This window comes from Poecilia reticulata, chromosome 1 (assembly GCF_904066995.2).
Source record: "Poecilia reticulata chromosome 1, P_reticulata-male-v2, whole genome shotgun sequence".
Taxonomy (NCBI): Eukaryota; Metazoa; Chordata; class Actinopteri; order Cyprinodontiformes; family Poeciliidae; genus Poecilia; species Poecilia reticulata.
In genome coordinates, this window is record NC_088830.1 from 4,799,764 (window position 1) to 4,907,709 (window position 107,946).

Genomic DNA, 107,946 nt, shown 5'->3' on the forward strand with positions numbered 1-107,946 from the left:
ATAAGAAGGGAAGAAAGCAAGAAAGAAAAAATACATCCAAACTATCTGAACTATTTCTGAGTCATTTTCACAGGGTAATAAAGTCATCTGACCAGTTTTAATTGTGTCTTTTTCGTGTTGGCAGAATGAATGGTTAATAAAGAGTTGTTTTCATGTGCAGGTCCAACTCAACCTTACACACGCACACACACACGCACACACACACACACAAAAAAACATAAAAATGCAGTTTAATAGATTGATTTTTAACCAGTTTCTGCACCAAAGAGTTGAGAATGTAGAAACACGTTTTCACCAAGGCTCTTTAAAAGTGAACATATGTGCCTTTTTTTCTTTAAAGGTTTTATTGGCTCTAGTGACATTTATTTGATAGTGAGTTGACAGGAAAGTGGGTAATGAGAGAAAGGGGAAGACATGTGGCAAAGTTTCACTAGACTGGGAATCAAACCTGCAACAGCTGCATCGAGGACTAAGACCTTCATATGTGGGTTGTGCTTAACCGCTTAACCCCTGCGCCACCACAGCACCTATATGTTCTATTTTGAAATGACATTCAAAATAATACATTTTGAATGTTCCATTTTGAACATTTTGAATGTTCAAAATAGAACATGTATTGGGCCCAGTATGCCCAATACATACTGGGCCCAATACATACTGGGCTGTAAATACATACAGCTGTAAATACATACAGCCCAGTATGTATTTACTAATTTATTGTGAGGGAATGCAATACTTTTTGTGAGGCGACACAAAAGAAAAAGAATGTCCCATGACCCCTATGGCGCTCCGTACCGTAACAACCAGTTATGGCACCACCACAAAAAGCCTCTGAATCGGATGGTGCCCTCACAAGTAGGAATGGAGTCCATTAAAATTCTCCACTTTTACTGTTTGGTGCCTGTTTCTATTAAGCCGCCTCCTTCTAAATCCACGTATTTAAATACACATCTCACGTTTGCATGTTTGCTGGAGCCTTATTTTTGTCAGTTAGTATCATCAGCTGGTTTGAAAGACGTCGCTTTGATTTGCCCTTAAAAAGCTGCTCAAGGAAGCTCATCTTTCTGTTTGTTGTTGGCTGGGATTTATGTAAAATTGCTTTGCAATTAAGAGACAAAACATCCTGATAGCGTAAACCAGGAATGTGAAAAGTGGAATTAATCGCAGCCTCTCAGAGGAGCGATCCTGCTAATGCATGCACATATTTTAGAGTTTTTTTACAATTTGACTTGCAGAAACATATTCCCCAGCTCTGTGTGACCCGTTACATCAGGGTGGATGCATAATTAGAGCTCCGTCCCTTATGATAAACTATATTTATGATGACTGCAATGCCACTGCTCTGTATTTCAGTGCTTTCAGGTAAAAGTTTGAACATTTATCAGTTTTCCAGTTTCATTGAATCAATAATTGTGGTCTAAATACCCACAAGACCAAAAGAAAATAGTCCAAAGAATACAACACACTGACACAGTTACAGCTGAAACCAGATGTTTACATACAGTTTTTTTTTTCGGTGGAGGGGGGGGGGGGTTCTCACTGTCTGAAATAAAATCATTCCAAATGAATCTTGTTTCAGATCAGGTAGAATCACCAAAAAATTTGTTTGATTTCTTAAATGCAAGGAAACTCAATGAGAAGATTTAATTTAATTTATTTATTTATTGCAACTTTTTTTGAATTCAGAAGTTTTTAAAACTGTATAAGTTTTGTCAAACCATCTGGGCTTCCTCAGTAGTTTCCTGGAGTTCTGGTTGGTTCCTCATGACAGAACCAGAACCAGTTCTGTGATGATTAAAAAGGACAAAATGAACAAATCACGACTGCAGAGCTACAGGCTGATGTCCAACCTCACATTCATCAGCAAAGTTGTTGAAAGGCTTTGTTTCAACAGCTTCCTTTTCGGTCTGGTTTCCATGGTTATCATGGTACTGAGACAAAGTGTTCCATAGCCGTGTTTCCATTAACTATAAAATTATGCAAATTTGAAATTATGAAAATAAATTTGCTTAGTGGAAACGCAGCAATTTAACAAAAAAGGAAATTGCCAAAACGTGGTTGTTCTAGGATGTGGTGATTCTTCAGTCATATTTACATAATATAATTCACAAAACTGCAATAGAAACATTTCACCATAAATCTGGGTATTCAGTGCTAAACCATCCAGAAATGAGACGTTGCACTTCTTTACTGGAGATCCCAATATACATGATTATTGATGCTTTATCATTCGGTGTTGTTTTTCTTCTTTACAGATAAATGGAGTTTCAACAGGAGTGTAAAAGGCTGAATAAGGGAGATGCTGAGCAGCTGCTCGGCCTCAACAGCTTTATCATCATAAAGCTGTTGAGTCTCACCTCATGGAAGAGTTCAAAGAAAGTTGCAGCAAAAACGAACAAAAAAGGAAACATTTCCAAATTTTCCTAAACCTTTTTCAATATGCCTTATCAAGAGTTTTGCTTTAACAGCAGCAGAGCTGAAGAACAGAGCAGCTCTCATTTCCTAAATATATACGCATATATTCAGCTCTGCTGTGGAAAATAGAAATGAGGTAAAAACGAAGAGAATAAAGATTGAAGGAAAGGCGTGCAGGTTGCAGATTCTTGCTGCTTTTCGCCGCATTTTGTTTATCAGTGGGAGAAAGAGTCTGCTCTTCAGCCACAGCTGTGTCTTTGTTCAGCTGTGGGAACGGACCGATCTGCTGCTGCAGGTTCTCAATAGATGAACTTTGCCCCCTGCCTCTCCCTAAGTGGGCTCACCAGCAAACAAGTCTTCTTCTCTCATCTTGTTTTTCCCCCCATGTCTTTCACAGACACACGCAAAAACTTTTCAGACAGTTTTTGTTGCTTCCTCCTGTTTCCTTATACTCACCTTTATGTCCCTCCTTGTGCCTCTTACTCTGAATGTTCTCCTGTCAGAGCTGCACACAAAAATATCAGCAGAAGGAATGAGAAGGAAACTCATGAGCGCAGTAATAAGTCTTGTCTTCTGCAGCTCTGCACAGAGGTTCATAGATGTTTAAAGCAACTGAACCGTCACAAAAACTTTTTATTATCCTTTTTTTTTAATCCGATGAATTCTGCTGGTCTCATGTAAACACAGACCAGACTGTTTGACTCTGCAATCTTAGCTTTGGGCCACCACACCTCAACAATCAGAAGTTTAGTGATTAATTGTGGAGTACTGAGGAATAAAGGTGAGGCCAAAACTAAATCTTGAAAATATAGATAATAACTAAATTTCCATTCAACACAAAAATGCACAAATTGAAATTACGAAAATAAATTAGCTCAATGGAAACATATCAATTTAGAAAAAATTCTCGTTTTTTGATAAAAAGGTTTTTTTGCTAGGATGAAGTGGGTTTTCCACCCATACTGATGTATACGTTTTTCACATCACATGAGTCACATGATGAGCCAGATGTTACTCCTGGTAAAAATGATGGAGGAGAAGAGTGTTAGGATTTGAATTTTCTGTGTTTATTTTTGTTTTTTTTCTGTGTTTATTGTGATCCTGTTCTCTGTGTTGTCCTGTCTGCTCCCTAATTGTTTCCCAGGTGTGTCTAGTTCCCCTGATTACTCCCTGTGTATTTAAGTCCACCTGTTGTCTCTGTCTCTTGTCAGATCCTTATCGATTGTAAGTTGTCTGGTGTTAGTCTGGCCGTTCACAGTTGTACTGTCCAGTCCTGTGTCGGCATCAGCGCCCATATCAGTCTGCAGTCTAACAGTTGCTACTGGTGTTTTTGAGCTTTTTCTCTGCCGTGCTGGCTGTTACCTGGACTGTTCAGAGCTCATTTTTTCATCTTTAAACCTCATTTATTCACCACTACCTGGATCTCCCTGCGTTCATTCTCACCACCTTTAACCTCATCATGACAAAGAGAATTTAGAAAGTTTTTTTTTTGGGGTTTTTTTTTTATTCATCTGGCTCCTCCAGATCTCTCTCAGCATCACACAGTTCATAAGTTTTGTTTCATTCCAACATGTTGAATCCATAACTCTTCTGGAAAACGACCGACTATAATTTCCCCAAAACGCTGCATGTAGCTGCTCCCAAGAAGGCGGGGCTTGCTGCTCAAACATCTGATTGGCTGATGAGTATTTGCGCCACAGCTGAGTTATGAATATATATCATATAGCAGTTTACCAACCATCATGCCATGATTTGTGACTTATCTAATGAACAAGCTTATTCATGTGTAATTTCAATTTTATTTCTCTTTTAATGGAAACGCTGCAATTGTGAAATTGTGTTTTCTCAACATTAGGATATCATGGACAAAGATTTGTGCACATTTGTAATAGAAATCCAACTTTTCAAGAGCATCTTAAAAGTGTAAAAAGTTATAGGTGTTTGGACATTAGGGTTTTCCCATGCTAGCTTATTTCCTTTTAGTTTCTTAGTTTGTTCTTGCGTTCTGTTCATTTTTTCTGTTTCTGTTGGATCTGTTCCTACAGCCTTTAAATCTTAGTTCAGCTCTGGTTGTGTTCACTAATCTCTATCCTTCAGTTTTGCTGCTTCCATCCTGCCACATCTGTTCCACATCTCCTCTGATTGGTTCGTCTTCTTCATCCTCCACCCCTGTCTCTGTATTTCTGTCACTTTTTTGGATTCTTCTGTTTCACTGGCTGCTTTTAATAATCTGCTCCTCCTGTGATTCCACTCCTCCTATTTTATTACTAAAGTATCCTGTTCTTCCTCCATTTGTTTCATCACTTGGGTCCTTTAGTAGACAAATAATGAAAGAAATAAAACTTTCTATTACAGAATAAAAAAGTTGTTTTTTTTAAAGACACTTAAAAGTGAAACTTTAGTCCTTGATTTTTTGGTCCAACAACCAAGAGCTCTGATCTCTGTTTAAAAAATAAATAGCTGTCTAAGAGAGTAAATAACTATCTAAAGTTATAATCCAGCCAGACTCTGAAGTAAAAAAACAGAGCTTTATATTACCTGCTCATAAAAGTTACTTTAATTCTACTCCTCTATAAAGAAATGAAGTGCTCAAAGGTGTAAAAAATAATGAAAAGGAGAAAAGAAAAAAACGATTCATTATATTGGTAAGAAAATAAATGGGCATGCTCTGATGCCTCATCACAATGCATCTCTGAAGGCATGCCCATATCTAATAAAATTTAAAAAAATTAAAGTCTACAACCATCTCCAGTAACAATAAAAACTGGAGTTATAGCCTAAACCCAGATTTTCTTTTCTTTTTAAAGCATTTGTTAATTGAACTGAACTGAACTGATCCAGTCGACTGGCCTCTCTGTCCTCACAGCTGGACTCCCAGGATATTTTCTGAATGTGATCCAGAGCGTTCTCTCTGTGTGAAAAGTCTCTGTGTACCAGCAGTTTCTGAAACACTGACCTGCCTGGTTCCCTGGTTCCAGACACCAGGCCCTGCTCCAGTCTGCTGGGTTGGACTTCAGGAAGGAGACCAGGCTAAATCTAGAAGCCTAAGTTCACGCTGCCCTGTGATTGGATGATGTGTGAATGCTATTTAAGTGAGTTTATACACTACTTTTTCATTAAATGATTCTCACAACACTAGCTTTACATATACTACGTATTTTATCCCAGTTTAAGTCATTTTTATCTTAACTATTACCTGCTATTGTTTTATCAGCTAGTCTGGCTAAATCCTCACCAATCTTTTGATCTTCCTTTATGTTGAAAATTTCCTTTAATTAAAAAAATACTCCAATCATCTTTAATTTAATTGCATATTATTTTTTCCCTCGTTTCACTTATTTTGGTATCTGAGATTTTCATAGACAATTAATCAGTGTTATGATATATGACAAATTATTATCCGTCATAAAACAGAAATAATTTCCTGTCAGCTGATATTATTTACAGTGGAGCAATATTTTTCAAAATCAGTGTGTTCAGTGGTACCAAGTAGTGGTTGCTGGGGATGCAGCGATCCACTTTTTTCACTTTCGATACCGATATCTGATGTTTAGCATCAGCCATTACCGATCCAATACAGAAAAACAGAGCTTGATTTGCTTGAGACATTTATTTGTTAAACACAGACATAAATGTACTGAATTACTGATATATTTGCTAATTCTATTCCAGTAAAGCACACGTAAATACACCAACAGCTTCACAAGCCTGGTCAAACATGTAAAAAACCACAACTTTAATTTGTTCAGAACAGCCAATGGAAATTAAATCTTAAAGCATGGCGTTGCTCAGAGCTCAAAACATAGAATTAGACTGAATAGATCCGCCCTTGTGGATCAGACACTGTCATTGACACCGGAGCTAGAATTTGCTTCAGTATTGGGACCGATGGAGACATTATTATCGGTGCATCACTAGTATTTAAATTCCTAGCTAGACAAGGAAAGGTTATGTAAATACTTTGCAGAAACCCACTTTAAAAAATTCTCCTGTCCCTTTAACTCAAGGAAATGAAATCCATCCAAAGTTTTCTGCAGTGACAGAGTTCCCAGCAGGTGTGGCTCATGCTACAGTGAAACACGCAGTTTAAGAGTCGGCTGAGCAGGAGGTAAGTGGCGTTCTAACGAGGACTCATCTGTATTCTGCTCCCTAAAACACAAGAGGGGGTTGTGGGGAGGAGAGGGGTTCACACACAGAGCATCAGCCCCAGCTGCTGCTCATGGAGCTTTCAGAAACCCCTAAAGGAAAACTCTGCTGCCGAGGAAAACCAGGTGGACTTCTGGGCTAGAAAGCCTCGCAGAAATTCAACTCACCATGACCAAAAAGCTTTTACACTCAATATCCTCTTCTGGTTAACAGTCAATTCTAATGGAATATATGAAAAAAAAAAGTATATTAATCACTGCCAGCTCTGAGTATTCTGTGGAGCCACATTAAATCAGGTGTGGACATTTTCATCTCATTTAAAATGGACAGTTCAGCAATGCTTCAAACTCTTTGAAGAAAAACACCAGTTAGGCTCAGCATCTGGCACCGCTTAATGCTGCCACAGGTAAAGACTTCAAACATGACCTACAGGCCGACTTTCTCCATCCATCCACTGTACCCAGTGAGAGAGAGAGACAGAGAGAGAGAGAGAGAGAGAGCCATAGCTGCAGTAAGCACATACCGAGACATCATGCAATTTTTCTTAATGATTGAAGAATTGAGAATGAAGATATTTTATTCTTCGTGTATTTCTGAAACTTATAGAATCACAATCTTTGTTTCCCCTGTCAATTCTGTTTACTTTGAAATTATGTCTACATGCACCTAATTTACAACAACAAAACCATAAAACACAACACCTGGACTTCACTTCGTCAGAAGACATTTTAATGAGTGCCTCTGCATGTTTGACAACCATGTTATAATTAGTTTTATCGCTGATTGTGGTTGAAGAAAAGAGAAAAAATACATTTTAATACATATTCATACTCTCACAGCTGAGGCAAATACTACTGAAACTGAAACCTAAAGGAAAACCAGACAGTTTAGTTCATTTTCCCAAAGTAAGCATTTTCATTAAAACCTTAAAGCTGCAGTATGTCACATTTATATAAAAATGTTTTTTATCCTTATTTATTAAAACTGTCATTATATTGTAACAGTATAACATGAAACCAAGCTGTTTCATCTTAGCACCTCCTCCCAGAGCTACTGTTACAGTCTGCAAAAATGCACCCAGTCAAAAACAACCAATCAGAGCCAGGAGGAGGGTCTTAGTGCTGTCAATCAACCTTCTGTGCGCTGCTCTATCTGTTAATGGTGGAAAAACAACTTACCACTACAGGAATATTATCGGTGGCCATGCTAGCTAGCATTAGCATTTGTGGTGGGCTATTTTGTGGTGAACCAGCAGTAGCTTAGCAATGAGCAAGGTAGAGGTGGTGAGCACGAGAGTGATTGACAGCACTAAGACCCTCCTTCTGGCTCTGATTGGTTGTTTCTGACTTAGTGGCATATTGCTGTAGTTAGTACTGGGAGCACTGGGAGAAGCCAGAGGAGCTGGATTCTTTTGTTGTTATTTTTTTACAGATTATCCACCTTCCGTCTTATATTGTCACAACTTTATAATAATTTTAACAAATATGTAAAAAAACAAAAAAACATATTTTTTAATAAAAGTTTCACACTGCAGTCTTAACAAGGGTCTTTTCATGTCTGAAATTCAATTGCAAGTGTTACTTGAGATGTCAGTGTTTCAGGGCTAACAGTTCTGAGCTTAAACTGGTTTACTATGCACTTTCAAGACCGTTTATACTAGTTCTGATCAATCCGGCTGTGCAAGGAGGAATTCTAGGCTGTCAGGAACCGATAACCTGCCTGAAGACCAGCGTTGCCACAGTTACCTTGAAAAAATACTGCAGTCTCCTGCATGTCACTCCAAAGGAACATCCAGTGGTGGAAACTCCACCAGCCCCAAAAAAAAAAAAAAAAAAAAATCCTCCTCATTGTTAAACATGTCTTGTACAGCAAAAAATAATTTTGAAACCACCATCGTTTACCAAATTATCTGTCTAAATGCAAAACAAAGCAGCATATTGAAGCAAATGTTATTATAATTTTACAATACAGCCATTTGCTGGGATCTGTACATGAATTATTCATGAGGCTGTACTTTGGCTGCCTAAAATCCAGGCTCCAAACAAGCCAATTAAACAGAAAATAAAAAAAACAAAAGAAAAACTAATTTTTCATGGCTCTTCAATGTGAGCAAGTAAAGTAAAAATGAAAAGTTAAAAATGCTTGTATTATCAGTGATGCTCAGACTAGCTGAGAGTCACTGGGAATGTCTGCTGTATCACCTGCACTCTTATGAACTTGGTCAGCCTCCTTCTCTCTAAGTGGAAGTGAGTCACTTCTCTATTTTTATCCCCATGAAGAAGAAGGAACCCCACCGGCTTCAGGAGGCTGTGCTGCTCGGGACGCATCGCGCAGCAGGAAGAGGGAGAGAAAGGGCTCCTCCCTGTGGCAAGGCTCCAGCTGTCCATTTCAAGGAGACGGTGAAAGACTTCTCCATAGCAACAGTCCAACATAGCAACGGTGTAGATGACTTCAGGGTGCCACTCAGGGAGTGTTTTGTGGTGCGTGAGCTCAAACACACAGAAGCCGTTTTAAGAGATGGTAATTGTTAGAGGTTACTTTGTGACAAGGTAAAGTGCCTGTGAAGAAAAATGATGGCGCCTGTTTCTGAGTCACACCGGGCCATGACTGTCAAGTTTTGGATATGAGAAATGTCGCCGTCCGGTGGCAATGTCAACGGAGGGATGGTGGGGAGAACACCGTAAGTGAGGGTATATATACTACCGTAACAACTGGGGAATGACGTAACTGACGTGAGAGAGGAGGGGGCACAATACGGGATAATTTCGGGGAACATAAGACAAGAGGACGGCGGGAAAGGGGGGTAAAAAGTGGTAGCTACCCGGTCAAAACGGGAGACTTGACAGGTATGCCGCCAGGCAGAGGGCCGAAACCCGAGAGCAGAAAGCACTTCCTTCAAGCGTTCAAAGGCCCCACATTGGAATAACAAAACCTCTTATTCCTTCTGGCCAGGAACACCTCAACCAAGGAGTTTCACTCTTCATTTCAACTTTTCCCCATCATATACATCCGAGGCGCAATGAATCATTTAAGGAGCAGAGCTTGAAATGAGAGCAGACAGGATAGAAGGCTTTCTTTATAGATTGAAGTTGTAACAGGCAGCTGAAGTCCAATTTCACTCCAACAATGCGACCCTTTGATCACGACACGCAGCGGATTCTGAGAGTCACCGGTTACCGTCCATCACCATTGCACTGCCAAACCGAGCTGAGCCGAGCATCCTGGGACTGGAAATGAAGGGAAATGAGAAAAATGATGAAGGTATACGGCGGCAGACCAGCACTCACCCAAAGACCACAGTAGATCACTGTCACTCCAGACTATAGGTACGGGTTGTGTGTATATTTTACCTTTCAGTTCTTCTTTTTCTTTATCTGTAAATCGAGTCAAAAGGGCAACTATCATCTGCTAGTTATTAGTTGAAAAGTCTTAAAATATATTCTTTATGTAGGGAGCAGTGGCCAAAAGAAAACCACTGATAAAAATAAAGCATTAAGACGTGATTTTATAAACTAACAGAAGTATTTTAAAATCTATTCTCAGCCGTCTAAAGTGTAAGGACTTTAGAACAAAACAATAATCCTGCTTCTTCGTGACACCTTGTTGCATTAAGTAGTGTTATTTTAGTTCTAAATGGCCTATAGACGGCATTTAATTACAGCTTTGAAAATAGCCGGAGGGATGCACATCAACCCATGGCTGTCACAAAGTATCAGGCATGGGGTTTTTTAACTATATTGGTCCGATCAGTTAAATTGACCCAATATTGATAGCCGATATTTCTGTCCATCTTACTGATGTTTATGTGTGTTTTTCAGGAGGAAGATATATGTTTGGTTGTGTGAGTGATAGTGATGCAGTTACTGAATCAGTCAATCAGTGCTGTGGTCGTCTCCAAAGGTAACCATGGTCCACGACTTTATGCTGGATTTTACTGTCGCTTCATCTCTTTGGAGAGCTTCTCAGGGTTATAATGCTGTTTGGTTTTTCATTACAGTTTAGTTTTACTTTGTTGTGACTTTTTAATGCTTTTTTAGAGTGTTTTTGTTAGTTAAATATTGTTTAGTTTTAGTGCAGCTGTTTTAATGTTTTAAGGTTAATTTTCAGGTGCAGAATTCAAAAAGGTCAAAGTGTTGTTTTGTGATAATGTATAAATTGACTGGGTTTCAGCATGTTTTAGTACAATATAGTTCCAGTTAGTTATAGTTTTTCCTCATTAATTACAGTTTTTATTTATTTCAGTTAATCAGTTTTTTTTCAGTTTTAGTTTTCATTATTTCATTCATTCTCATTAACTAGTAACCTTGATGCTTCTCAGAATCGGAGAATTTCTTAAAAGAAGGAAAAATTTTTCGCTCTTTAATTTACAGTGAAGTTGTGCCTCCTTTGGTTTCTCCTAAATCCAGAACGCCTGACAGAGACACACTCTTTACTTGTCATTTTATGGAGTAAGATTCTGAACATTTCATCTTTGAAATCTAAACAAAAAAAATTATCTTTACTCAGCAATGAACAATTTAGAAAACATTAGACTAAAATTTCTTTTAGGCTTCATGGGGTGTGTTCTCTAAAAGCAGAATATTAATGATTGATGATTAACATTTGTGAATATTAGCATAAAATATGAACTATCAGTGTAAAATCCAGCCAGAAGGATTATGAACTTCTCCCCACAGAGAGTCAATAAATCATTTAAAATGTGGATTTTAAATGAACTCAGATGGAGAATAATTTCTGTTAAATATCACTGGGTTGCAGGGAAACTTTGGACATTATGCAGCTGCAGATAATTTCCACTCTGTTAGGTGATGCTGAACATCTTGAATTGCACTTTTTACTTGCTGATGGCAGCAATAAAGTCAGTTTTGAAATGGAACATTAGGGACTCTTTCTTGTCTGTGCAGACATTCGATGGAAATCAACATTAGTCCATCAGCTCCACATTTGTGAGCCGGGTGGATGTGTAATGTGGAAACAAGTGTCGGAGATGGAGCTGGTGGGGGTGAAGATGTAAAGCTCTTCATTGGGGGGTGGGGAGGTGAACAAAACGGACGGGATTGGAAACAAGCAAATCAGCCAGACAGCTCAGGTTAAGGACATCAGAGATATAATTAGAGCGGCAAGGCTGGGAGACGGAGATAATGATAAAGAAAAGAGGTTTATATAGCCTGGCGAAACTGACACAGTTAAATGAGTCAAGCCAATATTTAAAATGTGCAATCTTTAACACAGAAAAGAAACTAAGAAAACTAACCTTAAAGTATGTCACTTTTATAGAAATTTTTTTTTGGCATATTTGTTAAAACTTACTATGTTGTGGCAGTTTAATATGAGATAGATAATGTATCTGCTGTGCCTTCTCCCTGTGGACTTCATGTAATCTGAACAAATACACCACTCAGGCAGAAACAACCAATCAGAACCAAGAGGAGGGTCTTAGTGCTGTCAATCCCTCTCGTATAAGTGCCGGTCACAGTTCTCTGCTATGCCTTGGTTAACCAATATTATATAAACTTCCCCCACCATTTCGACTTGGTGAAAAAAATGACCACATCGCACACAGATCCTGCTCTTCATCACTGTCACATGCATAAATACCACGTAACCCCCCTTGAAAAAAATTTGGTATCTTTCCAGGCACTTATTGTCATTTTATAGCACAATGAAGTTACTATGTTACCTTCACTTGTTATAAAAATGCTGTATATGTCAAAAATCACTTTGATTTAACACCTTAAAATTGAGCCTTTGTGTCTTTAAGAAGCTTTAACTCTTTCTGACCCTGCTTTTAGCTGAATGGTTGCCACGGGCGATTAAAGGGTTTCTCAATCATGCATAAAAGATCGTTCCAATGGCAGATTCTTATTACTTATCATTGCGACAACGCAGGTATGTTTTTGATGACGGGATAATAACATTGTAATAAGATGTAAAGCTCAAAACAGTCAAGTTTAAATAACGCTGTCCCTTTAAAAAATGGCTGATCCTGATGTAAATGCTGACAGAGCGTCCATCCTTACTGCAGATGTTTGGAATGTGAAACAAATCAAATCATTTCTGTGTGTTTATGCAGTTTCTCAGGTATATTTTTCCACTGTGTTCTCGTTTTTTTTAATCCATATTCTCTGGTAAACTGTCAGTACCATTAATCAAATACCAAATAGATTTTTTGAAGCATACATTCTTCATACAGGTGTCAGTAGGCTTAACTGAAGGCTTTTTTGTTTTGTTTTGTTTATTTATGAAGATTCAAATAAATAACTCCAACATTAACATTTGAATTATGCTGCACAAAACGTGTATCATTCTCTCCATCATAGCTGTCACTGAATGCTAATTGTGGAACATATGACTTGATAAATGGCTCAGACAACACCTGAGCCATATTTTATGCATGAGCACAAACTGAAATGGTTAGCTGCTGCAAGAGAGTTACTACTGTAACATCTTACCTCCAAGAGACAAAAGACAGTTCACAAAAAAGCCCCTAATGTCTCCCATCCATTTGGTGAATTGAGGATGATGTGTGATTGTTTCTGGCATCATTTCTGTCCATTAGCACAAAGAGCTCCCTCATGTTCCTGTGGATGTGTACATGTTGGATGTGATGTGAACCGCTGCTGCTGCTGTGAACCTCTTTGTTTGAGACCTGACAGCTCCCAGCGCCAGATGCAGATAGTGACAGCAGGAAAAGGAAAAAGGAAACCAGAGCTTCTCCACGCGAACAATAAATGTGCTCACTTGAAGTGAAAATGTCTCTTTGAAAGCTAATCGGTTTGAGGTCGAGAAACTCAACGGAGCATGCTTTTGGAAGTCAAATCAAGCAACCGCAGGCCTGATGGTATCGCGTTCTCTGAACATTATCAAGCAGAAGTAAAATCTAAGGAACCTCAATTTAATTATGCCCTTGGAGCCGCAGCGTCAAGCCGTCTGTCTTTCTCAAAACATGAAAATGCGACGGGACCAAAGCTGTCTTAACTCTCTTTCAGCAAATAGATTTGATTAAATGTGAAAGTAGGGATCAGTAAAATCATTCGCAGTGAAACACGAGCCTGAACTTCAAACTAACAGAAGTACGGATCGTTCTTTCAGGGAATGGAAACGAAAGAGGTTCTGAAGCTATTTGCAATTCTGCTTACATTTTTTGAACAAATTCTAATGATCAGATCTGACTTTAAGAAATACAGCCACCACCACTTGTCTCCCAGTCTGCTTCCTGTTTGCCTGCTCTGCTCTCAGGCTGCTTGTCTGGATTTACAACTGTTTCCTCTTAATTGGTAAAAAAAAAAAAGTGCACATTATTAAGTATGTACTCATTAAATATGTACATTATTTAGTGTACATATTTAATGAGTGTACATTAATTATTTTGCATGAGAGGAAATTAAATTTAATATTATCAGTATTGTTTAAATGTATCAGCAAAAGCTAAGAGGAAGTTCATTTTAAAACTTTTAGACTTTTATTTTCTCTGGTTTCTGTAAAAAACATGTTTTGTTAGGTACTAACAAAACGTGTGTGTCTAGTTTTTACATGTTTCACAAATATGGGACCTCATAAATGCTTGGCAATCAGACAAGTTTTAATTTGCACTCAACTTAAAACTAAAAATCATTTGCAGTATTATATAAAATCACTTTTTTTTTAGCTTTATACTATCTCATCAAAAACATACCTGGTGTGCTGCTTTGATTATTTCATGCATGTTTGAGAAATCTTGTAATTTCCCATGGCAACCATTGAGTTGTGCAAAACACCTGGGTGGACCTAGCCCCGCCTTCGAGGATGAAGCTCCTCCTCAGAGCTGCAGTTGTAACAACTTCCTGAAATCAGAGATTCGGAAAGAGCAGGTTTTAAAGAGATGGGCTCAATTTCAAGGCGTTAAATTAGAAAGTTAAATGTGTTTTAAATCAAATTTGATATATACAGCATTTTTTTGTCAATTGAAGGTGCCATGTGCTATAAAATGTTACTAAATGCCTTGATAATACAAAATACTGCCCCTAAAAGAGAAGGAGGAAAGTAGGAATCAGATTATAAAACAATAAATACAACAAACCTGATGGACGTGTAGTGGTATAGAAATGCACCTAATTCCACACAGGTGGTTGTCAGGTGAGAAGTTCCGGTTGTTAGGGTGGGCGTGGTATATAAGGAGCTGCGGCGTTCATTCAGGATGTGTCGTCTTTGCTCTTCCACTGTGTGGCTTGCATCCTGTGGACTCTGGCAGCGGAAAGTAACAAAATCTCTGGCTGGCTGGTGCGTGCTACACTAAGATCCTGGTGGTAGGTGTTCTCTCTCCCTGCACTTCAGCTGATCTTGGCCAGAAAATCTAAATTGACTTGTGATTATAGGTAAAGCGCCACTGCGCTGCGCTCCTTCTCTTCCTCCTCCTGCGAGTGTGTGTGTGCGTGTTTGGATCGGCAGGTAGGAAACTAACGCTCATCTAAGCAATAGTTTGTTAGTTTTATTTAAAATGGTGGCTAATTAATTTTTCCTAGGTCCCCCCACAGTTGGACCATTGCTGCTCTGTTCTGCTCGGATCTACTCTGCTTTGCTCTGTCTGCGTTCGTTTCCCGGACTTCCATCTCAGTCGTTTTTAAAGTTGGACTGCGGCGGTATTATCCGCCTCCATCGAAGCGGTGTGTGGGGTGTGGCATCGGCGCACCCCTTTCACCTCCTGTTGTGGCATGACAAGCGGGCCACGCATGGTCCTGATGTTTTAACTTGCATTGGCTATTGTTAATTTCTATTACTTTACTTATTTTGCTTACGGCCCTTTTTGTCTTTTATTTAGTTGGGCTGATATTGTTTTTTTCTAATTAGGTTTAAGATTGTTATCTTGGTTAACTGTTTTTCTTTTGTTGTTTTGCAGTTGCTGAGGTCCGGTGGCGGTGTTTGTGTGGTGACGGTGTCTTCCTCTTCTGCGTGCTGTGATTCTTGAGTTTGGGGTTGTCTCACTGCGTCTGGTGTGTCAAAGGGTTTTTTTTTGTTTGTTTGCTGTGTTTGGTGGATTCCGTCCCTATAGCGCCCCCTCTGGCCGGTAACTTCAGCTACTGCACTTACTTTGATTTTCTTTGTTTCCCTTTGTGTCCCATTCTTAAAAGAGAAACTGGTTTTAAAAAGTGTTTTAAAAAGAGCTTAATAAATGGTTGTTTTATAAATTTGAAACTGTCTCAGATGTGCTAAATTCATGCATAACTGAACCTGTGTGCCTTATACCAAAAGAAATATTCTCTGGGTGAAATTCCCAGGGTGGCGTTGTTGTGCAACCTATTAAAACTAAAAGTTCACCAAATCTGAGTTTCCGTCTAGTATCGCCACATTTTTGGCGTTGTTGGCAGGATTATGCTTTTTTATGAACATCTGAGACAAGCATTTGTTTTTCAATATTCTGTGTATTTTTTTATTTTTTTCCCCTCCTATTTGTGCAGATTGGCCGATCCAGAGACAGAGCAGCAGTGGTTCCATGTAGAGCTTCAAAGTGGTGGGTGAGGTGTTAATAGTTTAACCGTAGATTTTTTTTATTTTTGCACTGCAGTAATCGGAAGCAGCATAAGCTTGTGACAATGGAAGAAGAAATTCAGGAACTCAAAAAGCTGGTAGCAAGCTTAAGAGCTGACAATGAGCAGTTGCGACAAGGGCAGGCTAGCTTAAGTGCTCAGCCGTCCACTTCTTCAGCATTGCCTAATGCCCCTCCTACGCCTAGTCTCCCTGTAGCAGAGAGACTGATTTTTGTGCCTAGAGATAGGAAATGCCCCATCTTTAGAGGAAGGACAGGCATAGGATTGAGTGAGTGGATGGAGGAAGCGAAGGTGTGTATGAGAGCGCGACATCTATCTGTGGCTGACCAAGCGTTTTTCCTGTTTGATCACTTGGATGGAGAGGCTAGGAATGAAATAAAGTATCGCTCTAGTGCAGAGAGAGAGGACCCTGCTAGGATATTTGAAATCTTGCAGGAATTGTATGGTTGCTCAGAGTCATATGTTGCTCTGCAGGAGGCCTTCTTTTCCAGAAGACAACAAGAGGGAGAGAGTCTTCAGGAGTTCTCCCTCGCATTAATGGGTCTTATGGAGAAGGTAAAGCGGCGCGCACCTGCTGGTATGTTGAATTCTGAGACGCTGCTAAGAGATCAGTTTGTTGAGCAGGTGTTGGACGGTTCTCTGCGTCGTGAGCTGAAGCAGCTCGTACGCGTGAGGCCAGACAGCACTTTGCTTGATGTCAGGACTGCAGCGATCCAGTGGGAACGCGAAGGGGTACCTCATCCTGTGAGAAGCCGCAGTCAGTCGGTTCCTTCAGTTTATGGTGTCCAGTATGGGGTTCATGGCGGTTCTCGGATAGCTTCTTTGACATCAGCAACGGAAATGAGTCAGATAAGAGAAATGCTAAAACATCAGCAAGAGCAGCTCCATCAGCTTAGTGAGAGCATTTCTCAGTTGCAGAATTTCCGTTGTCCTAACCGTCCACTCTTTGCTGGTCCAGTTATCTGTAGGCGGTGTAATCAGCCTGGTCATTTTGCACGAGAGTGTGACGGGGTGCGTGCCCCTCGTCGAACCCAAGTTCAGTCAGATTCAGCTACTCGGTCCCATTCTGCTTCAGCGGCGGAAAACTAGTTCCCACCGAACTGCAGAGCCACAGTTTGGGTGGGGATGCTATTGGCTCACAAGCCGTTACTGGAAGCTTGGGTGCTTCTAAATTGATTTCAGCTTGTCCTCATGCAGATGTAGTCATGGGTGGTGTAACGGTCACATGTTTGGTGGATACTGGTTCAATGGTGTCCACTGTCTCTGAGAGTTTTTTTCGTCAGCATATGGAGTCCTGGGGTTGGGAGCGCCTCCATTCGTGTCATTGGTTGGAGCTTAGAGCTGCCAATGGTCTTAGGATTCCTTATGTTGGCTATTTAGAACTTGATGTACAACTCTGTGGCAAATTGATTCCCAACTGTGGTGTTTTAGTTGTGCAGGACCCTTGTGGTGAGTTCCCAGCTAAAGTCCCAGGTGTTTTGGGGATGAATGTGATCAGGAAGTGTTATCAGGAACTGTTTGGGCTGCATGGTGTAGCTTGGTCTTCTGTGTCTGGTGTCTCTGAGGCACCTCAGGCAGTCATGCAGGCACTGCAGCAGTGTCAATCTGCCTACTTGCAAGAGCCTCGTAGTCCTGGAAGGGCTAAGGTCAGGGGTAGAAAGGGCTGTCGGATCCCTGGTGGAGTCATGAAAATTGTGGCTGCCACATGTTCTGATGGGTACTCGAGCTCTACCGCTCTGTTTGAACCTTTAGAGTCCGGATTGCCTTCTGGTTTGCTTGCTTCCCCTGCTTTGGTTCCTGTAATCAGGGGTACAGCTTATGTGCCCATTATTAATGTTGGTTTGACTGAAGTGGTGTTATACCCCCGCACTGTTGTTGGCACACTGAATGTTGTTAATGTGGTGAGTCTCCCTGCAGGAATTACTGAAGTTCCAGCAAAAGTAGCCACGCTGGGGTGCCAGACGGCTTCAGTTAGTGTGCAACAGCAGGTGAAGGACTTGGATTTGTCTTCACTGCCTGTGGAAGAACAAGGTCAGGTGAGATCATTGCTCCATCAGTACATGACAGTTTTCTCATCTCATGATGGTGACCTGGGCTGTACTAGTGTGATAGCTCACGAAATTCCTTTGGTTGACGATGTCCCAGTTAAACAACGCTATAGGCGTATTCCCCCTTCTGATTATGAGGTGGTGAAGGACCATATCAACCAATTACTAGCTTCACAGATCATTAGAGAGAGTAGCAGCCCATATGCTTCTCCCATAGTCTTGGCGAGAAAGAAAGATGGAAGTATTCGGATGTGTGTTGACTATAGGCAGTTGAATAGCAAGACCCGAAAAGATTCTTTTCCTCTTCCACGAATAGAAGAGTCGTTGGATGCCTTGTCTGGTGCATGTTGGTTTTCCACCCTTGATCTGGCTAGCGGGTATAATCAGGTTCCAGTTGTGGAGGCAGATCGTTCAAAAACTGCCTTTTGTACCCCCTTCGGGCTGTTTGAATGGAACCGGATGCCTTTTGGGCTCTGTAATGCGCCTAGCACATTCCAGCGGTTAATGCAGCGGATTTTTGGGGATCAACAGTGCCAATCTGTCCTGTTATATCTTGATGACATTGTTGTTTTCTCTTCAAGTGTGGATCAACATCTGGAACGCTTGAAGGTGGTGCTGGATCGACTTTTGCAACAGGGGCTTAAAGCAAAGCTCAGTAAATGTTCCTTCTTTCAAAAAGAGGTACGTTATTTAGGACATGTGATCTCTGGTGAAGGGGTTGCTACAGATCCTAGTAAAGTTGAAGTTGTAGCCAACTGGCCAACTCCCTCTAAAGTTTCAGAACTTCGGTCGTTCCTTGGCTTTGCCAGTTATTACCGTCGTTTTGTAGAAGGTTTTGCAAAACTGGCAGCTCCTTTGCATAGAGCTGTGGCTCAGTGTACTGGTGCCAAAGCTGGTAAGAAATCAGATTGTGGACTTGCTGCATGTTGGACTGATGAGTGTCAAAAGAGCTTTGAAATCCTGAAGGCTAAGTTGATAACAACACCAGTGTTGGCCTATGCAGATTTCACTCAGCCATTTATCTTGGAGGTTGATGCCAGCCATGGTGGCTTGGGAGCAGTTCTCTCTCAGATGCAAGGAGGCAAGGTGAGACCGATTGCTTATGCCAGTCGCGGTTTGAGACCCACAGAGCGAAACATGGTAAATTACAGCTCCATGAAGCTTGAGTTTCTGGCCCTTAAGTGGGCCATGACTGACAAGTTTAGGGAGTATCTGTTGGGGAACAGATGTATTGTCTACACCGATAACAACCCTCTCAGCCATCTGTCCACCGCTAAATTGGCTGCCACTGAACAGAGGTGGGCTGCTCAGCTAGCATCTTTTGATTTTGAGATAAAGTACCGGTCAGGTCGGAGTAACTCCAATGCTGATGCACTTTCTCGCCAGCACCCACCTGATCCACCAGATGTGAAAGTCATGCTTCCAGGTACAGCTATGCCTAGAGCATTGCAGGAAGCTTTGGGGATTGAAAAGGTTGAGGCAACCCAAGCAGTTGTTGCAGTTTTGCCACAGCATACTACAGCTGAACTTTGTGCTTTGCAGCAGGCAGATCCTGTTTTGCAAGACATGTTGGTGTTCTGGAAGAGGGGACAGCATCCCAGTCGAGAGGAGCGGGCCCAGTTGTCTTCATCCACGTTGGTTTTGCTTCGACAGTGGGACCGGTTTGTCGAGAGAAATGGAGTTCTCTATCGAAGGGTATTTAGATCTGACGGGGGTGATGTTGTGTTCCAGTTGGTGCTACCAAGTGTGCTAATTAAAGATGTTCTGACCCAAGTCCATGAAGAACATGGTCACCAGGGAGTGGAGCGAACTTTGGCGCTCTTGCGGTCCCGGTGTTACTGGCCTCATATGGCCTCTGAAGTGGCCCAATGGTGCCAGGCTTGTGAGAGGTGCCAGGTGGCAAAGGATGTCCACCCTAAAGCTCATGGCTACATGGGACATTTACTAGCGTCACGTCCTAATGAAATTTTGGCTATTGATTATACCACCTTAGAGCCCACTCAGAATGGCTTAGAAAATGTCTTGGTCTTGACGGATGTTTTCAGTAAATATACTGTTGCTGTCCCCACACGGGATCAGCGAGCAGCCACTGTGGCTAAGGTTTTGGTGTCTGAATGGTTTTATAAGTTCGGTGTTCCAGCTCGGTTGCACTCCGACCAGGGTCGTAACTTTGAGAGCTCACTTATCCAGCAGCTGTGTAGCTTGTATGGTATTATAAAATCACGCACCACTCCATACCACCCAGAAGGAAATGGCCAATGTGAGCGTTTTAATCGGACACTGCACAATCTGTTAAGGACGCTGCCTGTATCTCGGAAAAGAGATTGGCATGCCTGTTTGCCCCAGGTTCTTTATTGCTACAACACAACTCCTCACCAATCTACTGGAGAGTCTCCTTTCCTTTTGATGTTTGGTCAGGAACCTAGACTGCCCCTAGATTTCCTGTTGGGTAGAGTTGAGAGTCCAGTTGGTGGTTCTGTCCATGAGTGGGTTCAAGAGCATCAGGCTCGTTTGCAGGTAGCCTTTGATGGGGCTAGAGAGCACCTGAAACATGCTGCAGATCGCCGAAGGCATGCCCATGACACTCATGTGAAACATCTGCCACTAAAGGAAGGTCAATGTGTGTTTTTGCGTGACTTTACTGCTAGGGGGCCTCATAAGACCAGGGACCGATGGAGCTCGGTTAAGTATAAAGTGTTGAGGGCACCAAAGGAGGATGGCTCTGTTTACACCATCGCACCTATGAATGACCAGAGTAAAGTAAGACAGGTGCATCGTACCATGCTAAAGCCTGTGGTTGGTGTTGTTCCTCCTGATCACATTCCTCCTCACAACTTGCCTCCTGTAGAAAAGGGACTGTCTGAGGACAATGGCCCATTTGATTATGATCTGTTTGTGTGTGAACGACCCCTGGTGGTTGCTTCTGACTTACCTTCTGGTAGATCACAGCCTCCAACTGCATCCCGGGAACCGGGGTCACCATGTGAGCCAGTTGTATCCGCTGAACCCTCTACATCTGGGACTGTTCCAACTGTCAGCTGTTTTGATCCAGTGGCCCTACGTCGCTCCAAACGTACAACTGCTGGACAACATTCTAATGTGTACCATCTTCCACGGCCAGCAGGAGACGATCTTCCTGGAGGTTCTGCTGCATCCCTGTCAACTGTATCAGCGATGTTTAGACCTTGGAACTAATGGTATTGGTTTGAATTGGTCATCGTCGGGTCGACGATGCAAGAAGGGGGGGTAGAATGTAGTGGTATAGAAATGCACCTAATTCCACACAGGTGGTTGTCAGGTGAGAAGTTCCGGTTGTTAGGGTGGGCGTGGTATATAAGGAGCTGCGGCGTTCATTCAGGATGTGTCGTCTTTGCTCTTCCACTGTGTGGCTTGCATCCTGTGGACTCTGGCAGCGGAAAGTAACAAAATCTCTGGCTGGCTGGTGCGTGCTACACTAAGATCCTGGTGGTAGGTGTTCTCTCTCCCTGCACTTCAGCTGATCTTGGCCAGAAAATCTAAATTGACTTGTGATTATAGGTAAAGCGCCACTGCGCTGCGCTCCTTCTCTTCCTCCTCCTGCGAGTGTGTGTGTGCGTGTTTGGATCGGCAGGTAGGAAACTAACGCTCATCTAAGCAATAGTTTGTTAGTTTTATTTAAAATGGTGGCTAATTAATTTTTCCTAGGTCCCCCCACAGTTGGACCATTGCTGCTCTGTTCTGCTCGGATCTACTCTGCTTTGCTCTGTCTGCGTTCGTTTCCCGGACTTCCATCTCAGTCGTTTTTAAAGTTGGACTGCGGCGGTATTATCCGCCTCCATCGAAGCGGTGTGTGGGGTGTGGCATCGGCGCACCCCTTTCACCTCCTGTTGTGGCATGACAAGCGGGCCACGCATGGTCCTGATGTTTTAACTTGCATTGGCTATTGTTAATTTCTATTACTTTACTTATTTTGCTTACGGCCCTTTTTGTCTTTTATTTAGTTGGGCTGATATTGTTTTTTTTCTAATTAGGTTTAAGATTGTTATCTTGGTTAACTGTTTTTCTTTTGTTGTTTTGCAGTTGCTGAGGTCCGGTGGCGGTGTTTGTGTGGTGACGGTGTCTTCCTCTTCTGCGTGCTGTGATTCTTGAGTTTGGGGTTGTCTCACTGCGTCTGGTGTGTCAAAGGGTTTTTTTTTGTTTGTTTGCTGTGTTTGGTGGATTCCGTCCCTATAGCGCCCCCTCTGGCCGGTAACTTCAGCTACTGCACTTACTTTGATTTTCTTTGTTTCCCTTTGTGTCCCATTCTTAAAAGAGAAACTGGTTTTAAAAAGTGTTTTAAAAAGAGCTTAATAAATGGTTGTTTTATAAATTTGAAACTGTCTCAGATGTGCTAAATTCATGCATAACTGAACCTGTGTGCCTTATACCAAAAGAAATATTCTCTGGGTGAAATTCCCAGGGTGGCGTTGTTGTGCAACCTATTAAAACTAAAAGTTCACCAAATCTGAGTTTCCGTCTAGTATCGCCACAGACGGATAGACTGAGACAGCCTGAATTTGACTCTACTTCGTTATCAAAGAGCAGCTGGAAAATTAGCGGTCACAGTGTCTTGTGTTTTGGAAGAACTACCTCCAAGTGTTTTCTTAGTTTTTATCCTTTAAGATGTGAGAGATATTGCTGAGGCTTGATGGGAGTTCTTCTGTCTTTGTTCTGCTTCTGTTTCAAAGGCATTACAAGAAAGGTTTTCTGTGATTTCCCTTTGCCGTGGTGAGAAATGCCTTCACAAATTACATCAGCAAAGGAAAAGTTCCGAAATCCAAGCTCTTGGATTCCTGCCACAAAGATTTCTCATTCTAGCTGTGAAAAGCTCTGAAGCATCTTTTGAAATAAAAAGCTGTTTACTTTGAAGTCGGGCTGGGCTCAAACACTGCGGCATCTCAGGGATGCGTGACGGCTCTCCTTGATGGATTACTGATGATGACTCACGTGTGACTACCAGGATCTCCAGATGAGGGCAGTGTTTGAGACTCAAATCTAATCAACTTAATTTAAAGGAAAAAAAATCCCATTGTAAACGAGTTTTGCATTTCAAATGTTTGATGATAGAAATATTCTGCTGACATGAAAGACGAGGCTCCATTATCGTTTCATTTTATTTCTCGGACAAGATCCTCTAAATCAAGTTATTGGTTACATATCTGAAAGACATTTCCAAGTATAACAAAATAATTTTGTTACACTCTGTATGGAATGAAAGAAAAAAAAAAGTGTTTGCATTGAAAACAGAAGACCACATCATAAATCACAGCAGGTGCACACTGCTATGTCACAAGCCCAGAAAGAATTCATGCTTAAAAATGTCCTCGAACTTAGTTTGAAAAATATAAATTCATGACCAAAGTTTTAAGACCAGCAGTAACACAGCTATCTGTTCACTCAGCTGCTTTAGTTTTGATGGTGGCAGTTTGGACTGAGCCCAGGCTGCTTTGAAGGAGAGATCAGATAAAACGCAGTTCAATGCAAATATGATAAAAGCTAAAGCAGCTGAAACTTTCATAAAAATATATTTTTTAAACGTATTTGTTGACACCGTCACTATGTCTCGACAATACAGTATGAGACGGGTAATCTGTGGGAAAAAAAATCGAGCTCCTCTGCTTTCTCCTAGTGCCAACTAAAAACAACCAATCAAGAGTCAGGAGGCGGGTCTTAGCGCTGTCAATCACATCCGTATTTCTCCTCTTGCTCTCTCCTATGCAGCAGCTAGCAGAGCCTGTTGTGAATGCTAAGGCTGGTGAGCATACCCAAACAGTTAGTCTGAAACAGTAAGTTGTTAAGAATAACTGTGGAAGTGTAATAATAATATTTATATATTTGCAAGACTTTTTCATTCCTCTTCCAAAATTTGTGTATTTAAAATGTTTTGAGAGTAAAATGAACCAAAGTAAAAAAATTTGTGCATAAAACTTGCCTAATGAAGCAGATTTTTACATCAGCACAATTTGATTTTATTGCACTTCACAGAAATGTAGAACCTATAATTTAAGTCAAACTTTCTTTAAAACCGTCAATAATTGAAGAATTAGGTCAACATTTTTCATAACTGCAGTAACTTTGCATTTTTACAACTTTTAATGTCTGACGATTTAGATGTTTTAAATAAACCTTAATGAACAAACTGATTTTCTCCAAGATATTAATTGCATCACATTTTCTTCATTTTGAAAATAGTTCTGTTCTTTTTCTAAAACTTAACTGCAGAATTGAACCATTGACAGGATGAAGAGTTGCAAATGGACAAGTATTTTGTTTAAATAGCTAAATTAATTTAAAATGGATTTTAAATCCATAAAATCTGTTTCATTCAGCTACAAATTATAGAACCCTGTCAAACATAATTCAAAATTCTTTCAAATTAAAATTGACATTTGACTCTTAAACAGATTAGAAAAAGATGTTAAAATGTCCCTCAACCATGTCTGAAACTTTTGCTGAATAGAACTGGACCTTTTATAAATGTCATTTTACTCCACATTCAGCCTCTTGACTAGGGAATAAAGTAAAAAATCCTAGTAACTCAACAGGTTTAAGGTTATGTTAGAAACACAGAACACAGCTCAGATTTTTTTTTTTTTACTATTTTAAGGTAAAACAACAAAAAAAATGCAAAAAGAAAAAACTGATTTGGACAAAAGTTTTTACCAAAAAATACATAGTTAAAAACAAAAATGAACCAATCCCTCTCAATGTTTCCATGTTATGGTGGACAGTTTTATTCAGACTGTCAATTTTGAACTGAAATCTTAAAACTCCTGAACTGGGACTTCAGGGAGAAACATCTTCTTCCCTGAAACTCTTGAGTCTCCAACAGCGGAACCAGAACCCAGAAGAGTTGGGTTCTTATAGCAGACATGTGTCCAGTGAGTCTGTGGAAATAAAACGTCAAGTTTCACCTACCTTAATCACCTCCCCCCCCCCGACCCCCCAGCTCTCAGTCCTTGTACTCTGTGTATTTCTTGGCCGAGCCGTGCACCTTGCTAGAGGGATATTTGAGTCGGTTCAGCGCCATCTTGCGCAGCACCGCTTGGGGAAGGTCCACGCGGCACTTCTCGGCCAGCTCCACCAGATAGATGAGCACGTCGCTTAGCTCGTGCGCCAGCTGCTCCCGCTCGGTCTCGGTCCAGTCCGGCAGACCCTCCGCCACCTCTCCCCGCCACTGAAAGAGTTCCGCCACCTCGCCCACCTCCCCGACCATGGCCAGGAGCAGATTGCGGGGCTGGTGGAACTTATTCCAGTCGCGCTCGTCCGTGAAGTCGGCCTGCATCCTGCGGATGTCCTCCATGCTGGGCTCCGGGCTGAAGATGAACTTCTGCGGGCTGACCCCTGCAGCTACTCCGTTGGAACGGGACTCAGCCTCCGAGACTCCTCCGTCTCCCGCTGAGGGCTCCTCCCGGCACCCGTTTGAGAACCCGACCATGTCGTCTTTCAGTTCTCTGGAGTCTTTTCCGCTTCTTGCCATCATGTTTTAAGAGAAGAATTATGAACCTTATAATGGCTGCAAACAACCCGTTCCTAATATTTCCAGCAGGTGAAGAAGTCCCGCCAGTCGGTATAGCGGAAATGACGCGTTCTGAACGGAAGCTAGGGCTCGTTTAAAGCTCCCCTTTTAGCAGCTGGGGCTTGTAGTATTAAGCAGCAGCAGCATCGCTCTGTTTATCGTTGAAAGTCACTTTTAAAGTACTACAACTCCCATGAACATCAGAGCGACTGGGCCATCATGGCCGCTTGCTGTATATTAGCCGGGGAGCTGCTTCATAACATCAAATTAATACCTTATTATCAAAAATCTTCCTGTTTGTTTATCAGATGGATCAGCACATCTAAGTTTCAATGCAGCAGTCAGCCGCTGGAGAAAAGGTGAACTATTTCTTTACTAAACTATACTGTCTCGATGTCAGTATAGTTGTCTCACACATTGCATCTGTGAGAGATGCAATGTAATGCAGCAAAAATACAAACCATTTAAACGTTCACGTTTTCCGGAATTCAGCGGAGTATTTATGAACAGCCAGTGTGTTATCTGCGGTAAACAATGGTGAAACTGGATGTACTTAGGTGTATGTTGAAGTAAAATAACATTTTCACAGTCAAGCTAACATTTAGAAATTCTCCTGACTGAACCTTTACCATCTCAAACAACTTTGAAAGAACTCCGGTGCATGCAGCATGCTGTAATACAAAATACTTGTGCAAAAAAAAAGAAAAAAGACCTACCGTAAATAAATAATGAAAAGTGCTAAAGTCTTGCTACATTGGGTTCATAGTAGATCTGTCATAATAACCAATTTTGCTGGATGATAAATTGGCCCAGAAAGTTTTGCGATAAACTTAAATTGACCATTCTTATCTAACATGGTAATGACATAATGGTACAAGCTTGCCTCCTCAAAGACTAATAAACTTTTATTTTGTAAAGAACAAAACATTTAAAAAATACATCAACCAAAAACCATAAGTAAAAAGGAAATTTAAAAAACCATACAAAACTGGACCCATTAATAAAATGTATTATTTGGTCTCTATAAACAAAAATTCCTTAAAAAAAATATGAAATTGATTAACTTATTGCGACAGGTTTATTTCATGACAAGCAATCTGCAAATAACGATTAGCCTATTGAACTGCTAGAAGAAAAATATTTCCATCTGAGAAAGTTTTATTGAAAATACCTGATGTTTTAGTATTAAAATAGCCTTGTAGCCTCATAAAGCCTTTAAAGGCTTTATGTGCTTCACACAATTAGTGTCAGCAAATGTAACTCATACAAGGAGAGCCTGTTTAAATAATTAACTAACATTTATTGCAGATCAAGCAGCTCTCTGAAAAACAAACAGCAGGAGATTGTGGACCGGAGAAGACATGAAGAAACGTTGTAATGTTCACTATTTTCTTTCTGCCCCGGACATCTCTGTCATCCACTTCTCTCTTGTGTGTGTTTGGTACCTCAGCACTCTGCAGCAGCTGGTTGGAGTGGTCGGTTTGGAAATCCACGCGCAGATTAGCTCAAACACCAAACTGTTCTCTGGCTCCTCGGTTCAGTTTTTAGCTCCTCCAAACTCCTTGGTTTCGTTCTTTGACGTGTCTTTGCCCGGAACTCTTCCAGTGAGTCATATTTAGCATATTCATATTAAACTCAACTTGTTCATAATTCTTCTGCTTGTTCTAGGAGAGTGTTAATGTTGCCATGTGTTCACAGGTCCTCAACAAGCGATGCGTTGAAGCAGCAGTGATGACCGGACTGGCTCTCAACTGCACCATAAACAAGAAGTCAGTCTTCGACAGGAAACACTACTTTTATGCCGACCTTCCTGTGAGTGTGTGTTTGCCATGTTCTGCAAAGTATTTATGATTCGTAGGTAGAAAGGTGTTACCACAGGAGGCAGAAAGTCATCATTTGTCTGGATTTGTTTGCATGAATACATATTGGCTTCATCTGTTACAAAATTCACATTTTGCATGTTTTTGTACTTCCGTTTGGGTCTCAACTGCTTCTAAACACAACCCAAGCACTTAAAAAAAAACACCCAGCCATTTTTTAGCAATAAAAACATTTTTTGGGTGTCTGGAAAATGAGCCATTTTAAAGACCACCTGAAAAGTTACATGTGACAGGCAATGCACTGTTACCTGGCAACCCCAGCCAAGCCAAGCCCTGTTACCTATCAACCCAACAGAGCTCCAGCTCATTTGCTCTGCTGGTTTTATGCGCTGTACAATGGCTGCTGTAAAAGACAAATGTTTTGTTGTTAACTTGCCTTCCAGAAACCTCTTGCTGGTTGTGTAGGAGGCTCTACTTCTGCTTATCAAAGATGTACGGTTATACAATTGTGCATCTGTTTATAGCTATTGTCACGTGCGAGTGTGAACATCGAGTTAAGGGGTGTGGCCAACAGGAGTTTATTTGGATTTACAATGACAGAGGCCCTAAAACAGCTCAAAATAGGCAGAACTGAGCAGACTAAAGTCTCTAAGAATCATTTTGTGCAACAAATGCAATAAACATGTTTCGTATCGCACATAGACCAACCCCTGTTCAAGAGAACATAGTTGAACACCTTTAGATGAAAGAAAATGAACTTTAAGTCTCAAACATGAACCCTTTTTATTTAGCAGTTTTTCTTTTAGTCCTCATCTTCTATAGTTGCCTGTGTAGTGTGAAAAAAATGACACCCTGAGAACCTTTGAGTTTTTATTACATATTGGAAAATATGGAGATTTTGTACTATTTTAAACATTGCAAGAAAATCACTTATTGTAATTAAAATAAATGATTAAAACTGAAAAATCTCCATAAAAACTATAAAAGAGAAAAGGTAATGTATGCTACGGAATAAATTAGGAGAACCCAAAGATGTGCTAACCACAAAAACATAAAATGTTACCAAGTATTTTTATCTATTTCTAGTGCAAATATCTTAGTACACATGAAATAAGACAAAACAAACTTTCCAGTAACTTTTCAGAAAGAAATAGGAGCTTATTTTAATTCATTAATTCTTTTTTACTGATGGAAAATTAATAGTTTTGAGGAAAATAAACTGTCGAGATATTTTTTCCATTATTTCACTTCGAACTATTACTTTTTTTTGTCTGAATACAACCAATCTCTCAGGTAACATTGATTGATAAATAGATTCTAAAAATCTGTTTCCTTATAATTGTTTAAGGAAGTCTAGAATCAGCTATTTAATGGTAACATGAATAATTGGTGCTCTCCGGTAAGAAACCTCACCATTCTGCTGCTGGTCCTCATATTTTCTTTCCGAAGCGAGTCGCTTGCGCAGTGATCTTTCCCAACCTCTCTGGGCCTGGGGCTAATTTTCCTGGCATTATGTGTGACATTTTAAGGAAAAGATTAAATGTCACGGTTGCCCCCCACAGAGACCTTTCCTCAAATTTATAGAAATTCTAAGAAAGGAGGTGCTAAAGAGTTTAGCATTTTAAATCGGCAAAGTCTGTCCAAGCCTACTAAAAAGGATTATGGACGGCTCAGGGCAAAGATAATAATGAGGACGATGGTTAATCAAAGATGTCTCCTGCTATTTTAATAAGACTGTCTGGAGGAGGAGTGTAATGGTGAGAAAGCCGTCATATCAAAATTAGCTGCAACTTATTGTATTTTGACTGTTCATATTTCAATACGTTTTAATAAGACAAAGAAGAAATTTAACGAAAAAACATTTAAACAACAATTTGAAATCTTCTGTATTTAATCTTTTTTTATCATTTTGTTTATGACTTGTTATCTTTGCATTGTGTTTTTCAAGGTCTGAAATTCAAAAATATATAAGGAAAACATTAAACTGAGTTCTGTATAGTTGAATAGTAATTCCGAAATTAAACCACTTGGCCTCACAAATCTCATAATGTTTCGGAACTCAGCAAAACAATTAGAAGAAAAAAGAGCTGCCCTCCTCTGTGATCCCACCTACTCAGCTCCTCCAGACTAGCCAGCAGCAATTAGCAAACACCCGCGTCTCAGTGCAACGCTGGTAAAAACGTTGGTAAAGGGTTAATGGGGGAGCCATGCCCTCGGTGGAGCCATGCCGTCTGCATTGTTCATTATTGATAAGATTAACAAAAGTGTAATGATTGTATTTGTGTAAAATGCCCCAGCTGCTCACAATGGGACCATCTGAATGGAGAGGCCAGGCGAGCTGCGGCTTTCATTTAATGACCACACACGTCTTCTAAAATCTAAATGAGTCAAGTTCCCCTCAGATATAAAGTGTGCAACTGAACCACGGTGTCTGGAGGCCACAGATGAGGTTCTCAGGATGGCTGCAGTGGGCGGAATAAGCACAGAAGTGTAGTGTGTGTGTGAGTGTAGTGTGTGTGTGACCATGTAATGGTTGTTAATCTGAGCAGATCCAGGAAATCTTAATGTGGCAACTATGTTGTCATCAGCAGGAAATGGTTTGAAGAGTAGCTGATTGGTTCAGCAGGAAAACACACTGCGGATTGCACCAATCAACTTTTTTTTATTTCCAATACCGATTTCAGAAGTTTATAATCGGCTGACTTGATCCGATAAAGAAAACGGCACTGAATTGACTTAAAATGTTTAGTTTTTTAAACACATACATAAATGTCCTGAATTACATTTATTTGATAACTGCACAAGTACATCTCACACCAATAACTTCACAAGCTTGAACAACATGTAAAAACAACGTTGATTTGTTCAGTCAGTGCAATTAGGATTAGAACAGTCAATGAAAAATATATAATAAAGAAACTGAAATCTGACAAAAACAACTATCTTGATCAAATATCTAAAAAATAAACTGCAAAATAAATATAAAATAAAACCTAGAATTAGACTAAATAGATCTGCGCCTTATGGATGGGCACATTGTCACCAATACCCGATCTAGATTTTTTGTTCAGTGTCGGAACCAATACAGATATTAATATGGGATCGGACATGCTCCACCTACACAGTTTAATATGGTAACCGTTGGAGACGGTTAAATCAACAGAAACCAGCATGGTGGATGCAGGTGGCAGAGCAGGGACTGCTTCATGTAGCTTCTGATCAGAGCCTACAGGAAGTGGAGGACGGCTGCTGCGCTCAGCTGTTTCAGGAAGAGGGAGTGATTGATGGCATCAGTCAGGAAGCTGCTGACTAACAACCTGCCTTCTATCTTCTCTCCCATCTTCTCTGTCTTTAGCATAAGTGTGATTAATGTTTAGTTCTTGTGATAGAAACATGGTAAATTAATTCTTAGGCCCACAGGAACAGAGGAACACCTAAAATACGAAAGGGCAGTATTATTTAAAATCAGCTTTTATTCTCTCATCAAAAACATACCTGAAGTGTTGCTTTGATTCTTTCATGCATTTTTGATAAACCCTTCAATCACCCATGGCAACCATTCAGCTGTGCAAAACGCCTGGGTGAACCTAGCATGGCCTTTGAGACACAGCTACTCCTTTGAGCAGCAGTTTCCAAGCTTCACAGGTTCCGCCTCACAAACACCACTCAACACCTTCAGACTAGCCAACATAAATTAGCAAACACCTGGTGGAACTGTGCATCTGCTGAGCTCATTACTCGAGCTACTTCTCAGTGCGTTGGTAAAAACCTTGTTCAGGGATCTAAAGACAAGGTAATCCTGTAAGAAAAGCAGCGTGAGGCTGGGACAGGAAAGCACGATGGCTCAGTCAAAGTTCACACCAAGAGAAACTGTGGCTCAGACTTGCGTAGAAATGTTTCGCACCCAGCGCCAGGACTTATGGCAGCTTTTCTCCTCCAGGCTGGGTACCAGATCACACAGCAGCGCCGCCCGGTGGCGGTGGACGGAGTGCTCACCTACAGCTTCCTGGGAGGGAGGAAGAGGAACGAGGTGATGAGGAAGAATGTGTACATCAAACAGATTCAGCTGGAACAAGACAGCGGCAAGAGCCTGCACGATGACGTCAACAGTCAGACGCTCATCGACCTCAACAGAGCAGGTTGGAGCGCCACAGCGCCCCCTAGAATCTAAACATAAGTTTAGATTACATAAAGTTATGTCTGTAATCTAATAAATTCAGGCATATTTGCAAACTCTAGCAAAACCGTAACCACTTAGGTTGCTAAATAGAAAAGCAAAAGTTGAAAAAAATGAAATATGTGAAACATTTAATCCCCTATGAACATAAATGTTTATATAGAAGTCCCGTCTGCGGTTGCTCTGGAAGGAATGTTAAAACTTGGCTCCATTAAGTGCTTTAACTCATGACAGAACCTCAAAATCAACCTTTAGCTTAAGGTGAAACTCAACGAGCTTGTCGTGTGTTTATATTTCAAAACAGAACCGCATAAATTATATTTTACATCCCACAACGGACTCTGTTTGGACCGTTTCTCTTTGCTCTGGGGCAGCGCCGCCATCTTAGTTTCTGCTGCTTAAGGGTGACCAGTGGCGCCCTCTGCTGGGTGGCGGCCAAACTACAACACTAACAGAAGGTCTAAGCCACAGGTGTCAAACTCCAGTCCTCAAGGGCCACTGTCCTGCAGTTTTTAGATGTGCCAGAGGTACAAAACGCTGGAATGAAATGGCTTAATTACCTCCTTCTTGCGTAGTTCGGTTCTCCAGAGCCTTAATGACCTAATTATTCTATTCAGGTGTGGTGCAGCAGAGGCACATCTAAAAGTTGCAGGGAAGTGGCCCTCCAGGACTGGAGTTTGATACCTGTGGTCTAAGCGGACGTTGTTAATATATTGCAACTCATTTTAATCTACTGAACCATTAATCGACAATTAATTGTAGGTTGATTAATTGTTTACATCTGTATTATAAATCCATATAGAGTTTCTCAGTGAGCTCTGTCAGAGGTCGATACCTGGTGGATGTGAAACCCAGCTGTCTGCTCCTGCCTCAGGTGTTGGTCTGATGGAGCTGGTGATGGAGCCCGACATGAGATGTGGAGAGGAGGCCGCTGCAGCTGTCAGAGAGCTGCAGCTCATCCTGCAGGCGCTGGGTACCTGTCAGGGCAACATGTCAGGTTTGGAACCGCTGGCTTTGTTGTCTCCCCTCCACTGCTTGCATTTTAATCACCGGCGTAACCACGCTGCCGTGCTTCTCTGCTGTCTGCAGAGGGCCAGCTGAGGGTTGACGCCAACGTGTCGGTGCACCGGCCAGGCGAGCCGCTGGGCACCAGGACGGAGGTGAAGAACATCAACAGCATCAGATATCTGGCCAGAGCTATAGGTGAGGACAGAGGAGGAGCTGGAAGTTGTACCAGCAGAGCTAGGAGGGTCTTGGCGCTGTCAATCATGTCTGTGTGATTTGACATAGACAATCCTTTGCTCTCTGCTACAATGCAGCTTCTCCCCATCAGTACAGTCTATTGTGAAAGCTAAGACTAGTTAGCATCGCCACAGATGATGGCAGATAAACGGTGAATTGATTTGCTGCCAGTGGCACATTTAGCAGCGAGTACACAAGGTTGGCTGACAGCGCTAAGCCCCTCCTCCTGGTTCTGATTGGTTGATTTTGGTCGGGAGCGGTGCATGTGTTCAGACAGTAGTAGTAGCTCAGGTAGAAGGTGGAGGAGATCGATGTTTTACAGATTATATATTTTTCTTTATATAAAACTGACATATAAAGAAAAGCAAAGTTCCTTCATTTCACCAATTAGAAAAAGTGTTCTTGGTTAAAAACAAAAATCTTTAGCGTATACAATACAAGCATGTTCTCTGTTTTTATGCAAGATTTATGGAAAGTTTAGCAGGAATCTCAGTCAGTACATCTAAAATATGTCATTAATATATAAAATATTTAACACCTGGCTTGTTTTCACTCGTTTTCATGTAACTGACATGGAAACACGTGTCAGAAGTTATTGCAATAAACGATAATATTTTCAAATAATATAACAATAAGATCAATAAACTTTAATTAATGAACGTTTAACACTGGAACTGGAAGACATTTTAAATACCCCACATAAATAAAACATAACAAATCAAATGAATTATGAAGTCTCTGAAAACAAAATAGTTCTTCAAAAACAAAGGCCAGTCGAGACCAAAGCACCAAACTGAAGACTTTTGTCATCCAGTTTTTGGAATGAAAGGGGAAAAAAAGACAAAAACGATAAATCATGCAAATAGAAATGATTGAGTTCTAATTGTCCCTGCCATAAAACAACTAACAGATTAGCTACAAGTAATTTTCATACACAAATTTGTCTTTTCTTGTTTTCCATGGAGAAATATTCTCCTCATTTTTCAGAAAATAGATTCTTTTTGGTTCTTGCAGTAATGAGAATTTTTTTCTGATCAAATCTTTGGACATCATGGAGAGTTGACGTCAGTGAGACTGCCTAACGTTCATATCCAGTTAGTGCTAGACCGTCTGACTTTTTCCCAGCTGCTCACTGAAATAACCATCATAGTTTGAGTTCCTCTTCCAGCTGACAGAACCAAAAGCAGCTGGAAAAGTTCAGCTGCTGAAGCAAGTTTCCTGCGTGTCGGTTGATTCATTGGTAGCTGAACCGTTTCTCGTGGCAGAAGTCAGGGCCGCCGGGGCGCAGCAGCAGGTGTTTGACGACTCTCGTTGTTCTGCCCAGACTTCGAGATCCAGAGACAGACGGAGGTGGTGCAGAGAGGAGGGGTGGTGCTAAACGAGACCCGGGCATACGACTCCAAATCAGGGTAAGTGGATGAAGAAGCGGCGCCAGCATTCAGTCGTCAGCAGCAGCGCCTAGCGACCGGGACGGCTGCCGGGTTCATTAGGCCTGGGCTCGGCTCTGGAGGAGCCGTGGTGGTAATGATGATGAATAGAGCCATTTGGACGGCGCTGTCGGCCCGCGTTATCTGGGAGCTATGCGCCACTCCCAGAATGAGCCTGCTGCCTCACAGCTGAGCCCTCGCTCTTCTTCTGGGGCTCTGGCTGCTTCCCAGAAGCCCTTGCATGTCCGAGGTTACTCGGCAAAGCCGAGGGGTACACTTCACAGTTTGTGGCCCCTTTTGAAATTAAAATACAATTTTACTATTGAAAAAAACCCACTTTGTTGCTACACAACAAAGTGGGTTTGTTTTGAAAAATGTTTAAACTGTGAGTGAAAATCTCACTCCAAAAATATTTGTATTAAATATTTCCTAAAGTGCTGATTTCTTCCCTGTGTGTCTTTGTCCCTCCAGGGAAACTGTTGCTATGCGGGACAAAGAAGGTCTTCAGGATTACAGGTCAGGTTGGATTTGTTGTCTCTGAACAGATTCTCTCCACCTGGAGGCAGAGCTGCAGCAGCAGTAACATGGATTCATCATCACACTGCAAAAACACAAAATCTCACCAGGACTTTTGGTCTAGTTTCTAATACAAATATCTTAGTACACTTGAAATAAGACAAAACTAACTTACAAATAACTTTTCAGCTGGTTTTAGGTCAGTAATTCCCTTAAGGGGCAGTATTAAGCAACATTGACATTTTTGTGCTTTACATCATGTTATAATATTATTCCCTCAACAAAAACGTACCTGGAGTGTTGCCTTGATTCATTTCTGCATGTTTGAGAAATCCTTTAATCTCCATGGCAACCATTCAGCTGTCCAAAACGCCTGGGTGGACCTAGCCCCACCTTTGAAGGCGAAGCTCCTCCTCTGACCTGCTATTTCCAAGCTTCTAAGCTTCCGCCACTCAGAGGAGCCCTCTACTGTGAATCCACCACTGAGCTCCTTCAGACTAGACGGCAACAATTAGCAAACACTTGGTGGAGCTGGAGTCTACTGAGCTTATTATAGGAGCTGCTTCTCAGTGAAATCCTGGCAAAATGTTGTGAAAGGGTTAATAGAGAAGCCATTTTGTGATGACTTCCTGAAGGGGGAGTTTCAGAAAGAGCAGGAGATTTTAAAGAGACAGAAACCTAGTTTCAAGGCATTAAATTGGGAAATAACATTTATTTTAAGTTGTATTTGACATTGTTGAGAATAAATAATTCTGAGTTTTTCTTCTATTTCTTTTAGCTAGTTGCAAAGCTAAAGCTAAAGGAAACACCATCAAAGCTAAGATTACAGCATATGACACACTAGGGAACGCCACCTCATACATCAAGAACTTAGCATGGAGAAGGATAATTCTCCACAATATAGTGAGCATTTTTGTAACAACTGAAGTTAACATAGTGACTTAATTGTGCTACAAAATTATACTATGTGTCTGGAAAATATATAATTCTGCCCCATTAAGGAATTATTAACTTAAAACTATCTCCTATTTTTTGCTGAAAAGTTACTTGTACATTACAAGGAGGCAGATAAACCCCAGAGCAGTTTTGTCTTATTTTAAGCGCACTGACATATTTACTCTAGAACAGGGGTGGGCAATCCTGGTCCTGGAGGACCTGTGTCCTGCAACTCTTAGACGTCTCCCCGGTCCAACACACTTGAATCCATCCATCCATTTTCTTTACATCCTTGTCCCTTAGTGGGGTCTCCAGCTAACGTTCCGGGCGAGAGGCGGGGGTCACCCTGGACAGGTCGCCAGTCTGTCGCAGGGCAACACAGAGACACACAGGACACACAATCATGCACACACACTCACACCTAGGGACAATTTGGAGAAGCCAATTAACCTGACAGTCAATGTTTTTGGACTGTGGGAGGAAACCGGAGTACCCGGAGAAAACCCACACATGCACAGAGAACATGCAAACTCCATGCAGAAAGACCCAGGCCGGGAATCGAACCCAGAACCTTCTTGCTGCAAGGCAACAGCTCTACCAACTGCACCACTGTGCGGCCCACACACTTGAATCCAACAGCTGAATCACCTCCCCAGTGCTGTCAGGTTCTCCAGAGTCCTGCTAACGACCTCATTATTTGACTCAGGTGTGTTGAAGTAGAGACACATCTAAAAGTTGCAGGAGACCAGCCCTCGAGGCCTGGAGTTGCCCACCCCTGCTCTAGTAACTAGAGCAAAAACACTTGGTAAAATGTTGTGTTTTTGCATTGTAACAGCTGTGAGGCTGGTCAGGTCTAATTCTTGGTGCATGCAGGTGAAATGCGACAAAAACCCAGTTTGTATCGCAGCAGAATTCAGAATCAGAATTATTTTTACTGTCATAAAAGAAGCAGTCAGAAGTCGTCCTCCTTCCCTCTAACCCTGAGACCTTCCCCCTCCACCTCCTGCAGGTTCATGCCGGAGCCCAACCTGCCCCCTCTGCTGGTGTTTGAGGATGAGGCGTCACTGCCTGCGGGTGTGGAGGCGGGGCAGGCAGTGCTGCTGCGGACCCTGAGGGCAGGGCTTCCCGAGCTGCCCAGCGTCAGGAGAGACAGGCTGGTCCAGACGTACGGCCTGCTGCCAGAGCACAGCTTCACTCTGGTGGTGAGTTCACACCGGCAGTCTGTCACTCTGCCACTGAATGGCAACGCTTCTGCTCAGTGATGAATGTGGTGCTGCTGTGCAGAATGAGGATGGCTTGATGGAGTACTTTGAGGCGGTGATGAAGGGGACCAGCAGGGATCCCAGGAAGGTGATTGGCTGGGTGACCAATGAGTTGCTGGGGCTCCTGAAGCAGCAGGACCTGAGCGTGAGCCACAGGTCAGTTTATCACCAGAACACATAAAAACAGATGTTCACTAACGTGGTGCACAGTTCAATCAAATAAAGCAAGATGACATCAATAGGAAAAAGAAAAACATAAAATGGCTTGCAAAAGTATTCATACCCCATGAACTTTTCTATATTTTCTCACATTAGACACATAAACAAAAATATATTTAATTGGAATTTAATGTGAAAGAGCAACACAAAGTGGTATGTAGTTGTGAAGCAGAATGAAAATTCTACACGATTCTGTAACAGTGTTGGGCTACACAATACCTAAGACCTGTCTGGTTTTACATCTTGGTCTTTTTCATAATGCTGCATTTAAAAATGACTGTTGTTTAAAATTCTGCTGGTGGCGGCCGAAAAGGAAATGGTGCCAGTCTGAACCCCCAACTACCAAGGAATGGATTCAGACTGTAAACTCATTATTTGAGATGGAGATTTTAACACACAGGCTAAGAGCACAGGAAGAACAATGCCAGGACAAATGGGAAAAATGGACAAATGTGTCACATCAACATTGCAGGACTAATTTTGGAATTAAAGGGTCCCCTCGTGTTATGTGTTATTTATTTAAGAGTTCCCCTCGTTTGTTTTGTTTTTTCCATTTCTTATAGTTTATGTATTATAGGACCATTTTTCTTGATTGTCCTCTAAAAATAACAGTAAAAATAAAGTTATTAAAAAAAGGAAAATTATACACAATTCTAAACATTTATTACAAATGAAAAACTGAAAAGTGCGGTCTGAGCGCAAACAGTTGCCTTCAGAAGTTGCTTAATGAGCGCTGTGGTTCCACAAAGGGGTATGAATACTTTTGCAAGCCACTGGCATCGTACTGACTGAATAAGTTAAAGTTGTTTTTATGTGTTTGACCAAGCTGGTGAAGCTATTGGTGTATTTAAGTGTGCTGTACTGGTGCAGAGTTAGCAAATAAATGAGTAATTCAGTACATTTATGTCTGTGTTTAGAAAAATAAGAAACGTTTTTAGTCAACTTAGCTCTGTTTTTCTGTATTGGATCAATATTGGCCGATACTAAACCTCAGATATCGGTATCGGCAGTGAAGAAAGTGGATCGGTGCATCGCCTGCAGTTCTGTCAGAGATCTGGGTCCAGCTGCTGTGAGCGGTTCCTTAACGATGCTCCGCCTCTTCCCTGAAGCTGATAACAACACTTCATTTCAGGCCTTTTCGCTTCTCAAAATACCATGATTGAAAGTGAAGGAGGCACATAAATCCCAGAGCGGAGCCAAATGACTTTCTCGGGGGAATAAATGGGATCATTTTGTGTTTTCTAATTATTTGTGTCTGGCTCTGAGAAAGTCACCGTGACTGTCTGACAGGGAGAAAAGCTTCTTCCTGAGGAGGAGTTCCTGGCTGGAATGGGCTGATTCTACCCATGTTGCGTCTAAACTTCAAATTAAAAACCTTTGTGGTTGTTTAGGTGGAAAATGGTTGCCATGGTTTCAGACTTTTATAAATCACAGTCAGCTTTTGATGCCACTGGCTGTTTGAAATGAAACCAGCTAATAAATCCTTCTAACATCAACATGTAAGAAACATAGAAACATGCAGCATTAAAAGAGAGGAGGACTGATACGGTGATTGTTTCTTTGCATAAAAATGGTGATTAATAAAAGGTTTATTTACAGAATTTGAAGCTAAACCTGCCACTACTGGAGTTCTGGGCAGGATAGATTAACAGATAACATTTTTTTTATCTTAAATGCAAAATGTTTATATATTTTTTTTAACAGTTTTGGTTTCATTTCTGCTGTCAAAGTGTTGTTCTTTCAGCAAATGGGCTTTTTTTGAGTCTCTCTTCTAGATTTAACAATATTTGAAGTCCAGTGATCTCTGTCCATTTTTGCTGGGATAATAACTTGTAATCCAATGTAAGTCAGAGTGGACCGTTTCAGGAAAATCCCAGATCTTCATCACCTTTTTCTTCTCCCTTCAGTTCAGCGATCACTGTGTCTCTCTTTCTTTCTCTCTTTTGCTATCTCTATCTATTTCTGTCATGAATCCTCATCCGTCTATTCCAGTGTAATTAACTCAGACTCTCCGTTCCTTCCAGCTCAGTCCCTCCTGCTGCCCTGGCTGAGCTGCTGGAGCTGCAGGAAGCAGGACGCATCTCCTCCTCTGCTGCCAAGCAGGTCGTGTGCTGCTCCCTCGCATCCCTCCTGCCTCCTGCGTTCTTCTTCCTGTGTATGTTCTCATTCTCACCTGCCAGGGCCCCCTGCTGCTCCCTTTCCTCTCCAGGTGTTCCAGGAGATGTGGAGGTCGCCAGGCAAGGCGGCGCCGCAGATCATCCAGGAGCGGGACTTGGGGCTCGTTAGCGACGACGCCAACCTTCACCAAATCTGCCAGAAGGTCGTAGACTCACATCCAGACGAGGTCAGCATGCGCTCGCATCTCTAAATCTCTCATATCATATAGAGTCAGTAGATATGAGGATTTTATTTTCAGTATATTTTTAATGTTCATTTGGATGCTTCTCTGGCCTTCAATGGGAAACTCAGAACTCAGTTTGTCCAGTAGAGCTGGACAATAAACCAATCAGATATATCGCTGATAATGGACAAGTGATCAGTATCAGTTGATAATATGTTTGATAGTTTAATATTTTCACTGAAGTCCGATCCAGTACTACAAAGCATTCTGGGGGATTTAAGCAGCAGGAAGACTCTTTCACTCAGCTCCTTCAGCCAGCAGCAATTAGCAAACATCTGCTGAGCTCATTATAGGAGCTACTTCTCAGTGCAACGCTGGTAAAAATGTTGCTAAAGCGTTAAAAGAGGAGCCATGTTGTGATGACTTCCTGAAGGCAGAGTTTCAGAAAGAGCAAGAGTTTCTTAAAGAGCCAGAGGCCCAATTTCAAGGCACTAAAATACCAATTCTATTTTATTTTAAGACATATTTGAGATATACGCAGTATTTTTCAAACAACTGAAGGTAACACAGTTGCTTCATTGCACTATAAAATTATTCTATGTGGTTGGAAAACACATAATTCTGCCCCTTTAAAACTCCAGGGAGTCGTCTACCTGCTTTAAGTACTTTGAGTTGCTGCCTGTCTGACAACAGGTGTACCTAATAAAGTGTCAGCCTGCTCTCTGTCTCTGTGAAAAGTTTCTACACAAAACTGAAGGTTGACGTTTTGACTGAGTGAACTGTTTGATCGTGTCGTTGCTCTCATAAGTTGCTGAGCCGTGTGACATCAGAGGTCGCTGTTGTGTTCGCAGGTTCGAGCCGTCAGGAGCGGAAACCAGAAAGTTCTGAATAAGCTGATGGGTCTGGTTCAGAAAGAGACCAAAGGCAGAGCCGACCCGGTTCTGGTCAGGAAAATCCTCCAAGAGAAGACTTCATGACATCATCGTCTTCATCCCTGACTGTGAGCCAATCGGACGCTCTGAATTCAGCTTGCAGTTAGACAATAAAACTAATTTCCTGCCGGATAAAATGCTAAAGCTTCATTGTACAGTAACAGAATTGTTTTTATAAACAGGATGTGAATGTTAATAAACCAGTAATGTTTTTATATGTTATATGTCTATCTGTGGTGTTTTTGATTTAAGTAGAAACTAGTTTTTGTTCTCACAAAGTTTAATCGGATCAGAACTTTTTATCTCAACTTCTAGTTTACCGAGGCTGAAGAAGACGGTTCACCCCATGCTGCAGCAGCCTGACCACAGAGCGCCCTCCTGTGGTTGAAGCATGTTATGATTTGTCAAACACTGGCACAAATCTTGTTAAATATTCATTTTCTCTGACATGAAGCTCTCAGTGGTTCCTCTGGTTGATTTATATTTAATGTAAACAGAGTCCATCAGCCGCTGAGGGCAGCTGGAGTCTGTCGGCTGCTTCTGAGAGAAGAGCAGAGAAATAAAAGGTGCTGCAGATATCACAGGATTTAGTTTTTAATAAAAACAGTGCTGTGAAAAGTATTTCCCCCCTCGACCACTTTTTCTGTTTTTGCTCTTCTGTCACATTTAAATGCTTTCAGTTAGTTCATCAAGCAAATTTTAATATGCAATATGCATCCAGCAGTGTGAATCAGGATGTTATGCAGTTCTCTTTGCCATGTTGTGCAATAATTCTCTAATGTACAAAAACAAATTCAGCCATCTTCATTCTTTGAAATGAATAATCTGACAGAAACGGTTCCTGGATCTTAGACGTCCACCAAAACTACAGCAGCAAGTTAGACAAATTATACGTTTGTATAATTTGTATTACATGTTTACTATGACCATCTGGCTTACAATTTTCTTTCTCCAATTTAAAACCTCCCTGCTTTTAAAATTACATATATGTTTAAAATATGTACCGATTATGAAATTACAAATATTTTCAACTCTTAAAGTATTAATTTATTCAGAAGATGGTACACAGTCATATTCAATAAATCATTTGTCAGATTAAAAGTACTTTTTGAAAATATCAGGCATTAAACACACTTTTTATGAAGTCCATATTTCTGTATTTAGAAGTATTTTTTTCTCTATTGGTCTGATGTGATATAATTTACATGTGTTTTCTTTAACCCTGAGCAGAAAATCATTATAATTAACAGTGATAAAGGCTTCCAAACATTTCTCAGAAAATGTCTGCAAATGCAAAATCTGCAATAAAACAATGCTAACCGGATGGTTTTATATACCATCTAAAACACACACTTGAAATTAAAACCAAGAATGAAGCTAACCACATGATATATTGATGAGGTTTGAATAATTTAACCTTCACGAGTCAAATTATGAAACTCCTTCTCCATAGGATTCTTCCCTAACCAATATTTCCCCCAAATTATCAATTAGCTTTTCAAGCTTTTTGGAGCAGTTCAGGATCTCAGGGTGTAACTATTAAAAGACTAAAACCTAGAAAAAAATAGAAAATATCAACAATAAGCATTTATCTTAAAACCCTGCGGTGGTCATAGCATATAGCTCAGGAGGAGCGTGGCAGATAACACGGTCGGACAGCAGGGAAGCCATGAGGGCGTCCAGTCAGTCTGTCAGTTCACAAAACCACAAAAAATGAAGAAAAAGAAAAAAGAAAGTGAAAGACATTCTTGCAAAAACACTTGCGACCCTGACAGACCTGAGGCTGAAAAGCTGGACTGATATTTTATCAAGACATCTTTGGAACTTTGTTCTGATGAAGTTTACTGTGTCTGTATACGGTCTGGTCTTCAGATTCATTTTATTCAAAACTATTTTTAGTCTGAAGATGCCATGTTTCCACAGCAGGCGTCCGTCTTCATCAGCGGCGTCACTAGCAGGTTGTGGTCGTATATCTTTACAACTTTCTTCACATGACTTTGTAGAGAAACTCCTGTTAGAAAATCTAGAACAAACTTAGAAAGTACAGTCTACTCAACAACCCAGACCAAGAATCAAAGATGGAGAACCAACATCTAATTTGATCAGAACAAGAATCCAGATAAACCCCTATTAGTTTATATTGACTGTTTATTCTTATTCTTATTAAACATGGGGAACCAATATGTAGTTTTATACTTTTACCCTTTTGTCTTTCTTTTGGTTTTGTTGTTTTATTTGTATTTCTTTCCAATTCATGTAGAGCACTTTGAACTGCATTGTTGCTGAAAATGTGCTACATAAATAAAATTACTAACAGGCAAGGTCTATAAAAGACTTTTATTTCATTTTCATGCCCAGATTATCATTATTGTGCCATAAGATTACACTGGACAAATATGAGCGTCAACCCTCCATAAAGTGATTTTATGCTTTTATCAGCTTTAAAACGCTTTTTCACAAGCAAGAGAGAGAAAGTGATGAAAAAGAACAACACTCAATAAACATTTTAAATACCCCTACCCGTAATCACAGTGAGACAATGACTAATATCCCCAATACATTTAACTTGCATAGTGTTTTTTTTTCCTCAGAATATTTTCCTTATGATTTGTACATCATAAAACAGCTAAAGGTGAAAGGCACGTTACATCCAGCAGTGGTGAACCTGGCTCTGCTCTTCTGTACACATATAGAGATAAAGATGGCGTCTTTTGGCACCCCTTGTAAAGCTGAAAGAGCACAGAAGTCTTAAATAAATGATGATGATTAATCGTCGAGGAGACGTGGTGACCGAAGATCCCTCCATCAGCTCCACATTATTGCACATCTGCCTTGTGTTGTTACGCTGTATGAAAATAAGCAGGTCTAAAGTTCCAGCATACGTACTATGGGTCTGATGCTGCAATACATCTGTAATGGGATCGGCTGGGACTGATGCAACATGTACAGCAATTAATCCTGGCCACCGTATGCAAACGCTCTGTCTGCACAGAGGAAGATTCTCCCATGTTTGAGTCCTTTCACTACAAAAACAAAATCGTACCAAATCATTTTAGTCTACTTGCTAGTGCAAATATCTTAGTGCACTTTAAATAAGAGAAAATTAACTTATACAGAACTGTTCAGCAACATTTAGGAGATTGTTTAAAGTTAAGAATTGCCAGATAATTTCACCTATAACAAGACATTTTTCCCATAAGTTAAATAATTCAGCCAAGTATGAACAAAGAAACGGTATGTTTTCTTGTTTTTCACGTTGTGAATAGTGGCTGAGCAAATTGGACCTCTGCACTGCAAAAAAATAAAACTTAGCAAGTATTTTTGGTCTAGTTTCTAGTGCAAATATTTGAGCAAACTTGAAATAAGACAAAGCTAACTTTTCAGCAAAATTCATAAGAATTAGAAATTCTGTAATAATAATGAAAAAGTATTAGTTTCCCCACGTTGTAGGAGAAATAATCAGCTTTTTTCCATTAATATTTAGGACTTATTGATATAAGACAAGCTCATATTTCTTGCTGAAAATTTACTTGCAAGTTAGCTTTGTCATATTTCAAATGTACTACAATATTTGCACAAGAAATTAGACCAAAATACTTGGTAAGATTTTATGCTTTTGCAATGTGGGTCACATGTTTCACACCAGGCAGACAAGAGATGAACACGTCAAACATGACTAATTATAAATATCCACACAACCTAATGAACTCAACAGATAAATCTATGAATGAATACAAAATGTTTAGCTATGCATATTTTACAGTAACTGTTGGGGATTTTGTTAAGTACAACCCATCTTGAAAAAATATATACTTCCTAAATAAATATATTTAAAGTAGAGGTTGGAACTTTTTATTTTCCGTCTGCTGCTGCAATCACAGATGCATTTATTTCAAGATTTTTTTTATATATATTTATTTTACAAGAGGTGCCAGTAATCATGAAGGGAACGATGGATAGTGTGCAGAGCCGATAGCGGGTCAGAAATGGAAAAAGGTGCCTGAGGCGCTGCGGTGATTTAGCACCGAAACATCTGAACCTGAAGACTGCTAATGCACTTTGTGAAATCTGTAGGCAGTTAGGACTCAACTTGTAACAGCTGTAGCTGGAAGAGTTTCTTAAAAGGTCTCAGTATCTACAAAAAGCAAAATAATGAGACGACATTGAATATTAACCTGCAAAAACACAATATTTTGTTCATCAGAACAAAATATTACCAAGTATTTTTGGTCTCATTTTTAGTGCAAATATCTTATTACATTTGAAATAAGAGGAACCAAACTTACAAGTAACTTTTCAGCTAAATATAGGGGTTTATTTTACGTCAATAATTTCTTAATATTAATGAAAAAGTGCTAGTTCAATTTGGAAATTATTTCACTTATAACATAAGAAACATGTATTGCCATAAGTGAAATAATCTGCCAGTGGAACCAGTACTTTTTAAAACAAATATAAAGGAAGTACTGATTCAATCAAGCTCCAGTTTCTTACTGAAAAAGTTACTTGTAAATTAGTTTTGTCTTACTTCAGGTGCGCTAAGATATTTGTACCAGAAATTCAAAATTACGTGGCGAGATTTAGTGTTTTTGCAGTGCATCCTGACGCTTAAAGGCAACTTCTGAGACAGAAACGAAAGCACAGAGAGCAGCGTGTCGCCGCTGCGGCTGGTTGCAGGAAACATTCAGACGGTTCAGAAAACGTTTGGAAAAATATAAAAGTCTTTGGTGGGTTGGGAGGAGCTGCAGTTTGTCTCCAGGCTTCGCAGAGGCAGGAGGATGGAAGTCAATCAAAGTTGATTTGTTTGAAAAAATAAATATCTTCAAAATATTTCTATAAAAAAAAGGGGGGAAAACCCTTTGATTAATTAAACAGCACCTGAAAAGGCACTGACGTGGCTCCCTACTCCTCCATGGGAACATGGGACAGGATGGAGTGCTCCTGAGCGATGGCTGCCAGTTCTTTGAGGAACTCAGAGAAGAGGACCGTAGCAAAGACCTCCGTCTGATCCAGAGAGATGGCTTTGGGTTTGGGAGGCGGGGAATTCCTCAGGATCCTTCCTCCTTCATACTGGCTGGACCTGCTGCTGCTGGTTTTATCTGCAAGGACCCAAAACCAACAGGTGAATGTTTCAACTGAGAGAAAATGAGGCAATTTCTCCATTTTTAAATGATTAAAAAATCCTAAAATCAGACAGCTCCAAGTAAACAGAATAAGATATGCACTTATTCCATTGCTCATCTTTCTACAAACACCCTGCTGATATTTCTCAGAGTGTATTCAGCTGTGAAGCTACAGAAGATCCAGTTCAAATGCCGGGTTGGAGCTCAGAAAGACGAGACCTAGAGGAGGAGGAGGAGAAACCTGCAGAAACACGGCCTGAAGAAAATTATCATCAAATCTGTTCAGACCTGTAAATGAGGCATCGCCTCCTACTGCTGCTGCTGCTTTGGCACAGCTTTTTTAATTCTTCACAACTATTCATGTTTCTGTTATTGCAGTCTTTTCTGTCTGATTTGTAACTGTTAGCTCCATTAAGCCATGATCAGTGACTAACCTGGGTGACTTTAGAAGGAACTGAATGTGTGAACATGGACAGGTTGTAGCTGTGCACTGTAAAAACATGAAATATTATCAAGTATTTCTGGCCTATTTTTCTGGTGCAAATATCTGAATGTGCTTGGAAAAAAAACAACTAATGTGCAAGTAACATTTCAGCAAGAAATAGCAGCTTATTTAGTCAATAATTCCTTAAAATAGATGAAAAAGAATTTCATCCATTGTCTGATTTTTTCATTTATAATTTAGAATTATTTCACTGGTAGAACTAGTTCTTTTTCATCAATATTAATGAATTATTGATTTAAAATGAGCTCATGTATAAAACTGTGAAGTTACTTGTAAATTAGTTTTGCATTATTTCTGGTGTACTAAGATATTTGCACAAGAATCTAGAGCAAAACTACTTTTTTGCTCTAGATTCTTGTGTTCATGCAATGTGGTCCCCATCACAAGGGCACCCTGGGTGGAGAGCCACACTGGCCATCTTAAAACCTGCCTCATTCATTCTGTTTTAGAGAACTGAAATAGTACTTCAACTGCACTTCTTCTTGTTGCAATTTATTGCTCATATTTTTGCTGTTTTGATAGTGAAAAATGTACATACAAAATGAGCTGGACTAGATGACTCAGCTTTTGAGGCAGAAGTCAGTCCAAGCTGTGGTGTGTGTTTACCTGTGGTGATGAAGGAGGCCTCCCTGGCCAGCAGCCAGTGCTGGGCCACAGTGATCAGCTCTGAGAAGTCCTTCCTGCAGGCAGCCAGCTCCTCTATCTGGTTCTTCACAATAGACAACACCTGCGGAAAAATCATTTTACTAAGAATCTTCATTTCCATATGATCTAACAGTAAAAACACAAAACCTTCTAGTTGGTCTGGTTTGTAGTGCAAATATCTTAGTAAACTTGAAATAAGACAAAACTAACATTCAAGTAACTTTTCAGTAAAATAAAGGAGCTTGTTTAAAGTTGATAATTCAATAACTCCTTAATATTAACGAAAAGTACTAGCTGTAAGTGAAAAAAACGTATAATAGTGATAATAAAAGTGCTACTTCTACTGGCAGATAATTTCACTTTCATACTTTTGCATCAATATAAAGGAATTATTAAGTTAAAACAAGCTCCATTACATAATGGCATGTTAGGGTCAAAAAACTGAAAATTCCAAGTTTTTTTCTAGAAAATGTATCTGAAATTAATCACAAATTTTTTTGTGTTTTTTCTTGAAAATCTTTGATTTTTGCAGAACCAAAATGTACTTGTTTTTTTTCTAGAAATATTCTGAAATGTTTGGAGGAAATGTTGTCATTTTTTATATATCTACAATGGCCCTAACACGCCGTCATTGCTTTAAGTCAACAATTCCTTAATATTAACAAAAAGTACTAGCTGTAAGAGAAATAAGCTTTTTGTATGTGCGCATGTGTTACCTGGTAGAGCGAGCGGACGGTGGGCTGGAACACCAGGTTGGTGTTGAGCAGGAAGGAGCGGAGCAGCGGCTGGGGGTAAGCAGCCAGCTGGGCCAGGATCCCCGTCAGCAGCAGGTTGACATGAAGGCTGTTGGACAGCATGTTCTCCAGGCGGGACAGCAGCACGCTGATGAAGGGACCTGCAGGAGGAGCATTAGCTGCTTTTACATCGACCACGGTTCAATTTCACAGTTTGAAAATACATTTGCTCAATGGAACTCTCCCAATTTTGAAAAAAAAAAAAAAAATCTTGTTCTTCAATAAGTTTTTGCGCTAGGATGTTTTTTTTTGGCCATGTCAAAATTGGTTTATTTCACAAAATAATGGAACCACTTTTTTGTCATCATGAGTTATCATCAGGAAGTAATAGGATAATTAGGTGCTGCATGTTTAGTGAACAAGCTTATTTATGTGTGATTTTAATTGTGTTTTTTTTTAACAGAAAATATTCAAAAGTTGTTTTCAAAGGAAGAGAGACTTTATAATATAAATTATTAGAGCTACTATTAAATAATATCCATACCTATCAGAATATTGTGAACATATCATTTACATTTATAAAGAATCTGAAAGTAGAATGAAGGTGTACTGCTACATTACTTATAAATAGGAAGAAGTCATAATTGTGATGTTGCTGGAGAAGCAGTGAAAGTTTAATATGTTTGTACTTCTACCCACTCATTTGAATGTTTATCATTTATTGTATTACTGTCATTTCATTTGCAATTTACAATGTTCAATAAAATTCGAATAAACAAAAAGGTACAAAACCACAGCAACTGCTAAACTGTTTTTTTTTAGAAAATAGTGAAATGTTTGAAAAGGCAGCTTCTGATTGTTTCCATATTTTAGTTTTTCAAAGCTGCACAATATTTTGTGTTTTTGCAGTGAGTCTGAACTGACCTGTGAAAGGTAAAGCATAGTTTCCTCTGGAGCTTCCACTCCTGAACCTCTGAATGGCCCCAACAGGAGACTGTGGCTTCTCTGACTCTGGAGTCTCAGCTGTAAAGGAAGTGAAGTCCATTTCTTCCTCTTCCTCCTCTTCCTCCTCCTCAGTTGCTGCAGTCTTCCTCACCTCTCCATCAGCCCTCGCCGGTTTCCCACCTGCCTCGCTGACCAGAGAGCGAATCAGCTCCTCATACTGAGCTAGAAGATCTTCACTGGTGTTAGTCGCCTTCTGCAGGTTCCCGTTGCAGTCAGTCTGACCTTTGACCTTGGTCTTTAAGCTGTTCTTTGCGTTATCGGCCATCAGGGTTCTACTGAGCCCGTTCTTCGGCGAGGCCGGCGGGGCCTCGTCCACCGGTGGTGCCCGCTCCGTCTCTGAGACGTCTTTCTTGGCGACCAGGTCGTACACCATGACGTCGTCCTGGAAGTCGCTCTCCTCGGAGTATGAGCCTTTCACCAGCATGATGGCCGACCGCCTCATCTCCTGGATGTGCTTGGGGAGCGGCTCAGAGGAAGGCTTGGGGTCCGCCGAGGCCTCAGCTTCCTGTACTGGACACGCGTCAAAGCTGTCGTCCCACTCCAGCTCTAGCTGGGCGAAGGAGGCCAGCTCTTTGGTGGGTCGGGGGCGAGGCGGCGGCGGCAGCAGCAGCGGCGGCGCTGGTGGGGGCAGGACTCTCCTCTGAGCCTGCCGGCCATCTGGTGCAGGCTCCTCCAGGACGCCCGCCTGGTACCGCTCTGGAGGCGGGTTCTCGCCGTCGTACGGCGCCGACCACACCTGGCAGGCCCGGATACAGCCGCTGATGCTGAGGCGGGCGTCGTAGAGGTAATGCAGGTAGCTGACGTCCAGGTAGATCTCTGAGCCGATGGTGCAGCGGTTCCCAGAGCCGTCATCCTCGTCTGAGCAGCTGCCCTGCTGGTCTGATGGCGACAGAGAACAGGCAGCCATGTTTATCCATCTCCTTTATTAGCTTTAATTGATGGGGACAAACACAAAATAAAATACACAAACTGAAGAAAGCAGCAGCCCTATGGAGCCCTGTCGCAATAAATCAATTCATTGCATGAAAAATTAAAGCCAGATCAATAATTTTCATTTGCATAATTTATTGTTGTTTTCATTCTTTTTATGAAAAACTGGATGACAAAAGTCTTCAGGTGCTTTGGCCTTTTTTTTTTTGAAGAATAATTTTGTTTATAGAGATTGATAATTCCTTTTATTTGTTATTTCTGCTGGGGTTTTTTTATATGCATATTTAAAATGTCTTCCAGTTCCAGTGTTTAATGTTCAGTAGAATTTAAAGTTTATTGATCCTTCAGAATGTGTTCTTGCATTATTAGGTCATTACCTTTACATTACTTGAAAATGGTCTCAAAACAACAACATCCTATTAACTTCTGAGACAATTTAACAGTCAGCAAAATGTGTTACAGTGGCAGACCTGGTTCCATGACTGCATCATGGTGCTAATAGCAGGAACTAATTTGCAGCCCTTGTCTGTAGTCTGGATTTTCTAAAAGCTACTGTGAAATAAAATAGTAATAATGTAAAAAACCAAAACATGATATTGACAACATATGTACAATATAAGACACAGAAATTAAAAACATGACAATATAAATAAACATTACGCATGGATGCATTGTTTTTGTTTGTTTCTATTGAACATACTGAAGCTGGTTTTAGACTTAAAATTGACAGTTCCAAATGCCAGATCCTCTCACAGAGAGAGAGAGAGGCCTTTGGGCAAAAGTGGTATGGAATCACTTATAGTTACCAATGTTACTGTTTTAAATAATAATAATAATAATAATAATAATAATAATAATAATAATAGGTGTCATTTTTAGTGGAATTTTATGCTGAAGGTTTTACAGGTGGTGTAGACAGTTTGTCTACGTGTTAATAAATCATCAGATTACATCAGCAAGTACTGATATTAGAAAATATCATTTGTATTTTTGAATACTTGGTAACACTTTATTTGAAGGGGTGTTCATAAGACTGACATAACATCTGTCATGAACATAAAGAAGTCTTTATGAATGTTTATGACAGTTGTCATGAAGTGTCATTCAGTAAAAAATGACACTTTTAAGGTAAAGTTGTGCTAAAAGTTGCATTAAAAATGCCAAGGTTGCTTTATTTGGTCAATGATGACACTTTAATGCAAAGTTGGGAGTTTTAATTGAGTTTTAGAGCAATTTTTAAAGAAATTTAGCATTAAAAGTGTCATTATTTACTGAATGACACTTCATGACAACAGTCACAAACATTCGTAAAGACTTCTTCATGTTCATGACAGCCATTTATGACGGTGTCGTGTCAGTCTTATGAACACCCCGTCAAATAAAGTGTTACCGAATACTTTTGTATTTTCAAAAGTAAGTACTTCGATACTTTAACATGAGTCAATTTTAGAGTAAATCTACTGAACTTTTACTAGTTGAGAAAGATTTGATCATGAGTGTTAATACTTTGACTCTAGTACTGAGTAGTTTGTCCACCACTCTGTCTAATGGAACTGCTGCAGAGCAGAAATAATGAGTTTGATATCAACAGCAGGGGGTAAAGTGATGTAACAGAGCGGAGCAGCAGGAGGTCTCAGTGTCTGGTAATACACGCCATCATCATCCTCCCTGCTCCACACTGCAGCTACATGCAGATCAACACCTGACACACATTTCTCTATGATCTAGTACTATCTCATTTTTATGTTCCTGGCCTCTCTGCAGCTCATTTCTACAACATTTAACGTCACTGCCGCATTACTGCAACATTCCTAACACAAATATGGCCTTGCTGTAGATTTAGAGGCTTTAAAATGTGTCTGAAAAGCTTTCATTCATTTTGACTTCATAAGGAGCTTTATGTTGGAGAAAAGCACAATGGCTCCTCAGGAGAGTGGAAATAAACCCACCAAGAAGCTTATGCAGGATTAGAGGACATTTTGTCTTTACAGTGAGTTCCAGCTGGGCAGGTCCACTTCTAGTTCTTACCTCAGAAAATAATTTACTACAATGTAGTCAGGTACAGAGAAAACAAGCTTACTAAGGATTTTTTTTTTTACTTTTTCACCTGCTTAACTTAACAATATTTAATAAAACAAAGTCATCTGTTGTGTTTCTGGAAACATTTTTTAAAAGAACACTGTAGATCAGAAACATAAAGAGGATCTTCCATGTTCGCACTTTTATAAAAAGGAAAGCATTGTCCTCCATTTTTTGGTTGGTTTTTGCCCATTGTTTTTAGGATGGAAACAATCACTGGTGGCATAAACTATACTTTAAATATAACTGATCAAAACCTGGAAGAGTTTTAGTCTCAGACATGGAGAAAGGGAGGGTTTTGTGTCTTTTCATGTCGTTTAAATATCTAGTTTTAACTGTGTATCACGATTAACTTCCATATGCTCCTTAGCTACCTGTGTTGCTGGAATTGTTTGGAGTTTCCCCCCCCTTGGAAAAGAGGATGGACTCCAGCTGCCGGAGTGGCGGGGGGCTGTGGTCAGGGGAGCAGCAGGACGGCGTCAGCGCCAGGATCTTGGCTGCAGATCCTGAGTAGAAGTCCCTCTCCCTCACCACTCGTCTCTGACTCAGCATCATGTGGTTGCAGGGGATCAAGTACCTGGAGAGACAGGCAGGAAGGCGAGTCAGGAAAACCGGGCGGTCGGGGGGGCTTTGACAGAGGGGACGGCAGAGAGATATTCCTGGTGGGAAAGGCTCATTTTGTCATGAGCCACTCACTTGAGGACGAGCTGTAGCATCACATCCTCGCAGTAGAGGCCGATCAGAGTCCGAAACAGCGCCAGGGACACCGTACCCAACTGGAGTTGTCATGGAAACACAGACACAAAAAAGGATGAGGAAAAATATCCGCCTGACCTGATCTATTTAAAGGGGCAGTATTATGTGGTTTCCAGGTACATAGTGCCATTTTATAGCGCAATCAAGTAACTATGTTGTCTTCAGTTGTCATAAAAATGCTGCATATAGCAAACATGGCTTAAAAGAAATCTGACTTTGTAATTTAACACATTGAAATTGGTACTCTGTCTCTTTAAGAAACTCCTGCTCTTTCTGAAACTCTATATTTCACTTAGAAGTAGACAGTATAATGAGTTCAGCTGATGTGCAGTTCCACCAGGTGTTTGCTAATTTCTATTAGCTAGTCTGAGGGACCTTCATCTTCGAAGGCAATGTTCAGTCCACTTAGATGGGTTAGGGTTAGGGTTTGCACAGCTGAATGGTTACCATGGGAGGTAAAAATAATTTCTCAAACATGCAGGAAAGAATCAAAGTAACAGTCTAGGTATGTTTTTGTTAAATGGATAACATTATAACATAATTTAAAGTAAATTTTACATATTATTGCCCCTTTAAAACCAGCTGGAAGGGGCACACGTTTTTTGTTGTACTGGGAATTCTTTTGTTCTTTAAACATTGATTGCTTCTTTTCATACAACTAATAATTTCCAACAATAAAGTCCCAATATCCCAAGTTTGGAGCTTATGGATCATACCGTTTAAAATACAAAGGGACATTTCTAAAGAAGACAAAGAATATGTGGATCTGGCGCTGTACCTGGAAGGGTGTGTTGATGCGGCTGACCAGTGTGTCCAGAATGTAGACGCCCTCATGCTGATGGAGGAGGAGGAAGGAGAGGAAGGTTTGCAGTAGGGCCGGCTCGGTCACGCTCCTCAGGAAGAGGTCAAGGTACGCCGTGGTGGTCATCACCTCCTCTAGAGTGAGCTGCATGCAGCAGAAATTGGCATAATCCAAATACCAAAGCAGCATCAAGAACTGCTTTGTCATCAAGAACCAGTTGCATGGTGATGGGAGAAAACAACAAACCTTGTGCAGTGCTGGTGCGAGGACAGGCACAAGGAAACCATTATAGATGTAAGCCAGCAGCTGGTCTCTGATGGTGTGATGGGCGACCTGGAAACAGCATCAAGAGAAACGGGGCTGTTACTGAAACACTGTGGGACCACATGTTTGCAGGAAGAACAGAAACAGAAAATATATTTTGATTTCCTGTGGTTTGCTCTAGAAACCAGGCTGTGTTCTTTAAGGATGGCCTATTGTGCTTCCTTGAACAGAATATGAAAGGTCTATGGATGACACAAAACATCTTCATTAAATTTCTTTTGCACAAAATCATTATCAGATACTGAAATTTTACCAAGTCCGTTGTGCAATTTTAAGCTCCTTTCAGAATGTTTTAGGACCTCCTAAAATATTAAAACAAGCTACTTAAATCATTTAGCTTTAACGGCAGCTGGAGGTTTGAGAGGACCATCTGTGAGAGTCCTTTTGGTGGCTGTGACCTTTGCCCCCACACAGACTCCACCCCACAGGCTCACCTGGATCACAGCATTGCAGAATTCCAGTGAGTTGAGAAACTGGACCAGGGACGGCATCCGGAGCCACTCCTCTTTGTGAAGGCAGTGCCACTCCTCAGTGGAAATCTCCAGCTTGGTGGGAAGGGATGAGTACAGCCCACTCAGTCCAGTGGCCAACACCTGGGAGACAGCTCACTGTGAGAACTGGGCAGTGGTGGAGAAAGTACTCAAAATATTTACTTAAGTAAAAGTACAAATACAGAGACAAAAATGTACTCAAGTAAAAGTAAAACTACCACATTGACATTTGTACTTAAGTAAAAGTAAAAAAGTACTGACTTTTAAAAATACTTAATATTAAAAGTAAAAGTACTTGCTGAATAATACCTAATCCCTAATACAATATCATTAAGTGAACTGATCGTATTTAATTTTAATACATTAGAAATGTGCCATTTTAATGAACAATGCCACAGATAAACCATGATTTTATTATGTTTACTCTCTGTAACATAGTTTAGACTTAGATATGTGATTCTATGGATCATAATTTCAGGGATGGAAACATCTTGTCTCCTAACATAGAATGAACTTCACTTTTTTTTTTTTGCCACTAGTGGCATTTATTTTTAAAGAAATCCAACAGAAATGGGATGGAAAGAAGGTGGGTGGGGGAGGACATGCAACCAAGGAGCCAGAAGCAGTGTAGTGTTGTAGTCAAGACCACCTACCCAAGACCAAGTCAAGACCAGCACCCCACGCTACGTGACACAATAAAATTAAGTTTTACCTATCAAAATTGCTTCTCAAATTGATCTGAAAGATCCACATTCCCATAAACACCTAGATATTAAATACTTAGAGCTGAAATAAATTTAATCAGTAAAGATCCGTCCAGAAGAATCGGATCAGGATTCTTCCTGATCCAACACTGTGACAACACTTTGGTCACAGCGTTGTCCCATAAATGCGACACCTCAGTCAACATCTCCACACAATAATTCAGCGCATGAGTGACAACTTTTTTTTCGTAGCAGATGCAACATGCGTCTCTGTACAGCTAGCTTTGCTAGCATCACGTCCACACAGCTTACCTTTCTTTAAGCTTTCCTTTCAAGTGACGCTAAAAGTTGAATGAAGTCCCCAACGTCTGTGAATGCGAAGCTCTGCTGATTTTACATGTCGCCATATCTTATGATTTATGCAGCGCTATTGTATTACTGACGATTAGACAGACATCTTCTCCCGATAAGAGGAAACCACTGCGCATGTCTTGGAGCTCCGCGTGTGAGTAAAGGTGGAGGCGATGGGTGAAAACAGACACTAAGTCACGTTATTGCTCGGATTTTACGGCGCCACCTTAAGTCCCTGAACTTCACATTTTAACGGAAAAAAAGAGCAATGTGACTTGGATGTAACGAGTAACGCGACACTTTTGTAGAAATGTAGGGAAGTAGAAAGTACAGATGCTTACTGTAAAATGTAGTGGAGTAAAAGTAGAAAGTACCCATTATTAAATCTACTTAAGTACAGATACACAAAAAATTTACTTAAGTACAGTAACGAAGTACTTGTACTTTGTTACTTCCCACCACTGGAACTGGGACCGTCAATCTCAGATGCATTCCATTCTTGATTCCAGTTATGCAGTTTGTATCATCTACATAATACATAATACTGCCCCTTTAAGTCAATAATTTCTGAAAGGGGCAGTAATTTTAGTTTTTCAGGCACATAGTGCCATTTTATAGCATAATGATGTAACTATGTTACCTTCAGTTGATATAAAAATGCTGCATATATCAAATTTGATTTCATCATGTCTCCTCTATTAACACTTTAACAATGTTTTTGCCAGGGTTTTGCTGAGAAATAGCTTCTGTTGAGCATAATGAGCTCAACAGAAGCTCAGTTCCACCAGGTGTTTGCTAATTGTTGCTGACTAGTCTGAAGGAGCTGAGTGTGAGAGTCACAGTGGAGGGCTGCTCAGTGAGGTGGAAGCTCAGAATGTGCAGCTCTGAGGAGGAGCTTCGTCCTTGAAGGTTCCCAGGCGTTAAACACAGCTGAATGGTTACCATGGAGATTAAAGGATTTCTCAGATAATCAAGGCAACATTTAAGGTCTTTCATTAAGGAATAACATTATAACATGATGTAAAGCTCAAAAGTTAATTTTACAGAATACTGATCCTTTAATATTGATGAAAAAGTAGTAGTTACAGGTGAAATAATCTGTCAGTGAATTTTTTCCCATTATTTCACTTATAACTACTACTTATTCATCAATACTAAGGAATTATTGACTTAAACCTGCTCTTGTTTCTTGCTGAAACGTTCAGGTCAGTTGGTTTTTTTTCTTTCAGGTGTACTAAGACATTTTCACCAGAAACAAGAGCAGAAACACTTGGTAAGCCTTTGTGTGTGTGTGCAATGTGGGAGCCTCACCGGGCAGAAGAAGGTGTTCTGCGCGACGTGCTTGGCCACCCTCTCATCCTCGGCAGACAGCGACATGATGAGCAGCAGGGCGTCTCTGGCCTGCTGGCCCACGGGGCCCTCCCTGTGGATGAACGGGATAAGGAGGGAGAAGATGAGGAAGTTGGTGGCCCCCTGGTCCTCGCTGGTGTGGAAGAACAGCTCCAGAATGGACGGATCCTTCGCCAGAACGCAGCAGAGCTGGTGGAGCAGCAGCACCAGCTCCGCCTCCACAGCCGGCGCCGCAGCGCCCGAGCAGGACGACAACAGCATCATGAGGGGCCGCAGGATGGGCTTGTGATGCAGCAGCGGCTGGTGCGCCTGGCCCACCAGCATCTCGTACATCTTCAGCTGCTCCAGCTTCATGTCGTCACTGAACTCCCTGCGGAGGCTCCACACGAACAGGCGCTCCATCACGTTCTCCATCACCACGAACTCCAGAATGGGCCCCATAGCGCCCCCTAGGCCGCTCTCCTCCTCCATCAGCAGGAACAGCATGTGCTCCACGTAGTTCTGCACGGCGCTTGCCTCGTCCCCCGGGATGGGGCCAAAGCGGGAGGGCCCTGCCACCCCGCCGCCCAGGCCGATGACCCCCAGCGTGGAGCTGCTGCGCAGCGGGTCATGCTTCTCCAGGATCTTCACAACCTGCAGGAAGGAACCCAGAAACATTCTGTTGGTGGGACTCTGAAGAACATTCCGGATTGTTTTAGCGGCATCTCAGTTTACACACACCAGCTGTTAAATGAAGAGACTTTGATTTAACCCAGGATGCTGATCTGTAGGTGAGTTTCATCTCTGGAAGAGGTGTTTTCCTTTCTCTCCATGAAAACATTATAAAAGTGGTAGAAAATCTAGGAATAAAGGGAAGGAAGAAATGATGACTGATCTGCTCTGATTTGGACACAAATAGGTCACTTTATCTGAGTCTATCTGTTCTAAAATATTCACCTGAAGCAATAAGATGCTTGCAGAATTTCTACCTTCTGTTTGAAACGTGTTTGCCAGGTAGAAACCAGGGGGAAACTGGATCAAAATGAGTGGAATATGGATGGAAACCAGTGAGAACTGGTGGAAACCGAGTGGAAGTGGATCAAAAACGGGAAGATAAGGGTAGAAACCAGTAAAAATGGGTGGAGAACATTTGGAAACTGGTGAAAACCAGTTGAAACAGGTGAAATCAGGTGAAAACAAAAGAAAAACGGATGGAAACCGGGTGGAAACTGACTCATGCTGTATAAATAAAGTTAGCTCTGTGGCTCAGAAGAAAGCAGCTTTTGTTGCTGGCAGACCCTCCCATGTGTGTCCACTGGGTAGAAACCAGAGTCACAATAATGGGCCCAGTGTCCCCAGCTTGACACTGTTGCCATGACAATAACTGGTTGTGTTTGAGAGAACTGGGCATAGCTAATGGAAGGTTAGAAAGAGTTTATCCTCCCAGCCTCAGCCTGATGGACCTGATGGGTCCATCAGGTCCATCAATTAGACCTGATGGGTCTGATTGACCTGATGGGTCCCTGTGATTTGGATTTCGGGGCTCATCTTTGTCCTGGCTCTTTTGTCCTGGCCTGTAAATCAGCCAGGCAGCATGAGTTAGTTTCTGTTTATTTGCTGAAAAGCAGCTTTTTTAAACAAAAGGAGGAGAATGTGTTGAACTTGTAATGTTGTAATATCTTTTTTTAAATTTTATTTTCTTCATCTCTGGCAGAGGAACAGCATGAAGTCTGACGGCTCTGGAGGAATTCGGTTTGTGGTCTTTGGCTTCATCAGAGCGGACACCAATACGGAATGTTGGAAACAAGATTTAATACATTTTCACTCAAAATGTTAGTGGAAAAGTACAAATACAGTTCCAATGTGAACTTAGGACATGTGTTTTTATCCAGAAAACCTTTCTTTATCCAACTCACCTACTTCATCCCTACTTTATGAATCATTTTGACTCCTCTTCATCCCTCTTTCTAACATCATTTTATCCCTTTTTACTCCTCTTCATCCCTCTCTTTCTCCTCATCTCTCCTGTGTGACAGAGGTATCAACAGACAGCGGCTCTGGGCTCATTAAACAGCTCTGAGTTTTCACCAAGTCCCTGAACAAGTTCTGCGAATGGGTGAGTTATGGGTGTTGGCACAACAGTACGAGTCACATGGTGCTGGTGTCAAATTCCTGAGTTCTGCCTCTTAACTGTGTGTGCAGCTTTGTAGTTCAGAGGTAGATGCTTCAAGAAAAAGGTTTCATCTAACAAAGAGACTGGTTTTGACATTTTGAAAATAAATTTGCTTTATGGAAACATGCTAATTTCGAAAAAAATTCTCATTTGTTGATAAAAAGTTTTTGCAACTAGGATTAGGTGGGGCGTTTTTTGGCCATATTGAAATTTGTTTATTTTGCAAAACTGCAATGGAAACACTTTTTCACACCATGAGTCACATGACTGAGAACCGGATTTTGCCAATGGCGCAAACCACGAAGAAGACTACAGGAAGTACTTGGAGGGCGCATCATGTTTTTGAATATCTGATCGCATGAACAAACTTATTCACATGTGATTTTAATTGCATTTCTTAATTAATGGAAATTGCAACCCTAGTGGAATATTGACAAAGTTTTGTGTACATTTGGAATGGAAGCATAGCTAGTGTCAAACATTTTGGAATCCATTCTTTAAATTTAATCCTAAAGAACCCTACAAAAACTCATGAAAAATTGGTATGGAAATGTTTTCTTTGACCTTTGTGATTTTATGTGTTTATATGTGCTTAAATTTTACAGAATGTTTTACATTATGGTTGTATGTCACTGGTGTCTGGTTCCCTTCCCACAGTGGGAGGGGCTGACCAGTTTGATAAGGTTTAACATGAAGAAGAAAGATGAATCCAGACTGCATTTCAAGCTGCTGTTATGCTTCCACTGACATACAAACCTTCATCTGAGGTTAAGTAAAGTTGGTATTGTCCAGTTTTGTGTGCATCTGCTGACCTGGCCAGGGATGTACCACGCACTAAGAAGAACACAAGCTTTGAAGTTTTACTCCAATGGAAAGAATTTAATTTTACAACTAACTTCCTCACAGAAAGCAACCACAGTCCAATCAAGACTAAAAACCCACTCAATGCTTTTGAACCATAATCAATGAAACATTAATCAACAAGCTGATGTGTAACAATGGCACAAATTAGTAAAAGTTTCATACTGCAGCTTTAAAGCTTTCAGAAAACAGAGACTGGAAATCCATCTGGAATAAAAGCCACAACATCAGGCTACATTTAACCGACACAGCCAAGCCCTGGAAAAGGAAGGTTCTGGCAGCAACAAAGAAAATACAGACTTAAGACCAGTGGCGCAAAAAGTGGGTATGCAGCGCATGCAACGCATAGGGGCGCAGCACGTACCTTTCCATTCGCTGATTTATGTTTTCGCATCTACCTGAATAACGTGTAGTTGCGCCCCTGCTTAAGACTAAAATGAAAACACAGCTATGGTCGGTGATGTTAGGGACCACACTTAGTTTCTATCGGACCTCTGTGTACCCCATCCCATCACTCTCAGTCAGGACAGAGGGAGGAGGCCCAGTTCAGCCCTGAGTTAGCAGCCATGCTGGTCCCACAGGGGTAAACATGGAGCTTTAGAGAGCCAAGAGCCAGAGACAAACTGCTGCATGCTGCCAAGATTCCAGCAGCCCTCACCACTGTGGTTTACTGAGGTCACTTTTTACTCTCAGGCTCAGAGGCAGCAGCTAAGCCTTTCAGAACGACTCACCCGGCCGCGGTTTTTAACGCCACACTTTGAGTAAAACTGGACAGGACACATTCAGCATCTCAGTGTTTATTCTGTTTCATAGATTTCTACGACAATTCTACAAAAAATCGCAGGAAATATATGACAGTTTTGATGATTAAATGAATATGTTTGGAGGTTGGTTCATTAGAAGCTTTCAGGCCTTTAGTAAAGCTTAAAATAAGATGAGTAGTTCATAGATTTTCTTTTTCATTCCCACATTTATTTCAATAATGTACTGGTTCATTTCAGCAAACCAGATAAAAAAGATAATTAAAATATATACTGTGTATATATTCATGACAAACAGAATGATATAAATTATTTCTGCTCATTTTAATAGTAAAGAAGGGAAGCCAAAAAAAGCATTACTGCCAAAAATGATTAATGTTCACACTGCAAAAGCAAAGCGAATCAATGGAAAGTTTAGTTGAAGGAAAAAGTACAGGAGAAAAATAACATTGTTGGATCAATAAAAGGGGTTATTCCATTGCTGTACTCTACTTTTCTGAAAAAGAGAATTTTGTGTTCTTATTGACGTGTAAATATCTCACTCTATGTGTAATAAATCTACAAAACATATTAATTTGATGTTTTTTACTTGAATTACTTCTTTAAAATGTACTTCTTTAAAACCGTATAGTTTATTGAGATGCAGCTGTAAGCCTCCTAAAACGTCTTGTGCCTTACCTGAGCCCAGTGGTTCTTGAACACAATCATGCATGTCTCTGGGTCCACCCCTTTCAACACCAGAGACTGCCCATCTTTGTTTCCATTGGCAACCACAGAGGCCATCATGGTCACCAGATCATGTGGGGTTAGTCATGTCACACAGAGAAGATGCCTACTAGGAGCCTTCAGAGCCACGGGAAGGGAAGTCACATAAAAAAAACCTAGGGAATGTGGAAAAAGAAAACACAAATACCCATCATCACTCACAGAACCACAACATCTTGCTTCATAAAACAGCAGAAATGCTGGAATGATATGAAGATGTTGAGTCGGGCAGGCTGGCCCCCGTCTTAACCTCTGCCTGGCTGGGTAGCAGCTATGATAGGCATGCAGGAGGGAGAACAATAACAGGCACAGTGACATGACGCAACAGAGGAGAGACAGAAATTCAACGTCCCTGCTTCGCTGCTCCCTGGACTTCACACTGAGCTGTCTAACAGTTTTAGTAATGCCTCAGAGGTCCAGAGCGGATTCCTGCAGGCCCTCTGACATCCTTTCATTACAGAGAAAATATGACGTCAGACAGTAAACAGGCTCTGGCTTTAAAATCCTCTGGATGCAAATAGCACGCTCAGAAATGTGGACGAGCCCCCAATTTCCCCCAGAAATTAGCTGATTTAAGTTAAGTTTATACAAGACTGTTGCCTGGAAATTGCTGGTATTTTTAGATGTTGATTGGGAAAAAGTTCTGCGTTTAGACATCACAGCCGAAACACCGAGTCAGCTGTAGTTGTCATGCCAGTCCACTATACAGCACTGTGATTTTAGCATGTCGTCAAACAACGCATTTGCTTTTGACTCTTAGCTCCTCACCTCAGGAATAGTGTTTCGAATAACCATAAGATTGCGCAAATTGAAATTACAAAAATAAAACATCAATTTTGAAAAAAAAAAAATCTCAATGAAAAGATTTTGTTTGGGAAATATGAACAATGGGGTTAACGTGATAAAGCTAAGTGATTTAATCTAACAATGCATTTCATCTAAGGTTAATAAAAACCTTAGATGAAATTAATAAAAAAATTAATTATGTTCAATTTAAAATAGTAATCCCAAAGTCAGTGAGGATGAAATGAAAAAAAAAACACAGTGTAAGAAAAGTTAACATTATTTTCTGTCCATATAAAGTTTGTTTCAGATGTTTGTTCTGATTAACCACCAGAAGAGGAAAGACAAACTTCAATTGTTGCCATTCTGCTCTTTCACAGGCAAAATATTGGAGAGTCCAGTAAGATTTTGCAACCGTCTACAATTCACCATTGTCCACTTCCATTTACCAACAAGTGAATTTGCTTATGAGTTAAATATTTAGTTTGAAACTGTAACATTTCTTGTTCTGAAAGGCCGAATAATCCAAATTATTGCTGTAACTTTACAAACAGCACTAAATAGGAACCAGGACACCAACCAGTTTACCGTTTCCAGCCAGAATTAACCAAAACATTGTTGATCCTGACAAAGACTCTGTGGTTGTAGTGCCTCTTACAAAGGGACAGTTGACATAAATCGTTAAAAGGGACAAAACTTTCCTACTATGAGTGGAGGCAATCTCCTGACCACAACTATAGGCTGAAAGAAAATCCCCCAATGGGAGCTCGGCGGTAAACACTCGCTGTCCATGGAGCAGCACGCACATGTGCAGCGGATCGACCGCAGGTCACGCTGCAGCTGCACAAATTACATCCTCTGGGTTCCAACCTTAAATTAGGAAGAAATCACAACTTATCCCTTTTCCGACACACTGACTTCACTGACTTCCCCAGAACTAGAGACAAATCCCATCATCCACAGAAGTTACTGTAATAAGGTACAAACTTTTGCCATCTGCTTTCAGTTAGCACGTAAGACTCCGCCGGCTGGATCCTTGACAAAGAATGCAGAAGCTCTGAGGAGAGGGCGCGAACCACTGTGTGCCTCCTACCTCTCTGAGGCCATCTTTAGCAGGGACGCTCTGCTAGGCAGGCAAGGACCTCATCCTCGTTCTGTTGACACAGCAAAGAAATATAGAGATGTGTGAAGGAGAGGCGTGATGAGAAGGGATCTGACATGAGTAAGAGCTGCCTGGATGGAGATGGAGAGGAGGTGGTTACGGGTAGGGAGGGGCCAAAAAGTGAAAAACAGGTTGAGAAGAAGGCTACAGAGAAGGACAAAACACTGTATGCAGCACATTCACATGTTTATAGTCCTACCAAAGGGGCAGTATTGTGTGTTTTCCAGCCACATAGAATCATTTTATAGCACAATCAAGTAATTATGTTACCTTCAGTTGTTACATAAATTATAAAATCAAATGTAACTTAAAAGAAATTTGATTTCTTAATTTTAACACCTTGAAATTGGACCTCTGTCTCTTTAAGAAGCTCTCTTTCTGAAACTCAGGAAGTCATCACAACATTGTTCCTCTGTTAACCCTCTTCAACATGTTTTCGCCAGTGTTTCGGCAGCTACGTTTCAATTGACCACATAATTGAGCAATTTGACATTTCGAAAAGAAATTTGCGTAATGGAAACAGCAATTTTGAAAAAACTCTAACTTGTCGATAAAAACTTTTGACACTAAGATGACATCTTTTTTTTTTATTATTGAAATTTGTTCATATCACAAAAATGTAATGGAAACACTTTTTCACGTCTCACGAGTCACATGATCAACAACCAGATGTTCCTACTGGCGCAAATCACAAAGTAGCCAACATAAAGTAGTTGGCATGGCATGTTTTTTAGTGATTTATCACACAAACAAACTTATTCACGTCTGATTTTAGTTTAATGGAAAAATGGCAATTGAGAAATTGTGTTTTTTTTTTTACATTGACTGAATACTGACAAAGTTTTGCGCACAATTCTAATGAGCTCATTGCAGATGCACCCTGTTTTGTCACAAGGTGTTTGCTAATTGCTGCTGGCTAGTTTGAAGGAGCTCAGTTGGGGAGTTGTGGGGGATCGGTGCTCTGTAAGGCATAAACTCAGTAGTTTGGAAGCTCAAGCTCCAAAGACAAGCTTCGTCCTCGTGCAATGTTCACATACATGTTTAGCACAACTGAACGGTGGTCACGGGAGACTAAATGATTTCTCAAACAAGCATGAAAGAATCAAGGCAACACTCCAGGTATGTTTTAGATGAGGGGATAACATTATAACATAATGAAAAGCTCAAAGATAATTATGTGACCAGTCTGTTTTATGTTGACATCCTTATCAGATAACTTGGAGCCCAACTCCTTCAGAATATTACACCCATCCTTTGCAATGCCAAATCAACAATGCTCAGGGTTTCCTTTCATCATGGATGACAGCCATAGGAAGCTACTTAAAGCAGTTTCCTTCTTGATGTTGCTCCTTCCAAGTGAAAAAAAACAAAAAAACAAAAAAAAGAAAAACGTCTTGATTTTCTTGGAAAGTTTCCTGTGCTGGCTGAGGGTTTGGGATTGTGCAAACAGAGAATGAGAGTGAGACAGATGGAGGGAGGAGGTGCTGCATGTGTGTGCGTTAGTGGTTACAACTCACCCCCTTCAACAGCTGCTTTTATGTCTTGCTAGGGACTAAACTCACAGGTTTTCTCCACCTAAGCAGCATCACCTCTCAAAGTCACCAAAGGCTCCATTTACTGGATGAGAGTTTTGCTTAAATACGGAAAACCTCTTGACTTAAAATAGCACTAGTAACAGTCTCAGAGAAGGTTAACAAACACACATCAGCTGTTCTTGTTTGCACTTTGTCATCTAAACTTCAGCCATCTGGGAAATCAAAAATATTGTACAGTAGAACTGCACCACCGCCCAAAAGTACCAAGAAACTGCTGTAAACAGCAGGGATGGGACCTGATTTATGTTGTGAAATCTTTTGGCATTCAAAATTGAATTCAGTTTTTTTTTCCTAGCTCCGTTTAACCCCCACCCAGCTGCTTTTTAGGCAACAAAGCCTTGTAGCAACTCAGATGTGCTCCGTTTGTTCCAGAGTTTCTCCTTTCAGCAGCCAGCCGGCCTGAAAGCTAGCTGCACCTCAGCTGAGACCGAGCAAAGCTTTCACAACTCCACACACATTCTGACCATTTTCCATGAACTCGTTTCTGTTATCTAAGGGGAAAAAAACCCATATCACCAGTGCCTTGACTTGTATTTAAAAGAGAATGGTGTTTCCTAGGGGGTAGGCATTTGCTGTATCGCTTATCATTTATCATGATTTCTTATAAGAATTCTGATTTATCACTGTCACGATGGATTTTTATTAATGATGGTTAAACACCCCGAAAACTGTCCTTATTGTGAAGATTAATAGTTTGACTTTTTTCTACACTGTTTGTTCAATGAATGCGTCAATAAATGCCAAAAAAAATGGAAAATAGTTACCGCGTGCAGCTTAGTGCATGTGCAGCTTAGTGCATGTGCAGCTTAGTGCGATACAGATCATACTTCTTTATGTGAATGGTGTCCTAAAGAAGCACATTACAGGAATATTTTTCCAAGACCTTTATTTGTGTTTGTGGGGCTATAATTACTGTGACACATAGTCACAGTCATACAGTTACCTAAAATATAAGTAAATAGTTAAAGTCACTTTTATTGTACTTGAAATATTACCACAAAATACGATAAAACTAGGGATAAAAAGTCCCAATCGCCCACCCCTACTGTCACCCGTTTACTGTTTTTAAATCTAGTCCCAGATGTGGTGCTTTTCCACCCTAGTTTCATGTTGAACCCAAATCTCCCAGGAGCATAGTTCAGTATCAGTAGAGTACTGTTTGTGACCGTAGAACAAGACACATTTTAGCTCCCTAACGCTAACCTAATTCAGCCTGCTTCCTAAATAAGAAGGCGAGACAAACTTGATAAACTCGTCCAGCCTTGTAAGTCAAAGTTCCGACTGTGACAGTGTGAAAACATTTAGGAAAGTTGCTTTTTTACTTGTAGCCATTACCTCACTTATACATTTCAACATATATCATATATTTTCTCCAGTTTTAGCCATTTTAAAGAGTAGCTATGAGAAAAAGGACTCTCTTAACTGGTTTAAGTTCACTTTTACCAAAGGACAAGATGAACAATGATGTGACATGAGTGTAGAACAGATAGAAACAACCTTTGAATTAGATATTTTTTCTTTTATGTTTTATGACCTTAATTTAAATAAATTGTTTTTCATCTTATTAATACTACACCCAAATTTCTTTACACAATGTCTTATTGTTACAATAAGAGTCTATTTTATTCAGACAATCTGATCAATTTTTTAAAAACCTTTATATGCATTAAAGATGCTAGGTATACATGTATTAGTACAGAACTTGATAACAGTGTATTGGATTGTAACACTGGGGATTTCCAGAGAAACAATGTTTAGTCATTTTTCCAAATTTAAAATGTTACAGTCAGAAGAAAAAATGTGTGTAGAACTCTTCTGAAATTAAATATTAAACAAATGTTAAAATTTGTAAACAAAATAAGATTTTCTTACTTCCAACAAAACCTTAGACATACCAAAATGTAAAGGGATGCAGTGAAAGAATGAAACCTGGCACTGCTTTCACACATTGTGACATCACTTACACCGTCTGCTGCTTTTCTCTGTGTAATGTTTCTACTAACAGAAAATCAATATTCCTATTAAGTCGAAATGAGCTCATTACAAGCAGACAGACAGTCATAACAGGCAATCAGGTTTTTACCAAAATATATTGCCCTCTCGCCCTAACCTAAAATCCACACAGAGGCTGCTGCAGGCCCACGCAGTGGGAACGCTATTCCTGGTGGGATTGCATAATGAGCAGCACTCCCTGACATGAGATCAGCTTTGAAAGGATTAGAAGGGCAGATTTAAAAAAAATCCAGATTGATGCCAAGTAAACATTGTGAAATGAAAGAAAGCTCCCCTGGAAGGCTTTTATCTCTTTCTGTTTCCCTGATCGGGTTTCTGGCTTTGTCTGTCGACCCAAACGATTTCATAAAGGTGTGGTGAGGACAAGTAGCTGAAGGGCAGGACACACCCCTTTCTCAAAGATACATGAGCTTTCATGTTAAGCAAGAAGGCTTTAACCTTACAGATGACGAGATCAACCTCAAAATACTAAAGAAATGTTTTTTGTCATAGTTTGAAATCTTTTTCTTTACCTGTGAAAACAGGCTGTCCGGACGTCTGATGGGTTTTTTGTTTTTTTGCACTGGCTTGTTTTTGGAGCAACTGAAAATGTCTGTGAATAAATTCCGAGTATTGTTTTAGCTTCAAAACCAAATCCCAGTGGAAGGCTATGGGGAAATCTACAATCTGAACTCAGTGTGAAATTAGGCTACGTTCAAACAGCAGTTGAATGCGACCAAATCCGACTTCTCTACCCAAATGTCTGACTTTCTTTACCCAAACATAACCAATATCCGACTTTCTCTTTTACCAAATATGACCAATATCTGACTTTTTTAACCAAATGCGACCAACATCCGACTTTTTATGAGCAGCACTATTTTAGTAGTGTCACCCTCCAAAAAATCCGATCTGTGCCACTTCCAAATGTGAAACTAATTTGGACGCGTGACTAATAGGTTTCAAATCGTCTGCAGTCTAAACTATCATATTGCACTTTATCTGACTTTTACGTCATTGATGTGATACATACATCGTAATTCTGCACTAAAAGAAACCAGGCGCAGTAAATCTGGATGCTTCAATGGCTGAAAATTTAAATTCTGAAGGACGTCTGTTGTGTCAGTGAAGCACATCACATCACAATCCCACCACTCTTGGTTCTGACTACACATCCAGACACTACACAAGCTACACTGCTCCACAAAAAGCCATTGCTGTTAGTTGTGGTTTCTTTCTATTAGCTTCCTTTGTCTAGTTATGATCTTGTGATGATACTCTCGGCTCCCATTACTCTGCAACTTTAAAATCCAGCAAAGACACCCCAAAAGGCCAATCATGTCACTTTTAAGCAACTGACACCAGAGTCACCGTCAAGTTGGTTAGTAGGCCATGCTTTCTGCTGTGACACACGTTAATCTGATCGACACAAAAGCCAACAAAACCTTTCCTAAGTGGACTGTCTGGAAATCTAAAAATACGGGTCTCATCTGGTCGTAGACCTAAAAGAAATGGGAAGGACACATACATCTTCCAGTTTCTTGGCTGAGGTTGTTGCTGGCAGGTGGAAAATTTACCAGTGACCATAGCAACCTTAAGGACAAACATGTCCTTTAAACAGATAGCAGATGCTGAAATATTCAGGGTCTAAGTGAAGCTGAGAGGACAGAGGGAGTGAAGCCTCTGTCTTTATAGAACCCAGCAGGAAGGAAATGGTTCTGATCTCTGCTACCTTCAGTCTGCAGGGCGCTGACCCCCTGACCCTACATTTACCTTCTGAATTGTTCATATTAATATTTTATCAGGCTCTTCTTGTTTATATTGGAGTAGCAAATAATGAAAATGGTGCAGGAAAGACTTCCACATATTAATTTTAAAAAACCTGCCAGTATCTCTAAACTTAGACTGTTTAACCGGCTGTAAAACACAGAGCTATTGAGCAAAATGGATTCAAATTTCTACCGTTGGGTCTGATTTAAAACAGAAATTTAACATTTTCTTGCTGTTAAAACACTCAATTCAACATGCAAAAAACAGAACTGCTGTAAATTATTTAGAAAATTAATACTAAACCAAAACAAATAAATTTGTGTACAAAATAAGTTGTAGAAATCTTAAAACCTGTTAGTGTTGAATTTCTAAATGAACCAAACAGGAAGTTCTTCTATTTCCAAGAATTCTTTGTGTCTTTGTATTGCCTCTATTGATGTCAATCTGATGTTCAAACTGTTCCAACCTTAACCATGGACATTAAATAAGGTCTCATTTCCCTAATTTGAATCGGACAATTTGCAAGATGTGTGGGAAAATGCTTGTTAAATCTGTATTTAAGACTCTTCTTGGTAGGGTGGACACTAAAGTCTCAAACAAATGTTAACTGTGTTTCCATTGACCAAAATATATCGCTCTATCACCCTAATGTATGCGTAATTTGGAATTGTGAAAATAAATTTGCTTAATGGAAACACGGCAAAATTCATCAAGTCAACGAGTCTTGGGTCTTTCATTCAAAACAACATTTGGTTTGAGGCTTCAATAAAAGCATAAAAAATATGGCATGACTTTCTCTTCCAAATGTGTCACTGGCTCTTGAACAACACTGCAGGTTGACTCCACCTTGGTAGATAATGCTGTTTTAAGAGCAGCTAGTACTGCCCCAGGCTAGCCACTGTCTTTATTACTGAATTGGTTCCATATTGCTCACTTTTAAAAACAAGTCCAAACATAAACTCAGGCAAACACCCATGTTTTAACACACAGAACAGAGGACGTTAATGAAACACATCACTAAAGACAAAAGTGTTTGGTTTGAAAGAGAAATGCACCATATCAGAAACCAAGCCATGAATTATGTAAAAGGTAACCCAGGGCAACAACAGCAAAGAAGAAACTTCTGATATAATCCACCAGGGAAAGTTTGAGAAGCTCTGATTGGAGACGGAAAATTGCTTCTTGCCAACAAATGCTGTGATGTCATTCCTAACCTGGGCATGTATATGCTTGTGTGTGTGTGTGTGTGTGTGTGTGTGTGTGTGTGTGTGTGTGTGTGTGTGTGTGTGTGTGTGTGTGTGTGTGTGTGTGTGTGTGTGTGTGTGTGTGTGTGTGTCTGCGCGCAGCCTTGTATTTGATACACTGTAAGGACCACTTTCCTAATACATACCATGTTGTGGGGACTGCCTGCATAAGAAGAAGTGCTGTTTTTGGTTTGGGGATAAGGTTTGGGACGACTAAGGTATGAATAGAGTTTAAGTTATGTCAGAGTTAGGATATAGGAATGAATGAAAAATGAATGGAAGTCAATGCAAAGTCCTTGTGAAGATAGAAAGCTGATTGGTGTTCCAAATGGTCAAAAACCTTCAGCATTGAGCCAAAGTGGTTACAAAGTGTCTTCTGGACAACAGGGTTAATGTTTTGGTGCGGCCATCACAAACACTGATCTGAGTCCTGTGGAGAAGTTGTAAGATCTGAAAAGGTGTGAGTGAGTGAGGCGGCCAACAAAATGGACTCTTGAGGAAGGAAACCCAAAAGGTTTGACCCAATTCATACAGTTTAAAATACAGTTATGACCAAATGTATGTAAACTATTGAATTCAAGGAACATTAAAAAAAAATCTCTACAAAATGTATGAGGCATTTAGCAAACTAAGCTAAAACAAGAAAAGTGTAGTCTCAGTTAACTTCAGACAGTGACAAAAAAAATATCTTGGTGTTTCTTTTACACAGTGTATGTAAATATCTGGTATGTGTGCAGAGTTTGGTGTCAGATTCACTCCTTCACCTGCATCTGTGAGAAACTACAGCATTAGAAACTGACAGAGGATGAATGTGTTTGGCTCATAGTTCCTCTTAATCAGGAGAGCATGGGCACAAATTCCACTCAGAAATATTTTGTCCTTGTAAATCAGACTGGGTGGCTGTGAATCAGGTTTTGTAATCTTGTAAAATAAAAACGTTGAGAATGTTTGCTTTGTGCTTTCAAAGAAAACGATTTACGGTATTTATGTGTGTAAGAAAAATGCTAAAAAAGATTAAATTATCAGACATTTTATTAATCATAATTATCCAGAAGAGGATTAGTATTTTTTTTTACTTTTTTCAGGATTCTGACCATTTTCTCAGAATTCAGATGCTTTCCAGAATTCCAACCCCTTTTCTCTTAAATCTGACTTTTTTTCCTCAGAATTTAGACTTTTTTCAGAATTTTAACTTTGTCACAATTCTCACTTTTCACAGAATTCTGACTTTTTATCTCAGAAGATTGAAGTCAGAATTCTGAATTTGTTTTTAAGTGGCCCTAATTCTCAATCATATAATTATTAATAGTTACATTAGCCAAACATTGTTCCATCCATCCATTTTCTTACGCCCTTGTGGGATGCTGGTGCCCATCTCCAGCAAGACCTTTCGGACAAGAGGCGGGGTCACCCTGGACACATCGCCAGTCCATCTCAGAGCCAAACTTTGTTGCACAACATTATTTTTTCTCCTGTAAGTTTTAAGCTTAATATAAACTAAAGGATCATTTCCTGACCATCAAAGATTTTATAATTTAAAGTGCTGAGGATTTTTTATAATGCATCTGCAGCTTTTATATATCTAGATACACACAAGATCAAACATCAGCAGCTCAACGAATGTGATTACTAAACTCAAAGAAGTACGATAACCTATTAGGGTCATTGTAGGATTAAAAAAAGAAGTAAATTTCAGCTAAAAAACTTTTAGTTTAAACTCAGAAATTTTCAAAACCAAACAAGGACATTTCTGAGATTCAAAAGTCAAAAATCTTTCACTATTGAAACTCAGAAATTTCCAGGATTTCTGGGTTTTTCTGTTGAAATTTGCTCCTTTCTTTCTCTGTACATTTGTTCCAAATACGCCATCATACAGAAGCACTTTATTGACATCATGCCTCGTTTTTGAACAACAGCTCCATTCTCTGAGCGTCTGGTGTCAAACCGCCACAGTGCTGACTGCTGACATCATTCCCACTGCACTTTCATGTTGCCTTGGCGAGGCTGCAGTCTGTCACGGTACGATACAATGACCCACTGTCAGCGATAAGGTGTGTTTTTGTGTGCAGGTATATCCTATCTCTGCTCCTGCTGCTTCCTTTGTGTCTCGTTTGCATCGCCCCTCCTGCTGATAAAGCAGCCCTGTTTGCATGTGGGAAGTGGAGAATATCAAGCATTACTCTCTTTATCTGGGAGATGAAGGCAACAAGAAGCTGATTTTTCTGGGTTTTGATACCAAACCATGCAAACACCAAGCAACAGCTTTTTAAAGGTTATAGTACAGGACAAAAATATTCCTAAATGTAATGATTTATCAAATAAATATCAAACATAACATAACCTGAATTAATACAAACTTGAAGGTAGCTAAATCAACCTGTAAAATGCTACAGAGAAGCCCACAAGGCTTTCAGACTCCAGAACCACAAACGGAGCCGTTATCCACACCTGAACCAAAACTAGAAAAATCACTTACTAGACTCCACCAGGTGTTCAGAACTTTTTTCTTTTACATCTGGTAAAAAACGAACAGGATTTTACATGAAAGTAGCAGTGTGATGGCTGCTTCAGAACATTTACGTTTATTAATTGCAGAAAATCCTGAAGGAGTTCAGACATCTATTTCTGATCTTAAACTCGTGCGCAGCTGGATTATGGAGCACAACAGTAATCTGAAACACACCACAAAGGCCACACCAGAACTTCTGGAGAGGTCTAGTCAAAGTTAAACTGAGTGAGATGCAGTGGCATTACTTTAAGCATGCTGTTGATGATGGAAAAACCCTGGAATTGATTTAAAAAACAGGGCATACATAAATTTATCTTCTCTCTGCTCCTGCAACAGAGGTAGGATATACAATTGATGGGTTGTAAAGTTTGGTTTTTAAATAAAATATGTGAAAAGAATAAATGTGTAAAATATATGTTCTTAAAATGGTAACAAAAGAACTAAACTGGAACTTAAATCTTTAAAGGAGCAGTAGGAAGCTCGGAAGCTGGAGCTCTGAGGAGGAGCTTCGTCTGAAGGCGGAGCTACGTCCACCCAGGTGTTTAGCGCAACCAAATGGTTGCAATGGGAAATTAAGGGATGTCTCAAACATGAATTAAAGAATCAAGGCAGCATGTTTTTGATGAGGTAATAACGTTATAATGTTACGTAAAGCTCAAAAAAAGAGGATTTCACAAAATGGCATCGCTTTAAAGACCCTTCAGAATCAGTCTGGGAGGACCTGCGATCATGTGAGCTTTGACTTGTTGATCCTGAACCTGACGTTGGTCAGAGAGATAAGCTGAACAGAGCCGTGCCAGCCATTCTGATCCATTAATATGAAGGAATCAGTGAAAGTCAGCCTGAACTCCTGAGGTTCAGCCAAATCCAGCTTCTAAAGCCCACCTGGGTGTTTTCAGGGTCAATGTTGATAAAGTGGGTGACAAAGTTCAAGCTAATCCCAAACACGGGATATAGCTAAGCCTGTTTCAGGGCTTCACACACACACACGCACACACGCACACACACACACACACACGCACGCACACACACACACACACACGCACGCACACATTAAAGCACCCGTCATCTGACAAATTTCATTATATTTTGTCACATTAGATGTACAAATCAAAGCATAAACTGATTAGAGAGATTAACAAGCTAAATAATTTTAAATTTACTTCACAAATAATATGAAGTGCATATATTTCAACCCTCCAGAGTCAATACTTTGAAGAGTACCAGGTGCACATCTTTTCAGGGTTCACGTAGATGTTTTGTCCAATCTTCCCTACAGTAAACTGGGATAAATACAAACACATGTCAAGACATTTTTTAGATTTTTATTGGTAAAGCATTGTGAGAAACCATTGTTTTTGCAATTCTCCATTACTTTATGTTGGTTGCACACATAATGTCAGGATCCCAACAAAACAGGGATTATAGTTTTGTTAATTTGCTTCAGTTCATCTTATTCTGATTGGATTAGCCTTGCTTCTGTTTTAGTTCAGTCCTCTTAATTATTGTAGTTTTATGTTTATCATTTATTTGATGATTAGTTTTCGTCACAGACTTGTTTTCACACCTCCTGTGTTGGTGCTTAATCCTCCTTGCTCACATGTTTTCTCTCTCTCTAGATGTGTTTCCATTGACCGTAAAAAGGGCGCAAATTGGAATTATGGAAATAAATTTGCTTAGTGGAAACAGGGCAATTTAAAAAAATGTTAGTTTTCAATAAAACGTTTTTGCACTGGAATGATGTGGTTTTTCAGCTGTGCTGAAATTTGCAAAACTTTGATGAAAACACTTTTTTCACATCACATCAGTCGCGTGATGATACTTGTGGAAAAGGTGAAGAAGATGACAGGACGTGGTAGGAGGATGATGACACAGAGTGTTTTTTTAGCTACTCGTTACGTGAACAAACTTATTCAAGTGTGATTTTAATAGCATTCCTTATTTAATGGAAACACCTCAATAGCGAAATTATGTTTTTTCAACATTAACAGAATCGACCAAGTTTTGTGCACATTTGTAATGTAAACACTGCCTCTCTCTCTCTCTCTCCTCTCTCTCTCTCTCTCCTCTCTCTCTCTCTCTCTCATCGTTTCATTAAATAATTCACATTCTCTCGCCGCCTCAACTCGTCTGCATTCCGGTTCAGACACCACCTAACACCATGACACATAAAGTCTCAATGGAAAACAGTTTAAAGCTACTGGTTGTATAAAAAAAAAAATCAACACTTTCAAGTTAAAATAAAACTGCATTTACAGGTTTTTATTATGTCATTCATAAAACAGCAACACAAAACAGGCGAACTGAAGCAAATATATTCCAGCTCCTAACTTGTGACCAGGAGAACATTTAATCAAATTTGTGTGAGGCATTTTTTCCAGACATAGAGCTTCTTTATGTGAACTTCCATCCCTAAAAATGACATGATGGTTGATCTGCTACACATTCCTCTCATTCCTCCAATTTGATCAAGTTTGCATTGTCTGAACTGGATGACAGGAGGCAGACAGACCAACTATGAACGGCCGACATCAGGTTGGGATGGAAATTTCTTAACTGAAGTTTTCACTGAATATTTGAATATTGTGTTGGAACAAGTTAAAACAGAAAATATAGTGCAGAGTAAAGTTAACATGTACCTAGACCTGCCTCATTAGGCAATAAATAAATCAATTAATTGCATGATCAATTTAAAGCAGCTCAATAATTTACATTTGCATGGTTTATCGTTTTTCTTTTCTCCCTGTTTCTACCAAAAACTGGAAGACAAAAGTCTTAAGTCTAGTGCTTTGCTCACAACGAGCTCTTTTTAAAATTTTGTTTACAGAGACTTCAAAATTCATCTTATCTGTCGTTTTGTTTTATTTATGTTTTTATTTCTTCAAGTTCCAGTGTTAAATGTTCAGAAGAATTTAAAGTTCTTTGCTCTTAGATAATGTGTTCTTGCAGTATTATGACATTACTTGATTGCTATGCCATTATTACTTGAAAATGGTCTCAAAACAACATTATTATTGTTTATCGTAATAACGTCTGAGACATATTTTATCTTTGAGATCATATGTCATGATTATATTAGTTAAAAATGGTCTTAAAATGATAATATGATTTATCGCAATAACTTCTGGGGCAATTTATCGTCCAGCAAAATTAGTTATTGTGACAGCCATGGTATGTGCGTGAGTGTGCGTCTAATGTAAATGTTTGTAGAGACCAACGGTTTAGTTTTTTTTTTGTTGTTGGTATAATTTGATCCACGTTTGACATTTGGAACGTGCAGCAACAAGGAGATTTTTACTTCTTGTTGGTGTATCCATGATCCAAACTCCACTTGGTAATTTAGATAATAAGTGAATTATCTCCATGGTAACTCCATGTCATGAGAAGGCTGTGAGGTGTGGCTGACAGCTTCACTTTCATGAGGAAACGTTGTGGGCTCTCACTCACCAGAGACCGTCAAAACTCAGAGGGAAGCGTAAAACGAGTGATCGTTCCCTACGGCGTCTCCTGATCAGCTTGCTGATTGTCCAGACAGTCGCTACCGACAACAAGCAGCGAACAGGGAACCCCCCCTCTGATCCCACCACAGCTGATTTCCTGTAACCAGCAGGACTGCAAACAAATTTACTCTCCAACGCTCATATTCTCCCTGATAATTCAGTCACTAATTAAGCAATCAAGTCTGACCGCTTGGACTATGAAAACCACACAGGTTTTCTCTTGACCACAAAAAACACAATAAATGAAAAGATAAACATGTCAGTGTAATAAAGGATGCCCAGACACACAGTCGTACTCAATAATCCAATTATAAACCAATCAGGCTACCATGTCAGATTAAAATAACCTTAAAAATTAACAACCTTTAATCAGGTATTAAATATGCATTTCATTCACTCACATTCTTGTATTAAATGATTGTTCGATTGGTCTGATGTAATGTTTTAATCTTAAATATCATGTTTTCTTCAGCTGGAAGCAGAAAATGATCATAATTCACTATATGTGGAATTAATCTACATAATGTCTTTCACTGAGTTATTAAAATGAATGAACTTTTCATTAATATTCTAATTTACTGAATGCTTTTCGCAGTGCTGCAAAAATGATTCTGCATGTGAAAATGTTAGGTAGAAATCACAGCAGTGCTTCTCTTTGAAGGAAGAACAGACACATGACCTCTTGGAACAAAATTAGCGACGAAGCTACAGAAGCTCATATATGATATGAGTTCAAAGATGTAATCTTATATATATATATATATAACAAAACTGGTATCTCCCTCAGTTGGTGTGTCTAGAAGACTACAAGTTAGTCTTTTATTTAGAAAATAGAAATGATAACATTTTGTCTCAAAGATGGATTCAATGTGTCGTCGTTTCTTTCCCTTAATAAAACCCTGTGCCACTTCTGGGCACAAAATAATCAAACGGATGTCTTTTTTTAACGTTTTAATACTACAGTAGGACAAAACGATACATGCTCCAGCTGCTGATGATCATAACAAATGAATATGAACTTGTTTTCTTTGCATTATTTGAGGTCTGAGACACTGCATCTTTTTTGTTATTTTGACCATTTCTTGTTTTCTGCAAAATAAATACTAATTTTTTGCTTGGAATTTCAGAGACATGTCGTCAGTAGTTCATAGAATAAAAGTACAATGTTCATTTTACTCAAACATTTACCTACAAAGAGTAAAATCAGAGAAACTGTTCATTTTAAGTAGTCTAAATTTTTTCCCAGAGCTATATGTAAAAAATATATATTTTTTTAGAAATGTTGCATACAGCATCTTTAAGTATCCGGCTATTTCTATTAAAACATTTTTAAATAATAAATTGTACTTTATAGCTTAAAGTGCAATTTGAAGTGTACTTTAAATTATAAATAATAATTTTAGAGATTAGAATTTTTTTTTAGATAAAACTACAGAAAAGAAGCTCACACCTAGTCAGAAAACAGGTGATTGTGAAAGAGAGAGAGAGAGAGCAATGGCTCCACGGCCAGCCATTAAAGATTGATAACACTTGCAGGTAACCCAACACCTGCAGCACCGTGTTTCCCTGAGCTCCTCCTAACAGCTCAGGCACAACAAGCTGCTCCTCAGTTCTTTGCCATAATCTTGAATGTGATGTTTTCTTGTGGATTATACAAATATACAACACGGTTGCGCTCTAGAAACGCGTCGTTGTGTGACGCAGGCGCTGCTCGGTTTATTGGCTGCGCGTGGCTGCCAAAGTGAATGTAACTCCATCTGCCTGGCCCTGATAAGTCTCCATGTTCCCAACCAGGGAGCCAAACAGGAACCAGAGGTTTTCACTTCTGTAACATTCTAAACATGTAATACAACTCGGGTTTTTATATATATATATATTAGTATTATGCTGGATATTCCCCAAACAGTAAGCCCAACGCAACACCAGCAGCACACACACACTCTCCAAACTCGCCAGTTCCCACCTCTCCACCCAACCCGCACCCGTCAGTCACGGAGTCCGCAACTGTCCCGAGAAAACAAGAACAGGTGTGTCTGTCAGGTCTGAAGTTAGCGTACGAGTTAAACTAGGTGAGAAGGAGGACAGTTTGCTCCTTTCTTACCTTCGTCAGACGCTGTGAACGGCGTCGACCCGTGGCACCTTTCTATACACAGAAACAGTCTCAGCGTGTCTTCTGGAGATTAAATATCCGTGTTTTATTCCACGTCCCGCCGCGCGCTGGGGCCCCACTTCACAAATAGCAACCAACACACAGGGAAGCTTATTAGCGCGCGCCGTAGGTGAAAAACCCCTGAGCAAATCCTTTATGCGGAGGCTCCTCCCACCGCAGACCCAGTTCCACCTCAGATGGAGCGCGTCTGGTTTCACAGCCTCACGACAAGGAGAAATCTACTGGATCCACGCTACGGCTGGTTTTTTTTGGAGAAATTTGACTCATTTTATTTTACAATGCTTAATTTAATTGAGATAAAGTTCAAACATGATTCAAGAAAATATTGGAGCGTCAAACAGAAAACTTCATGTTTTGATGCTGTCTGGGTTTTTGGTGTGAGAACTTTAATAATGAGTCATATCGTCACCTTCCTAAAATGATAGTGTAGATCATTTCTTGATAAAACTTTATTATTTTTATTTCGCCTAAATCGTCTTTTGGCGATGAAAAGGGGGAGTTTTTTTCTCTCCAAAATCACTTTTGGCAAAAAACAAAACAAAAAAAAGACTCAGGCCTTTTCTTTTCTTTTTTTTAAGAAAGGTGGCGTTATTACAGGTCTGAAACATAACATTTAATACTCAATTCATTAAATACTAAAACCACATCAGTGGCATGAAATATTTATTTGCCATTATGTTAAACTGGGAAAATTACCTTTTTAAGTAATCTTGCTCATGTTTGTATAATTTGTTGTTAAACAAGAGATAGTAAAAATAGTCATAATCTTCAAATATTTCACGAGACTGGAATCCCACCAGTTTATGCTGAACTGGATTAGATTTTAGTGAAAGTGCGAGTAAAATGGTCAAAAGCGAGTCAGTAGCGCCCTCCAGTGGTAGATATATGCTAACAACTAAAAGTCATTTATTTCTTTTAAATGTGTCGAACTTTGCTTAATTCCAACTAATTGTAAGATTAGTTTAATGAATTTATCTTCTTACTCGAATAATTACTCTTGTGATGAAGAATAGTGTTTTAAACCCAGGTAGTAAAATTTGCCATATGTTTTATTAATCAAAAGAAAGTACAGAACCCTCTCACAGTGGTTTGGAAGGCCAGCTAATAGAAAGGTCGACTTTTGCTGCTAAACTTTTACTCATCCACAGCTCATTGACATTTGATGATTTAAAAAAAATCCTTTTAAATCTAATAAAGTGCCTGTCCTGTAAACTTGTTTTCTGACAACACATGTATCTGGGAATAGCTAGTCCAGCTGGCTGCTCACCTGAAGCTAACAGGACGTTAGCATCAGCGCAGCTGCTAACTTCATCAAGGAGCTCAGGTAGTTCGCCACATAGACATAATATAAGAATAGACGCCTCCTGGACCGCTCCCGCCTATTGTAGCTGATGAGATTTAGGGCGGCCGTCTGACCGCTTCACTCAGCCTTATGTGTTTGGCAGGCGCAATGACATTTCAGCGCATTTAATCGAACATAACACGCATTTTTGTTACTGAAAACCTTATTCAAACAGCTATCAAAGCTAAAGTTATAAACAATTCTATTATTTAATTGTATTGATACATAGTTCATAATATTTCAATATGCTTAGTGAGGAAACCAATAGAATAGGATAAGAATAGAATATTCTAATATTGATGTAATACTGATGTATGATGAGCATTTTACAGAGCACAGAACCGTTCATAATTTATTTAATAAATTATTTAGTAATATCAATACATTTTATGAATATACAAACACAAATAATGATTAATAATGACACAAATAAATAATTATTAATACTGAATAATATATTAGATACACGTTTATGTATATGTGTGTATATTTATATATATATATAAACAGGTATAGCCTAATATATATTACTGATCGGCTGTTTTCTAGCCGACGAGTTCTAGCTTCAGAGAGATTCAGCAGCTGAGATTGAGTCCAAAATCCGATGTGAGATTCATCCGTGCTGCAGTGAATCTGTCTCTGTTTAAAGATAGTTCCCACTTCTTCCTCACATCGTGTCTTTAGGAAACCTTCAAAACAAAAACGGAAGATTTAGGAGGTGTCTTACTTTTGACAGAGTGAAAGAATTACATATACATAATAGTCTTTACCACTTTGGAAACTTTGCTGATGCAATGTAACATATATTATAAAACTTATATTGTTATATTTATAACAATATGTACGTTTATATGTTACATTGTTTCATTTCGAAGGTAGGCACTTGTGTCAGATAATCTAATTCAATGTTAGAGAATAATTACTTTTTTATTTAAGATTTATGGAATCTCGGTTAGCCTTCGTAGCAGGGGCTGAAATACATCCATCCATCCATCCATCCATTTTCTTGCACCGTTGTCCCTTAGTGGGGTCAGGAGGGTTGCTGGTGCCTGTCTCCAGCTAACGTTTCGGGCGAGAGGCGGGGTCACCCTGGACAGGTCGCCAGTCTGTCGCAGGGCAACACAGAGACACGTAGGACAAACAACCATGCACACACACACTCACACCTAGGGGCGATTTGGAGAGGCCAATTAACTTGACAGTCATATTTTTGGACTGTGGGAGGAAGCCGGAGTACCCGGAGAAAACCCACGCACGCACAGGGAGAACATGCAAACTCCATGCAGAAAGACCGGGGCCGGGAATCGAACCCAGTACCTTCTTCTCTACCAACTGCGCCACTGTGCAGCCCGGCTGAAAAACAGTAAAGTAATATTCTAATTGCAAAATTTACACAATAATATGTCCATCATTTTCTGCTGTTTTGCTTGAGCAAAGTAGGAAGGACGACCGCTCCAAGATGGCCGCAGTATTTCCTGCGTCGGAGCTGCCAATGCGGGGTCTACTTTTATATTATGTCTATGGTTCGCCATACCTGACCCTTTCATCTCCAAACTATTTTTTACGACAGTTTCAAAGATGAAAATGTTTGACCTTTGAACCTCAGAAATGTCCCACATTTTTTTTCTTTCCTAGTAATTTCTGAGTTTTCTAGCAAGCTTTCAATTTTTCAGCTCAGAAATGATCTCGTTTTTTTTTTTTTTTTTTAGAAAATTTCTCAAAATTTCTGAATTTTTTGGGCAGAAATGTCCTCCTATGTTTTTTATATCTACAATGGCCCTAATATGCTGTCACATTTTATTCTGTTTCACAAAACACAAATGATTCTAATTTATAAGACATAACGTCAATGCAATAAACAAGATTAAAGATGGTTGAGCTCAATGGGAACATTACATCAACAAGTGAAATGATCATTTAATTTGACATCAAGAAACTAAATCATTTTCCACACAAAAATATACTATTTCAATACGTTTCTTGATCATATTTATTTATTGTCTGAATGTGAGAGAGGAAGTCATCCCTAAACCTGACGTTAAAGGGTTAAACTGACCTGTGGCCAATCATCCTCTGACTTTGCACATTCCCACTCATCCAGGATCAGCAAACTGGGCTCCCTGCCCACACACACACACACACACACACACACACACACACACACACACACACACACACACACACACACACACACGCACGCACACGCACACACACACACACACACACACACACACACACACACACACACACACACACACACACACACACACACACACACACAAACACACACACACACACTCCACTGCCATGGCCAGGACATGCCAGGGGTACAGAATGGAGAACATGTGTTGCTGAATGGAGGACCTGGTTGCTGCTCACACACTGAAGCAGTTTTCTTTTGTTTTATCTGTTCTCTGTTTGGCTTTGTTTCAATACCAGAAGATGCCAGAGACTCGGCTTATCAAAGAGGAGGAGGTTGAAGACGAGGAGCAGCGAAGGACTCTCCAGGACAGAGGTCAGACAGCAGGTAATAGACTGAAAGGTTTCTGGAATCTGTTTCTGTTTAGAATCTCAGGGACAGATTTTAGTGCTGTTGAACAATGAGAGGAAACCCCAGATGAAGACTTAAGAAACTTTTCTGATGTTTTTAGTGACCTGAAAACAGAAAGGAAAAAAATAATTCTGAAAACTATTGAATCTTGTTCTGATGAAGTGGGTTAACATGGCCTAATTGATGTGTAATTTATAGTAGTTACTGTATTTAGTGTCTTAGCTGACAAAATATGCTCAGTAAAGACCTGTAAAGCCTTAAATTTATCTTTGAGTGTAAGATATTTTCACAATTTCTGAAAAATACAACCTTTAATTAAGCAAATTAATTATTTTATAACTGGTCCCTCAATTGGCAGCATTCCTAACACTTCTCATAGAAAGATTTACCTGTTCAGTTGATGGGTCTGCTATTTCATAAGCCATGGTTTTTCATCTCTCTGTGGTATAAATATGACAGGACACAGAGGCAGAGGGAGGCAGATGTGTGCTTCTCGGTCAGGTTTCAATAAAATAGCCACTTAACTAAATTTAACCAAATCTGCAGTCAGAGCAACAATTTAAGAATAATACAAATTTTAAGTGCTAAAAGAGTCTTGTTTTTTTGTTAGTTTTTTTAAAAAAAAACAAAGGAACTCCAAAGCTCACAAAGCTGCAGCAGAGATGATCATCTTTGGAGTCACCAGGTCTGCAGAACATCCGTTTCTGTCCATATCTTACTTTTACCAACAATTACAGGGAGCAGTCTGATGACTGTGGTCAGCATCAGCTGCAGATGGTGTATTTTCTGCTCACTAGACTTTGAAAGCTTTAACGGGCCAAGATGATAGAAAGATGCATGTTTACAGTAACGCTGCTACCTTCCTGGTGGGTAGCAGCTGGTGTCAAGTGATCCCCAGAACCAGATCCTTTTGTTTCCATCAGCTGCTGCTGCTGCTGGACTGAGTAAAGGCAGCATGTGTTGAAGAGAGAGCAGCTGGGAGGGAATCCATCGCTGCTGATCTCAGCAGCTTTACTCTGTGTGTGTGGGTGAGAGAGAGAAAGAGAGAATGTGTGTGTTTATGGTGTTTTTGTATCGTGGAGTGCTGAATCTGCTGAGAGTTTCAGAGTCTAATGGAGCTTTCTAGCTTTGGTGTTTAAATGGTTAATGAGCTGTGGATGTGCAAAAGTTTCTCATCTTTTTTTTGCTGTTGTTTCATTATATATAGCTTTTAGGGAGCATCATTACGACATCGTTTTGTAATGTATTTCCATTACAAAACGATGTTGATGTTCAGCTAATGTGGAAAAACACAATTTTGCTAATTGTGGCGTTTCCATTAAATAAGAAGCGTAATTAAAATCATGAGTGAATCTGCTTGTTCACGTGAGAAGCAATTAAAAAACACGAGGTGTTGAAGTTGCTGCGCGCGGCTGCACCGAGATCAAGAAAACCCGCTCATTGAAGCTGCACTATTCTAGTCTGTGTGGCGCTTATTAAATTAAATTAATTAAACAGTCGGAAAACGGAAAATCTACAGATACAGGATTGTTGTATTTGTTTAACACAATAAAATGCTTAATTATTATGAAATATAAATGAAATTGTCCTTGAGAGCCTTTTATACCAAGTATACACCAAAATAATATATCATGTTTATAAAATATAAAACATATTAATGTTCACAAAAAAGAATATGTAGTGTCCTTAACCCTTCAGAATACACAGCTTTCCTTTTTAAACAAATAAACCAACAATGTTGTACTGGGGCTGCACAGCTGTAGATCTATTGGTAGATCTGTTGGTAGATCTGTTGGTAGATCTGTTGGTAGATCTGTTGCCTTGCAGCAAGAAGGTTCCAGGGTCTTTCTGCATGGAGTTTGCATGTTCTCCCTGTGCATGTTTCTCTCCGGGTACTCCGGCTTCCTCCCACAGTCCAAAAAAACATGACTATAAGGTTAATTGGCCTCTCCAAATTGTCCCTAGGTGTGAGTGTGTGTGTGTGTGCATGGTTGTGTGTCCTGTCAGTCTCTGTGTTGCCCTGCGACAGACTGGCGACCTGTCCAGGGTGAACCCCGCCTCTCGCCCGGAATGTTAGCTGGAGACAGCAGCCCTCCCGACCCCATTAAGGGACAAGGGTGAGCAGAAAATGGATGGATGAACATTGTATTGCTTCTTACATAAACAAATATCCTTTCTTATCACAAAACACAGCTGCGCATAGTTTCATTCTGCTTTCCAAGAGCGCTATTTTAAAGATTCCTGGTTCTTTTAGGATCTCAGGCTGTCTCATCATGCAAGAACAGGATGCAGCATGCAAAACACACGAAGAAATATACCATTCTTCAAAATAAAAGCATAGCTTGACCACTAATTGTCTCTATTGGACCAACGAAAAAGCAGGAGAATTCTAACCACCATACAAATCTTAGTAGTACAGTATCCCGTTCACTAATGTCAGTTTCGTAGCATAACTTATTTTATCACCCAGTAATAAACACTCATAGTAGCTACGCTGACTACAGGCTAGCCAATGACCAAACAACAAGTTAATGGTGGGTAACTACGGCAACCAGTGACCGTTTAAAACTCCGCTGACTCTTTCTGCAGTCAGGTTGCACGCGCATCTGCCATGTTAATAAATAAATCCATCAAACAGTGCCACTCTGAATATCAAACTAAACTGACATCACAATGTGTGAGGTCACAATATAATGCAAAAGACAGAATTCTGACATCACCAGAGATCATATTACCTCGTCACATCAATCTACTTTCCTCACAACCGTTTAGCAGCCGTTGTTGATCTATACCTTGAGAATTTATTTAGCAGATAGATAAATAAGGAGCTGAGGGAGTCATAGGGGAGAGCTACTTTTTGAGGTGGAAGGTTGGAAACTGCAGCTCGGAGGAGGAGTTTCACCCTTGTAGGCGGGGCTAGGTCCACCCAGGACCTAGCTGAATGGTTGCCATGGGAGATTAAATAATTCCTGAAACACGCATAAAGGAATGAAGGCAACACTCCAGGTATGTTTTTGATGAGGGAATAAGATTATAGCTTGATATAAATCTCAAAAAAGTTGATTTTACATTAATACTGTCCCTTTAAGTTTATATATATATATATATATATATATATATATATATATATATATATATATATATATATATATATATATATAAGGCTATAAATGGTTAATGCACCATTTATAGCCTTAAACTCCTTAAGATGTAAATATATTTAAGATATATATATATATATATATATATATATATATATATATATATATATATATATATATATATATATTCTGACATCACCAGAATATATATATATTCTATATATATATATATATATATATATATATATATATATATATATATATATATATATATATATATATATATATATATCTTAAATATATTTACATCTTAAGGAGTTTAAGGCTATAAATGGTGCATTAACGCCTGGGCATCATGAAGACTTTTAGTGCATTCATGAGTGGTGACGGAGTCGATCCGGCTGGTTCAGTCTCTCCGCTTCCTGAAAAACCACATTCCGGCTCACCAGATTGGCCGGGCTGAACGTCTGAATGCAGGAGATGGGAGGCACAACAAAGGCCGTCCCTCCTCTTGTTGTTTCAGCAGGTGTGTTACTGCCAGCTTCAAACACTGGCAGTAACACACTGGAAACAAGCTGGAGGGACAGAGCTCGATGAGAAATGTCCCCTTCGTCCTGAAGACGGTGTTTTAACCTTCTAGCGCCTCAGAGGTAGGAGCATTATTAGACATGTGGACAGAGTTGTGTCGTTTAGCACCGGTGAGACTCTCGCAAGTCTGCTGGAAGATTACACCAGGGAAATGGTCTGACCTTAATACTCTGTGGGAAAAATCAAAACCTGAACCTCCTGTTAAAGTGTAACTTTCATCAGCAGCACTGTGGATCCAACAGTCAATCAGTAACAGGTGTGTGACAGGTGGATCTGACGGCAGTGACGTAGGAAGCTCCTGGCGCCATCTTCAACATCTACCTGCTATTTTCTTCTTGGTGTCAAAAACAATCAGCTCTTTGTTCTGTTTGAATACTACTTCTTAGAGAACTCCTTCATGCTTGCTCGATGGCTGTTTGTGTTAGCCATGAAAGTCAAAACCAAATATTGCATGAGAAGTCCTGAGGGTGTTCCGGGTGGTGTATAAATGTAATTGCAAACTGGTTCTTCCACATTCCGCCCCTGCTGGTTTGGTTCAGGTTCTTCTATTTCTGGCTGAAGCTGTATGGTCAGAAACAAGGAGAGGCACTCCAGGGAGAAATGATTCACACTGAATCGACTCTTTATTTCATGTGTTATGGTTCTAGGCATGTAAGGCTGTTGATCAGTTGATCACGGATGTTATTGATCAAAAGCATTCAATGTTTTGAGCAGACAGGAAGTGAAGGGGCTAAACCTTTTATCTGGTGTGTGTAAAAAAACATCTCAGCTGGTAGTTTACTTTAACTTTAGCATCCAATAACTGGTTCACTTTGTTCTTACTTTTCCTTATAAGAGCAGGTTTTTGTTAATAGTAGTAACAACTTTATTTTAAAAAAAGTGTACAGCTCAGACATATAGTGGCTTGCTAAAGAATTCATACCCCTTGAATTTTTCCACATTTTGTCACATTGAAAACGAATATATTTAATTGGAATTGTATGTGAAAAAACAAAAAAAGTGGTATACAATTATGAAGTAGAAAAAATTATACACAATTAAAAACAGTTTTTACAAAATAAAAAATCTGAAAAGTGCAGTGTGAAAAAGTATTCAACTCCCTTTTGCCTGTAACCAATTGAGTGGAACCCAGTGCTGCCTGTCGGATGCTTCGTGTTCTTACCTGCATTAGGACAGATGATGAAAATTAATTGTTGTTCTAACTCTGGGATATTTACGTCACCTGCATTTCCATTAAAAATGTGCACAAAGCTTTGCAAGTATTCTGCTAATGCTGAAAAAACACAATTTCGCAATTGCGGTGTTTCCATTAAATTAAAAAGGCAATGAAAAAAAATCACACCTTACCTTACCTGAATAAGTTTGTTCACGTTATAAGTCATTAAAATCATGCTGCGCCATGATCCTGCAACTACTTCCTGTTGTCTTCTTTTTCTTCGTGGGTTGTTCCTGTGGCAACATCCGGTTGTTGGTTTATTCCACAAAAGTAAACAAATTTCGATACGACCAAAGGAAGAAGAAGAAAAACTCAACACGCGCCATAACTTTTATTTAAAAAAAACGAGTTTTTTCGAAGTTCACATATTTCCATTCAGCGAATTTATTTTTGAAACGTCGAATTCCGTATTTATATGGTCGATGGAAAAGCGGCTCTTGATGCTGACTGCTGACTTGATGAATGCATTGTCCTAATTTGCTGGGTTTATCTGCTGGACTTATTACAACCGTGATTCAAACCAAACTTCAAAATACGCTTTTGAGTTGTTGCTCCTCAATAACGCAAAGCTGTGTTTTTATTCGTAGATCTGATTGGGAGAACAAAAACACGACGTCTGGACCACAGGTATGACTCTACCGTTGGAGGAAAACGTGAGGAGGAGCCGATACGTACCACAGCTGCTCATTCAGTAGCTATTTGTAGAAACCGATTAGTCGAATGATCGCAGTGTGAACGGCAGTGACGCCGTTGAAACCACGGAACACACAGGAAAGCAGTTCAGTCTGTGTTTACAGCTGTGCAGATCAATTAGATCGACGGTGATAAACAACAAGAGGGAGGACTGGAGATGTTTTCCTTCCCCCTCCTGCTCTCTCTGCTCTCTCTGCTCTCTCTGCTCTTTAATGAGGAGCTGCCTCTGTCTGGAGACGCTCTATCTGTCTCTCAGGTGACGAGGCATCAACTGAACCTCCACCGTCGTCTTCACTCTGAGAGTTAAACAGCCATAATGTCTGCATAATGAGTCATGCTTAAAGGAGTGCTTTTTATACAGGATTTAACTTGAAGTTTGACATATATTTGTCATGATCCGTGTTTCCATGTGTTTATTTTTGAGTTTCTGTGTGATCCTGTTCCCTGTTAGTCCTGTCTCTGCGTCTTTCCCCGTTGATTGTCTCCCAGGTGTGTCTCGTTCCCGTGATTGCCCCGTGTGTATTTAGTCTCCCCTGTTGTCTGTGTTCTTCGTCGGGTCCTTGTCAATTGATGTCACCTGTCTCCGTGTTGCCAGTTTTCCTCGTGCTGTTTCCCCGCTGTTCCTTGTTGTGAGATTTTGTCATTAAATTCATCTTTTTTTCATCATAACCTGGGCCTAAGCGTCATCTCCTCACCGCTATCAACCACCGCTCATGTCAATATTACCATGGCACTGCGTTAGCGTAAGGCTGTCTAGGTTAGTCGCAGACAAACTTGCATTTAATTTGACAAAGTTTGGATGGAACAAGTCCGCTGTTTTTAGTAGTAACCTTTCATTGGGACATGTTTTGTCTGTATCTCAGCACAGAATTATTTGTCTTTTTATTCTTTCATTTGCTGTTTGAAGTGCATCAGTGGTGTCAAAAGTCGGTCCTGGAGGGCGGCAGCCTGCATGTTCTCTTCTCGGTTTCAAACACCTGGATGTAACGATGGCTCGGCAGAAGGCCTAAGAAGAACATTGACCTGCTGAGGAGGTTGTTTCTACAACCGTGGAGAGAACTAAAACATGCAGGATGCCGGCCATCCAAGACCATCTCTGGACACCACTGAAGTACATGATGTGATGGAAAATTCTTGTTAAAATTTTGTTTTTTTTCTTCTCTTTTTGTGTGTTGCTAAATTTCCCCCTTTTCTCTTTCTGTGGAAACCTTAATGCATTTCTGAGTTTGGTTGTTTTTAGTTTTCCTTTATTGTCAGCACATTGGGCTACATGTTAGATAATTATGACAATGTCTGATATTTAGCATAAAGATTTATGATTTGTTTTAACGTCCTACTTTGTTGTTCTGCTCGTATCTACAGGTTGTACAGGAATGATTATGTTTCTTAACTTTTTCTTAAATTCAGATTTTGTTTTCTTATTATTTTTAGTCAAGGACCATTGTCTTCTCTACGAGCTGCTATCAAGAGAAGTATGTTTTTATATATATGAAAATACACGTCAGGGAACTTTAAAATATTTTTTTATCTTTCATCAAAGTTAAAAATAAGTCATTTTCAGACAAATGCTTGTGAAATCCTTTAGCTTTTTTATGTATTTTTTTTTTTTACCACTTTTTGATTCAATTATATTTGTAAACTTTTTTTTTTTTAATGTGATAGTTGTGCATTTTTAAAAGCAAGCAGATCAAAGTTCGTGAATGTATCTTTCTTCTTTCAGCAAGAACAAACTCTCAAGGTGACAACAGAGCAGAGAGGAGGTAAATATTTTATTAATCCATCATTCTTCTATATTTACATCTTGATGGTGTTGTTTGCTGATGAAGGTGTGGAAATGTCAGGCATGAGGCAGCCTCATCGGCTGCCAAGGCTGAATCTGTATTTAGTGTTTGAATTGAACTGAAAGTGTTGGTCTGTGTGTGTATGGTGGTTTGTCTCTGTGGCGTTCTCAGTAAGCGCTCGCTGTTTGTCCTTCAGGCAACCAAACATCACCATCATCTCAGTGGAACCTCTGACCAGAAGCGCCTGGTTCACCGGAGGCCCAGTGGTTTTTCCTCCTCAAGCAGGCTGGTCCACTGGCATCCCCACTGTTTCACAGGTAGGCTTTATCCCAATTTTTTTCTTCATATTTGCTGCATAAACCTAGGGATACACAATATATCAGCACTAAAATCAATTTGTCATTAGTCATAAAATGATATTAGTAATTTTTTAACATATTGGTATTGGTAAAATAAATAAAACTAGTCCAATCAGTATTTATTTTCATCTTGTTGCCATCTGTTTTTGTTTGTTTTTTTTATTTTTTTAAAGGTTGAAACGGTTGAAAAATATGCATATCATTGGTAATTATGGGTCATCAGCCATACCAGAAATATCAATATCAGATATCGATATGGTCCCAAATTTTCATATTGGTGCATCCCTAAAACAATAAATAAATAAAAAGACTTAATTTCACAGACGTTTCCCAATACTGGGACATATCAATACACTCAGATGCAAGATAACATCCGACGCTCTTTTTCATGACTCAGCTGCCACCATCCTATGACCAGGTGATTAAAGAGAAGACACAGACAGATCAGCCGGCCAAGCCCACAGCGGCCCCACGCCAGAGTGGAACACACACCCAGCCACTCAGGAAACCCTCTGATCCACACTGCGGCGGCGCCTCACCACATCCAGGGAGAAGCCCTGCAGGTGAGGCCTGATCCTGGAATCTTGTTACCTTAAGCAAGTGTCTTTCAAAGTAGAGGCTGTGATAAGGGGCGCTGTGGGGGCCTCTTAAAGCTGAAGGGAAGATGAGGGGGAAAAAAATGCCAAAATAAAAGATATTGGAATCGCATAAATCTTTTTAATCTTAACTTTTTCATTGTAATTTCTGTTTTCTGTTTTGTCATTTAAAAAAAAAAAAGTTAAAATAATTTATATGTTATACCTGATGCTCATTTTCGGATTGGTTCCTTCAAGCTAGCGTAGCTAGCAAGAAATTGAGAAGTTTCTGACAAGAAAAGGAGCAAAGGAACCCTGCTGTGGAGGACACTGCTGCAAAAAACCATAAAAACTGGGAATAAAATAAAAACATTTTTGTATCAAAAGAGGGCATTGTAATAAGACTGTTATTTGGTATTGTCTGATGAAATTTTCTGCCACAGAATAAACTCACTGCCATCTAAAATCAGAAGTTATGAGGAAGCACTTATGCTAAATGAATGTAATAACTATTGAATAGTGAATAAAAATGATACTAAAAGTGAATGTTTCTTTACATATTTTGTAGCATTGTTTGTTACCTTGCCAAGGGGTTCCCCTGCCAGAGGTTAATTCTCTTTGGAGGGCCATGGCATGGAAAGGTTTGGGAACCCCTGCCTTATGTCAAAGTACAGGTTCATCTCAATAGAAACCTTCAAATGAACAAAAGACATTAGAGACCTGTTGTTGTTGTTGCTGCTGTTGTACCAATTGTCCAGACCGGACCGGACTACTGAGGTCTTCTGGTTCTGGTCTGCTCCTCATCCCCAGAACCAAACACGGAGAACCAGCATTCAGTTTATATGCTCCACTAACCTGGAACAAACTTCCAGAAAACTGCAAAACAGCTGAAACACTGAGTTCCTTTAAATCAAAGGAACTCAGGCTAAAATCTCGCCTGTTTAGAGTTGCTTTTGATTCATAATAACTGGAACATTGATCAACATATTTGATCAATGACATTTTCAATGATGGCATTTGACAAAATGTAATGTTCACTGCTTGTTTCATAGATGGTTACTTTATTATGTTTTTATGGTGTAACGCACTTTGAACTGCTTTGTTGCTGAAATGTGCTATACAAACGAGCTTGACTTGATTCCTCTGGCCTCTGTTGGGCTCTAACTGTGATTTTCTCTGTGTTCAGCTAAAAAGCCCCAAAAGCCTCCGAGGTCTTCATTTCCAAAAGCATCGGTGGTTAAAAGAGGCGTAAAGATTGTAGAGAGATCAGCGGAGCACACCAGTACAGAGGGTTGCAGCCGTGCCTGTGATCCAGACCACTGGGTATCTGATGACAAGGACCCCCAACGTACGAGCAGATCTGTCACCGTCCATTGGACAACCGCGACTGATCATCAGTCTGACTCTGCTTCTGTTCAACGTGCTGCTTTAAACCTAGACAACGCTCAGAAACCCGTTCCACGTCCCCGAACGAAACTGAACAAAAGCGCCACAAAAGAGGAGCATCAGACTTTGATTACACTTGAAGAAAACTGTGACGTGTTTCAGTCTTTTCCACGAGACGTTCCCACCAATAAGTACCTGGAGGAATTACTAGAGGTCTTCGGTGAAGGTAGCGAGTGTGAGGAGGGCCGGTACTACACCGACCAGTTGTATGAGAAGCCGTTGGATGAAGATGCAGATGGAACAATGAGTGCCAACCACAATCACCGAAACATCCGTGCCAGGATTCAAGCTTTTGAGAGCCAAACTGGTACTGAAGAGGACAATGGGTCACAAGCAGCCACACCAGACCTTCCACCCAGGAGGGCCACCTACAGACCCCCAGTTGCTTCTAAACCTCCTGCCACTTTTAAACCTAATGGCATGAATAACTCCAGTCAGAACATGTTTGCTTCTCAAAACTCACAAAACCAAGAACCGCTCACCAGACCCAAGCCTCCTACCAAACCAGTGGGGCATTCGGTAAGAGAGGAGCTGGAGGCCTTACACAGCAAGGGGGTTCAGCCCCACAGGTCACAACCTTTCGGGTTGACCAGGTCCGATGGCGTCAATGAAGGGGAACCGGCCCCGCTTCCGCCCGTACCGCCGGTGAAACCATTCAAAGAACCACTCAGACCCAACCTGAACATAAACAACCACAACTCACACGAGGAGAGCGAGAGTGTGGCCGGCCCAGTCAGTGAGTAGAGCTTTGTTTCTGTTAGATGGTCTGCTCTGGTGGGTTTTGTTCCGGTGAAAGACTGAATCACTCTTTAAGTTTGTAATTAGGGCTTAGGATTCGGATTGGCGATTGTACCAATCCGATTTTTATCAATCTAGTTTTTCTCGTTTTCTTTTTTGAAAAAGAAATCAGAAATGACAGAAAATACCGTGTTCCACTGGCAGATTATTTCACTTGTAACAGGACATTTTACCCATGAGTTAAATAATCTGCCAGTGGAACATGAAGATCCATCCATCCATTTTCTTTACACCCTTGTCCCTTAGTGGGGTCGGGAGGTGCTGGTGCCCATCTCCAACTAATGTTCCAGGCGAGAGGCGGGGTTCACCCTGGACAGGTCGCCAGTCCGTCGCAGGGCAACACAGAGACACATAGGACAAACAACCATGCACACGCACGCACACACACACACACACACACACACCTAGGAACAATTTGGAGAGGCCAATTAACCTGACAGTCATGTTTTTGGACTGTGGGAGGAAACCAGAGAAAACCCACCATGCACAGAGAACATGCAAACTCTATGCAGAAAGACTGGGGCTGGGAATTGAACCCAGAACCTTCTTGTTGCAAGGCAACAGCTCTACCAACTGCGCCACTGTGGGGACTTGAACATTCTCATCAATATTAAGGAATTAGTGACTTAAGACAAGCTCCTATATGTTGTTAGTTAGCTTTATTTTATTTCAAGTGTACTAAGACAGTCACGTTAGAAACTAGACCAAAACTACTTGGTAAGATTTTGTGTTTTTGCAGTGCATCATGGATGTTTAACCTTTTCTTGTCAATGCAGCTACATGGCTAATCGGTTGACTTTCTCTGTTTAGAAAAAGTACCACTCAAACCTCAGTATAGTTTGGCCGGCGATGTCAGCTCTGTCAGCAGACAGGGCACATGGAGAAGACCAACCACCATCAGGGTTCCTAGCAAGGCTGCTTCAGGTGAGGGTGGAGTTTCATCTTAACAGGTCCAGAGTGGAATTTGTATGATTTCCACACATTTTTACCTGCTGTCAGCACTTTTACGAAGCTATATCAGAGCCCTGAGTTGGATGTATTTTTCCCATTAAACATGGATCTGGATCTCTCTTCAATGACAGATAACTTTCTGGATGACACTCCTCCTCTTCCAGTTAAAAAGCCCATAGGATCAACAAACTCCTCATCAGCAAGCTATAAGGAGACTCTTAGATCCTCAAAGTCATTTCAGGTGAGACTGACTTCACCGAGAGCCAGAAATGTGAAAGGCAGGAGAATCTTTACAGGCTGAAAGGTTCTGCTAACAGTTTATAAGTAGCTAATATCTTGCCTTCAGTAGGAAAGTCTTAAATCTTTATAGTATAATTGTGTTGTCAGTGGTTCTACTGTGCAGCCTACCTTTACCTCACATGTTTAATAGGAGTACTGAAAATCTGTCATGTTGTTGCTTTGCAGAACACTTTCAGCGCCGGACCGGAGCCGCCGCTCCCACCCAGGTCAGAGGAACGCCAGTTAAAACAGTTTTTATGTCCCACACTGCAAAAACACAAAATCTTACCAAGTATTGTTAGTATAGTTTACAGTCCAAGTATTTTAGAACACATGAAATAAGACAAAACTTACAAGTAACTTTTCAGCAAGATATAGGAGCTTGTTTAAGTCGATAAGATGTGACCCAGCTGAGGGTTCCTGATGGGTTTTGTGCTTCAGGAAGCCCAGTGGGAACAAAAGCCTCCCTCCCCGGCTCCCTCCGGCCAAGATGGGCCCCGGCAGACCTCCCCCCCCCAGCCTTCAGGCAGCGGGTCGATCTCAGTCGGAGCCGCAGAGATCTTCGCCAAAGTTCAAGTCTCAGAAGCCGACCAAGAAAGGCTTGGTGCTGCCTCCCAGGCCCGCTCCGGGCCACCGCCTCTACAACAACTACATGGTGAGAAAGATACCGGCTCAGAGCTCTGCGTGTGTTTGGAATTCATCTCTCAGTTTTGGATTGTCCCCACCAGCTCCCGCTCCCTCACGGGATCGCATCTGCTGATTTTGACGGGAGGAACTCAGAGGAGCTGACTCTGCAGGTGGTTGAAACATCCCCAGTGTCGTTCTGTGTAGACTGAGTTCTACAGAACCTTATGAATTTGGTGGTTTCCTAACAGAAAGATGAAGTAGTTCTGCTTCTGGAGAAGATCAGCCACAGTGAGTTTGACTGCCAGATCGGAGAAGCCAGAGGGAGAGTCCACAAGTCCCGAATGAAGATCATAACTCCTCTGGACTCTGATTTTTCACACCCACAGGTAATTTATTGGTTTAGGAAATGAATCTGTGGAGGATAAGCGCTAGTTTGAGAGCTGATCTGTTTCCCTGCAGGAAGAAGGTGCAGCTGCTTCAGGTGGAGGTGCTGATGGGCTCAAGGTGAAGGCTCTGCATGACTTTGTTCCAGGTAAGAGTTTACTTTCTTTGACTCTGCATTTGTAAATAATTGACCATTAAAAATATTGTCAGATGACAAATGTGCTCTTTAATGATGTGCTTCTTTTTTAATTTATTTATTTTTATTTATTTTATTTTTTCTAGAAAAAAAAGCATATTATGAAAAATTTAGCTTTTCTTATTATAGACAGTTGGCCCTTTTAACAAAAAGAAGAAAAAAACAGGCTTTTAAGAAAATGCCTACTTCTCAGTTATAATAATAATAATTAGTCGATCAATAAGAATCAACTGTAACTCATTAATTGATAACTTGCATCTCTGCTATGTACTAATCAGCTGACTTAAAACCAGCTGGTTATACTGGATTCATTTAAGGGAATTTAAGGAAACAGAGGTGAATACTACATTTCTTGATGTTTTGCTCTGGGGATGGTGTTTTTTTTCCCCTTTCTTATTTTTTTAAAACAATCTTAGAAAACCCAGTGTTTTATTTGAGACTTTAAATCTTTGGTTGTAACCACAGAGGGCCAGTCGGAGCTGAGCCTCTCAGCAGGAGACGTTGTGACTGAAGTGGAGCAGGTGGACAGCCAGTGGTACAGAGGCACCTGTAACGGCTCCACCGGGTTCTTTCCCATCAGTTATGTTGAAGTACTGGTAAGTTTCAAGCAAGCACCCATTCTATAAATATAACGTAGAGAAAATCTATGAATGAATGAAAGGAAGTTGATGGCGATTTCATAAATTTTTTTCCCCCAATTAGTCCAAATCACCCACACCGGTAGCCAAGAAGAAGAAGACGCAAGCTGCCTCCGTCAGGTATTGTTCTGTTCCATTTTGAACCTTTGCGTTGTCCTTGTCCAACCACCCCAAGAGGCTGACCGGACATGGGAATTGTCCCCGGCAGCGGTCCCAGGTGTGTGGCCCGGTTCGAGTTCGAGGGGGAGCACAGCGACGAGCTGTCCTTCTCGGAGGGGGACGTGATCCAGCTGAAGGAGTATGTGGGGGAGGACTGGGCTCGGGGGCAGGTCGGCGTCTCCGTGGGCATCTTCCCCCTGAACTATGTGGAGATCATCGAGGATCTGCCTCCGCCCCCGAGGCAGCAGCCGGGTCCGGCTGCCGGGGTGGCGCTGCCAGGTGAGAACGAATCACACCTCATGTTGGTTCTGCTTTAGCTGAAGTAATCTGAACCGGGTTCAGGCTCATCCTGTCATCTTAAAGGGGTAGTATTATGTAAAATAGACAGTTTTTTTTTTTTTTAGCTTTACCTGGCATGGCATGGCAACTATTCAGCTGTGGAAAACCTCTGGGTGAACCTAACAATGCTGGTTAAAACGTTGTCAAAGGGTTAAAAGGTGGAGTTGCAAAAAAAACAGGAGTTTCTAAAGAGACAGAGGCCCAATCTCAAGGCACTAAATTACAAAATCAATTATAGCAACTAGTTACTTGATTGTGCTACAAAATGTGCCATAATACTGCCCCTTTAATGAAATGACCTCATCTGTTCTTCAGTCTTCATGGAGTTGCTTCTCTTGCCTCGGAGGAATTTGTGCCTCTGTTTGTGTTTCATTTAAGTCAGGTCCAGACGGAGGAGGCTCTGCATCCAAATACAAGTCAGCAACTCCGGCAACTCCTCTGCTTCCATGTAGATTAATGTTCCGCTGTTCTGTTTTACCAACACAATGTTTCAAGTTTACGGTAAATAAAAGATTCATTTCAGTGGTTATTTTCCCCCAGAGGCGGATTGATTTCAATGACTGGGGAAAAGAAAAACTAAAAATAATAATTGGATGCACAAGATTTTATCCTCATTGGGTCAAAATTATAGATACGGGTTCAAACAAGCCACGGGCGTCGAGTTCCATATTGACCTTTTTACAGCCATCAACAGGCTCCTGTCATCATCTTCACTCAATATGTGAGATTAGGTGGAGTTTATTTGAACCAGTTAGTTTCCTGACATGGATCCAGCTTTGAAGTCAACAAACTGTGTACAGAGTGAAGGTTGGGCTTTGACAGGAAGTTCTAGAAGCTTCATGTTACCCTGCTGTAAACATTGTTTGGGAGCATTGTCGTGTTGGAACACCAAGCTGGACCCAAACACAAACTGTTGGTTTGTGCAGTGCAGTACTACCACTGTCAGAAACCCCACAACAAGGCTGCCACCACCGTGCTTCACAGTGAGCCGACGGTTTTCTGGTCTGTGTTCTCTGACCGTAACAATTTTCTCCAGATGCCATTTGAGTCTACAGAAGCTGAGAGCGGAAGGAGCTGCATCATTTTTTTCTCAAAATAATGAGTAAATCTTGAGAAACAAACTGGGCTTCGTATGACTCAATCATGAGGACAACCAGAAACGTTAGTCCTGCTCGAAGACGTCATTGTGGGACCAGTAGCTCCGTTTCTCCGTTCTTCCAGGACGAACCAGGCAGATTACTTTTTTGTCAGAGCGCCTGAGTGGCTCAGATTACTAGGAGACTTGGACACAAATACTTGTTCCAACAATATCAGACACACAAAAGATGGTTTTAGTGCAGATGTAGGCTAGCGGTTGGCTTGTTGAAGCGCCCTGTAATGAGCCCAGTTGCAATTGAAGACACCTGCAGCAGGCTGGAACTCTGCCAGATCCCGTGTGTCAAATGTAAACTTGGTGCTGCTTCATTATTATTACTATTGTTTCCACAGGTCTTGCTGCTCATTCTGCCTTTGGACAAGCAGCAGCTGCCAAACCTGCCCAGGTAGCCATTATTTACACAAGCATTAACGTCACCAAAGATCAGACTGGAACACATGAACCTAAAACAGAAAACTCAACGGATGCTTATGACTTAAATTTACATTGTGATTCTTCCGTTCGTCCTCAGACCGCCAGGTCCGGTGTGCAGTGGGCAGTGGCTCTGTACGACTATGCGGCAAAGACCCAGGACGAGCTGTCGTTTCAGAAAGACGACTGCATCCTGATCACTGAGCACCTGAGCGAGGAGTGGAGCAGTGGCAGGCTCAACGGCAGGGAGGGCATGTTTCCCAGGGCCTTCATCGACATCTCGTCAGGTACAGAGAGTTCTCAGCAGGGTGTTAAAAGCTGAAAGCTAAACTGCCTAAAGTTTAATGTGCAAACTTAACCCTGCATGATGAGGAGAAGGTTCTCTATGCAGATGTTTAGTATTTAATCACGTGACAAACTGATCAATAAATGTGCATGTCATAACCCGATCCATGTGAACAGAGAACCAGCAGATGTGGAGAATGTAGCCCTTACTTGTGCAGCTGAAGCTATTTCATCTGAGACTGCATTCACACCAGCCCTGTTAAATCTGCTTTAATCCAACTCCAGTAGATTTGTCTAGAAAGTCCAGTTTGCTTGGGGAGGTGTGAATGCGTAATCCAACTCTGGTCCGCCTACAATCGTCGGTTGAAGTGAATTCTGGTGTGGTTCAAATGTTTGTGTGAATGCCAAGCAGTTCAGAGACCACTCCAGAAGCAGGAAGTGGAGTAAAGCGCAGGGCACTCTGAGTAAATACAACCAAAATAAGTGCGAGTGTAGCACTAGAGGCAGAAATGACCTGTAGATTTATTTATTTTTTTTACCAAAACAAAAGAGAAATCCTCCAATAGCTAAAATCACATGCTGTATCACGATATAAGGGTGCGATATCAGTCCATATAGGTAACTTTTGTTCAGATTTTTTGTCTTAAAATATCTGATATCCTGCCAAACTGATGACAAGTTTTCCTGTTTTATCCAGTTTTCTTTCCAAATTGTTTTTTTTATTTTTAAGCAGTTTTGAGGCACGGTGGCAAGACATAAAACTGCTGCTGCACAAGTTACTGAAATAGGTTGTTGCTTTGTAACCAAAGAGCGAATGAGTTTGTTGATGCTACCAGCCTTGCGTAGCTCGCCAGGAGAGGTAAAGAGGTTATAGCCTTTCCTCTGCCTAAATCTCCCAGAATGCTGTTCGGCTCAATGTAATTATTGGACATTTTATTGGATGTGTCTTCTATTGATTATTATTGCATTATATATTGTTATTGGTTTGTTGGCCATCCCGGCATTTTGCAAAGAAGGAAGCTGCGGTCAGCATCTTCTTCAGAGGTTTTTGTGTTGTTTCCTTCAGTAGTTCTTGGTGCAGCGCCACCACAGGTGAGGAGGGCAACATGTATTTCAAAGGGTTTGATTGGTTTGACTCAATGTAGGGTGAAAGTTAACCGCAGCAGCTGAAGATGGAACAAATGTCATTTTGGCCCTCAATCGGATATCACCTACCGAACTATCAGGTGTGAAAGCAGCCTAGTTGAGCGCCGATAAACGGCGAAGATTAACACGTTGCTGCGTTCCTCATCAGGAGAGCAGCAGGGCGGAGCCGCTGGCTGCCTGAGAGGAACAGCTCTGTACAGCTTCACATCAGACTGTGAGGAGGAGCTCTCACTCCAGGTATGGTGGCGTTTGTCGTCTTCATTCTTCATTCTCAATACGGAACCAGAACTCAGACCCCAGCCCACCTGTCCTCTTCCTTCACCCGCAGGTCGGGGACATCGTCACCAACCTGGAGCCGGTGGATGATGAATGGTTTCTGGGGGACTTGAAGGGAAAACGGGCCCTCGTCCCTAAAAACTATCTACAAGTTCTTGATTAACGGACTTGTGGATTTAAACCGGTGGACGTTTAATCAGTCGTGTTTGGAAAGCATTAAAACTTAAACAGTATTTAAAGTTGTGCAACTTTTCTCAAGCATTTACTGAATTACGTTCCAAATAAAGATTTTTATCAGTATTTCTCTAGGTCTATTCTGAATTTAACTGAACACTTGCTCCCCCTACTGGTTCTTTATTATCCATGCTACTGAAATATTTGGCCCTTACAGATTTTTTGTGTAATAATTATTTGCTCTCTAATCTGAATAAATCTGCACCGGAATTTGGCCAGCAGTAGTTATTTGAAGCCTCCAGTACTCTTTGATTAAAAGATGAAGTGTGTTAGTTACCACTCCTGATATTACTTTATTATTAATGAATGAAAAGCTACTCACTGTTTTTAATGTACTTGAAAACCCAAATGTACAAGATTAAATGCATTATAACAATTCAGTTCAAGAACTGAAACTCTGTCATTAAAATTATCTTTTAGTTTTTTTTTTTGTTTTTGCTTCCAGTTAATGGAGAACCCAGAATTCAGTTTCTCTGAAAATTTGATAGGAAAGAACCAATGGTTAGTTTAGTGGAAAGAAAATGTGCACAATCCAACAGGAGGAACCAGTTTTGATTGTGAAGCAAAGCCCATCAGAGTTGGTTGGAGATTCATAAGGTGTGGAGTGGAATAATCCCAAGATCTCCCAGCTATGAGGATGGAGGTGGAAGCATCATTCATGCTTTTTAGCTTTTTCTAGACAACTGCACAGTGTGGAGCAGAGGATGGACGGGGAAAAACCAAGCTGTTTGCTCAACTCCTCAGCAGAGCCTCAGGCTGACCGCCTCCAGAACTCCCTACAACCATTACAGCAGGAAATATTTCACTATGATGGGCAAGACCTTGTACCTCTGGAAAACAAACTGAATGTTTCATTAATCCCTCATATCTCTATTAAAAATGTTTTCTTACGGGGTGCTGTGAAGGCAGAGGGATTAAGCACAACCCACATAGAGGCCTTACTCCTCGATGCAGCTGTCACAGGTTTGATTCCCGGCCTGGTGACCTTTGCCGCATGTCCCCCCACCTCTTCCCTCATCACCCACTTTCCTGTCAATTCACTATCAAAAGCCACTAGAGCCAATTAAACCTTAGAAAAAGGTTTTCTTAAACAGTTATGAATTTTTTTGTTTTATGGATATCACAAAATAACATAACTCAAAAGATTTTAAAACTTTATCACTTTGAATCAAGTTACTGAAATAAACTGAATTATTTATTGAATATGAGCTTTTATAGTAAGAACTGACAATAAAAGCAGCTCCTTCACAAACACACAGCCACAGACGGGTTTGTTGGTCATTTACATGTTTTATTAAATCTGTTGGGGTGTTCAGACAGTCTCCTGGATGGGGGGCTCATAGCCATCGGCCCTCTCCACCTTGGCTCCGGTGTCGTCCCCAGAAACCTTTGCGGTGGTGGTGGAGCCGCCTTCACCGTGGAGCTCCATCAGTTTGCCCACTGCAAACATAAAGAGCAAGTTTATTTCTTTTCCTCCCAACAGTAACGGTGCTGAAGCAGTGATGCCCAAGTTAGAGAGGAGCATCATCAGATCTCAATAAGCAGTAATCAGGGAGTCATATGGGACCGAAACAGTTTGTCATCACACGTTCCCATATGGCCGTTAACAGAGAAGGTGGACCTACGTTCAAACTTGGGCTTCTTCAGCATCTTGACCTTGCGGACGTAGACGTCGTGTAGGGGGTAGATGGACTGACACGCCTTCTCTATGTCTTTGCCGACGCTGTCAGGGATCCTGAAACGCACCATAAAAAACAAAATGCGTCAGACATCTTCCACCCAAACATTAGGAGTTCAACTTCGGCTTCCCTCTGCTGCTCAGGAAGTGGACTTACAGCTTGTTGACCACTTCCTTCAGGTCGTTGGTCTGGACCTCACGCGTCATGATCTCCATCATCTTCTTGCGGATCTGGCGGACCTGCTGGTGCTGGGCGTACGACGTCTTCCTGATCTGGTTGGTGCGCTTCTTTGTGAAGCCCACGCAGAAGAGACGCAGGAGGTATCCGTCGGTCGTCTTCACGTCCACATGGGCCTCAATCATGGTCTGAGGAAAAACACCGGGACGCATTCTCAATCTACTGATCAACGCAAATCACAAGACCGCGTGGAGTTTAACTCCTACGATCTGAAGATCTATTTACAAGGCTGATCCAGGTAGAAAACACACGTGTTCCAGATGTCCAGGTCAACCAGACTGTATGCTAATCTGAACCCCGAATCAGAGAGCAACCATGACACTTTCACTACAGAAGTTTGCTGCTAATCCACTCCAAACAACAATATATGGAACGATGACTAATAATACGTCATCATGTCACATCTCAATATGTTGCTTTAGCTTCTCTTATCAGCCATGCTCACTGATGCACTAATTAACCACAACCCATGTTGACTGGTAACCATTGTTACTGGTCTCTGCAACATTATACTCAAACTGGGAAAAATCATATTCACAAACTAGAGATGCACCAAGCAAACAATATCTGAATCGGTGCCAATATAGAAAAAAATATCTATGTTGGGCATCAGTGACAATGTGGCTGATCCATAAGGACAAAATCTATTCAGTATAATTCTGTTTTGTGCTTTTTTTGTTGTTGCTTTTTTTATTTTACATTGTTCTACTCCTAATTGCACTGACTGAACAAATTAAAGTTGCTTTTACACGTTTGACCAAGCTTGTGAAGCTAATTGTATGTAAGAAAAAACTTAAATTCTATCCAGCACCGTTTTCTGTTCCAGCTGATAACTAAACCTTTTACATCGTATTAGAAGTAAAAAACGGGGATCCCCATTGCAAACTCCCACGTAATAAATATCTAAACCAGTATCAACACTGCCACAAAACTAAACCATTTCATCTTCCATTATTGTTCAGGCTGACAAATGACCAATTTATTAAAAAAAAAAAAACCCAAACAGTATAACTGCAGAAAACAAACATCATCTGAAAAGCTCACCACGGCTTAACAACAAAGCTACTTCCTGCTCCACACCGAACATTACCTGCCACTTCTTGACCATGGAGCACATCTTGTCGCGGGTCAGATCCATGCCGTGGAAGTTGGTGAGGCAGTTCTTGCCCTGAACGTCCTCGGTGACGAGCTTGAACTTGCGGAAGGCCACCTCGTCGTTCTGCAGGTCAGCCAGGCTCACCTCGAACACGCGTCCCTTTAGTCCATCAGAGGCAATCCCTGACAAACAAAGAGGAGCGTCAAGAGTTCAAACAATATGAAGAGGAGCGGAGATTCAGTCTTAACCTGACCGGACTAGAGTGTGATGCCGCTTTTGACACATTTTAGGTGTCAAAAGTGTGATTTTTTTTTTTGTTCCCACCATGGAAATTCCTCATGATTTGAAGCCACAAACATCAACTCCCTTTACAAAAAGACAAAATAAAGAGGTCTGAGGAATATTAGTTTAGCAATTTAAACATATACAACAGAACACCTTTCAAAATGGATATTTTATTCAACCTTTTGTATCCAGTGGTTGGTATAAACTAGCCTGAACCACATGCTACTGTGCAACCAATACTGCAGAAAGTGTTCCTGCTGTTCTAACACATCCATCTTCTTTATTTTGGCATTTTTTGTAATACATTGTTCATCTAAATCATTATTATTTGTATTATACAAAATCCTGTTTGTAGTAGAAAAACAAGAAGATGGTAATGGACAATTTGAATGTACAGCTTGCAAAAATGAAGTGTTCTACTAACCAAGAACTATTTAGAACCAAGTAATTTTTACAATTCAGAGTATTAAAGAATAATGCAATTCCAACAATATCTGTACATGTAAAGCTGACAAATACCAAATTATTTTCCATTACCAATATCTTTGCTGCAAAACGCAAGGAAACTATTGTGACTAAATGTTAGCTGTACATTTGTCTTCCCCATCAGACCCTGTAGAGGAAAAATGGTTACATATTAAAGTGTCCCAGGGTACAGAATGCAGACTTACTGGTTCCCTGAGTCCTGGTGACCAAGGTTTTGCCAATGTTGCGGATGTTGAACATGGCTGGTGCCTTCACATCGTACCAGTCCTTCTTAGAGAACGGGTCCACACTGTGAACAAGAAACAGTTTTTAGCTTTAAACTTCTTCAGCACTCTCTAGTGATTCTGAAATGTAACTCAGCCTAACTGAACTCTTTCAATTGGTCTGGAGCTAAACTGTGCTGCAGGCGGCTAGCTCACCGCTTAACACAGCCCTGCTAACATTTAGCAGCTTTGGCAAATATCGCTACAATAACTGACTACAGAGACACAGAACTCTACCCTCTCTCTAGGCATACTGAAAACAGTCTCTGCGCCTTGTGTAAGTTAAACAAAGCGGTAGAAAGCCGCATTAAGAAGTTCTGCTAGAGAGCGTGTCTGAGCTCCATACACAAATACAGAGGCCGGCAGCGACAAGACCAGCGTCCTCACATCTACCATCTGTTTAGTATCAACTTCATCCGTCACATTTATCTCGCCAAAAGAACAATGGTAAGAAGCAGAACACCTATTCCGTGTACACGTGAAGAAATTTTTGACTTACATCTTCTTTTTGGCACCTTTTTTGCCGCCTTTGGTCAGCCTCTTATTCTTGCCGACTGCCATGTTGGCTACAGGGAGCGAAAGAGGAGGAAACAGGAAATCTCGCGAGAGTTAAGGAGAACGTCGAGCCAGGGACGTGACACTTGAATTATCGCGGGTGCTGGTCATTTCTGTGAGCTCCCTCTGCTGGTTAAAGGCTGCTTACAAAAATAATATCTGTGCGGTTAAACTTTAGAATTTGAAATGTAGCTTTCTTTAAATTAAAATTATTTCAGCAATCAATGAAAAATATCAGTCATGCCAACTAATATGTTTAGATTCCATTAGTTTTTATTGTAAGTATTTCATAGCCTCCAAAACAACCTTTAAAGTATAGGTTTTGTCTATTTTGGTTATTACAATGAACATAAAGCTCGTTTTTCTTTATTCAAATAATGTCAAATTAATAATAATAACAACCAAAATATAGCTATTAAAATTAATACAGGAAAAATCTCAGAGTTGTTGCTATCTTAGTCAATTGGGCCTGTAATTGTAAGTAAAAGTCAGGTGTGGTATATATTTATTACACTATATTTTAAATTTTTCTTTTTGTTCCTTTTGATGATTATGGTCTCCAACTATGAAAACCCCTAAATAGGTTTCTTAGAAAATTTGATTGTTAATCTGGAAATATTGACCTGCTAAATATTCAAAACATGTTTGAATGAGACATGTTTGAATGATTTTGTGAGGTTCTCAAACTGAAATAAAAAACTGAACCAAATCAGCCCATCAGCACAGGCAATTAATGCAGATGGGGAATTTTTATAGTTACGTAGATTCCCAAAATAAAATCTGCATAGGATGAAAAATGACAGGTACAAACTAAAGCATCCATCAACAACTTTTGCTCAGAAATACACTTGACAGGCTCAATAATGAAACTTGTCTAAACACACCCATACACAGTGGTTGTTGTTGAGAATAGACAAATAATACACAATTAATGTCCAAAATCTGGGAATTATTGCACCTTTCATTTAAAATGCATATGTGAGAGGCTCTTTGCTACAAAAATCTTTTAGTTTCATTGAAAAAATTGCATGTTTCTTTTAATTAGTTATTGTGAAAAAAACATTATTTATATTTGTTATTTTTTTTGGTGCCTGCCCCAAGTTATGTCAACTTTATCATTTTGGTACACTTGGCAAGAAACTTGCGAACTTCGCCTTTCTAGATGTCAGATTAGGAAAGTTTGTCAGTCAGGGTGCAGTGACATCCTGGGCTTTGGTACATTTGGTCTTGGGAGAAGCGGGGCAACTTTTACTCATGCAGATTTGAGTGTGGCAACACACACACACACACACACACACACACACACACACACACACACACACACACACACACACACACACACACACACACACACACATGCTTGGCTGTCTGGAACCTTTGGCCTTTTCAGTCAACTGTCTTCTTAGTAATTGTGTAAAAATAGAAAAGAAAAACTTAATAAGTCAATTTTTGAGTTTTTGTTAGTAAATTTCATTATAATCTACTAGTACATCCCTTATGAGTTTGATTTTTTTAATTTAAATTTTGAAATAATTACATTATAATGTTCTGATTTATTGCTATTCTACATAATAATAGTAATAACAATTTAATAGAAGCACCCAAAAAAAGCTTCCATATTAATTAGATTGATAGGGAAGACTGTTTTAAAACATTCAAAATAAGTTTACCAAACCAGTATTAACGTAAAACTACTGTATATAAAAAAGTATACAACAAAAAAAAAATCTGCACAGCCTTCACAGAAACAGGATAAAACTTTTTATGATAAGCAATCTATTTGATCAACAAAATTCCTACAGAAAATGTTTAAATCAGCGAGTTTTGACCTAAAACATGCAAAATCCTTTTTCTTTCAAAATATTGGGAGTAAAAGTGATTAAAGTGATAGTTATTATCAGACATGGCAATATCACAAGCTTTGAACAGGTGTAACTAGTTTCTTTGCATTAACAGGTCAAACAGGCATGTTGACTGTCTCCGCCCCGGCTGCTACGGTGACCCTGCTAGGAATGTTGTCTGTTGGTATAATGCTTCCAGCTACCAATGCCAACTAATGAAGGAAATGCAAGTAAAAACAGGCAATCCTGTAAAATATGAACAGATAAAACACATGTACCCTTCTTAGCTCTGTGATGTTCGGTTTTTACCAGCTCTGATCGGTTTAGAAGATATAGCAAAGATAAAATTATAGAAACGCCACCAATAGCTCAAATAACCACTTGCTAAAATGAAGTCTGAGGTCAGTTGAAATATTTCATGGTAAGGTAGACAAATCAAGAGCTTGGATCCATTCTGTGTTGCATCAGGCTCGAGGTGCAATGGGCTGGAAGACATTTTCTCCCCACTGGTCTTTGTACTGACCAGACTGTGTTTAAAGGCCACACAGTGTTGATACTGACCATGCCACCCACCTTATGTCTTTATTGTACATCACAAAACTCCAATAATGTCAACCCGGTTTCTGAATCACAACAAGGTGAGAATGAGATGTTGAATCTACCAGGAACTTTGGAGGGTCTGAAGGCAAAAGGTTGTCCAATGGGCCCCTGATATCTAACCCAGTGGTGGTTGAGTGTATGTGGGTTCTGGTTTTGTTCTTAGTGTGTTCTATGGCCTGAGAGATCACAGATTTTTTTCTGCTTTTTGAAATATTTAAAGTTGATCTTGTATATTTCTATTTTAAAGGGGCTTTAAAGGGCCAGTATTATGTGTTTTCCAGGCACACAGTATCAATAAACTATACTGCCTTCAATTGTTAGAAAAATGCTATCTATATTAAATATGACCTAAATGAAATTTGACTTTGTAATTTAATGCCTTTAAAAACTCCTGCTTTTTCTGAAACTCCACTCTCAGGAAGTCATCACAACATGGATCCTCTATTAACCCTTTATCAATGTGTTTATCGGCGTTGCACTGAGAAGTAGCTCACAGTTCCACCAGGTGTTTGCTAATTGCTGCTGGCTAGTCTGAAGGAGCTGAGTGGGGGAGTCACGGGGGAGTGGTTCTCTGTGAGGCACAAACTCTCTGAAGCTTGGAAACTGCGGCTCAGAAGAGGAATAGCACGCCGAAGGCGGGGCTAGGTCCAGCCAGGCGTTTTGCACAGCTGAATGGTTGCCACGGGAGATTAAAGGATTTCTCATGCATGAAATAATCAAAGCAACACTACATGTGTGTCCTTGATGAGGGGGAAATATTATAATTTGATGTAAAAGTGAAAAAAGAAGAAAAAAAGGAAGTACATTTAACATAATAATGCCCCACTAATAACATGCTATTGGAGCCAGTCAGCTGGTGTGAGAACATTAAATCAAAAAACGAGGCCTGTCCCCGGTGGGTGCTGCTGAGGGCTTCCATGGCTCCCAGAGTCCCCGTGGGAACAGCTCTGGTGTACAGGGAGGTCAGCGGCAGCAGTGACATCAGCTGGCTCTGTGGAAACGCTTCCAGCCTCTTCGTCCCCACTACAGGGTGAATGTGAAGTCAGCGGAGCAGACTGACACAGGGGAAGATGGATTTAGAGCATTTATTACCACAGCTCCGACCGAGCGCAATTAGGATCCATTCGTGATGCAATCACGGAGTTGGATGAAAGTGGGACCCCTCGTCAAGTCGGCTCTGCAAATATCTCACGTGTCAGGGGGTTATGGTGATGGAGGTGATATGAAAAGGCAAGCAAAGCAGAGCTGTCACTTTGCATCAATGTCTGGTCTGCAGAGCCTCGGGATGGAGACATTTCTCCTTGTGCTGTTGTGGAAACAAAAAAATTTCTGTTTCTGTTTTATTTCTTTAAACCACAAAGCTGTTTCTTGTTCTCTTCAAACAAATTAATGTTTGGCGCTTTCATCTGCATTGCACGATGGCGTGGTTAATGGAAATGTAGATAATGACACAAATCCTGCTAGCACCAGTAATTGTTAAAGATGGAGACTTTTTTGTTTTAATTACAAAGAAATTAAAATATTCTTTTAAAGGAAAACCTTTGATGCAATAAAATGTATTCATCTTTTTAATAATCATTATTTTTGTATTCCAGTGACATTTACTCAAAAGCAGTCAAACCTACTTTAATTAACTTAGCTAAATACAACAAACATGGCCCAAAAATAACCCAAACCATGTTTTCAAAGTTGAGACTTTTTTCTTTTGAGTTTTTTTCCGCCTAAATTAGTACTTGATCAATCCATAAAACAATTCCGGGAGCTGACA

General features: G+C 40.4%; 5 protein-coding genes, 1 long non-coding RNA gene and 1 other non-coding gene across 12 annotated transcripts; 3 read left to right on the forward strand and 4 right to left on the reverse strand.

Moving 5' to 3' along the window:
* Positions 1-15,215: 15,215 nt before the first annotated feature.
* Positions 15,216-21,952, forward strand: LOC145554940 (uncharacterized). The gene is made up of 3 exons (XR_014091003.1): positions 15,216-21,601; positions 21,671-21,743; positions 21,818-21,952. It is a non-coding gene; the product is annotated as an uncharacterized LOC145554940 (long non-coding RNA).
* A 1,295-nt stretch (positions 21,953-23,247) lies between these two features.
* dctpp1 (dCTP pyrophosphatase 1) lies at positions 23,248-25,767 on the reverse strand. The gene has a single exon (XM_081616134.1). It carries the CDS (start codon positions 25,632-25,634, stop codon positions 25,104-25,106), a length of 531 nt encoding a protein of 176 aa, XP_081472260.1. The 5' UTR covers positions 25,635-25,767; the 3' UTR covers positions 23,248-25,103.
* A 4-nt stretch (positions 25,768-25,771) lies between these two features.
* gatb (glutamyl-tRNA(Gln) amidotransferase, subunit B) lies at positions 25,772-41,163 on the forward strand. 2 transcript variants are annotated; one of them, XM_008398239.3, is made up of 14 exons: positions 25,772-26,029; positions 27,121-27,274; positions 27,369-27,482; positions 31,431-31,629; positions 32,542-32,664; positions 32,757-32,870; positions 34,234-34,318; positions 34,808-34,852; positions 36,798-36,990; positions 37,073-37,206; positions 39,294-39,372; positions 39,479-39,613; positions 40,462-40,610; positions 40,858-41,163. In XM_008398239.3, the coding sequence occupies exons 1-13, from the start codon at positions 25,890-25,892 to the stop codon at positions 40,585-40,587; spliced, it is 1,641 nt and encodes a 546-aa protein (XP_008396461.1). In that variant the 5' UTR covers positions 25,772-25,889; the 3' UTR covers positions 40,588-40,610; positions 40,858-41,163. The 2 variants fall into 2 exon arrangements, with proteins under 2 accessions (XP_008396461.1, XP_008396380.1); XM_008398158.3 differs by lacking the exon at positions 40,858-41,163 and having other exon boundaries at positions 40,462-40,764.
* A 1,697-nt stretch (positions 41,164-42,860) lies between these two features.
* Positions 42,861-77,779, reverse strand: fhip1aa (FHF complex subunit HOOK interacting protein 1Aa). 4 transcript variants are annotated; one of them, XM_008397835.3, is made up of 13 exons: positions 77,537-77,779; positions 62,651-62,817; positions 60,794-60,996; positions 56,303-56,974; positions 53,880-54,038; positions 53,368-53,454; positions 53,098-53,265; positions 52,260-52,339; positions 51,938-52,140; positions 48,474-49,433; positions 47,532-47,710; positions 46,777-46,897; positions 42,861-45,641 (listed from the first exon to the last, which is right to left on the reverse strand). In XM_008397835.3, the coding sequence occupies exons 3-13, from the start codon at positions 60,899-60,901 to the stop codon at positions 45,445-45,447; spliced, it is 2,934 nt and encodes a 977-aa protein (XP_008396057.1). In that variant the 5' UTR covers positions 60,902-60,996; positions 62,651-62,817; positions 77,537-77,779; the 3' UTR covers positions 42,861-45,444. The 4 variants fall into 4 exon arrangements, with proteins under 4 accessions (XP_008396057.1, XP_008395969.1, XP_017162826.1 ...); XM_008397747.3 differs by having other exon boundaries at positions 62,757-62,817; positions 77,537-77,778; XM_017307337.2 differs by lacking the exon at positions 62,651-62,817.
* Positions 77,780-80,978: 3,199 nt separating this feature from the next.
* sh3d19 (SH3 domain containing 19) lies at positions 80,979-99,560 on the forward strand. Of its 2 annotated transcripts, none has more exons than XM_017309267.2 (21): positions 80,979-81,474; positions 86,991-87,030; positions 88,528-88,568; positions 88,817-88,856; positions 89,074-89,194; positions 89,655-89,799; positions 90,998-91,993; positions 92,866-92,979; positions 93,138-93,247; positions 93,472-93,512; positions 93,727-93,940; positions 94,014-94,082; positions 94,161-94,298; positions 94,372-94,444; positions 94,958-95,088; positions 95,195-95,250; positions 95,339-95,568; positions 97,117-97,169; positions 97,296-97,482; positions 98,775-98,863; positions 98,955-99,560. In XM_017309267.2, exons 1-21 carry the CDS (start codon positions 81,303-81,305, stop codon positions 99,063-99,065), a joined length of 3,171 nt encoding a protein of 1,056 aa, XP_017164756.2. In that variant the 5' UTR covers positions 80,979-81,302; the 3' UTR covers positions 99,066-99,560. The 2 variants fall into 2 exon arrangements, with proteins under 2 accessions (XP_017164756.2, XP_008395840.2); XM_008397618.2 differs by having other exon boundaries at positions 80,980-81,474; positions 89,634-89,799.
* Positions 99,561-100,406: 846 nt separating this feature from the next.
* rps3a (ribosomal protein S3A) lies at positions 100,407-103,832 on the reverse strand. Its single transcript, XM_008397496.2, has 6 exons — positions 103,682-103,832; positions 103,105-103,208; positions 102,143-102,330; positions 100,972-101,180; positions 100,762-100,871; positions 100,407-100,576 (listed from the first exon to the last, which is right to left on the reverse strand). The coding sequence occupies exons 1-6, from the start codon at positions 103,741-103,743 to the stop codon at positions 100,449-100,451; spliced, it is 801 nt and encodes a 266-aa protein (XP_008395718.1). The 5' UTR covers positions 103,744-103,832; the 3' UTR covers positions 100,407-100,448.
* On the reverse strand, positions 100,660-100,727 carry LOC145553690 (small nucleolar RNA SNORD73). The gene has a single exon (XR_014089727.1). It is a non-coding gene; the product is annotated as a small nucleolar RNA SNORD73 (small nucleolar RNA).
* Positions 103,833-107,946: the final 4,114 nt, after the last annotated feature.

Bases quoted from the DNA above. Each gene is read 5' to 3' on its own strand.
- dctpp1 (XM_081616134.1), bottom strand. From the start codon at position 25,634: ATGATGGCAAGAAGCGGAAAAGACTCCAGAGAACTGAAAGACGACATG.
- gatb (XM_008398239.3), top strand. From the start codon at position 25,890: ATGGCCGCTTGCTGTATATTAGCCGGGGAGCTGCTTCATAACATCAAA. The intron at 31,630-32,541 runs GTTGGAGCGCCA...CTCCTGCCTCAG, and splicing joins CATCGACCTCAACAGAGCAG to GTGTTGGTCTGATGGAGCTG. The intron at 32,665-32,756 runs GTTTGGAACCGC...TGCTGTCTGCAG, and splicing joins CTGTCAGGGCAACATGTCAG to AGGGCCAGCTGAGGGTTGAC.
- sh3d19 (XM_008397618.2), top strand. From the start codon at position 81,303: ATGGAGGACCTGGTTGCTGCTCACACACTGAAGCAGTTTTCTTTTGTT. The intron at 94,445-94,957 runs GTAAGAGTTTAC...TTGTAACCACAG, and splicing joins TCTGCATGACTTTGTTCCAG to AGGGCCAGTCGGAGCTGAGC. The intron at 98,864-98,954 runs GTATGGTGGCGT...CTTCACCCGCAG, and splicing joins AGGAGGAGCTCTCACTCCAG to GTCGGGGACATCGTCACCAA.
- fhip1aa (XM_017307337.2), bottom strand. From the start codon at position 60,901: ATGATGGCCTCTGTGGTTGCCAATGGAAACAAAGATGGGCAGTCTCTG. The intron at 54,039-56,302 runs GTGAGGCTCCCA...GCTGTCTCCCAG, and splicing joins AGAACACCTTCTTCTGCCCG to GTGTTGGCCACTGGACTGAG. The intron at 47,711-48,473 runs GTCAGTTCAGAC...CTCCTCCTGCAG, and splicing joins CTATGCTTTACCTTTCACAG to GTCCCTTCATCAGCGTGCTG.
- rps3a (XM_008397496.2), bottom strand. From the start codon at position 103,743: ATGGCAGTCGGCAAGAATAAGAGGCTGACCAAAGGCGGCAAAAAAGGT. The intron at 101,181-102,142 runs GTAATGTTCGGT...GTTTTTCCTCAG, and splicing joins CCATGGTCAAGAAGTGGCAG to ACCATGATTGAGGCCCATGT. The intron at 100,872-100,971 runs GTAAGTCCACTT...GGTGCGTTTCAG, and splicing joins AAGGAAGTGGTCAACAAGCT to GATCCCTGACAGCGTCGGCA.